This window comes from Pinus tabuliformis, chromosome 5_2, assembly GCF_031772625.1.
Source record: "Pinus tabuliformis cultivar Carrire ecotype Pingquan chromosome 5_2, CPIR1, whole genome shotgun sequence".
Taxonomy (NCBI): Eukaryota; Viridiplantae; Streptophyta; class Pinopsida; order Pinales; family Pinaceae; genus Pinus; species Pinus tabuliformis.
In genome coordinates, this window is record NC_142306.1 from 1,142,821,240 (window position 1) to 1,142,965,418 (window position 144,179).

Genomic DNA, 144,179 nt, shown 5'->3' on the forward strand with positions numbered 1-144,179 from the left:
TTAAACCTCCACCAGACCTAGCACTCATCAAATTCCCTGATGGTTTTGACACTGATATGTCATACCAATTAAGGGAAAGAAACCCTGAAACATTGGAACAAATGCAAAGTAATGCTGTTAGTGTAGAATCCAATCTATTAGCTAAGAAAGCTAGAATGAGAAATGAAAAAAGAGTTGTCATTAAAGAGGAAACCTCCACTTCTGATGGTAAAATAGATAGTTTAGCAAAGAGTGGAGAAATAATAATGGATAGATTAGAAAACATGGAAAGAAAAACTCAGTGGGAAAATCAATAGCCACCCCCAATAAGAAACCCCAACTTTAGAAAAAAATCCTAACACTGGAAAAAATGCTATACCAGATCAGCAAATTAGACCACCCTTCCATGAAAACTACGCTGAGGGTTCACAAAGCCATGAAGGAGAATATGACACCTTAAAAATGAAGATGTTGTTTTTCTTACTTCAGAAGAACAAGAATTGTACATGTTGCAACAATTGCAATTAGAATCTGGAGAGTCCTTCGACTTTAAACATGGCTATGAATCTGCTATATATGAGGTTCACAAACAGTACAACCTAAGAAGCAAAAAGAATACTGAAATTCCCACTAAGAGATTAATCCAAACCCAAACTAAAAAGATAACAGAAGCTCCTATGACCAAAGTTCTACAAATTATCCCTAGGGGAACTCAGGAGACTTCCAACCCAAAAATTGTAGATATAACTTCATCTGAAACTCAAACTGAAACTGTTACTCAAATCATTCCAAATAAGAGAATTCAAAACAAAACAGCTGAGACTCAAACTGAATTGCCTAGTACTGAAAAAGAAGATAAAAATACACACACCACATTTGCTAAGGAAGATCTCATCCAATCAAGCAAAACTCAAATGCCATTTAACATTAAGACTGAGATAGCCAAGTTGAAAATATCAGTTCCTCTGACTGAGCTAGTGAAAAATGAATCATATAGAGCATAAATCATTGAAACATTAAATATAGGTGAAGGAGAGGATGTTGTGAATTTGAATGATGATCAACCTTAGTTATTGTTTGGTCCTGAAGTAAATGGTACACATCAACAAGGGGGAATCCCTCCTTTCTACATTAGCTTGAATGTTCATGATAAAATAATGCTATGCTAGATTCAGGGGCATCCCTTAACTTAATGCCAAAAGCAATCATGGAGAGATTAAACTTAGATATTACCAGACCATACAAGGACTTGTTTTCATTTGATTCTAGCCAAGTCAAGTGCCTTGGCCTGATTAAAGATTTGTGTGTGACTCTAGTCCAATGCCTAGCAAAGAGTATTGTCATGGACATAGTAGTTACTGATAACCCACCAAGTATGGAATGTTGGTATCTCACTCATGGGGAGCAAAATCGTAGGGATCTTTACACTTAGATATGTCATATGCCACCATCTATGTTTTTGGTCAACAAAGGAAACTTTACAGAGAGACCTTGATGAAATACATGGTGAGTAGTGCAGAAAAACCACAGAATTTCCCTATATACTCCATGCATTCTGATATAGACTCTTGTATCTTGTACAATTCAGACAATGACAAAAATGAAATCAAAGTTGTAGAAGAAAAGTACAAAACACCTGATAGTGAAAACAGTTTTCATGAGTCTCTATGGAATTTAGATTTTGATGGCTATGTGAATAGATTAGGAGTAGGTGCAGGAGTTTGGATTTACAACATGGAAAATAATCATTCTGAAGGTCATGCATTTAGATTAAACTTTAAATACACAAACAACATGGCTGAATATGAAGCTCTAATCTTAGGACTACAAATGATTAGAAAACTTGGAGCCAAGAGAGTTTCTATCATGGAAGACTTAGAATTGATTATAAAACAAATCAAAGGTGAATACTCTGTGAATAATCCCAGTCTTAGCCAATATAGAAAGACTGTCTTGGATTTGATCAAGGACCTTCTGGAAACTGATTTTGTTGCCATTCCTAGGAAACGGAATATGCAAGCTCACAGTCTGGCCACTTTTGCTAGTACCTGCAAATTGCCTTTTCAGCCCAACCACCAGTACACCGCAAAAGTGAGGAATAAGCCTCTTATACCCGACAATTTGAAATATTGGCAGATTTTCTCACAAGATTCTCAACTTTATGATTTCATGAATGTTGAAGGAGAGTTTCAAAACTGTAATATAGATACAAATTGTACAGTAGATAATAACATAGATAATGAGATAGATATAAATGCTTTAGACATAGGTAAACCCACTAATTTCACTAAGGTAGAAATAGATAACTTAGAAAATGTAGAAATATAAGAAATAATGAATGATGATCTTGAAATTCTAAACCTTAAAAATAACTTTTTGACCAAGGGATTAGTCCCATTAGAAGATTTGTTTGATTCAAATGATGTAGCTAGGAAACCAAAAATGGAACCTTTAAGAGCAGATATAGAAGAATGTAACATAGGAACTAAAAAAAACCCAAGCTTATCAAAATATCAAAATCCTTACCTCCAAATGAAAAGATTAAATACATAAGTATGTTCAAAGAGATTCAAGATGTCTTTGCCTGGAGTTATGAAGACCTTAAGTCTTATGACACCAGCATAATTCAACATACGATACCTATCAAAGAAGATAATAAATCCTTTAAGCAGAACCTTAGGAGAATTAATCCAGTTCTTATGCCACTCATTGAAAAGGAAGTAAAAAGGATGTATGATGCACAAATCATAACACCCATCAGATATTCAGATTGGGTCTCTAATTTGGTCACTACTAGGAAGAAAACAGGAGAAATCAGACTCTGTGTTGATTTCAGAAACTTGAACAAAGTCTCATTAAAAGACAACTATCCTCTCCCAAAAATGGACCACATTCTTCATAGGGTAGTAGGCTCATCCAAAATTTCATTGCTTGATGGATTTTCTGGATACAACCAAATCTTAGTTCAACCAGAGGACCAAGCAAAGACTACATTTACTACTCCTTGGGGCACTTTCATGTATTTGAAGATGCCTTTTGGATTAATGAATGCAGGAGCAACATTCCAAAGAGCTATGGATATAACTTTTGCAAAAGAAATCCATGACTTTCTAGTTGTTTACCAAGATGACATCACAATGTTTTTAAAATCTGATAATGAACATCCAAAACACCAAAGAAGAGTTTTCATTAAATGCCGAAAATTTGGTATTTCCTTAAATCCCAAAAAGACACTCTTTGGTCTAGAAGAAGGTAAACTCTTGGGGCACATAATATCCAAAGATGGAATTAGAATAGATCCAGCTAGAATAATCACTCATCCTAGAAACATCAAATAATTACAGTCATTTTTAGGAAAAATAATTTTTCTTAGGAGATTCATTTCAAACTTAGCGGAATTAATTAGGGAACTAAATAACATGTTAAGGAAATATTTAGCACTTAAATGGACAATAGAGGCTAAACAGTCTTTTGAGGCAATCAAAGAAGCTGTTACCAAAACACCAGTCCTCATAAGTCTTGATTTCCAAAAAGATTTTATAATTTTTTCTTTTGCTTCAGAACATACTATTGCAGCAGTCTTGTTGCAAAAGAATGATCAAGGTTATGAGCAACCTATTGCATTTTTCAGCAAATCTTTGAGAGATGCTACACTAAAGTACAACATAATGGAAAAACAAGCACTTGCTTTAGTGAAAGCTATTAAAGATTTCAGAGTATACATCTTGTATTCACACATCATTGCTTATGTTCCAAATTCAGTAGTAAAGGACATTCTGACACAGAATGGGCCTGAAGGAAAGAGAGGCAAATGGATTGCCACTATTTTGGAATATGACATAGAAATAAAGCCTACAAAACTTATCAAAGGCTAAGGTTTAGCTAAACTCATGGTTGAATCGAACTGTCAGGCCTTAGATATAAATTTCATTGGTGTCCTAGATGATCAGGAAGAGATGGCGACTCCAAAGATCAGTGAACCTTTTACAGATTCACCTTGGTAGGCAGATATCATATTTGTCTTACTAAACTTACAAGCTCCCCTGGTTTATCTAGAACTAAAGCTAGATTTCTGAAAATGAAATCAATGAAATATTGTATTATAGACAATGCTTTATTTTGGAAAGATAATGGTGGCATTCTATTAAATTGTTTATTAAAAGATGAAGCTGACAAAATTATGCAAGAATTTCATGCAGGAGATTGTGGAGGACACCTATATTGGAAAACAACTACTGACAAAATTCTAAGGGCAGGTTTTTACTAGACCACCCTTTTTGCAGATGCCAAGAAACATGTGACCTCCTATCATAAGTGCCAAATATTTGAGGGCAAAAGGAAGCTCTTGCATTTACCTCTCAAACCTATATCCACAAAAGTGTCATTTCAACAATGGGTTTTAGACTTCATTGGGGAAATTCACCATCCTCCTCAACCCAACATATATGGATTTTGACAGCCACTGATTACTTTACTAAATGGATAGAAGCCATCCCTTCTAGACAAGCCACAGACTCTGTCATTATCTCATTCCTTGAAAACAATATCCTTTCAAGATTTGGATGCCCCCAAAAGCTCATTACTGATAATGCAACTGCTTTTAAATCCAAGAAAATGGTAGACTTTTGTAACAAATATCACATTACCCTTAGCCATTCCATTGCCTATTACCCTCAAGGTAATGGAATTGCAGAATCCTCAAACAAAAGCCTTGTTAATATCATCAAGAAACTACTGGAAGACAACAAGAAGACATGGAACAAAAAGTTGGTAAATGCCTTATGGGCAGACAGACTAACTACCAAAAAGTCCATTGGTACATCTCCTTATCAGCTAGTATATGGAATGGATGTTGTTTTTCCTTCCTCTTTAGGAGTACCAGTGATGAAGATCATTCAAGAGTTGCAAGTAGAACCAAATGATATCCAAAGGAGGATAAATCAGACAATACACTTGCAGCAAACCAGAGAAGAAGTCTATGTCAAATCACAAGTGATCCAAGATAAAATCAAAAATATTTTTGACAAGAAAACTAAATCTAATGATTTTTACATAGGTGACAAAGTTCTTAAATGGGATTCTAGAAGAGAAGAGAAAGGTAAACATGGAAAATTTGATTTCCTATGGCAAGTTCCTTCATTTATGGTTACAGAGGTAACAATGCATTTTTCTTGAGAAAGTTAGATAGAACAAATCTACCAGGAGGACTTGTCAATGGTAGAATGTTGAAGCATTACTTATCCACATATTAACACTAGTTCATTTTAGTATGCTCATTATACATAAGATTGCAGAGTTTAGATTGGATTGGATGGTGACCTTTTAAAGTTGAAGCCCGGAGAGAAGGCCCTGAGCTTTGAAGGGTTTACCATCATAAGTATGAATAAAGCAGAACCACAGAGAAGCAAGCTACAAGCTAACCACAGTCACAGTTTCAAAGGATACTGATCCTAAGGTTCTTGACATTTCACCAGGAAATGCCATCCCCATGTGGAGCCACTATTAGGGTCCTATAATAATAGGATTCATAATTTTGAATTGACCATGTTTAGTCTTGTAATATTGGACATACTTTTTCTTTCTGCAAAACGTTTTCCATATTAAAAATTTAAAAATGTAAAGAGTGTATGTCCTAAAAAAATAATCAAAGAACAAAAAGAAAGAAAAAAGATTAAAAAAAAAGTGAAAAATATGAACCCCAAAATGAAATAAAAATAGATCATGAAAGTGTGCAAATTCAAATGCCACTACTTTTTACTTTACTATGCAAAATAAGATTGTGTGCAGCTTGTCAGAAATGCCACAATCCATGATGGTCAAATAGCTTAATATTGATTCATTCATGCTTTAAATTTCATGTTGATAGATAGAGAATAAAGATCTAACCAAACTGTTTAACCTTGGCAGATCAGTAGTTAGGTAGAGAATAATAATGAGCTCATCAATTTAATCTGAGCCAATGGTAGTTATAAGGTTATAAATTAGATAATTTGATTATCAAAAGAAAAGGAAATAAAGGGTCAACAAGCTTAAATGAAACCATTAAAATGAAGACAAAATGTTAGGGTAAATAAAGGGTAGGTAGAATAAATGTGGCAAATGCTCAAGGTTATTAAGTCAAAAAGCACATTTATCATGCTTAATCCTATGTTTCATGTGCAGGAGGAATTGTGAGAAAGAAAGGACATTCACCAAATTTGTTTACTAATTTCCCCTCATTTCACTACACCCCCGCATACTTATTTACTAAATTCCCCCATTATCCCTTCATTACTTATAAATACCCATTCCCCCTCATTTTGACCTTTTACCCCTTGGTTTCACACATTTCCCTAGAAATTACCCTTAAAAAATCACCCTCCCTTCCCAAAACCCCTTTTCCTAGTGTGAAACCCATCCCCCATTACAAATATCACTTCCCCCCTTATTAATTTCTCTTTTCCCCCTAAAAACCCACAAAAAAACCCTTTATCCTAAGTTTTTGCTATACCCATGCATTATCTAATTAACATCCCCCACTTCGTATTTCCCGAGAACCCTTTTTAACCCACCAACCTTTGGTGCAGTTAAAGAAAACACCGCCATCTAACCCATGGTCCGACCTTTATTAACCCGCAGATTATATTGAAAATCCCCACATTATTGGTTAATTAATTACAATTTGCTGTAATTAAATCCTGGGCCCCGCCAACCACTTTCCCGATTCCATCCGTGCAACTCAATTGCACGATAGCCCTCCAATCTCCTACCCCCAGATCCGACGGTGTACAGCCATATTGTGCGGATTCATTGTCCAACCGATAATAGCCCGAGAGCACGCGAGATTCACGGTTTTGCCTGGGCACTGTTCTGCTACGTGGCAGCACCAGGTTAGATCGCGTGCTCACGAAAAATACTACCCGCCATCCAAAAGCGGTGTGATGGTGCACAAAACCACCTCCCCACCTAAACCGAAAACTGCCCACTGTTCATTTAATTATTTCCGCGCCAAAATGTGACCGTTACCCGTTAAAAGGCCGAAAAAGCCCCAAATTGCTCTTTTTGCTCGTTTTTCACTGCAAACTGCTGCTTAGCCATTTGCGACACCCTGAACCTCTGTGACCAATTTGACCACCTTTTGTCACCTGAAGATGCTCTAGATACCCAATTGAAGCAGCCAGTTGACAGTTGAAGCCTCAATACCTTCTGCAATTACCACAGAACCCAGTTTGCACGCCAAATCGCCAATTTCCAGGTATTCTTGGAAAAAACCAGAACGACCCTTGAATTTGAAAATGCACAGTGTAATTGAATGGTTAATTAATTGAATTAATTAAAGAAACCTTCCTGAAGTTGAAAAGAAACTTGTTTCTACATCCCAAACCCTTTTCACAAATTGTAATTACCAACCCACTGTTCCATAACCTCCAATCCTCACTCCTGAAACCACTGAAAGCCTAATTCATATCTGTAAACCTAATTATGGCTTCCCAAGCCTCTCTTGACTTGAGATCTCTACAAACCCCTCACCTGGACATTGACCACGTTGCCTTAGCAGACTAAGACTTCCAAATTAAGGACACTGCTTCCCCTGCCTACCTTCTAAAGCTCCACTGCTGGAGTAAGGACAAAATTTTAAACCAGAACGATGATATTCACCTTTGGGAGTCCAACTTGCCCAAGTATTTGTTTCTAGAAGTACACCCATTCCCAGAAATCATCCACTTCTGTCGTGCTTGCTACATTCGCAACTAAAGATCCATTGTCACCCCTGACCAACAAGTTTTATTTACCATCACTGTAGAATCCATTAACCAAATGCAGTAGGTCCAACCAAGCCCAAATGAAACTCCACTTTCTATTGAAGGCTTGTTAGACCTCTATACCAAATTAGAACTTCCCAGAATAGCCCAAAATTTCCAAACTTTCATCATAGAGGAGTGTCATACTCCTACAAAAAGTCTTCCATATGCTGCAACCATTTTTTCTAAGAGAGGCAAACAAATCATAACCATGCTCTCTTGCATTTTAGGCTACACCTATGATGAACATGTGGATGAGGTTGTTCTTTCCTTCCTTTCCAACTTTAGTCCAGGCAAGTCTCCTGCTACAATATATAACTATGCTCAGTTCATAGCAGACAAAATGCATGAACAATTCATCAGACTACCAACTGAGAGAGTTTTCAAGTACTCATCTGTATTGTTTCAGATGTTTTTATATTATCAATCAAACAAGTTTCCAATCAACATCCAAAAGTTAGATACCAAAGGAAACCCAAGATTAGTCATCTACTAGACACCATTGATCCAGAAATTCTCCACCATTTTTTCCTATAAAGACTTCATTGATTCATTTGTCCATCCAGTTATGAATATGCTAACCGGTGGCCATCAGCCCAGGATCAGTCAAGAAATCAAAATGGTTTTACAGTTGGCCAAGAACAATAAAGTGGGAGACTGGTATCTGTACCAGAACCACATAGAAATAAGGATATATGGATGCCAACTTGCCCCCTACAAACTGCCCAAATACCTCCCCATGAGGATATTTGCACTAGAATACTTTAGGCAGATAATAAACTCTGATGAAGTAAATTTCCTATCAGCTAGGAAGAAGACCCAGTTCAAAATGAAAAATCAATTGGGCCCCTTCATTTGTAATACTAGGGAAGCTGGACTAGAGGCAGATAAGATTTTGTAGCAAATGAAATTCAAGAACAGTTTTATGTGGCAATATGACCCTCATGGAGTCATAAATAAGCTAAGGCTCAAGGTCAAATTGGGCCCTTTCATTCATCATCCCAGGCCAGACATAGAGATATTTTCCAACCAATCAGAATGGTTGGAAAACACTTTGATAGACATGGAAAATACTGTAGTTGATGTAGAGAATACATTAATTGATGTAGAAAAACAGATTGATACAAGTTCCTTCCTGCAGGTTCCAGAACTAGGAGAACCAATGAATATTCCTCCTATTTTACAAACTCCAGCAAATGAAGACAAAAATACAAAGAGAACCAAGGAAGAAGGTTCTAGTTCAGCCATGGAAACCACAGATGAACAGTTTGAAATCAGTTACAAGAAGAGGCCCAAGCTTAATCCTGTAACTGAACAGGAAGACACCATTGACTCAGTGGAAATCATTGACACTGATACAATGGTGGAAAGGAGCAAAGGCCCATCAGCTTCAGGAGAAACACACTAGCCCTCAACATCAAACACTCAAATTATTGAGAGACAACTCAACATGGAGGTCTCTTCATTCACTAGGCCTGTGGATAAAGAGAAAGATATTAAGGATAAGTATAAGGAAATTAAGTTGAGGAATGAGAAGTTGAAGGCTGAGACTTATGCTCAATACTTCAAGCAGACACCTGCAAATCAAAACAGATTAATGTCAGCCTTCGACATCAAAACAGGGAAAATGCAGATGACATTTATGCAACCTACAATCCAGCAGCCAAAAACATCAACATATTATAGGAAAACATATTTTGAGGTTTTGGTCAGGGATGTTCATCCCATTGACCAAATTGAGTTTCACAAGCAAGCAGGTGAGATGATCTATTCCACCTTGACAGGTAAAGCTATGACTGCACACAAACTGCAAAGTTCATTAGATAATATCACTGCACAGTACAAGCTAGAAAAGGCCTCCTCACAGGCCAAAGATAACATAATCAAGTCACTAGAAGACTTGGTGATTGAGTTGGGACATGATCCCAATGATATCAAGGCTGCTGAGAAGTTGATAAAGAAAAAGAATGAGGACATTGTTGCTCTCAAAAAACAACTCAAATTGCCTCATTTAGAGCACCCACAGACAAAAGAGGTCTTAGAAAGCCAAACACATCAGGAGGAAATGATGGACCTTGTTCTCCAACTAAATGATCAACTAAAGGAAATGGAGAAGGAGTTAGACAACTTGATACAATTAAAACAAGCCAGCTTTGAAACTGCTATTACCACTGTCATTCCAACAGTCACCATAGAAATACCATCCACCTTGGTAACTTCATTGGCTCCTACAGCTCCATTGGCTACAGCACTAGCAGCTGCCACAACATCTACATCAGCAACAAGTTCGACAGCAGCAACATGTCAGCCAGGTGATGAGGCAAGTAAATTCGTCAAGGCAATGGAAGACATGTCCATTCAGACCACACAAATAAACAAGCTTAAGGAAAAGATAACAAGTCTAGAGAATGACAGTAAGCTTGCACAAATTATGCACAAAGAGGAAGTACAAAAGTCAACTAAGATGAATGAGAGGATAAAGAGCTTATAGAAAGAGCTAACATTAAAGGAGCCACTTGGCCAAGCTAAGGAACAATTATGAGCCAATATCATTGACTATGTCAATTATATTTGGCCATCCATTCAAGTCATCTTTGAAGATAATGACTTAGTCAAAGAAGCTACAGAAGCGATTCAGAGAGTTAAGACTGAACTGGGAGACATGCCAGAAGAAGCCACTAGACTAATCCATTTCTTGAACTCCAAAAACAAATATGAATTGTAGGAATTGGACATACCTAACAGGACAGGCACCATGTTAGAAGTAAAAAAAGTGCTTACCATGATGAATTTGATGATGAACCTGGAAGACAAATGCCAAACCATGCAGTGGGCTATAGACAAGTTCATGGTTAAGTTTGAGGCTCTAAGGCAGAAAGGTCTGCCAAATACCTTGGTGATAAATGATAAATTGATGCCACATGAATACTACAACAGAAGAATCAGAGAGGTTGCCAGAGATCAGGTAAATAATTCTTCTATGAAGGGAATGCCTACTGGAAAGGTTCTATATCAGACCTTTGAGAACTTGTTTTACCTCCAGCATGAGGTAAAACACTTTTTTGTGAATAGACCCACTTTTGTCAAGTATACAGAAGCAGATAAAATTTACATGAAAATGGTACATATTCAATTACCAGATGCAGACACATGGGAGAAGTTGAATGATTTGCTATAAAAATCCATAGTCAAAATGTAAAAATACATAGTAAAGGTGAAAACAACACAGTGAAAGGAAAATGACAGATCAACCAGGTGAAAGAGTATCAGGTAAAGTGTATCAGTTGAGAAAGGGCAAAGCAAAAGGAACAATCAATGTGAAGACCAACATCAAGGCAGAGAATAAACAACAAAATATCAGAGCATAAAGACAACAAAACCTAATAAATAGGGACATCATACAACAGTTGAGCATCTGTCTCTATCTTCTTCCATGAAGATATTTCTTTGTCCTAGATTAATTCCCAAGATAGTTTGGGATATTTTGTAAACTATTATTGTATAAATACTTCATAATTCGAAGTATTGAGTGTGGATTGCTATACATTTGTAGAGTTATATTGATCATAAACCTGAGGGTTATTGTACAATTTTTTTCAAGTCAACAGACTGGACTAAGTAATAAAGAGATTGCATTACAGGATTCATGTGTTGAGCTATTACAATGAAGTATTTTCTTTGTCAAATTTGTTATTTTCTTATGTATCTCACAAACTTACATGTTATCTAAAGTGAATGAATTAACTGGAAATTTATTTCAGAATTTGTTTAAGTACACTCTGTCTTGAACAGTTAATCATTTCTATGTTTTCTTCTAATATCCAGATCTGAGAATCCTTAATTGCTCTCCCATCCTGGTTGACCTCTTTCACTTCATTCAAAATCCGGTCTAAGGAACCCTTAATTGCTCCTTTGATCCGATTGAAAACCACTTCACCATCCAGCCTTAAGATCTGAAATAACTCAGCTATCTTGCCCTGTGGACACTGTTTTTAGAACTTAATCCAGTCTTGTTTGCTTGAAATTTGACCCCATAGCCCAATGGTAAAAGACATCCCTCTATCCATCTAAGTAAGTGATCCCACCACCAAATCAAAATCAAAACCCAAGTACAATCATAACTAGCCTAAAATCAATTAACTAAAAAAAGTTAAATCATAAAAACAGAGCCCTCTCTGAGCATTAGGAAGGCTAGATCCTAATCTCCAAAGTAGGTTTGTGGTTACCTCTATCATTTCTTTCCTAACAACTCAAAATAAATTTTGGAGTGATAACACCTTGTTCAGTTCTTTTTCAACTTTATGTTAGAAACTGCCACATCTCTCACATTCATCAAAAGAATTCTAGCAACGCCATCACTGCCACTAATTTAATTCACTTGATTCTTTTTCTAGCAATTGCAATTACTCTGACACCTTGGATTCTTTGACACAAACTGTTACACATCATTTTGTCACCATGACACTTGATCGATATAAATGGATTTCTCGCCATCCATGAACATGTTCCATTGAAATCCCTTAGAGGTCAAACAATAAAAAAACCATTGAAGAAGATGAGAATTTTGGGGAAAATGGCTTGTATACCTTGTTAGGTATGACCTACACACTTTTCCTAGAAGTTTTTGTGCATTCAATGTACTTATCCCTAGGAACAACACTGAATTGCGCTCTGTCTGCCACTATAGACCGCGCGGGTGAATTAAAGAAAAGTAAAAATAGAAAGTGAGATCTAGAAGCATTGTTGGGCGAATATATCCCAACTGTATGCTCTTGGGTCATATCTATTCGATCCAAACCCCTCAGATGATGGACCTAATTCGCTATCCTCAAGGAACCCTAATCCCCCAATTAGGGGATCTCATCCTCATATTTTGGATCTTAATCTTCTTCCTCTTGGCCTATAAATTGACCAGAGGGTAGAGGGATTGAGGAGGTCAGAAAAGATAAAATTATGAATTGAGATTGGAAGGTGATATGAAATGTTTGGCAAACTTGTTAATGTTATGCAAGCTGCTTCATTAGTATTAAAAACATGTGATTAGGATCGTCTCAAATTAACCAAATTGTGAAGGATTATGTGTCAAGTATTTACTGTCTTTTATGAGAAATTCATGAGATTAATTATCTGTTTAAAACACATATGCAACAAGTAAATTTGCATAGAAGTAAAACACAACAACTCATAACACAAAAGCTGATAAAGGAGTTCACCCCTCCTGGGTTACATCTCCTTGGACCTGCTTCAATGGTTAGGCCCTCTTTGGATTAATGGTCAATCCTATGATTACATGCACCTGCAGTGCTCCAATGTCTTTGAAACCTACTCCATTGGTTTCAAAAGACCCAAAAACCCCAAAAATGACTCTCCAAGCTCTGCAATTGCACTTCAACTGATCTCGGCTTGACCTCCTCTCCGGTTGGCCCTAGGCTTCCTTAAACTTCAACGTAGAAAAATCACATACAGAAGTGTCTTTCTGCCTCTACAACCTATTCCATTGTGTTCATAGCATCCAAATCATCTAGGAATGACTGTTTTTGAGCCAAAATTGATCGAAAACCACCAAAGTTATGGCTTCTTAAATTTCTCCTAGGAAATCTCCACCAAATCTAGAGAAACTCCAGCTAAATCCGTCAAATTTGGAGTTAGCTCCGAATTTGTCGAATTTGCCAAAAACTTTTTCAAACCTATCCGAGATTAATTAACTGATAAACACAGATTAATTAGCACTAATCCAACTTAACACATTAATCTGGTGGTTAGCATAAAATGCTAGCGGTTAAGGTTTGCAGTACTGGTCACATGCGACAGTCAAGGTTAACTCTAGTGGTTAATGCTACCTCCCAATTTGTCAACGGTTAACAAACTAGTCACATGGAGGTTAACCGTTGGCAATTAATGCTGGTGGTTAACTCCAAACTTCAACGACATTACATTTAATTACAAAGTGCACCCTTAGTTGGTTAAGAAGTAATGTTGTGGCATAGTGGTAGCGTGTTGGGCTTGTGAAGGAGAGGTCACGGGTTTGACTCCCTGGCCTGCCATAAAATTTTGTATGACCTTTGATAGGGCACGTGGTGTCCTCCAGGATTTCCACGTGTCAGCATCTCATTGGTCCACCTCAATGCCCCTTGATGAATACTGTGCAGACACTCCTTGATTGGTCCACCTCAATGCCCCTGGACGAATACCGTCCAGACACTTGTCGTATTGCGATTGGGCCACCTGTGGGATTTTTTTCTAACTGGGTTGTACGGATGCCTAGTCAGCATCCTAGTCAGCCTGTGCCAAAATTCCTCTGTTTGACCAAACTATCAGAACACGATATCTTTCTCATACGAACTCTGTTTTGAGTGAAACAAGTTGTGTTGGGATCGTATTGCTGAGACAGATGCATTCATTCAGATTTTTATTGATTCTGAGCACTTTGCTTTTATAGCAAATTTTTGCCCCTAATCTAGATTCTGATCACTCCTTCCCATTGACAGGCTTTTGGACCCACAAAAGCTGGTTATCTGATAAGAGTTAAATACTCTTCTCCTTCCAAAGTTCTATCAATTGATTCTACTTGGAAAAATCTCCATGAAAACCTTGGAGAAATTTCCATGATTCTACTTGGGTTCACTGACATGCCTTGCCTTGCAAATGGCTTGGCACTTCAACCAATGTTCTCTTTTTGTTGTTGACCTAATCCAACACTTGTTGGTTGCTTGCTGATTTAAATACCTTGTTGTACCAAATGATCCCTCGGTGCTTGGAAAGATGATTGATGGCCTTCCCACTGAGAATCATGTTCCCCCTTTGCAACACATGCATTCGATGCAAGCTTCTCCTTGGAAACCACGTTTCCAAGTTAAGCCCATCCGAGTGAACTACAACAATGAGTTCCAATATCAGTAATAACAAGAAAATAAATGACCATTATTTTACCTCCATGGTTCCAAATTCCACATCTGGAAGAATGCATTTTCCATCTCTTTCGCTTCTTGGCATCAACACATCAAATCGCATTGTAAACCATTTGATATTTTAGAAGGGCTGCAATTTTTTTTGGTATTTTTGTCCACTTTCGCTGAATCTTGATTCCATCATCCTCAAGTGTTAACATGCTGCTCATGTCATGATTTGAAAATGAAGGCTAATCATGAGCCTCTTTCTCAAGCGTGGACCTTCCAAAATCCTGTGACATCTTGTCACAAGAAACACCATTAACCTTGAAAAACACTCATGACCTCTTCCTTTTGCTTCTTCAAAGCAACAAATGTCACATCACCATGTACTCTTACATCTTGGTGTATAAACCATCTTGGTGTTGAGTCGATGGTTTACTAAACACAAGTCGACAAAACATACTTCTTCAAACAACTAACTTTCAAGTCAAGCAAAAGCATGTACAACAACCTGACGATTTACAACAAGAATTCCACATTCTCATGAAACAATTTGTCACATCTCCCTTTCATTTGTGGAGACAAAATCAACTCTTCCAAGTCGATTTATATAACATACATGTAACAACCAATCGACCACACAAGCCGACACTCATGCATGTGCAAATGATAAACATTCTCAAGTTGACAACATACATGTTAACAATCAATCAACCAACACAAGTCAATTACTCATGCATGTTCAAGCACAATGAAACTATTACAAATTCCACTGTTCACACACACAAAATCTCATGCATGTATAACAATTCTCAACTCTCTCACAAGTACAATCACAAGTACAAGAATCCCATTGGTATGTACGAGTACTTAAAGAGCTGAAATGACCAAATTTGTTGCAATAAAGTGAGTCAACATATGCCAGTTTCGAACACCTTCCTGGCATAAACATGGAAGTTCAAGAATGCAACATGCATTCAAATTTGTAGTTGCAAATTGTCATCTTTGCTGCATCTAAGTGAGTCAACATAAATTTACTTTTCCAACATCTTGCTTCATGAAATATGCAACATACTTTTAGGAGAAAATAAATGCATCCAAATATCAAGGAAATGCATCAATAAGGTAAGATTTGCATCAATTATCGAAAGAAATGCAAGGCCTTAAATGGTTAAGAAATCTAACAACTCTTTCCAAACCATTTCAATGGCGCTTCTTTCAGCTGCACTTCATCATGTGTATCCTCCTGACCCATATCAATTATGGAATCCTCTTTTCCATTCTTGCCAAAATCTCTCTCCACCTTCTTCAAATGTCATGGATGACTTGTTGGATGCAAAGTCCAACACTTGTCTACAAGATGACCTTGCTTATGGCAATGAGTGCAAAATAATTGCATCTTCTTTTCAACATGGTTTCCATTATCCAATGGACCTTTGGCTTTCTGTCTCTTTTCTTTTGAAAGTTTCCTGTGTATGGCTATCCTCTTCCAACACCTTGAAATATTATGGTTATTCAAACCACAAAAGGAACATGTAAATTTTCTCCAAATCTTATGTGAAGATTTACCATGTTTATCATAATCAAAAGAAACTTGATTAAAGGCAGATTTATACCTTGCACATTCACCTTTGTCGCCTTCTTGAGGAGGTGAATTTGATGAGGTAGTGGCTCTCTTCGGAATACCAACAATGGTTTCAATGACCTTAGATATTTCAACATCCTCTTGTTTTCCATTTCCACTAGTTGCATGCTTATGAGCATCTTCTTGAAAAGTGGGTATAAAACTTTTGCATTCCTCATGAACACAAACTTCACAAGCTTGAGGTAATGAACATGTAATGAAAGTCCTTCTTGGAACACCTTCATGTGCCTCCTTGGATTTGGAGCATTCTCCATCATGTTGTCCATAACCAAGACCCAAATACATAGGCCTTTCCTCAACAACAATTGGCTCAACTATGCCTTGTGCATGTTTGCCTAACCCTTTACCTTCATAGCCCATATTCATCAATAATTTGGACCCTATTCCTCTAGTGTGTCTTTCAAAAGCACCAAAACATTCATTTTGAGAGGAAATTGAAGATAAACTTGAATTTCATACCTCATTTTCATGCACATACTTGGCTAGGGTTTCCTTGGCATCATGGAGTTGAATCTCCATCTCATGCATCTTTTCAAGAAGCTCTTTCTTCTCCTCCTTCATGGCCATCAACTTCTCTTGAAGTATAGTGTTCTCCTTCCTATCTTCATACATCTCTTGCACCATATCTCTCATGATGATAAGCTCTTGCAACATCTCTTCATCAAAGAGTCTTGCTAAGGAAGATGGATTAGAAACATCACTTGTTGAAGCTGCCATCACATAAACTTGCACACAGTTAAATTCTCCTTGCACAAATACAAAACCAATAGCTAATTTTCTAGCTAACCTTGGCAAACCATCTCAGGGTTAAAATGAGCTAACAGTGCTCTGATACCAACTTGATATGAAATGTTGGGCAAACTTGTTAATGCTATGCAAGCTCCCTCATCAATATTAAAAACATGTGTTTAGGATCGTCTCAAATTAACCAAATTGTGAAGGATTATGTGTCAAGTATTGAGTGTCTTTTATGAGCAATTCATGAGATTAATTAGTTGTTTAAAACACATATGCAGCAAGTAAAGTTGTAGAGAAGTAAAACACAACAACTCATAACACAAAAAGCTGATAAAGGAGTTCACCCCTCCTGGGCCACATCTCCTTGGACCTGCTTCAATGGCTAGGCCCTCTTTGGATTAATGGTAAATTCTATGATTACATACACCTGAAGTGATGCAACCTACTCCATTGGATTCAGAAGACCCAAAAACCCAAAAAATGACTCTCCAATCTCTGCAATTGGACTTCAGCTGATCTAGGCTTGACCTCCTATCTTGGTGGCCCTAGGCTTCCTTAAACTTAAACGTAGCAAAATCACATATAGAAGTGCCTTTCTACCTCTGAAACTTGTTCCATTGTGTTTATAGCATCCAAATCATCTAGGAATGACTCTTTCTGAGCCAAAATTGGTTGAAAACTGCCAAAGTTATGGCTTCTTGAGTTTCTCCTAGAAATCTCTATTAAATCTAGAGAAACTCCAGTTAACTCTACTGACAAATATGAAATTTTTTAACTAGTAAACAAGGATTAATTATCACTAATCCCACTTAGTGCATTAATCTAGCAGTTAGCATAAAATGCTAGCAGTTAAGGTTTGCAGTGCTGGTCACATGCGACGGTCAAGGTTAACTCTAGTGGTTAATGCTACCTCCCAATCCGTCGACAGTTAACAAACTAGTCACATGGAGGTTAACCGTTAGTGGTTAATGCTAGTGGTTAACTCCAAACCTCAACGACATTACATTTAAATTCAAACTGAGCCCTTAGTTAGCTAAGAAGCAATGTTGTGGCATAGTGGTAGCACGTTGGGCTTGTGCATGCGAGGTCACAGGTTTGACTCCCCAACCTGCCATAAACTTTTGTATGACCTTTGAGAGGGCACGCGGAGGCTTGCCACATGTCAGCCTCTCATTGGTCCACCTCAATGCCCCTTGATGAATACCGTGCACACTTATCGCAATGCGATTGGGACACCTGTGGGAATATTTCGAGAATAGTCACATGGAGGTTAACCGTTAGCGGTTAATGCTAGTGGCTAACTCCAAACTTCAACGACATTACATTTAAATTCAAACTGAGCCCTTAGTTAGTTAAGAAGCAATGTTGTGGCATAGTGGTAGCACATTGGGCTTGTGCACGCGAGGTCACAGGTTTGACTTCCCGTCTTGCCATAAACTTTTGTACGACCTTTGAGAGGGCACGCGGAGGCTTGCCACATGTCAGCCTCTCATTGGTCCACCTCAATGCCCCTTGATGAATATCGTGCATACTTGTCGCAATGCGATTGGGCCACCTGTGGGAATATTTTGAGAATATTCCCTAGAATATACTTTTTGCTAACTGGGTTGTATGGATGCCTAGTCAGCATCCCAGTCAGCCTGTACCAAAATTCGCATGTTTGACCAAACGATCAGAATGTGATATCTTTCTCATACGAACTTTGTTTTGAGTGAAATGAGTTGCGTTTGGATCGTATCACCGAGACGGACGCAGTCGTTCAGGTTTTTATCGATTTCGAGCACTTATTTCTAAGAAAAATTTTGCCCCTAATCTAGATTCCAATCAGAAGGCTTCTCATATAAGGAAATGGTTGGAGGCATTTGGGAGGAACCTCATGACATCAAGGCAAAGGTTGTAAGGATATTCTTTATCCTTTAATTAATACAAATGAATCTTTTTTTCCATTGTATTGTCTTACTGAAATGATGAATGGTTTATAGTTCTTTAGATATTCATTAAGGTAATTTCAATTTATAATCTCCTTGATAATTAGATTAAGCTTGTTTTAATTGTTATGTTGCATATGCCTTTGATATTTATTATGTTTGTGGTTTCAGGGCTTTTCAAGCATTGAGAAGCTACATCAAGACAAGCGAGGATCTTCATCAAGCATTTCAGAAATAGTTGAGAGGCTTATTCACTGTCTTTTATACTCATAATTCAAATGAAGTAAGGCTAGAGAAAGAGATATTCAATTGTATGCTTGTTTCTAGTTTCCTTAAGGACATAGGGAGATCGCTCTTGTTAGAAAGAGGGATTTATTAGCCTAACAAATTAGTGACCATACCCAGGAACGTTACCGTTCTCTTCTATTTTCTTGGTTTTGCTTTCCGATGTTCTTTGTCTGGCTGGACTCGAGTCTTAGCAAATTTATGATCTTTCAAGTTCTTTTGGTTTAATTGCTTTCTTTTTTATTTTTCTTGGATTTCCCATGCCCGCACGTTTTCTGTTCATACACAAAGCGTAGATATGCGCAATTTTTGCATTAAGAAACTTGAGCGTGCGCACTAGTTTACATTGCTTACCTGCGTAATTCATAGAAATTTTTGAAAAATTAGGTTTTATTCTACCCAAAATCTGAATTTTGATTTATGAAAGTGTCATCATATTTGTTTCAGTTGTACAATATCTTTTTTGAACTTGATTGAGTGCTTTGTGAGGTCTTTCTTAGAAATTAATCCTTTTTGTAAAATTGATTAGGGTTTTGTGTGACTTGTTCACTGATTGATCAAAAAGAGATAGGTTGTCCTCAAGATCACTGTATTCCTGTCTTTTTTCATCAAATACACTAGATCCATTATCAATCTTGCTTATTTGTGATGAATTTCTTTGTTTAATCACAAATTAAGGTTTCTCAAGAATTAGTGTTTTGATGAGATGTGCTTCTTATGCTACGTTGAAAGCATAAGTCATTTTTATTCTAGTACTAAAGTTTAACCATAATTACACTTTAAATGTTGATTTCATAATATTCATTCAAGCATTTTTCATTTTAAGGATTTCATTGGGTGTTTTGAATTTTAATTCGTTTGGTCAATGCTCAAGCAATTGTCTCAGTTTCTTAACATTTTTTGCATATTTTTGCTTTCGTTTTTGCAAAAAAAATTACCCCTCAGTCGTCGAGGGGGGGTGTTAAATTGGCTTTGAGTGTTAATCGCCTTTGAGTGTCATTATTTTTTCTTTGTAATTTTCACTTGATTTCCTTTACTTACACTTATTGGTTCTTTAGTTGCATTAGTGAAAGGAAATAGTCTTCTTGTTCTTTCGCTAATTTGGAATCATCTTGTGTTTGTTTTGAAGAATTCTCTTGCATAGATTACATTTGCATGGTTAGAATTCTCATTTCATGAACGAAAATTGTGCATAGATTACATTTGCATAGTGTTCACGAAAATTGTGCATAGATTAAATTTGCATAGTTTTCAAGCAAATTGTGCATAGATTACATTGCTTAGTTTACAACTTAGAGCTTTGAATTGCATTGAAAAATTAGAAGTGGTACATTAGTTAATATTTTAAAGAATAACCTCTTTACTTTAGATAGAATTCATCGAAATAAAGAGATTACAAATTTCATATTTGATGCATTAGAGTTTTGAGTCAAGTCATAATACCAACAATTTCACTTCCATTTACCCTATGAGTAAATAACAGCTTAATAACACAACATTAATAAAATTCATCTAGAATTTTTATTATAATCCTAGGGCTCTTACCACCTACAATAGCTTAAATGTAGGGCTTTGAAAAAGGGTCAAATAATTCTCATCAACTTATTGTTGATCCATCAACTCGTGATTCTCAAATTATGGGGAAAAGGCTTAAAGTTAGGTTTCCTTGTAGGTTATGCAAAGGGACTCATCATAGTCACCTTTGCCCTCACATGGATGAAGCCTCAAAATTGTTGGAAAAATTTATTTTTTCACAGCAACAACTTCCAACTAATTACCGCAAAATTTCTCCCCCCTACCATCAATTAATGAAGTGATTGATTGAAATCCAAGTACAGTCAATCCCACTCTTCCATTGGAGGGTCAAACATGTATCACTCAGGTTGATGGCCTATTTTTTGATCAAGTGGTCAAATTGATTCCATATTCGGTCGATCCCGCTCTCCCTTTAGGGAGTGAACTTTGTATCGCTCAGGTTCTTCATGTTACCTCAGATTCTTCTACACATGGGGTCATTTCATCTGTTGCTTTTGAACCCCATCTAAGTAATAAGGCTATTTATTTTGATTGGAATAGGTTGACAAAACCTTGTCTTCCTTATTCCACCCCTTTCCAAATCATTGTGAAGGTTTATCGTAAGAATGTGCATCGCACAAATGTAGATGAAGTTGCTTCTGTCAGTGTTTTATCCTTGACTGCTTGGAAAGCTTTGGGTTCTCCTCAGCTTGTGCCTGTTACAAAAAATCTGTTAGCTTTTAATCAAATCGTTAGTGAACCTTTAGGGATCCTTCCTAAGTTACCTATTACTCTGGAAGGTAAAACTGTTTGTATCGACCTTTTGGTAGTCCAAGGTCCCTTAGACTTTAATTTTCTCCTTGGGCGAGACTATGTCTATGCCATGAAAGTTGTCGTATCGCCACTCTTTCGTGTGATGCCCTTCCCTCACACTGGAAACATTGTGATGATTGATCAACTTTCATACGTTGATCTTGCTTCAACTACCAGTCATTTGACACCCCTGAATGTTCCTTATATGGAAGTGGTACCTACCCCATCACAAATTAATTATGTGGCAACCAGTCCCATGTTTTAAGTTACCGATTCAAGCGAGACTCTCATTGTCTGCTCGACTTCTTTTGACTTAGATCTGGTAATTGACGTGGTAAAAACTTCAATGGGGGCATTTGAATACAATTTTATTATCCCTATTGATCCCCTTGACATGTATTCCTTCCAGAGAGCTATTCTTCCTTCTAATGAATATCTCTTGCAGGCTACGGTCGAGAATTATCCCTTGGCATGTGTTTCTTCCATTTGGAAGCCATGAAACAAGTTATATGAGGATGGTTCTTTTACTATCTCAACCTGGTTAAAAAATGAAATAAGGTCTCATGAGGATGGTTCTTTTACTGTGTCAACCTCGTTAAAAATGAAACAAATCCTTATGAGGATGGTTCTTTTATTGTGTCAACCTCGTTAAAGAATGAAACAAATCCTCCCCTAATCGAGTCTAGTTTTTCATCTGATCTCGTAAATGAACCTTCATTTCATCTGCCCATTAGTAACCAATAGTCTACTCGGGTGAATGAAACAAAGTTTTGGGGGAATATTCCCTTGCAGTCATTATGCTAGGGGCATGAAAACTTATCTCAAGCACAATTTTATTTGCTTCCAACTTGTGTAAAAATGAAACCGGTCTCAAGCAAAATTTTCCTAATGTTTCAAGATTGTGTAAAAATGAAACCTATCTCGAGTCCATTTCGGTTATTATTTTCAAGACTCATTAAACTCATGAAAATCCCGAGGTTCTTTAGCTATCTTTTCATGCTCGTAAAACGTACATGAAAATTTCAAGTTCTTTCCGTCTTTTCCTGCTAGTTAATTAAATTGAAAGTCGATAAGATGAGTATATTTTTATCACTTTTTCGAACTCGTTAAAACTTATGAAAAAGTGGAACCATAGAGTCCTATTTTAAGCCCTTTTCAGACTCTTAAAACATGAAAAGATTTTCGAGCACTTGATTGTTCGAACTTGTAAAAGTAAATGAACAATTTTCCACTCAGTATACATTTACCCATTTTACGCACTGAACTGGACTATTTACGAAAAAGGTATACATTCACTGATTATACTCAATAGAGTTCTCTCTTGCATTATTTTATCACTTTTCGGGCTCGAGGGCTAAATTTACGAAAAAGAACATGACAGAGTTTTCTTATGTTTTTCTTTAGACTCCTTAAAACTGAAAAACACCAAGCTTTACTTTCTCCAATCTCGTTAAAATTTTACGGTAAAAGAACTGAATGAGTTTCCTTTTTGTGTCTTTTTCAAACTCTTAAAAGAAAACGACATTGAGTTACTCCTTTACTGGACTTGTAAAAATTAAACAGTATAGGACTTGTTAAGCATAACAAGACCGAACCATTCCTTCTTAGGGTTCGTTAAAAATACTTCGATGGATTCATTCAAAGGTTGAGCTTATAGGACAAGCATATGTTATCCTCCTCAAAATTGTAAAAAATAAACAGGTACTTGCCAATAATGGTAGAGGGGAATTGAGAAAAGGTGTTCATTTTACATTCATCATAAAGGCAATATGTCGCTCTTGAACATGACACTCCGTCACATTTATGTTCGGGTTGGGAAATCCATTTGTCTTACAGTTAATTGAACCTCATTGAAAGTCTTCAACTGGTTTTGAGTATTATCGTTGAGTCAAATGCTACCAAGTCAATTGTCGTGTCGTTATGTGTTCAAGAGAATTTCAACCTCAGTTCATATTCCTTTGCAAATTTTAGCCTTCAATCGCATCGGCCATCCCTGAATCAGTCCTTGCAAACTATTCTTCAAAACTTGAAATTGTGTTTCGTGTCATAGGCTTTCCTGCAACGGGTTGCTTCCTATCGACTTCAACTCATTATCTAGGAATTTAATCACCTGAAGTAGGTCTGCATGCCTTAATGGCAGGTTTCTTGCCTTTGATGATAGGTTCTCATCATTGGACTTCGATCGAAATATTCTACGAGTGTTCGACTCCAGATCACTTATTCGTACTTCATAGATTATACTGGAAATAATTTAAAAGCCATTGTCATTATTGGTGGTTTCTCTGACACTTGTTAACGGTTCACATCATTGATTGGTAATCAAGTGGTTTCTACCATGTTGGACTTCGAGACATTCACTCGCATGGATAGATTTATACTATGGATCAAGAGATGAAGATCAAGACCCTGGATCTAGTTTCATCAGTCCAAGTTGTGAGGAGTATTATATTCATGATCATGTAGACCAATTCATAACGGATGGTTGCATCCATACTGTGTCTTAAGCTCATAGTGGACTTGTGCCAGCTGATCAAGTGACAGCCTGCGGCAAGAGCTAGTACTTGTGCATATAGCACTGTCGCTTCCAAGTTTGTTACGAACAACCAGGTTAATAAAAGTAAAGAAGGGAGTCCCAGGAGTTGTAGCATTATTTCTGCAATACTGGAGCCCACCATGTTTTTTGCGCCATTGCCAGGGAAGCGTCAGAGTATTGGTGATTGCTGCTTTTCTTCTATTTTCTACTACAACCTTCTGCTAAGTAGTTTATTTCATTTCCATTCTGCAATTTCATTTCTGCAAAAGTAGATTAGACATTTCCTGCTTTCATAGATTAGCATTTCAATTCCGCAATTTCAATTCTGCAAGCGTAGCCTAGCATTTCATTCCTGCAATTTCATTTCAACAAAATAGATTAGTCATTTCCTGCTTTCATTTCAATTCCACATTTTCATTTCAGCAAGATAGATTTTAGTTAGTTGCAGTTCAATCTATTTCAGTTTTGCAGGTACAAGCAGAAAAAAAAAGAAGCAAAAAATCAACCAAAAAGATTCCCTTTCATGCCTTGTAGGAGTAGAGATAAGTCAGAAAAATGTTTGCACAACACGCCAACTGCTTCACACAGCCAACCTTCTCTCTTCTTCAATGGCTGTGATTAAGTAGAACCCTTAGGTGGAAAACAGGACATATTTGAAGAACCTCTAGGGGAGAAGAAGAAGAAAACATTTCTTTGGAGCAAATGGCTGGAAACAGAAATGTTGGGAGTAGTACCTTTTCTTCCAACTCATCCATTGAAAGTGAAATTGGGAACATGTGGGAAGATGTCAAGAGCGAGATCAGATAGACTATTGCCATGCAAATGGATACCTTGTGGATCCAAAGGAAGTAAGAGGAAGCTGAAAGGGCTTTGGCTATATTTTGTCCCAGGTGCACTAGAAAGCATCCTAGGAATGAATGTCCATTGCACTCTATAGAAGTGTGTTTTTTCTGTGAAATAGACCATCGTACGAACCAGTGCCCTTCCTTACCCGGACTCAAAGCTACATATCAAAGGGCCAAAGGAGCCATTGAACCACTCTATTTCATGAACCAAAGGAGGCTACATGGACCCAGAACTTACCAGGAGGGAATGCAAGGGACATCCCAGACCTATTACAACCCCTATCAAGCCACTTCCATGCCTTCTTGGGGTCCCCCTACTCATCCTTCCTGGTCTACACCCCCTCCTTGGTCGTATCCATCTCAATATCATGCTCAACCAGCTACTCATCCATTTCACCCCTATGCTCAGCCACAACCTCAGTGGAATGCACTTCATCAGGCGTGGAGGCCCCAATACAACTCTCCTCTCGCTCCTTTGCCTCCACCACCTGCCCAACCATAACCCCATCCACATCCATCTCAAATATACACCCCCACTCAACTACCCATACCACCATTTCCAAACCCGCACATTGGAGTAGCTAAACCCAATCCCAAAGTTGAGGTACAACACTTCCAAACAACTCCTCTTAAGCTCAATGATATTCACCATAGCTCAAGAAGAGTATTTCAAAGAAGAGTTTATATTGACAGCATTGAAGGACCATAACCAGCAAAAGAAGATTCAAAAGAGGAGATCAAAGAATGATGGGTTGCACTTGATGAAGAGAAGACAACAGAATTAGAGATCATGAGAGCTCCCTCATGGTTACCATCAAATCCCCCATGTATTCAAGAGAAAAATCAGCAAAAAGAAGAGGATGTGAAGGTCATAATAGAAGGTGACATGAAGAATGATCCAGATCAGCAAAAGAACCAAGGATATCAGAGATATATTGAGATATGGTTCCAGACAGTCACTAAGTTGCAGCAGCACTCTCTTCCTCAGCTATGCTTGATCCCTTCAAAGTCAAATCATTTGGTCTCTGAAATCTGGATACCTGCCAAAGCATGCATTTCAGGCCTCCACATCATTTTTTCTATCATCTTGATGTGCACATGGCTCCATTGGAAGTATTCTTATACTTGAAAATGATTTTGTTTTTCAAGTAGGGTAGGGTAGGAAAAAAGAAAAAAGAAAAATTGAAAAAATGAAAATAAGAGGAAAATAAAAATCTAAGGTGAAAACCTCCTTGGAGGTGCCTCAGATTGGCTCATTGATTGAAAACCTCCATGAGGTGGTCAATGGGTTGGAAAGAAGAGAAAAGAAAAAAGAATAAGATCCCTTGGTGAAAACCTCCCTTAGAGGCGCCCAAGGCAGGCAATTAGGGTGAAAACCTCCATGAGGCACCCTAGTTGTTTTCAAAAAAAAAAGGAGAAAAAGAAAGAAGAAAAGAGAAAAAAAAAAAACCTAATTCTGTTGAATAATTGCAGGTTGCAGGAAGGACATTGCAGGTTAGGAGGATTGCACAAGAAAAAGACAGAGGAAGTTCTGTGTCTTCTACAGGAAGATCCTATAGAACCTACAAACAAGCCAAAATTGATCTCAGAAGAGGACCCGAAGGTTGAGAATCTGTCCATGAGGCCTGCAAACATCCATGTTTCCATCCCTCACCCTTCTCCATTATTTTTTCCACCTCATTGTGCTTCCTTTCTGAAAACTGTGTTTTCTACAGGAAGTTCCTGTAGAAATTACAGAAAGCTAGAAATGAATTTTAAAAAGAAGTTTGGTGAACATGGAAGCTTCATAAAGGATTTATAAATCCTCCTACAGTCTTCAAACCCCTCTTCCATCATTTCCATGCCTGCATCACACCCCAAGCTCATTTTTCTTACTGTGCAAAAAACCTGCAGAATGCTTTGAAACAAAAATACATAGAGCAGAAATTTGTTTTTTCCCTAACTTGAAAACCGTGCATCCATTTAAAAAACTATTCTATGGGGAGTTGTATAGGGATGATGGTAACATGCCCGAGCAATTTCAGCCAATTCCAGTGCATGGTCTCCAAGAAATCAGAGTCCATCACCTTCAGCCATTTTTGCATTTTCTCCATATCCGGGCATCCATTTCAAAACCTGTTTCATGAGGAGATGCATATAGGTGATAGTAACCTACCCAAGCAGTTTCAGCCAATTCCAGTGCATGGTTTTTGAGAAATTGACCTCTGTCATATTCAGCCATTTTCAATTTTTCTCGATATCCGTGCATCCATTGACTACAATTTTGCTATGGGAGGTGCATGACGATGATAGAAGCATGCTCAGAAAGTTTCAGGTCAATCTGATCTATCGTTTGGGAGCTATGGAGAAAACAAGTCGTTGTCCTGCAAAAATCTAGCATCAGCAGCATGACGGTGCAAATCTGAAGGGTGAAACAGGCTTCTGCAGCTTAGATCCAGCTAGAGGATACTTGCACAAGAAAAATAGCCACACATTAGACAACAAAAATAATATAGCATAAGGGATCCAGGCATGCAGCAATAGAATATGAGCATGCAGTAGCAAAAATAACCAAGCAGCACGTCGACTTACAGGTAAGTGTCTAAACCAGTTCCTCTATTTGCATCTGTATGATTCGAAAGTGCATGAACGAATGTGTTATCACCCTAAAATCTTTGTCTCTAAGCTTTGGAAAGTTGCCTTGTTTTTAGTCATAGTCTTATAAGTTTTCAGTCATCTCATCACAATTAGTGTCATTCTCATTTACAAACCCTTCTTCTAGTCATGGTGTTAAAGGGTCTCTAGGTCATTTCATGCTTTAAGGGTTAGGTCATAAGGTTAGAAGTCTTTTAAGGTCATATCTCTTTTCCAAATAAAGTTTCACAGCCTCATTCCATGTTCTAGAAGCCTTACCAGGTGTTTAGAAGTCATATCTCACATCATTTTGGAGAAATTTTGAAACTAGCTACGAAATCACTGAACTAGGAGTTTTCGTAGCGCGCTACGAAATCCCTGAAAAAGCTTGTTTCAGCATAAAAAACTCTGCTTTCTGCGTTTACTAGTCAACTTCCAGAAGGGGTCTTGAGCAGATGAGAACTCAATTTTGAAAATTGAAAGAGGCTTTTCTTCCTAACATACCAAACTACAAAAACCTCTTTCATTTTCTTCAAATTCATTCTGAGGTGGGAGGAATTTATGGTTAAACTTGCGCTACGAAACTGCTGAAAGTCAAGCTTTGTCTTCTGGTTTTAGCAGTCTTTTTCAAGATTAGTTTTTGGTTATAGGAAAAGGTATTTTGGAATTCTGAGGGAGGTTTCTCTTCATCAGCTCTCCAGATACAATAACCTATCTCACTTTCTTCATAAGTGTTTTCAGTTTGGAGATACTAAACTTTGTTTGGAACCCTAATTTCAGAAAACAGATTTTCCCTGTTTTACACGTGTTTTCCAAGGACAGATTCTGGACAGCTGGAGAAGTTTTTTAAAAAACAAGAGAGGTTTTTGTTCTAGATAACATGGGATACAAAAACCTCCTTCATTTTTGTAAAATATGTCATGGATGAGAAGATAAAGGCTCTGTTCCACGTGCCAATTTTCAAGGATCCTAAACCTAAAAACAGGGAAACATGTTCCCTAATTTCTAGGGCTTGTCATCAACAGTAAGGTGACAACGTGGGAGGCTTCATCAAATTCAACTTTGCGAGGTTTCAGCTGTCAAATAATGCTTTCATGTTTAGATAAGGTTGTTGTAATCATAATAAGGAGTTACACTCCTAATTGTATTAGGACTCTAGGACTGCTAGTTAGCTGTCATTTGTATTTAATAGTTTGTTTTATGGTTAGAATAGGTGTCACTCATAGAAAATTTGAATTCTCTTGATGATTGATGAGGGAATACATGTTGTAAATCTTTTATATAGAGAAAGAGGTCAAATTAGCAAAGGGTTGGAGACTTTTTGGCTCAGTTGCTGCTCTATGTGTATATTTTTAGCCTAATGCAGAATTTCTACTTAGACAACTCAAGATTCATGAAGAGTTCTTGTATGTTCTTGTTTTGATGGCATCTTCCAATACTTACATTGCAGTAGTGTTTACATATGATACTCATAACTCATCAATGATGCTCTGACTTCCTTCATAGATAAACTAACTATGTTTCACTGTTTTATATTTGCATTTCTGCACTTGAACTCTATAATTCCTTGACTTCCATGCTAGGTAGAATGTTTTGGCTTCACTACTGAGGATTCAAAGAGAGTTTTTAATGTCCTATTGTCTCATGCCTTTCCTCTTTCACTTACTTGCAGTGGTATGAATACATGTTACTTAGAACTCATCAATGATGCTCTAACTTCCTTCATGTATTTATAAACTGTGTTTCCAGACATTGCATCTTTGTTTTGCTGATGTATACAGACTCTCTATGCCCTGACTTTCATGTTAAGTTGATCTTGCTGTGGTACTGAAACATACTTTGACTCCATAGCCCAATGGTAGCCAGCCTTCATATTTCAACCTATAAACATATAAAATCACAGACCATAGAGTTAGCCATCTATCCATATCTTTAATCAATATCATTAACCCTTTGAGAGAGCCCTCTCAGGTTGAGGAGGCTAAGCCTTAGCTAAAATATTGGTTTGAAATAGTTACACTGAGATAGTTTGATCAGCAGCCTATCAGGGTCCTATTTTGGTGATAACATAATGAAATGGTTGGATTAAGCCAGAAAGCTAGCCAGTGACCTGACACCCTCAGCTAGGTCGATTGCACTCATCCGGAGATCACCCAGTGTACATGTATAGTCAATTCACGTGAAATTTAAAAAAACAGGTAGTGACAGATGTTCTGAACTCCAGCGCACATGATGTGAAGTGATTAACATGTAGAAAACATGAAGTTTCATAATAGCACTGTAGTCTGCATGTGGCCACGTACACCTGACCACCTCATCTCCTCACCACGAATCACGCCGGCAGTTAAGAGGACAGCTCAGTTCATGCATTCACCACTCTTTGTTCACTATGCCTTCACGACGTCCCCAACTGGAGTACACGTCCACCACTTCTAGAGCAGCTAACCAATGGTCCTCTGCAAGATTTCTGCCTGATTTTTCGAGATTTCTACCTGGTTTTTTAAATCTCCTGCCTATCGGCATTCTACAGGAAGCGCAGTTTCGTTCTACAGGAAACGAGAGCCGTCTACAGGAAGGCTTCTACAGGAAAGGCAGAACAGCTTTATGGAGCAGGAAAACCTGGGATTTTCAGCGAATTTCAAGCTCAAAACAAGGTAGGCTCTAAAAAACTCCTTTATGCATGGTATGTATGTGCAAGGTGGTGAATTGAACAGCATCAAATTGAAAAATCAAAGGAAAAGTATGCCTGTGTAGTGGAAGTAAAACATTTGCCTGCATATTGCACTGAGTTTCCCCAGTTTTCCTGCATCAAAAATCTCCTGCACGTTTTCTTTTTAAATTCTCCTGTAGGGAAGATATATGCAGCTGTGGAGGCCAGCCTATGCATGTGTAAATTTTTTTTTTGGATTTGCATATCTGTCTGTGTGCTGAGAAGAGAACCTGATCCTTGTGCTCTACCTGTAAAAACAAAATTCTTCCTTTCATAAGCAAACAGTCGAGTTCTGGGTGACAGCAGTCTTAAAACAAGGGAATTGTTGCTAGTTGATATTGGACACACAAGAAATTCCTTGGGTTCAGGGGAAACCAAATTCAGTTATCCTCTATTTCAGATTGACTATTTGGTTGCCTGAGCATTTCCTTTTCTGATTAAAACATAAAAAGAGCACTCTCACCATGCCAGGAGGATTCATAAGGGGAGAACACACTGAAGAAGGTGAGAAAACCAATGGTGAAGGAACATAGGACATTCAAGCATAGAAAGAACAGAAAGAAAAAGGGGAAATGGGCCAGATTGTTGAGCCTAAAACAGGGGAAGAAACAATAGCAAAAACACCAAGGGAAAAGAGGATGCAGAGTAGGACAGAGAAGGTCGAAAAAGCCCAAATGAAGGCTGCCACAACCAAAGCAGGCACACAAAAACAAAAGGAAAAGACACACCATGAGATCTCAGCAACACACAGAAACAGTTGACACAGGGATTTCTACAAGAAGCAAGGAAAAAGAACAGCAGGAAGAGAAATCCCCTGAAATGATGGCAAGGGAAGCAGCAACTATGCTTGATGCATTAAGCACACCTACAAAACAAAAAGGAAAAGGAAGAAGGCAAACCTTCATGTATTTTAAGGCCAAGAAAAGCACAAGAATTCAAACAAGCAGAATAGGAGGAGCAGTGGAAGGACATGGACAAGAAGGCAGAATTTTATGGCACACATGAGTAGACTACATTAGAAGCTTGGGATGATAAGGAGGCCACCAGGGCCATCAAAGATGAAGAGATAGATTAGTTGCTCAAAGGATGAGCAACCCTTTCAGTAGGGGGGTGATGATGAGCCCCAGAAATGAGTAATTACATGGGCTCATTCAGCCTCCTAATTCGACTTAATCCACGATTCTCATTAGTTTATTGCATGTTTTTTATTATATTTATGCTAATAGAGTGAATTAGGTTAGTCATTATGCCAACAAGTCTAATGTGTGCTTTATGCAGTTTTTTTGGTCAATTTTGAGACAAAATCAAAGGTTTAAATGAGCACTTGGCAGCCAAATTCGTGGAGAGGATTTGTAGGAAGGTGTCCCCTTCATTAATGAGCCCTTACCTCGAATTCTCCATCAAAAACTCGGAGCACAAGGAGCAGCCAAGCAAGTCAAGTAGGACTGCTGTTAACTGCAAGTTTTGGCAGCCGAGTCCCTAAAGTTTAGGAGGACTGTTGGGGTCCTCAATTTGTATAAATAAGAAGGCTTAGGGCCTCATTCTAGTTAGTCATTTTTTAGTCAGTTTTTAGTCAGATTGTAGTCAGATGTTAGTTCGATTTTAGTCAGTAGGTTAGCTCTGCATTTCAGCACATTTTCGAGCTTTTTCTTGTAGACAGTTTTTGGGATGTAACTATTATTTCTTGATCAATAAAGATGAATCCAACTTTGCACCAGCTCTAATCTTTCTTAGGAGGCTGTAGCTCTTGGGGTTGGGCCCAACCCAAGTGCCCAATACCTCCTTTGTGTACTTTTATGTGTCTTTGCTGCATTCCTAGAATAATTTATGTTACTTAGATTAACATATTGCTTTGTTATTTAGGTTGCTTTTGATGATTGAAATAGATTTTCATGTTCAGGTTGATTTGATAGGTTGGTAACAGAAAATATCTTCAAAAAAGGCCATTAAGCAACCCTTGATCTCACCTCTCCCTCCTCGGGACCATGAGCTGAGACCAAGGTGTCCTTCTTGCCACAAAAATGTTGTTCTTGCTTCTTCATGCAATTGCTAGTGTTGGATTCTCAGTTGTAAAAGTTGATACCAGTTGTGATTACATGTGTAGATATGTTCTTGCTTAGTTTTCATAGTTATCTTACATGATTTCCTACCAATAAATTTCTGTTCATCATGATTGTTGGGTTTCTAGGTCAGATTAGGTCAAGATAGCTAGATCTTTGGTTTGCATAGTCTTTGTTTGATTAGTTTTGAGAAATAGTGTGTAGAGCATCTGTGATACTTCCCTGTCTATCCTCCCTCCATCATCCCACCTACTCCAACCTCTAATTCCAGATTCCTTACCTTCATTCGCCACCCTTTTCCAACTTGACCTAATTTCCACATCTTTTTGCAACCTTGCTCCTTCCATCCTTGAATCAAATCCAACCAATTTCATCACTTCTTAGCTTCATTTACTAGGTCCTAGACCCCTTCAAATCCTCATCCATCCTCCATTCCCACTTTCCCACCATTTTTCCACCATTAACCCTCCAAAATCCTCTCTCGGCCCTTCCTGTAGAACATCCTGTAGAACCCCTGCAAACTTCCTGTAGAAGATCACGTGAGCAGTTTCTCAAGATCTAATCACTGTGAAACTCTATGGAAGGGTGATAGGGACCCCTTATGCCCTCTTCTCACCTTCCCAACCTCTTGCAAGTGCCCACTCCATTTCCTTTCACCAATCAACCTCTGCACAATCTAAAAATAGTTAAAGCACATGCATAGTAACTCTACCAACTTACTCAAAAATACAAAAAGATGTTTTTTCCAGGTTTCACTTCAAAAGTAGCTTAGTCACATGAATTTTACCTTTCTAGGAGTCAATGGCATCCATTTCCACCACTCTCATATCTTTTCTTGCACTAGTAGGGCTAGTTTGTAAAAACTAGGGTTTGCTCGGCTTTGTGTTTCCTTTCAGCTTTCAACTTCTTTCTACAAGTAGACTAGCCTCTTTTGAGTTAGCTTTTGTCCATCATAGTTAAAAGCTTCTTCTAAGAGCTCATAGAAGTTGGATTAAGCTCCTAGCGGACTTGTGCCAGCTGATCAAGTGACAGCCTCCAGCAAGAGCTAGTACTTGTGCATATAGCACCGTCGCTTCCAAGTTTGTTACGAACAACCGTGTTGATAAAAGTAAAGAAGGGAGTCCCAGGAGTTGCAACATTATTGCTGCAATACTGGAGCCCACCACCCATTTTGTAATAAGACAAAAATTTGTTATGTATATATGGCGTGGGCAGGATTTGATCGCCCTACCTGTCCACCTTATTACTTCCGCCCTAACCAATGCTCCGTGGGCGCTTCATTGTAATATCCACCCACAAAATTTTATATAAACCCATTTCTTCAGTGTGGGGAGGCGGAAGGAGACCACGGAAATCGAGACATGTATTTTTTTAATTAATTTTGCAGGTGGAACCATGATCTTGGAAAAGAGCAGGTGGAATCATGATTGAGCAAAATTTCTAGCAGGGAAAAATTTTGTCAGTGTCCAAATTAGAGAAAATTTATGTCGATCCTACTCCTCTCAGCGACACGAACCTGATGGTGTAGAAATTTTTTTGATCTGAGAAGCAGATATTCAGATGACCCGAAGGAGGGAATCTTTGAGGAATCTAGGGGAAACTAAAAGATTACTATAGCCCCATATTTTCACTTTGTCAGAATTCAGAAATTTGATAGTCAATTTTACACTATTTGACGCCACAAATATGATGGTGCAATCAGATTTTCCATTTGATCATTTCATTTTTCGACCACTTTTCAAAGTGGAGTGCAGGTGTCAGCATTCAATGTGCGAGCAATCATTTCCATGAGCTTTAACGCCGCGAGATTGATGGTACAACCAGATCCAACAGTTTATCATCCTCTTCTTCAGATAACTCCTTGATGTGAGGTATATGCAGCGTGATCATGTACTTCTTTGTCTGTTTGCTTGAGATGCATTGTGTTGTATAGATCCCTGTTTGATGTTGATGTGGGATCCTATTTTGTTCCTTGATGTGAGATGTACTTATTGTCATGTTTTGATTGATATCCCTTTGTCTTCATGTTGATGGGATACTCATGTTGTCTCCATGTATGTTGAATTGAGATCCCTTTGATGCCATGTTGGCAGGATGCTCATTATTAACATACAGGAAATTATGTCATGCTAATAGGAGTCCTTTTGTTGAATGAGAATTCCTGTAGTGGAACATCTCTTGGAGCCACTCCTGTGTGAAGGCATATTCCTTGTATGATAGAGAAAACACATGCATGTACATCATCACTCTTTCCAGCACTTAATGCAGTGGCCTACTGTTGGGTGTGGAGCCTGATTATCTTTTCTATTCAAAGGTATCGCCGCATTGGACCCTAGTTCATAATGGGGCGACAACACCACCCGTAAAATATTAGCTGCAAGGGGGCTCTAGGGGGGCGACTGCGACCTTTGGGAGCCCCCCCCAGTGGGGGAAATGCCCCAGAAGCTAAAAATAGATGTAAAATTGCCTTGTAAAATGTTGTAATTTCGTAGTCAATCTGGGCGTTCATTAGGTGGAGATTTGACGGTAGAAGTTATGTTTAATTTAGGGTTTTTTCCCTAGAAAGCAACCCCTCGCTATATATGAGGAAATTGTATTGCGTCTATGTAGATCTATATTCTGAGTGAGGAAGAGAGAGGAGATTGAGAGCAAAGAGGGAATTACAGTGGATCTGATGTAGGTATTATCTCTTCAGTTTACTGGATAATATAAAAGGAATGACTGGCTTTTTCTCCATGGACGTAGCCCAAACTGGGTGAACCATGTATATTTATGTCTCTCTTATTTTATGCGTTTTATATTTTTTCAATATTTTATGTGTTCCATTGCTCTGTAATATATAATTTTCTAACAACTGGTATCAGAGCTGAAGGTCTATTTGGCTGATAAACTTGCAGGAGAGAAGGGTTCCTGGTTTGAGTGGGAGCAATGGTGGAAGATGGTAGGTTTAGGGTCAAAAGATTTAACAGCCAAAACTACCAGCTGTGGAAGATGCAGATGGAAGATTATCTATATCAGAGAGATATGTACCAACCATTGAGCCGAAAGGCAAAGAAGCCGACGAGTATGACAGACATAGAATGGGATCTTCTCGATAGAAAGGCACTTGGAACAATACGGCTATGCCTAGCGGCATCGATAGTGTTTAATATTTCAAAGGAAATGACGACAAAGGGTTTAATGTCGACATGGCCAAACTATATGAAAAACCCTCGGCCTCAAATAAGGTATTTCTTATGAAGCGTTTATTTAATATGAAAATGTCAGAAGGTGGATCTGTTGTTGATCATTTAAATGAATTTAATACAGTTACCAGTCAGTTAAGTTCTGTAGGGGTAACTTTTGATGATGAAGTTAGGGCTCTGTTATTTCTGTGCTCATTGCCAGAAAGTTGGAATGGTTTAGTTATGGCCATTAGTAACTCTGTCTCTAGATCTAGTACTTTAAAGTTTGATGATGTTGTCGGTGCAATCCTTAGTGAGGAAATGTGATGGAAAAGCTCCGATGAGACATTAGGTAATTCTTTGACTGCAGAGACTAGGGGAAGAAAAATGGAAAGAGGAAAGAGCCCTGGATATCGTAGTAAGTCAAGAAAAGGCAGATCTAAGTCTAGATCGGGGATAGTGTGCTAGAAATGCGGGAAGAAAGGACACCTAAAGAAAGACTGCAAGTCTCGGAAGGGAAAAGAAGGAGACACGCAATAAGAAAATAATCATGAAGCGAATGTAACAGGTGATGTGTTGCAAGATGCTTTGATTCTTTCCTCAGAAAATATTATTGATGCCTGGGTGGTAGATTCAGGTGCCTCATTCCATGCCACACCTAATAGGAAAAAATTTCATGATTATGTTCAAGGATATTTTGGACAGGTTCGATTGGGCGATGATAAACCCTGTAAAAGCATTGGAATGGGTAAAATTTTCATAAAACAACAGAATGGAAATCAATAGCTATTGAAGGATGTAAGGCATGTTCCAGATATGAAGAAAAATCTTATATCAACAGGGCAGTTGGGAGGTGAAGGCTGTGTGACTACTTTTACAGATAAAACCTAGAAGGTCACTAAAGTATCCCTGATAATAGCAAAAGGAGAAAAGGTTGGTACATTTCGAACAAATGAGTGAGAAGGGGATGCAGATCCTTCACTCAAGAAATTTGTTGCTAGGTTTGAAGCATGTTGATTTAAAATTCTGTGAGAATTGTGTTTATGGAAAACAGAAGAGAGTCAAATTCCTCAGAGTTGGGAAAGAAAAGAAGAGCGAAAAATTAGAGCTCGTGCATACAGATTTATGGGGACCTGCTCAGGTATCATCTCTTGGTGGCATTATGCAACTAGAAAAACATGGATTTATTGTATTTGAAATAAATCTGATGTATTTGATACTTTCAAGAAATGGAAAGCTTTGGTTTAAAATGAGACATGAAAAAGGTTGAAGTGTCTTAGATCATACAATGGAGGTGAATATTGCAGCAAAGAGTTTGATAGGTACCGTTCAGAGAATGGAATTCGCAGAGAGAAGACAGTTCCAGGAACACCACAAGAAAATGGTGTGTCAAAAAGGATGAACAGGACAATCATGGAGCATGCAAGGTGCATGAGATTGCATGAAGGATTGCCTTTACAATTTTGGGTAGATGCTTTAGACAATGCAGTTTATCTAATAAATAAAGGGCCTTCAAGTTCCTTGGATGGTGGTATTCCAAAGGAGGCATGGATAGGTAAAAAGGTAAACTACTCTTTTTTAAATACTTTTGGTTGTGAAGCCTTTGCCCACATTAATAAAGAAAATAGAACAAAGCTTGAGGCAAAATCAAAGAAATGTACCTTTATTGGATATGGTGTTAATGATTTTGGTTATTGCTTTTATGATTATGAAAAACACAAAATCATTAGGAGCAGAGATATCATATTCAATGAAAAGGTTTTGTATAAGGATCACCTGCAGGAAAAGAAACAGGAAAAATAAAACAGAGAATACACAGTGCTTGACGAGATCACAGAAAAAGTGATGGTGCTTGAAAATCACAATGATCAACATCCAGAACAACAACCACAACAACAACAAGCACCTCAAACACCTGGAAGTGGTGTTAGAAGATCTACCAGGATAAGTAGCCCCCTAAACGGTACTCTCCTTCATTATATTATGTATTGTTGACTAATTCTAGTGAACCAAAATGTTATGAAGAAGTAGTACAGGTAGAAACCAGGAAGAAGTGGGAGCAAGCCATGAAAGAAGAGATGGACTCCTTAGCACATAACCAGACTTGGGACTTAGTCAGGTTGCCTGCAGGTAAAACAACATTGCAGAATAAATGGGTTTACAAGTTGAAGGAAAAAGATGTAGGTAGAAAAAGGTATAAATCTAGACTTGTGGTGAAAGGGTTTGCACAGAAAAAGGGTATAGACTTTGATCAGATATTTTCTCCTGCTGTTAAAATGACTTCAATCAGAACTATTTTAAGTCTAGTAGCAGCTGAAGATTTGCATCTTGAGCAGTTAGATGTAAAGACAACCTTTCTCCATGGGGATTTGGAGGAAGAGATATATATGTAGTAGCCATAAGGATATGAGGTAAAAGGGAAGGAGAAACTAGTGTTCAGGTTGAAGAAGAGCTTGTATGGCTTAAAACAGGCTCCAAGGCAGTGGTATCTAAAATTTGACAGGTTTATGTTTGAACAAGGTTATACTAGATGTCACTCTGATCACTGTGTTTATCTCAAAAGGCAAAATGATGGCAGCTACATTATATTATTATTGTATGTAGATGACATGCTTGTTGCAAGTTCTAACATGTAGGAAATAAATGTGCTCAAAAGAAAATTGGCGAACTCATTTGCAATGAAGGATTTTGGTGCTGCAAAACAAATCCTTGGTATGAGAATAATTAGAGACAGGAAGAATCACAAATTAACATTGTCTCAAAGTGAGTACATAGAAAAGGTATTGAAAAGGTTTAATATGTAGAATGCAAAACCAGTTAGTATACCTTTGGCTAGCCATTTCAAAGTAAGTAAGGCGGAGTGTCCCAAGACTCAGGAAGAATTGGCTTATATGTCTAAAGTTCCATATGCATCAATAGTTGGAATCTTAATGTATGCAATGGTCTGCACAAGGCCTGATATTGCACATGCAGTGGGAGTTGTAAGCAGGTACATGAACAATCCAGGAAAAGAACATTGGATGGCAGTGAAGTGGATTCTTAGGTATTTGAGAGGTACCTCAAATCAAGCATTATTCTTTGGTGGTTCAAACATTGCTCTACAAGGATATGTTGATGTAGATATGGCAGGTGATAGAGATAACAGGAGGAGCACAACAAGGTATGTGTTTACTGTAGGTGGAATAGCTGTGAGTTGGGTCTCAAAATTGTAAAGTGTTGTTGCACTCTCAACAGAAGAAGTAGAGTATATTGTTGCTACAAAGGCTAGTAAAGAAATGATTTGGTTACATAGGTTTTTGGATGAATTGGGTAAGAAGCAGGAGTTGGGCAGGTTATACAGTGACAGCCAGAGTGGCATAAATCTTGCAAAGAACTCTGCATTTCATTCCAAGACTAAACATATACAGTTCAAGTACCATTTCATACGGTCAGCGTTGGAAGATGGACAGTTGAAGCTAGAAAAGATACACACTAGCCAGAATCCTGCAGATATGTTAACAAAAGTTGTAACCAGGGAGAAACTGAGATTCTGCTTAGTTTCAATTGGTCTTCAAGTATGATGAAGAAGATGAGAAACAACTAGGTCGAAAGTGGAGTCATTTTCCAGCAAATGAAGCAGTGGTGGAGTTGCTATAATCAGTCTCCAAGTGGGAGATTGTTGGGTGTGGAGCCTGATTATCTTTTGTATTCAAAGGTATTTTTTCTTTGGATGCCAGTTCGTAATGGGGCGGCAATGCCACCCATAAAATATTCGCTGCAGGGTGGGTCCAGGGGGGGCGGATGGGACCTTTGGGAGCCCCCCTGGTGGGGGCAGCGCCCCCGAAGCTAAAAATAGATGTAAAATTGCCTTGTAAAATGTTGTAATTTCGTAGTCAATCTGGGCCATTCATTAGGTGGAGATCTGATGGTAGAAGTTATGTTTAATTTAGGGTTTTTTTTCCCTAGAAGGCAACCCCTCACTATATATGAGGGAATTGTATTGCGTCTATGTAGATATGTATTCTGAGTGAGGAAGAGAGAGAATATTGAGAGCGAAGAGGGAATTACAACGGATCTGCTGTAGGTTGTATCTCTTCAGTTTGCTGGATAATATAAAAGAAAAGACTAGATGTTTCTCCATGGATGTAGCCCAAACTTGGTGAACCACATATATCTTTGTCTCTCTTGTTTTATGCGTTTTCTGTGTTTATATTTCTGCAATATTTTATGTGTTCCATTGCTTTGTAATATATAATTTTCTAACACCTACACCATCTTGACACTGGGGCCCGGAGACGTAGTCCCTTTTGGATGAACTCTGTTATCAACGTCTTGTATTTTATGTTGCTGATTCTTTTCATGTTCCTTCTTCGTTACAACATGCATATATGTTACTTTATGATAATTTAACTGCAATTCTAATCACATCCCGAAAGAAAAATATCTTGGTTAAATCCGGGAGTTGAGTCAACTCGGATCAAGCCAAAACTAGGAAATTCCCAGAGGGAATTGCTAGTTGGCTGCTGGGGACACTGGCAACCAGAACTGTGCAATTACCAGATGGAACTCCCAGTTGGCTACTGGGATCACTAGCAGCCAGAACTACGCAATTCCCAGAGGGAACTTCCAGTTGGTTGCTGGGGTCACTGGCAGCGAGAACTACACAATTTGCAGAGGGAACTACCAGTTGGCTACTCAGTCATTGGCAGCAGAAACTGCACAATTCCTAGAGGGAACTGGCAGTCTGCTACTAGGATCTAACACCTGCGCCCTCTACAAACTTGTAGTACAATTCTGCATATTACATGCTCGATTCACATGACCAACTAATGACCCAAGCATCCCATACTTGCCACGAGTTTATAACACATACTCGGTGGTCAAGTTTACATCAAAATGGAAACAATACCACAACTATGAAAACAAGGCCAAAATATCATTGTTACTTCAACAAGTGATGGAAAACACATCATCAATGCAACACATGATTTACAAAAATAAGGGCAAACACTATTGTTGCTTTGACAAGTGACGGAAACACAACATCACTTTCACAATTTAAAATGCAACACAAAATAAGACCAAACATCATTGTTGCTTAACAAGTGATGGAAAACACATCATCACTTTTACATTTTAAATTGCAACAAATGATTCACAAAAACATGACCATGAAAAGCTAACATATCTAGAAACCATTTCTCACTTATCAATGTGAATGGGTCATCCCCCTGTGGTGGTTTTGCTTGTCGAATGACTTTTCCAACTGGTTCTTGCACCAACGCTTTGTCTTTAAGGTGTTGCTTTGGATGGACCCTCCAACACGTGGTTCTCTAATGGTCATCTCTGTCGGAATGACTGCAGTAAGTCTTCTTCCTCCAGATCTGCTTTACCTTCTTCTTTACTTGCTGTTGAGAGGGTCTTTCACGCCTTATCCTTTTTCGTGCTACCATTGTCTTCCAGCACTCAACAAATGTATGGTTATGTAATCCACAAAAAGTACATGTTGTTTGATGCCATAATTTATGTCCATCATTAACAACATGATTGTAATCGAAATGAGCATTCGAATATTGAGACTTGTTATACCTTTCCCTATTATCTCTGGTGTAATTATGGTGATGAGAGCTTGCCTCAGCTTTTCCCCTACAATGGGCACTTCCATGGGATGATGGTGATGTGTTCCCATCATTCTCTTTCCTTGAATATTTCAACAATGTCTCGGAAGCATCTGAAAACTTCGAGAATTATCCTTTGTGTATCCCAAGCCTGCAAATCGAGGTCTCTGCACAACCTCCAATGGCTGAGTTATGCCTTGGCTATTAACACTAAGTTCTTCTTCTTCATTGTACCTCATCCGAGTAAGGAGCCTAATTTTTTTTCCTGTAATTGGTATCTCCACATCTCCAACAGAAATCATACTATGTGAAGACGAAACTAAAGGGAAACCAACATCTTTTACCTCCACTATCGAGTTGGAAAGAAATGATGAGGGCTTCTCATCATTTGGAGTTGGTGGTTCGCTGGCTGTCTTGGCACATTCCCCAACTTCTTTCCTGACATACCCAAGTCCTACCTGACAAGGTAATTCCTCTACTTTGATGGGGTTAACAATGCCTTGGCCATTAATTCCCAAGCCTTTTCCTTCATACCCCATTTTCTTCAATAGTTTGGAGCCAATTCATGTCGTATGATTTTCAAAAATAGTGAAATCATCATTAGGAAACATACATGAATTCAAAGAATTAATTTTTATCTCACATGGGTCATGCTGCAGCTTTTCCAAGGCCTCGTCCTTAGCTTGCAACTGTTGTAGCAAACTCTGTTTCTCCTCTTTCTCTTCATGTAGAAGCATCTTCAATTCAACGTTCTCTGCTTGAACACTCTGGCTATTGTGCTTCAGTTCTTCTAGGGCCTCTTCTCTGGCTCACAACTAAAGCTGCAAATGTTGCTTTTCATTTGTCTCTTCTTGTAGAGCTTCATACGTTATTTCCACCTTTTTGGACACTTTGAGCATTGTCTCTTACATCTCTTTGTCATCCTCCATCGCTACACGTTCCATTGTTCATGCTCACAATTCACATCCATGCAAAGACCGCTTTGATACCAAACTTGATCTGAGTTGAATCAACTCCTGGATTTAGCCAAGATCTTTTACTTCTGTGGTGTTGTTAGAATCACATTTAAAATAACATAAAGGAACATATATTCATGTTGTAAAGAAGAGGGAACATGACAAGAATCAACAACATAAAACACAAAACGTTGATAACGGAGTTCGTCTAGTGTGGACTACGTCTCCGGGTCCGGTGTCAAGATGGTGTTGGCCAGTTCATTCAGTGTTGGAAATGGTGAATATGTACATAAACTATGTTTTTTGTCATACAAGGATATGTGCCATCTACATGAGTGGCAAAGTCTCTCCAAGAGATGTTCCGCTACAGGAACTATCACTCATAATAGACCTCCTATCAACATGGCATAAACTTACACATGGTGACAGTGAGTATCCCGTCATCATGGAATCAAAGGGATCTCAACCAAAACACCCATGGTGACAATGAGTATCCCGCCATCATGGAAACAAAGGGATCTCAATCAAAACATACATAACAATCCATGATGAATACATCTCACATGAAATAGACAAAAAGATTTCGCATCATACATCAAGCAGGAATCGAAACAACATAATACATTTCACAGCAAATGATCAATGAAGTACATGACAACCACACTTCATATACCTCAACTTTGATGCTGGCTGAAGAATAGAATACTCAGCTACTGGATCTGAATGCACCATCGAAATCATGGCGTCGAATGACATAAGATTAACTGTCCACACTCTGAAATCGGACACTATCACTCCAATATGGAAAATGGCCAAAAAATAGAAGGTTCAGTTGCAAAAACTAACTGCACCACTGAATTTTTTTCGTCGAGAGGTGTAAAATCGACTATCCATTTGTCAAATTCTGACACCGGCAAAATCTGGGCCTGTAGGAATCTTTTAGATTCCCTCGTGATTCTCTAAAGATTCCCTCCTCTGGGTTGACTGGATATCTGCAACTCAAATTAGAAAATGGATCTCGCCATTGAGAGCCTTATGAAATTTTGAGAAGAATGAGTATAAAGTTGGCTGCATCTTGGATATGGGAAATTTCAGCCTCCAAGGAATCTAGAAGATTCCCTTAAGATTCTCAAAGATTCTTCTCCGTTGGGAATCTACAAATTCGCTGCTCAAAAGGTGAATCTGACCTCGCCATTGCGTTCCCTGCAAAAATCTGAGAAAAATGATTATAAACCTGATTACATTCTGATAAAATGAATTTTTACCTCCCCATGGAATCTCAAAGATTCCTCACACCATCAAAAGATTCCTATCTCAGAATCTATGTCACATGGTTTCGTGTCTTGGTTCCGCCTTGGTCTACTGTGTGGTGCTCCACGTTCCTTCGATTCTTCGTTTTTTCACCCTCTCCCCCGTCGAATGATAATGAAGGGTTTTTAAAATGTTTTCAGGCGGAGTTTACCAAGGTAGCCTGTTGGCGTAACGATGGCTTGCTATGTTGGGCGGGCGGAGGTCACAAGGTCGAACCCCCCGCCCTTCCATTGCATAATTTTTGCATTTAGTTCAATGGTTATGAAACCGTCACATCATTCTGTGGCATATTTAAATATGGCACGTTGTTTGTTTCGAGCGCGGTTTTGATGCATTATATATAGGTGTTAATACATGTTTCCATGGTATATATATGGTGTGGCGGTTTGGTTTGGGCCGCCCGTGGTTGGGGCGGCCACTTGGCCAGGCGGGTTCGATTCCCACTGGCCCATAAATTTCATATGATGGTTGTATACGGTGGTTCCCCTGGGTGGCAGGTCTGCTGTGGGTGGCCCGCACCCCATTCAAACTTTAGTTATATGGTGTATCGTGGTTGGGGGGCCAGCGGGGGTGATGGCCCGTTGGCCCATATTTAATTCAAAAATTGTTTTTTTTTAATATATTGTGGGAGGTTCAATGGAGGTGGCAGGGGTCATGGCCCGCCACCTAATTTAATATTAAATCTATATATCTCTCTATATATATATATATATATATATATATATATATATATATATATATATATATATATATATATATATATATATATAATTTTGTTTATAATAATAAACATTTTGTTGATTTTGTCTAATATAAGGGATATTAAACAAATTAAGTATCCAACAAATTCGCCCACTCCTCGGGAGCTAGATTCCATGTCCGGGACTCGGTCAATTTGTAGGACCATTAAACCTGGCCCACTGCGCAACTTTGACTGGCTCTTTCTCCCTCATATGAGCTCAGATTTGAGTGTCGTTCGCGTTGTTCGAATCAGGGCGACGATAAATTCGATCTGGTGCTGGTTTGGGAGTGATATGGATACTTTTAATTTTGACAATTTCTAAGTCCTCTAGAGTCACCTGGATCATGGGTACATTATCCTTTTGGTAAATTATTTTATGAAATGGGCCGAGGCGATGCTGCATATAAGGATGATGGTGAAACAATAACCATTTTCATATTCAATCTTGTGATTTCTAGGTTTGGAGTTCCAGAAGCCATTATCATGGAACATGGTAGCCATTTTTGAAATTTTATGATGACCGATCTTACTGTGAAGCTAGGCCTGCGTCATGGCAATTCTGCTCCATATTACCCACAAAAAAATGGCTAAGTAGAATCCGTTAACAAGGTTTTGACCACCATGATTAAACGGATTATCAGGATTCATAAACGAGATTGGCATCTAATTCTTTTTCTAGCAAGGCTTGTGGGCATATCATACGACAACAAAAACTTCGACTGGTTTTACTCCCTTCCAAATCGTTTACGGCGTGGAAGTAGTTTTACCTTTTGAATGTGAAATATCATCTTTCAAACTAGCAATTTAATTATTACCAACCACTTCTTCAGAGGAGGAACGTTTCCTGTACTTAACAAGACTCAATGAATCTCACCATGATGATGCATTAGCTAGCGAGGCCCAAAAGAAATGAGTTAAGGCACAATATGACCAAAATGTAAAGCCTCGTTTATATTTAGAAGGGGATTTAGTCTTGGTCTATGATCAAGAGCATGATAATTTAGGCATTGGTGAATTCGAGCTCATGTGGCATGGCCCTTATATTGTAAAACATGCATTGGCAAAAGGGGCCTATGAGCTAGTTGATTATGACGAGATTCCTTTAGGAAAGCCCATAAATGGTATTACCTAATGAAATATTATTCTTAAACTGCTCGGTGAAGAATTTGTATATTGTTGTATTATATTTTATGTGTGGCAATTTTTAGGATTTTTTTTACAATTTTTTGCTACTTCCGCTGCTTATCTTGTGAGTACACTTGATTTACAGATGTTGATGCCTCCTCAGAATTACATTGGATTTGTTGATGGTGCTAGTCATAGTACTTAGAATGTGTCTTTCGCAACTTGGCTCATTTATTCGCCCACAGATGAGTTAGTTTCTATTCATGGGATATGCCTTGGTCAAAGAATGAATAACATTGTAGAGTATAGCGTAGTGATTGAGCTATTATTTTATGCCATTTCATTTGACATTCGTCAATTGATCATTAGGTTAGACTGACAAATCATAGTATTACATTTGAAGGGTGTTTATTTAGTTAGAAGTGCTTCAATGTTAAGAACGTTTTTGCGGGCTCGTCGCTTGGAGAGAGAGTTTGATTATATTGAATATCAACACATTCCAAGAAGTTTAAACATATTAACTGATGCATTGTCTAATTATGTGTTAAATTGGCATTTGTAAAACATTTGTAAGAAATCAAAAGCAATATTCATCCATATATTGTACAAGATAGACTGAAATAGAAGTAGTAGTTTTCATTATTCAAATGTCTGTAAAAAGTGTGATTTTTACAAACATTTCATCCAAAGGCATGAGGCCTCGTGGCCTTTATTATCTGAACATGTTAACACAACATCAAAAAGCAAAAATTCTAGAACTAAGACTAGTGGCTACGCATGATGGTCATGGTAGCAAACAACAACGCCAGCTACTCGTCGTAGCAAGCGACTAATAGGTCTAGGAACCCCCACAGTGTGCCTCTGATAATGAAGAGGCAAGTCATCAATCCTGACATCTGGTATGTCTAGGATCAACCTCTCGACGCTGTGCTCCAACTCAGTTAATGCCTTTGCTGCGTTCGGGTTCTGCACTACGGGAGCTACTGTTTTCTCACTGGGCCTATCAAATTTGCGTAGACCTTCTGGTCTCATCGAGCCCATATTTGCATGATCATTTTAGAAAATTAGTTTTCGATGCCAAAAAAAAACAAAAAAATTCAAAAACAACCCAAGTATGAAGTTTTTACCTAGATCGCCTCACTGCATCCCAGCTAGTAGTTTCATATTTGGATCACTTGTGCAATCCATGACTACATATTGAAAATCTTCAATAATGATGATTTTATTTTCCATCCACCCAAATAAATTAGGAGTATACCGAATCATTGGCCCTTCGCCGCCTCTGTGGCGTTCCATTAGTGTGACCCACTTCAGCATGTGGGGATCTCAAGGTCCTCCTCTCTCTATGCTACCTGTGGAGCGAGAAGAGGGATCTGCTCCAGAGAAAATGAATGACAAAGGTACCATACCATAAATTATTTAGTTTTTTGGTTTTAACTCTAGTTCGTTTCCCTTTCAGATGTGAAACTACTGCTTCAAACTAGTTGAATATTGTAGGTCGCATGCACTCTACGACGGTTTGCATCTGATCCTTTGTAAGCACGTGAAGAGATGCACTTTCGTATAGTCGTGCAACAATGAACCCAATATATCTCAAAGGAAGTCTCTCTATGGTTTTGATATCAATTCTCCCATATTTGAGAGAAACTCCTCAGAAGTAGTGATGCACTAGATAGGTGGCATTTGTTTCACCACCTCGTATATTTTCATACAAAGAAATCTCCACTCCATGACATCGGAGACCAAACAACAAGTAAATGTCATTGACATTGATAGTGAGACTATGGTCTATGATCATAAAGCATTCTTCCTATACATTCCACTTTCTTACTATCCACTCTAGCAAGTCTAACTAAGCCTTCATGCCTGAAATGATGAAAAATTGATATATGCAACAATTTGTTAATCCCTGTATTGTCTTTGGATGGTTCCGAGAAACTATGTCTTGTTCTTCATATTCACTCTCTCTTGACTCTATTTTTGTAGCTCAAATCCTTGCAAACAAACATGGAGGTTCATTAGAAAGAATTGTGGTAAAATTTTGTAAGGAATTTGAGTGTTTTCAATTAAATGTTTAATGCCCTCGGTGTTGTGTGCAACCACATGAGGAAAACAATGTAGATGTGCACAGTTCTAGGCCTAGAAACTGCACACATCTCGTTTTTCAATGTAAAAAACTCAGTCTGTGTGCACAAGACTGATAAGGGTGAACTGTGTACACTGAGGGTGATTTTTCATTTGAAAACCCTCCCAAAAAAAACCAAAATACACGATCGAGTGCAAAATAAAAAACCATGAAAATGAAGATATCAAAGAGATGATTTACCTGGAGAAGACGAATCACAATTTGGTCCAATGGTTTGCCCATAATTTGCCTCTGAAGCTCTTGGTGAAAAATGCAATCTATCACTCTCAAAGGGTAAAAAGCACAAATCGTAAAAACTTTTTACTTTTTTGGGTTTTTATAAGTTTTTCGACGTATTAAAATGTTATTTTTTTGCCTATTAGCCTTTAAAATCCAAATTTACAATGTTTCTATCTATACTTTTGAGCAATGATGAAAATTTTTGAGTTTAAGTGTGCAGATCACAGGTTATTTATAAAAATGAATCATTTTGGTGTTGAGTACATTTTTATCACTTTTTCAAACTCATTAAAACTTACGAAAAAGCGAAACAAGGAGTTCTCTTTACATCTTGTTGACAGGCCGAAATGTATTGCCAACGACTAAGGGGTCTCCTTGGTGTGAAGTCCCAATTAGACCTCACACCGTTTGGGATAGGAGAACTATCCGTTATGTGGGCTCGATTGCCACCATGAATGTTTCTAGTCTTGGTTATCAAATGAGAAGGTGTCAGAGTGGGACAAAAATGAAATTCCTAGGCAGTGAAACAAAATCAGCCCAAGATTGAAAAATTGCAGAAAGAGGTACAAACAAGTCTCAACAACAATAAGAAGAGATATACCATGAGAGGGATTAGTAAGCTAAAACCCCATCAGACATAATAAATAGGAACATGCCATAAGTCAATTTCAAAGTAGTTAAAAATAGGTCACTGATATGGAGAGGAACAAGTAAACACAGATTCGAAAGCGAAACATACATGCAACCACTATGTATCAGTCCATAACATATTGCATATATGAAAGCACACATACAAATATGGTGAAGTACCAGACAACTAATACAACCACCATGAATAAGCATGGGAATCAATACCAAAGATAAAAACCATATTATTAATATCGCTACAACTTCAAATACATATCATGCAATTGGACAAAAACCAATAGTGGAACATAGTCTGTTCATACCATTTCCTGATGCCAAAACCCTAGCCCCACTACAAATCCACTCCACTAGCTACCAAGAGTTGAGTGGATATAGCTCTAAAGCATAAATCATCTATCTATCTTGGCCTCAACTCAAGTGCTAAAGTCCTTGGATGATGAGGTCTGAGGGATCATTTATAGAGATGAGGTATTTTTTCACCTACCGTGGCCCTTGGCTTTCCCTCATGTCCTTTCAGCTACCCTCATGAACTTTGGGATTACCTGCTCCTTTCTCAAGCCCAAAATGATTGTTACATGCCCATATCAGTGCTAACATAGTGGCTGATATAATGGTGGGCAATATTTACATCACAATGAAGGAGAGAGAGAGGATGATGTGGAGGGTTATTGGAAACCCTAGAATTCTTGTTGCCCATATGTTGCAATGCTGCAGATGCTTGGTCCTGGGACCAACTTGTTTTCTTGCCACTATGCTTTGCTCGCATTCATCAATATTCTGGTGATGCGCCTTTGAGTTTATTGAAAAGTTCTTGGAACTTGAAAGAGATCATCTAGCTTGCTGAAAGGAAACCCTAGCTATTCAAGCTCCACAATACACTATAATCCCTTCACATAGACGAATATTTTATTCCCTTCCTTCTACCTGCAGGAAAATAACCTTGATCAGGGATAATTTCAAACAAATTTATAATGGAAATTCAACCAACTAATTGAAAAAAATACATTAAGAGATAATTAATTTAGACCCCTGTGTGGTTAATTGTTGTGCGACAGTATTATCAATGCATGTGGCCTTGGAGGGCCCTCTTGGACTTCCTCAGATATATTTCCATCTATGGGTTTGATCTCATCCATGAGACAAGTGTTGGATGTGGTTTCATTGTCCTAATTTGCACAAACATCTTCAATTCAAGGGGATGCACCAATATAACTTTCTTTAGGAGATCCATAGAGGAGTAGCTCAATTCTTTGTGTTGTAATTCCTTCAATGGTATCCTATCTCCCATGTCATTCTTCATGAATTTAATCATATAAAATTCAAACCTTAACTTCTCCCTTAACTGGCCCAACCACCACTAGCATAGAAATCTCCTTGTGGAAACAAGCATAAGATATTTCGAATGGATGTTGTCTCCTTAGTTTCGGTTGGTGGGTTTCCCTCCTGTCCAAGTGATTGAATGTAATCTGATGTAATAACCATGATACTACACCTATCAAATATATGTGCTTCCCTGTCCTCCCAAACGAACACTCCAACAAGTGTCCCTGCTGCTTGTAAATGACACTTTGAAGTCATTTGATTTGAGAAAATAAATGGTATTCAAGTTATCAGAGACCACAAGGATATTCTAATATCCAACCAAATCAAAACCTTGAACTCAGGGAAATCCACAAATGATTAAAATTCTTTTGTGGAGTTGTCATCTTTCCTCAAAATCGTAATCTCATGGTTGAAAGAGACTGCAATATATTCTCCACTCGCAGAAAACACAATAACTTTCACCATCCTCAACATAGTGTTCTGTACAAGTTGACTAGCCAGTAGTGAATTGTTTCATCTCTATGATTGGAATGCGAGCATCCCCTTTTTCGTGTCATGAGCCACTCTAGGTTTTGATCCTCGAATTTATATTAATTTATCGATCAATCGAACAATTTGATCGATATGGCAATGTAGTGCGACCACACAGAAGAAGAACCTTTTCAAGAGACCATTCCACCAAAGTAGTGACTAGTGAAGTAGTTCACAACTTACGAAAGGTCGCATTTTCGCAAAGTCCCATTACTTGGATTCTCTCTTGAGACATAAGAATGTGATCTCGTGACCTAGGTGGGAGTGCGACTCACTAAAGGTCGCATAGTCGCAGGGAAGGTTTGGTCACATCTTCTGCAATCTCACCTGAGGCATTGGAACGCGAACGAGCGACTTGGTTAGAAGTGCGACCTTCTAGAGGTCGCTCAGTCATAGTAAAACTGGTTCTACTTCCAGATGAGACTTGTAAGATGCTACTTTACGACTTGCGGGCTTTCCAAAAGAATGCGAACTGTTGGAACTCTGGTGTTGGTGGCTTCACACTCGTTGGGGTACTTTCAGAAGGCTTACCACAAATGATAGTCATACATTTGTAAACTCTTACAAAGTTTGTCATTTACTGCTGGAATATAGTATGCTTGCCCCTTACTTCCCCAAAAAATTTCCTTTAATGCTACCCTTTGAACTTACTATGTGATAATACAAACACAAAAGAAACATCACCAGAAAAATCTACTCTCAATTCAAATTTTACAACAAAATCAACAACACACATGGCTTCTAAGACCTTGACTTTTCATAGCCACAACATGGTTGAGAATATACTTCACAAGATCATCTCTGCTTGGGAATGCTCTTAAATATCAAGGTTTGAAATGTTGATTTTAGATGCAAATTTCTCAATAAGTTCCTCTCGTGGTTCCACCCGATTCCCCATTAATAAAAAGAAAACCTCATTTTCTTCTACAACATCTTCCACTGTTAGTTGTTTCAACTTCCTTGTTGCTGGATCCAAGGTTATTTCCCATAATTGTAAAGGCATCATCTCTCCTAATCCTTTGAAACGCTAAATGTTATATGATGCATTTGACAGAAAATTATTTTGTAATTCCTTTAAATCATCATCATCGAAGCAGTAATGAGCTTGCATACCCCTCTCAACCTTGTATAGTGGTGGAACTCCTACATATATGGAACCTTCCTCAAAAAGAGTTTACTGATATCTGAAAAAGAATGTTAATAGAAGAGTGCGAATATGAGCACTATCTACATCAACATCTATAAGTATGATGATCTTATGATATCGTAAAGCATTTTCTTGAAATCCTCACCCTTCACCCCAAGTCCTAACCCAATGATAAGATTTTGAATTTCTTCATTTTTATACATAGTTGCTTCATCTTTACGTTCAATGTTCAATATCTTACAACACAGAGGTAAGATAGCCTGAAATCACATATCTCATCCTTGTTTTGCACTAACACCTGCAGACTCTCCTTCAGCTATAAAAATCTCAGATTGATGAGGATCTGAGGCAGAGCAGTCATCCAAATTTCTAGGAAGTACAGAGAACCTTAAAATTCTTTTCCTCCTTACCAATTCTCTTGCCATTTTTTCTTCCATGGATCCTTGTATGCAATTAAAGCCTTTTAGAGAATGGATTCTAGGATGTGAGGACTACATTCCAAATATTCTATAAGATATTCCTGAACAAATTGGTTCGCAATCCTCCTCACCTCTGGATTTCCTAACCTTGTCTTTTTTTGCCCCTCAAACTTTGGTATTGAAGCTTTAACTGAAACTACACATGTCAACCCTTCCCTCACATAATCACCATTTAGGTTCTCATCCTCCTCCTTGATAAGATTTTACATCCTTCCAAGGTTATTCATTGTTTTGGTCAATGCAGATTTCACACTATCCATATGAGAACCTCCATCACTTGTTCGGATATTCTTTTCATATCCCAACAAGGTGTATGTATATGCATCAAAGAATCAATGAAGGGTTAAGTCAACAATAGCTCCATCTCTTTCCCTCTTAAAGGAAATCCGTTCACGAATAGGTGCCTTGTCACAGTTTAGCCAACATACATATTCAACTAAGCCTCCAACATGATGATATTTGTTATAGGTTATATTTGTTACATCTAAATTATTCTCCGTCAAGGTTATCTTTATGTGTGGGTTCAAAAATGCAAGATTTATAAGATGTACAACTACTGAGTTATTGTCAAACCTTGTCATGGTTGTGAAGACTTCCTGATCTGGCCAAAACCTTACACATGTTCCCTAACGAAATTTGGATTCATCTAAAATGTCATGAGAGGTACGCACAAAGGTTTGATCCCATTCCTTTCCATCACGCCAGACTGTCACTCCAAATTTCTCAGATAAAGCATCCACTACATAAAAACCAACGCCATGCAATCCTCCAGAAACATTATAGCCACTGCTTTCCCCACCGAACTTGCCTCCAACATGCAACATCGTCAAAAAAGTCTCTAAAACAGACTTCTATGTAACATGATGTAAATCTGTGGGAATCCCTTGACCATTATTCATGATGCTAATAGATCCATCAAGGAAGAGAATAACATCTATGCATGTTGCAAACCCATCTTGGGCCTCATCTATGGCATTGTCCAAAACTTCATAAACCAAATGATGGAGACCACGAGATCCAGTGCTTCCAATGTACATCCCTGGCCGCTTTCGTACTGGTTCTAGACCTCCCAAAACTTGAATTTGTCCAACATTATAATACTTTGTAGCAGCTGGATCAGATGAAGGGTTTGTGGAAATAGTTAATGACATAAAAGCCTGTATGGTCGTAGAACATCTTGCATGTGTGACATTTTTAATCCTTATGAAGGTGCATGCTCTCTAGCATCAGAGCATCTTAGCAGTGTCATGTCAAGGGACTACTTATGCAACTGTAGCATAGTTCACTGTATCTCCGTGGCATCTTCAACTGACTTCCTAAAAAGAAGATGGGATGAAAATAAGTTAGTCTACAACAGTGATATTTTCGTGTGAAAACAAATGAGTAAATAAAATAATTCATTTGAGGAGCCTAAACAATAAATGATCCAAACTAAGATGTTATAAATTATATTGGTTGATAAAATCATGCTTAAGTTTGGAGGCCAACTCAACATTTAGGTGATTTCATGGATCTATCAATTACAGTTGATTTTGATATTACATAATGCCCAAGGGGATGATGCACTCATAGAGTGCATTCCTTGAAACATTTATGGCAGTTGGAATATTGATTACCATGATCTAGGGACTTGAATATACATGGGAACAAGAGCCTTGTTATAAATATTAATGCACATGCTAAGATGAGGAACCGATCATGAACCTAGGGTCATATGACATGCTATAATTTCTTCCATGATTCCCGACAATGTTGATGGGAATGCACTCTCAAAGGGATGCAAATTAGGTTAAAACAAGAGGGGGATCACAATATTTTTTGTTGTTGTTGTTGCCAATTTAGGGTTTCTCCCAAACCTTAATATTTTCAATCATAAGGAAATCCAAATTGGATGCATGCTTGCCCAAATATAGGGCATCTGCTGATCGCGATGCATATCATGAGTTTCAAAATCATGGGAGACTCTTAATCACGTCAATGGAGATATTGACCTTCAAAACCCTAAGACAATCCTAAGGCCTATGTTTGAGGTAAAACATGATGTGTGGATGCAATGTGTGAAGTGTGAGTGGGCGCACCAAAGGGGGTGGATAGGCAAGGTCACAGGGAGAGTAATCGGTTGAAGGCCTTATCGAAACCCTAGTAGCTTGGGGCGAGTAGTGGTGTACCCAAAATTTTGAATATGCCCCAAAAACTTGGGTGGTGTTGTAGCGCTACAACACATCCTTTTCAAACTCCCTAAACATGAAAATATCACCGAGTACTTGACTGTTTGAACTCATAAAATTAAATGAACAATCTTCTATTCAATATAAGTTTACCCCTTTTACGAACTAAACTAGACTATTTACAAAAAAGGTATATGTTGACTAATCATGGTCAATAGAGTTCTCTCCTGCATTATTTTACCCTTTTTCGGGCTTGAGGGACTTAATGTATGAAAAATGACACCGTGGCATTTAATTATGTTTTTCTCATTGAAAACCACCGAGATTTACTTTCTTTTGCCTCATTAAAATTTACGTTGAAAAAAATAAACGATTTTTCTTTTTGTGTCTTTTCAAACTCTTTAAACTTGAAAACGACATCGAGTTACCCCTTCACTGGACTTGTAAAACTTAAATAGTGCAAGACTCATTAAGCATGATGAGACCGAACCACTCCTTCCTAGGGTTTGTTAAAAATACTTCGAAGGACTCATCTGAATGATGAGATTACAAGACAAGCATGCATTATCCTCCTCAAGCTTGTTAAAAATAAAGAGGTACTTGCCAATAATCATGGGGGAAAAGTGGGAAAGAACCTTTGTTTTTGTAATGTAAAAGGAAGTATGTCGCTCTTGAACATGACACTCCATCACTTTTTATGTTCGGGTTGGAAAATCCATTTGCTTCTCAATTGACCATCCCTGATTGAAAGTACTCAGTTGGTTTGGGTATTATTTTTTTGAGTCAAATGTTGCCAATTCAAAATGTCATGTCATTGATATGTTCAAGAGAAGTCCAACCTTAGTCAAATTAATTTGCCATTCATAGCCTTCAATCGCATCGACCATCCTTGATTCAGTCTTATATTACTCCAAACTACTGTTCTTGAAAGCTTGACATGAGTTTCGTGTCGTAGGCCTTCCTGTGACGGGTAACTTCCTATCGACTTTAGCTCATTAGCTAGGAAGTTGATCTAGAAATATGTTGAAAATAGTAACAAGAAATGATAAAAATGGAATCTAGAATATTCCAATTTTAATTTTTTCTTGAATTAAAATTGTGAATTAAAATCAAATTTAGTCTCACTAGCTGCTTGGAAATAATTAATTAATTCATTATGGATTAATTAGTTGGAGAAATTCAAGTTAGAAGTCTTTCTGAAGTCATGCAATAATTATCCCTTAAATTAAGGAGATTATCCCTTAATTAAGGAGATAAGATTTAGTTATATTTGAGTTGTAATTAGTTAGCTCAGTTTACTAAGTTAAGTCCAGTTAAATTAGTTCCAATTTGTTTGAGGAACTAATTGTGAGTTATCAGTCAGTTGATGCATGCATGCACTCAACTAGTGTACTCCAGATAACTGAAGATTCCCTCATCAGAAACTCATGCATATATGTTCTGAGAAAGACCCATTTGAGCTAAATGTAAAGGAAAGTGTACTATCAGTTGCATGTTTTCTCTTATAAAGGAAACTCATGCATGCAGAAGGAACAAGGTTCCGTGAGGATTGCGCAGTTCTGACAGTGTGTTAGAGCAGTGTGTGAGAGCAGTGTTACACTAGGTGAAGGAGATCATCCCAGAGGTAACTGCACAAGTAAATAGGAGCTTGAAGGGTAGAGAAGAAGGCTTGTGAGAAGCTTTGATTGCCTGTGAGCACCCAGGAGGATTGTACTGAGAGCTGGCTAGCTGTGAGAGCTAAGGCTTTGTGTAATTCTGATGTATTTCCACCTTGTATGATAATACATATAGTGGGGTTTTTTAGCTGAGGCTTTCCCCTGAGTATTTTCTTTGTTTCATGTGCATTGATTCTTCTTCTTATGGTTATATGTATTCAACTCTGATTCAACTCAATCTGTAAGCTTCCACAAGTTTGATAGTAGAAGTAGGTTATAGTATTTTGCTTTGGTATATTGCATTATCAAGTTAATCTACAGTCATATTTTCTACATAGATCTCAGAGGTAGAATTGTAGAGAATTTGGAGGAAATTATACAAAATATTCAGTACCTTGAAGCCTGCATGCCTTAATGGCAAGTTTCTCACCTTCAATGACAGGTTCTCATCATTGACCTTTGATCAAATGATTCTATGAGTGTTCAACATCATCACTTCTATTCACACTTCATATATTATATTGGAGGTACCTTGAGAGCCATTGTCATTATTGGTGGTTTCTCTCGCGCTTTTTAACGGTTCACATCATTGACCGACAATCAAGTGGTTTCTACCATGTTCGACTACGAGACATTTACTCACATGGCTAGATTCGTACTACTAATTGAGAGATGGAGATCAAGACCCTGGATCTATTTTCATCCATCCAAGATGCGTGGAGTTATTAAATATTCATGATTGTAAACATAGATCCATCGATGGCTGCGCCCATACTATGTTGTATGTTGACATGGACCTTCAGATGTATTTTCGTACTAGTTCTTTGAGAACTTTATGTTAGGAGTATGGGAATGCCTACCTCAACAATGATTATATATTACATTGTAACATTTTATTTATTGCTTCAGGTCTCCGACTATAGTATCTAACCCATACCTTGGTATGATAAAGTGCTTCATTCATCAAACATCTCTTCTGACTTTGCACTTTAGGGGAAATCTGTTACACGTCATTTTGTCGTATTAGGAAAATGGCCATTGGTTTGGATCTTTTTCTATCCATGAATGTGTTCCAAAGCATCCCATTGTAAGGCTAGAATACAAACTATCCCAAAGAGAATGAAATTTCTAGATCCTAAGGCTCAAAAACATATTTTTGGCTTCCTGCGCAGTTCCTAAGTCAATTTCTGCGCATACGCGGAATAGTCCATTAGAAACTGCGCATAAGTGCACTCTGTTTGACACTATGGATTACGCACATCACTTAACACATGTAAAAATAAAAAGTAAGTCTAGAAGCATTATTAATCGAATCTTTCCCAACTAAGAAGCTTCAAATAAATGCCTATTCAACCCTGATCCCTCCCATCATGGAGCTACTTCCCTTTCTTTCCCTATCCCACCATTTATGGATGTCATCCATTGGAAAATTTATCCCAAACTTCCCCCTCTTGGCCTATAAAGCTAACATATTCCTGAGGATTGAAGAGGACTGTTGGAAGTAGGCTTATGCTGCAGAAATAAGGCTAGGAGGTTATTCATCCAAGGAGAGGGTTGGAGATTGTGAGAAGAGACTTGTAACATCAAGGCTTTGAGGTTGTAAGTTTATTCTCCTTTTTTAATAATAAAGAAACTGTTTTTTCCCAATTATTTCTTCTCTGATATCATTTGTGGGATTCCTTGATCACCCACATAGGTTATGATTTCTTATTGATTCAATTTATGATATATGTTGAGTTAATTAGTTCATTTATCTTTTATGTTATATACCAGATGCTTTGATCTTGTGTGTGTTTCTGTCTATGAATATATCCTTCAAGACATCATGGATAAGTTGTGGGAAGAACCGAAACGATATCCAAAGAATCATGGAGAAGCTAAGGGACTTCATCAGGAATTTTGATTAAATAGTAAGCGACCTCTCACATATTGTTTGTTTCAGTCAATCGTAAGTTAGGGAAATGTAGCAGTTCTTTCTTGTTTCTTACTGGATTTCTCTAAGGTCTAGGGAGACCCATCTTGTCCACAAGAGGGATTAGTCCACCTAACACGAGTAATGTACCTTTGTCTGAAAGAAACTACATTTGCTAATCTTGGCATACAACTAATATTCTCTTAGCAACCTCAATACCACTACTAAATGTTCGACATGCTCTTCCTCATTCTTAGAATTTATCAATATATTAGCAATGCACACAATAAAAAACTTGTCCAGATAAGGATGCAACACACTATTCATCAAGCACATAAAAGTAGTTGGAGAATTAGTTAGACCAAAAGGAATCACAACAAACTCATAATGCCCATACCTGGTCCTGAAATCAATATTGTAGATGTCCTCTTCTTTAATGCATACTTGATGATATCATGATATCAGACCAATCTTTGAGAACACTACTGCTCCCTTCAACTGATAAAAAAAGTCATCAATCCTCGACAATGGATACCTGTTCTTGATGGTTACCTTGTTCAACTGCCTGTAATCAATGCATATTTTGAGAGTACCATCCTTCTTCTTCACAAACAATACTGATACACCCGAAGGCAATACTCTTGGCCTAATGTATCCCTTGTCAAGCATTTCCTTCAACTGCAACTTGAGATATACTAAATCTAGTGTGCTCATCCTGTATGGTGCCTTTGATGTTGGTGCTCCCCTTGGTACCAACTTAATGAAAAGTACATTTTCTTGTGAGGCGACAACTTTGAAATTTCGGTTGGAAATGCATCCTGAAACTACTGTAAAACTGGGTACCTACTCGATACCTCCTCATCCTCAACATCCTTACCTCTTTCACTAGAAATATGCACTGCAAATAACACACACCCTTTTCTGCGACTGTGCTTTTTCTACATAGTTGTCACCATTCTAATTGATGTTTCCTTTTTCTTACCCTATAAGATTCTTTATTCTCGATTGTCATCCAATCACTTAATAGCCTTATCATAATAGTTTGCCTTAATCCTATGAAGATATAGATAATCCATACCCAAAATCATACTATGTGATCCCAACAGAAGTACATTTAAATGTGCTAATGCATGCATACCATTCAACTCAAATGCACAAGCTCTTACCCAATGATGAATTCTTTTCTTTGTACCTATAGCCAATTTCACTAACCAAGATTCTACATGCACTTATTTATTCAAACCATACTTATCCACTAAGTTAGTATTAACATAACTATAATTAGATTTAGGGTCAATCAAAACAGAAATGACTTGATCACATAAATAAGCACATTTTATTTTAAACATAAGTTTTCACAAAACCAAAGTTGCTACATGTACATGCACATATCAACTTGTCTATAGCCATGCTTTATTTTTCAAGTGAAGCTAATATTAGAATATACATCATTAATTTCATTTAGCCTCTTGTATTGAGACCAAACAACAATTTAATTTTAACCATTGTACCGAGGCTAGTAATCAATGCATTTGCGATCTTAAGGGGAGTAATTTGAAACAATTTATTATACTCACATTTGTGTGTGCATAATCATGCATTTACTAGATTAAAGTTTATCCTTACTTATTATCAACCTCTTTATAGAAACCATCATCCCTAAATGAAGGATCAACCTTTCTAGCTGTGACTATAGCATCATCATGAATAACTTTAACCACATCATTACTATCTAAGTTGTATAACTTAGTAAGGGAATCCTCATCATGTGAAATGTTATTTGAAGTCAGATACGTCAAGACAAACTTTATTATAACAATCTCATAATCCGTGCCACATTCTCCACCTGCTTTATGCTAGGGGTATACCCCCTATGGGAAATTTGGATATTATTGAAGAGGATGAGGAACTGAAGATAGTTCTTGAAACTTCAAGACAAACTGTAACATTTTAGTCTCGAGAGTAAATTATCGATCATCAAGGTATTGTATCTTGTCATCTTATAATTATTACTCTCCATATTTATGAACGTGTCCTACATATGCAAACATTTTCCCAATTACTGCATGAATAAAATTTCTCAAGCACAATGCCAAACCCAACACTTATTTGTGTAGGAAAGCGATCCCCCTACTTTTTACCTTCATGTTGCTACAATCAATACTAGCTAGCAACCACCAATATCCTCACATGCTAGTAGGGCTATGAGTTCTTTGACCACAATGTCTACACAAGGACCTTGGTCTCGAGCTAAGTCAGTTCAATTACTGAACATGGATGTCCCTTTTCGTAGTGAGATATGACCTTCACATGCATCGACTAGTCCTTTTTCACATGCCACATACCATTCCTTAAATAAAGAAGGCATTAACCAAGGAAAACAAGCATTCATAGGGTAGGACATAACATCAACATATATGAAAAAATCAACATATACTAAGGTTCTTAGCCTCCTAAAACATAAAAACCATGGGATTTCCACATCCTAGCCAACATATAATACATATGCCCATCAACCACTAGACCAAGCAACGTTATATAGATTATACATTACATAGGGATTCTTCCCCAAATCCCTCAAACAACTTGAACATAATTGTTCCAAGCATACAAGATCACCTCTCCCAACCATTGGTGATGGTATGGTACAAGTACTCACTGCCTTACAAATAGTTTTACAAAATTAAAGTCCACAACCACCTATTGTCCAGTCCTTTAAGATGCCAAATAAAAAGTACAGAATTTCCAAGATATTCATCACAATAACATGCCAAACATTATTCCAATTAATATGTAATCCAAATCAACACTATGAATAGGATGCCATTGTACTCACATTTAGATATTATGTTCAGAGTTGAGCTCCTCGCTAGATCCAAGGATCCATGCATTAGTATCGTGCTAGATAACTAGATCACGAGTTAGACATGTCAACTGTGTATACAATCTATTAGTCACAAACTAGCTTTTAACACCTAAACACTTGTTTAATTATTTTTCTAAAAATCATTAGGAAACCCCCTTACGTGAATTCTATTGTCTCTTACCCATGATAGAGCCCATCTAGTCCAAGTGTTGAACTAGGTTTCTTTGATACCACTCTATAACAACCCCCCCCCCCCAATCCTTACCATACCATTGATTAATATGAGGCAATTATTGTGCTGACCTAAGATCCAAGGCGTTTCCATGGAAATGGGGTCTAAAAATTTCGATCTTTTTAACTTAATCAAAACCTTAGTTTTACATCACCATTGTGTTCATCTCATAGAGATGATTCTGGTGATATCAAACTTTACCTCAATCCGACCTTCGGATCATGAGATGTGACCATTGTAGTCTTGACGATTCATAGAGCATCACCTCATCGACTTGGCCACGTAGCTATACCCACCTAGATAGCCTCCCAATGCAATTTTTTATTGGTTACTGACCTACTCATGGATTGGGTCCCGCTTAACAATATGAATATATATCTATATTAAACTACCTAATGTTTCGTGCTCACTGTTAGGGCCTAAATCTACCTCAGGCTAAGAAAGGTAGGTCTAGGGTACCATCAAACCACGCTTAACCTGGTAGCTAGCCCTACCAGGTCGGGAGAGGGCTCTCTCCTTGTCAATATCAAGAAAATATGCAAGTAAAGCTTGAGATGACTGATATAAAGACTAATTTTAGGCTAGGTATATGCTCAGAGAAGTTTGATTGAGTTTTATGGTTGTTTGCTGGATCAGATGAGGAAGGCAGTTTTGGGTCCGAGGAATGAACATAGTTTTGCAAAGGTTTCTGTGGGGCGAGGTAGGCAAGTGTTTTAGTAATTAGAATTAGGTGTAACAGAGAGTCTTAAGACTAGTAAGGAGTTGGAGAAGGCATGAAAGTGTCATGAGTCCTATTCAAATAGTAGAAAACATGTAAAGCTAAATAAACCTTAAGGAAAAGCACTGAAACATCAATGAATTCCACCTTTACACATGATTCATTAAGCTATGCAGAAAAAAGAGAGATAATGGCACACATAAACATATGATAACTTGAATCACAGAGGAAAAAACAAAACTAATTCACCTTGCCACAAGAATCCCACAAAATGCTGCAAACCCTGGTCCATTTCCTTGCCCAACTGCAGAAATGATATACAATAGTGCTCAAAGCATCCACAAGAGTCCAACCTTGAAAAATGACTAAGAAAGTACAAGATATAGGAAGAAAACCACCTATGCTAGTCATCAAGGGTCGAATCCATGAGTCAAGGAGTTTTTTCAACAAGATCTAAACTAGGAACTGAAAAATAGGTAGTGGAACAGCTTGCCTCTAAAACTATGGAAACTGATTCATTCATCCTCAAACCAACTCTAACTAATGTATCTACCTCCTCAAGTCATATTTCATCATATTTACATCATAGTACATCAATTTACATCATATTACATCATCAATTTACCAAAGAGAGAAGAAAAAGTCAAACTGACAACAAACTGGGCGAAATTCTGAACAAATAGGCAAAACTGGCAAATTTTTCTCCTATGCGTAGCGCCACTGATCCTATGCGTAGTGCTTTTTCTAGGCTAGTTTTGGAAGGTTTCCTGAAGTCCAAATCAAGTGCAGAATAGCTCATTGGAAAGCTTGATGAGTCTACTTTCTGGGACAACTTGAATTTTTTGATTTGGAGTCCATTTGCCCCTCTAGAAATGGAATCTCCCAAGATTGCTTCCTGTGTGGCAAAAAAGTGGCATAGAGGATACTTTTTGAGTGTTTTTTGCCCTTTTGGAGACCCAAAACTTGTCCAAAAATCTCAACCATTCTTAAGAATGCATATTTTTTCATGTTGATTCCAAAAATGCAAACCTTTTTGCAAATGGATGCCCCCAACAAAAGCGTAGCACCGGTGGCGCTACACACCTGACGGGAAAACCTGTTTTTTGCCTGAAAAATTCAAAAATTCCAAAAAGTTCACCAAATTTCTTGAAATTTGGCATGAGTGATCTATGTTAGGAGCTATGCTGGGCCAATGAAGCTTCAACCAAGATCTTGAGCTTATATTTCTCTTTTTTTCTCCTCAAATCTCTCTTTAACTTGGCTTTTAGGCTTTTTATCCTTGTCTTACAAATTTTGTTTTGGGGAAAATAGTGATAAGCCATGTAGCGCAACATCTTCTTCTCCTTGTTAGCTTTCTCAAGCAATTTCTCCAAGTGAATGTTTACCCTCTCCATCATTTCACAAAACTGGCAACAAGACTGATGTTTAAAACAAGTTACTGCAAGAGGGCAAGCTAGTGACTCTGTGAGAGTGGTGGGCTCCTCCCGGATGTGTTTTCCTCCTTTATGTGGTTTTCTTAGGGCATGAGCCTCTTGGGAAGAATCACTGATAGTTTCATCATCCCTCTCATATGCTGAATCTGTTTCCATACTTGCAAATGTAGAGTGAAGAATGATGAGTATGAAGAGATTTTCTCAAGTATAGGGTGATTGCTATTTTCTTTTTTGGGGATAAAAGGTTTGACTGAGAGTAGGACTGTGAATGAGGGTTTTAGTGATGGCAGTAGGGTTTTAAGGAATGTGTAGGGTTTAGGAAATGGGAATGAGGGTTTAGAGAATGGTAAGAATTATTTATAGGGCTTAGGGTTTGGTAATAGGGGGTAAGGTGAGTGCCAATAGGAGAGGGAAAGAGGAAGGGATTTAGGGAAATTTAGTGCAGGGGTATGGGATATAGGAAGATGATCACAAGGGAGTTAAAACAGCAAAAAAAACAAAAACCCTAGACAATTGGCAAGACAACTTTGAGGCAACTAGGGCTTTATTTTTCAACATTCAAATCACCACCATGAATGATGAAAATCCATTGCTAGACCATATGAGAGGGTGAACTTACTTGTAGCGAGGTTAATTGTAAATTTGGGGGCTTGAGAAATTGATACAATGCATTTTTGAGCTCAGCTAATAGATGTGTCGTGCCAACGCCCAGGTGCGTAGCGCACTTTCTATGTGTAGCACCCGTTCAATTCCCTTTGTAAATCCTGCACCCGGTGTGTAGCGCCAGACAATTGCGTCGCGCCAGTGCCCAAGTGCGTCGCACCAGTGAAAACTGGAATTTTTACTGCAACTTTCACTTATTTCTCCTCAAAGTGTGATTTTCCCTCTTTCTCTCTCTATTTTGCACAAAATGAGGTTTTCAAACATCGAAGAGAACTTTATATCATCTTGACTTTGATTTTTTCATTTAGAAACCCACTTTCCTAAAGTTGAATTCACTTTGCTTTAAAAACCCTGTTTTTTGTAGTTTGGCTCTTTTTTTATCATTTGATGAATTGATGCTTGGATGTTTTTGTTTCTTGCAGTGGCTGGAGTGCTGGAGTTTGGCAAGGTGACCAAGGGCTGTAGTTGAAGATATATTACGTATGAAAACATTAAATTACATAAAATTTGTACATAAAATAGAAAAACCCTATTTTCACCTCAAAACAAAGTCTTGAGGTAAAAACCCTTTATGAAGCAAATCATCGGTGAACTTATTAAACATCCTCATGTGCCTGCTGACCTCTTATTGAGTTTTTGAAGACCCTGGTGGCAAACCCTAGACCTAATGAGACCTAAAAACCCTAAAATGACCTTTGCAAATGGAATGAAATAAAAATGACAGCAAATGACTTGCACATGTGAAAATAGGCCAGCAGATGAATGGCATGAGGGAAATTGACAAAGAACCACTACCATCAGTTGATCCATGACCTAATGGAATGCAACTGATCATATGAGACACCTAATATACATGCAAAAAGAGAAATTTGATCACTGATGGAGGGATGAAGATACCAACACTAACACTCACCACACACACACACACATATATCTATTTGGCTGACCATCTCTTATTAGTGAATTTCCCATCACTCGGATCCATTACCTTGGCCCTTAACACTTTATCTCTTTACGATTTTCTCTAGGAAGGATCCTCCAGGCTAAATCATCTCATGTACCCATCTTGCGCCAATCCAAAATCAGTTGTCCTTTCCCGTTGACTGAATCCTTGACGTTCTTTCTCATTGGGTGTTCACATCTTGGGATGACATCACCTCTGTGCCTCATCAGCTAAAACCATTCCTTGGAGTGCACCTTTATGCCCTCCCAGGGTGTTCCTGCTGGGATGACATTTGTGGTGTGATTGGTTAAGTGGGCCAGTCTCTACTCATTGATCGTTTCGTCACTTTCCAGTACTCAGATGTACCCTCCTGCCACATAATCCTGACCATGAGTCAACCCGAATCGGCTCACCGCTACACTTTGTTGAACCTTCCAATAGATGGTCTCTAGGGAACGGGAAGGTTACTATCTCCATCTTGAGATGATTTACCAACAACCAATCATGCACATCACCTCGACACATGTCTAAGGCCTGACACATACGTTAGCTACCACATTTGCCCAGTCCTCGTCAATTCGGGAGTTCCCATTTTGCGTGACCATTTGCTAGCTTCTAGGGGCGTAACCTTTGGGCTTACGTTACCCCAGGTTCTTCCTTGATTGTTGATCTCTCATGTGAAATCCTAATGATTCATGAGTTTGCATCACACTTGGTTACACCTTACGATCATATGGGTTAGCGATCTGGCCTTGTAGCCAACCATTACTTAACCTGGTAAATCATGTCACGACCATGGATAAGGTACAAAGGAAAAGAAAAAGAGATAAGGATTTTGCCTAGTTTTCCTAATGGACCAGCTTTGAATGATTACAACCATGGCTCAACCACTATGATTTTCCTCGAAACTTGGGCCATAATGACATACTGGTTCTAGAATCTGTTGGACATTCATCCGTTGTCCATGCAACTTGCATAACTGGATTGGGTGATAATTCCATCACGCAGTCTTGAACCTGGTAGTTTTATAAGAGGTATACCACTTGGATTGCCACCACTCTGGGTTGAAGTAAGTACATTAGTGCTCCTTAAAAAGCTCAAGAGGCTCAACCAATCTACTCAATAGAAACTTAAACACACAACAATACCATTGACAATCATGCACACATCATGCGCACCATGTTTAGATCAACACAAACTAATCATTAACCCCATCAATTTCTCAAGAATACACAAAGGCTGATTTAACCCTATGAGCAAAAAAATTCACTACGTCCCATACCCATACAACACATAAATAATTTCAACCAATCCTACAACAACCATACAAAGGAATAAGTGCCCAAGACATGCAATCCTCTTAACATGTGTTCCCTACACTCACATGGATGTATTTACATTTGCAATATCTATAAGAAAGGTGTGAGTCCCAAACATACAATGAGGACCATTCTGCAAAAATCTAAAGGCTTCAAGCTCAAGGAACTAACCATTCCTCATACAACAACATTAAGTCAGGCATTGTATTTAATTTCATATATGATGGCACTGCTTGTAAGGCCACAGTTCCAATGAGACATGCTTTGGAAATTTAAAGCTTACAAGTTTAAGAGGATCAAATATTATTCTTATAGACAACATTGGAATGGGTATTCATATTCAAATTCCCTTCCTAAAATCACTAATTCAAGATCACAATACATAGTGACATACATCAAAACATCCTTTTCTTTCTAGCTCAGGAAATAGTAAACTGGTCATGAAACAAGTGCAACATCAATCAACAGTCCAACAAGAACACAATAGAAAGGAATGCATACCTTTCCTTGTCTAGTCCAAGAAACACAAACCCCAGTCAACAAGACTTATACTGATTTAGTATACCTAGACCCTGAGAAGGATGGAATGCAGATCCTAAGTCCCAACATACTTCTCTTTGAAAATCAACCATACAAGACAAGTCGACCAATATAGCTAGGATTTAAGGGCTTTACATTATTCCTACTCAAATGTGTAAATGAGAGCTAGTAGGTGCTCAGAATAAAATCATGGTTATATCACTGTAAGTGTGAAAAGGCTATTGTGTTGGTTTCCATAAAATAGACAATAGTGAGCTTTTCCTGTCACAATATTTCCAACCAATAAGAAGGTCACAACCTATCCAGTTATTTCCAAATTTTTATGTTGATTGGCTTGCTACAGTGGGCGGTAAACATACCATACCATCTAGTTCCCTGCCCACTATCTATCGTATTGTCTCCTGGCTGTTCGAATTCTGCTACTACCCTTTCCTCTGACAGTGAAATTTTCCCTCAACAATCTTTTCAACCAATAGGAAGGGCACCACCTATCCAATTATTTCCAGATTTTTTTGTTGGTTGGCTTGCTACAATGGGTGGCTAGCATACCCATCAATTTTGAAAATACCATGCCATTAAATTTCACTACCCAACTTTCATGGGATAACATGACCAATTCATATTTTCCTTCTTGCAACAAGAAAATCTCTAGCCACCCAAGCAAGTGACCTTCCCCAGTCTCTAGAATTTGTGTCCTTTAACTCAACCCATTTTCACAATTAACATACATGACATGTTTACAATGTATTTCATAATGGAAAAATGACAAGGCTGTCATAATTGGAAATTAGAGATCCTTTGTACATGAATTTAGCTCTAAGTGCCATAATTGTATGTTAATCTAGGTTGTCATTGATGTCAATATAGGAGTGTTTGTGATGGAAAATTCTTTAATACATGATTTCCCATTGGTGCCCATTGATCATAATGCTCATAGTGATGAAAGTTTGATATATGATGATATGATAAGATGGAGGACCCAATTGGATTGAACAACAGGAGGTCAATTGAACAACAATTGAACAGCAATTGAACAACAATTGACACATTAGTTCCAGTAAAGCAACAAGAGCAAGAAGCTAAAGAGTAAGATGAAGAGTTTATTGAAAGCCATCAAAGAAACAAGTCATCAGAGCAAGAGAAGCAGGTTATCGCATATGCCCAAGGGTAAGTGTTATCTAAAGAACAAAGAGCAATAGCGATAACAGAGGAGTAAAGAAGAAAACTATAAGAAGAGCGGAAGAGTGAAGAGAAGTCACAGGAGCAACAACTATCAGAAGAGTAGGATAGGAAAGTACGGACTTCCTTAATCGTGGCTAAAGTCCCACACTCAATCCTAGCTGTCGATCTCATAGTCAACCCTTAGCTCACGGTCAACTGCGGGGGTTAAGGCCGTTTTTAATCCATGTGCCAGTCGAAGTCCCGCAAACTGTCAATTGCGATAGAATTGTGGACTCGATGGATTTATTAACAATTGTTTAATATCACATCGCATCCACTCATTCAGAAATAGGGGCATCAACAATGTTATATCATGAAGCCAAAGGGTTGCGATTGCAGGATTAAAGCAATGACTTGGCATGTGGGGACCACCAAACGTCTATTGTAATTCGGTCTCTCTTCCAAATGAACGTGTCTTTTTGAGTATTGGTGAACTCGAAGGGACAGAGGAAGCCGAAGGTCGAGCGAGCGAAAAAGGAAGCCAAAGGTCAAGCAAACGAAAGATTGAGAAGTCGAAAGGTCGAGAAGCCAAAGGTCTAGTAGATGATAAAGGTACAAAAGAAGTTGAAGATCGAGTGAGAATGGAGCTAGTTGTAGGTCTAGCAGGACAGAAGGAAGCCGAAGGTCTAGTAGGATAGAAGGAAGCCGAAGGTCCAGCAGGATAGAAGGAAGTCGAAGGTCAGAGTAGGAAGAAGGAAGCTGAAAGGTCCAGCGGAAGAATAAGGAAGCCGAAGGTCGAGTGAGCACAGAGGAAGCCAAATGGCCAGCGGAAGACGAAGATCTATTTTACCTTGAACCAGCCAAGTAATATTTCATCAGTCATAAGTTAAAGGGAGCAGTAGACAACACCGGTGTTGAATTATTTGTGAGTTTGTTCCTTGGAAGTAAGATACTGCAACAATCACTCCTAAAGCAATTACTGTGACAATAAGAACAGAGGCTTGAAAACAGAGAATTTCTTTTGTGCATACGTTGAGGCTTAGCACAGATATCTTGTTGGAAAGCTTCAACAAATCTTGGAAACATTATTGGAGATCATGATGCCTATTTGAAATCATCATGAGGTAACTTTTCCGACTCTATTATGGAAATATGAAGAGCTATGAAGACTTCTTGTTATGAAGACAAGTCGTCATTGATGTAGCAGTGAAGGTAGACAGAATTCAGTGAAGAAGATGTTGGGAGCAGAGAATAACTACCAAACATATCTATACAATATATAGCAAAGGGTTGGAGCCCTTGGGGTTGTTGCCTCATAATTGGAAGGATTGGTGTCCTTGGGGTTGGTGCCTCAGAATTGGAAGGATTGGTGTCCTTGGAGTTGGTGCTCCTAAATCCAAGGTTGGTGCCTTGACAAGACAGGGTTGGTGCCCTGGAGGTTGGAGCCTCACAAAAAGTCCAAGTTGGTTCTTGGCAACTGGTTGGAGCCATATATACATTGTACTTGCTTTATTGTAAAGATTATATTAATAAAAACATTTATTCTTGTTGTTCATTTTGTGTTCTAAATATAAATGATTTAAATAGTAAAAATAACAATTGAAAAGAAATACTCATTCACCCCCCTCCAGTATTTCCAACAATTGGTATCAGAGCCAGTACCTTCACTCAAAAGCCTAACATCTTGAAGGTTGATCATTAGAACACAAATAGCGAAGCCAATATATGTCTCCACTGAAATAGAAGTCAATCAATTTTTGAAGGCTCCATGGTTCAATGAAAACTTTGAGATATGGGAAGCAAGAATGAGGAATTTCTGAAAGTATCAAGGCTTTGAAGTATGGGAATCAGTAATTACTGATAACATGATGAATGGAGAATCCAAGGAGTATAATGCAAAAGCTATGAATGCAATCTTGAATGGGCTACCAAATCCTATAAAGAACAATTTAGGAAAATGTTCATCAACGAAGGGTATATGGGACAAACTTCATGATCTTCACTCAAAAGGAGCATTGACAATGATCTCAAGCCAAGAAAATGATGGAAAACAAGAAGAAAATCTAGAGACCATCAAGGAAGCTGAAGATAAGATTGATGACATCAAGGCTAAAGAAGACCTAGAAAATGAAGAGAATGAAAAAGACTTTGTAGAAGATCTCCTCACTAAACTTATGGCTACCATGGAAGAGATTATCAATTTGAAAAATGAAAACAAGGAACTTAATAAGAAAGCACTAGCTGGTGACCAAGACCAAACAAGGAAGAAAGTTGACCTTGTCAAGCTTCAAGTACAAGAAAGGGATGAAGAGCTTGCCAAGCTTAAGAAGGAATTTCATCAAAGCAAAAGAAAGCATCATGAAGAAGTCATATCCATGACAAATCAATTGGATAAAGCAAAGAAACGGGAAGATACCTTGTCAAGTTAACTTGAACAAAGGCACAAGAGCTTGAAAAAACATGAAGAAGAGATTGGTTAGTACAAGGTAGAGGTCTCCTCTCTCAAATCTCAACTACAAGAAGCAAGAAAATTAGCACAAGGAGCTGAGAAGACAATGGAAGCATTGGCAATCATAGAATGACAGGTTGATGAAGCAGAAAAGGAGAGAAACACCATGATATGTCAATTAAAATCAAAGGATGGAGAAATATTCAAATTAAAATCTAACATCAACCTTCTCAAGGCCGAAACATGTAAAGCTACAAGGATCAAGGAAGAAATGGAGAGCAATCTAGCAAAGGAAAATGAAGTCATATATCATCTCCCTTAAATTATAAGAAAATGAAGCAATACGTATTAAGGAAGAGATTGAGAAATAACTTGCTAAGAAGAATAATGATTGCGAAAAATTGGAAGAAGAGATTGTCTCCCTCAAGAAAAAGGTTGAAGGGATGGACAAAACCTTGAAGAGATCTCAAGCCTTGGATGACATGCTCAACCATCAAAGATGTCCATTTGATAAATCAGGTCTCAGTTATGCAGGTGAATCCTCAAGCAAGAATGATAATGCTTCAAACAACAAGGATATGAGGAAGTCAGAAAGAAATGTTGATGCTCCTAGTTTCAGCAAAGGTAAAGATAAGAGTCAAGGCGATAATGAAGGAAGTCTTGTTCCAAGAAGAAATGCAAATGTTGTCAAGGATGTGAGAAGCAATAATTATCATCAAAGGATCTCAAGGCAGAAAGGCTTCAGAAGTACATCAAGGAAATCTCCATCTCCCAGGTACCAAAGTTTATTTCTTGGTTATTGTTATTCTTGTACAAAATTTGGACACATGGCAAAAAATTGTAGGGCTTATAATGATCCCCGTCAATCTCTGAGAAGCAATTTCGCAAGAATAAGTCATGAATTCTTATTCATGAACAACATAGAATGCTTCAAGTGTCATAACATTGGTCATATGGCACGTAATTGTAACTTGATTTGGGCACCTTCTCAAGCTAGAACCATGCCAGAAAAGAAAGTTACACAAGTATGGAGAAGAAAGCAAATACAATATGAAAATCTCCTGAACCCTCCAGCCAACAACACATGTTGTTGACTTGATGAAGATATTCTTGATATTTCGAGTGTTTGATGATGGGATTCTGCCAAAAAGAGACCATGCATACAGTTAGGGGGAGCTTGTGATTCTTGATCATTATTGCAGAAGCTATTCATGAAAGGGTCCTTATGAAATCCTTGTTGAGCTATATTAACAATCATCCTTTGATAAACATCATTTCTCAAGAGCACTACATTGAAGAACATGATCTTGTAACCATTCTTTGGATTGTTGTTGAAGATGTTTTCCACTTGATCACTAAGAAGAAATTGGAACAGTAGAGAAGGCCATCCAATGCTAGAGAAATAGGGAAAATAACTATGTTGTTGGTATTACAGAAGTTGAATGTCTCGACTTAGGGATATAATGTGAGAACAGGCAAGTCAAGGACAGTAATAGAGGCTTTGTTTGAAGGGAAAAATCAGCTTATAGTTTTCAATTTTGTAGAAGTAACATGAATCTTGATACGATTCTGAAGTATATGAGGTGTCAGTTGTTAGAGGAAGATCTGGAAGGAAGGATTTATAAGGGTATAATGCTAGAAACAAGGGACAAGGTGACTCTCAAGGTCACTTACACACATTTTATGGAAGGAGTTCCCCCCACTTCCATCAGAGAGATATCAATTTTACAGATGTTGTCCGATAGTGCCTGCAACATCATCAAGTTGCGAGATGTGGAACGCCGAAAGAGTCAACACGGCCAATTTCACCTTCATATAGTATTTGATGATATGAAGTCGAATCTTTTTATTATTTATCAACAGATATCAAACACGGTCGCTCACAATACCACCCTTTGTTATCAAGAAAATTATGTACAAGCTTGTGAAAGGCATTGCTTCTCTACACGGCCATGGTGTCATGCACAGAAGCCTGAATCCTAAAGCTATATGGTTAGAAACAGAGGACGGGGAATTTATGTCACTGAAAATCGCAAAGTTTTGTCTGGGAAGAGCTACCGATTTATCTGGCAAGGCTTATATGAAGAGGGTAGGGGTGCGTTGGTACGTATCTCCCGAACTGCTCTTGGGTCGAGAAACTTACTGTCTTTATGTTGACATGTGGAATGTCAGCTTTATGTTTGCTGAATTGGATAGAAGGGAGCCTCTCTTTGTTGGATGGAATGATTTCAAGATTCTTCAAGCGATCTTCAGCTTGCTCAGAACTCCAAACGAAGAAGTTTGGTCGGGATTTTCACAACTCAGTTATTGGCATCCTTTTCCTCAATGGGAGCCCCGTGATCTCAGAACCAAAGTCCCAAATTTAGATGATGATGCTTTCGATTTGTTATCAAAACTGTTGTACTGGATTGAAACTACATGAACATGTGAAAGAAAACATGGTTTGATGCTTTGAAGGAATCCTGATTTGAAGAAAGATAGCGAGAATGACAATTTTAGTGGCATCTTCTCCTGATTCAGACTATAAAGACTCCTTAATTTTGACTATGAAGACAACAAAATTTGGATTGTAGAAGCACAAAAACGTGGACTTGAACACTTGGTGTATGGCTATTTGGAGCCTATTTGGAAGCATTGAAATGGAGCATCTTTAAGCATTGTTGAAAGCATTATGAAGAATTTCTTAGACATGAAGAGGGGATAATGTGCTAGTTGATGATGAGGCAGCAATCCTTCTATCTTGAGCAAAAAGAAGAGCACCACGACAAGGGGAGTAACATACCCATAAAAATATTCTATTCATAAAGACCAGAAGCAGTTCGACAGGGGGAGTCCTTGTGCACTCCTTTTCCATTGATGTCAAAGGAGGAGAGAAGAAGAATATTGCCATCAATGACAAAGGGGGAGATTGTTAATCTAGGTTTTCGTTGATGTTAATATAACAGTGTTTATGATGGGAAATTCTTTGATACATGCTTGCCCATTGATGCCCATTGATCATAATGCTCATAGTGATGAAATTTTGATATATGATGATATGATGAGATGGAGGACCCAAGTGGATTGAACAGTAGGAGGTCAATTGAACAACAAATGATGTAGGAGGTTAATTGAACAACAATTGAATAACAGGAGGTCAATGGAACAACAAATGATGCAGGAGGTCAATTGAACAGAAATTGAACAACAATTGAACAATAATTGAATAGAAATTGAACAGCAAATGATGCAGGAGGTCAATTGAATAGCAAATGACCAAGAGGTCAATTGAACAACAATTGAACAGTAATTGAACATCAATTGAACAACAATTGAACAGAAAATGATGCAGTAGATCTAGTAAAGCAACATGACCAAGAAGCCAAAGAGTAAGATGAAGAGTTTATCGAAAGCCATCAAAGAAACATCAGAGCAAGAGAAGTGGGTTATCGCATATGCCCAAGGGTAAGTGTTATCAAAAGAACAAAGAGCAACAACGATAACAGAGGAGTAAAGAAGAAAACTATCGGAAGAGTGAAGAGAAGTCACAAGAGCAACAACTATCGAAAGAATGGGGGTAGGAAAGTATGGACTTCCTTGATCGTGGCTAAAGTCCCACACTCAATCCTAGTCGTCAATCTCATAGTCAACACTTAGATCACGGTCAACTGCGGGGGTTAAGGATGTTTTTAATCCATGTTCCAGTTGAAGTCCCGCAAACCGTTGATTGTGATAGAGTTGCGGACCTGATGAATTTATTAACAATTGTTTAATATCACATCGCATCCGCTCATTTAGAAATAGGTGCATCGGCAATGTTATGTCGTGAAGCCAAAGGGTTGCGATTACGGGATTTTTTATGAAATTGCGATTGTGGGATTAAAGCGATGACTTGGCATGTGGGGACCGCCAAACATCTATTGTAATTCGGTCTCTCTTCCAAATGAACGTGTCTTTTTGAGTATTGGTGAACTCGAAGAGACAGAGGAAGTCGAAGATCGGGAAGCCAAAGGTCGAGCAAGCGAAAAAAGAAGCCAAAGGTTGAGCAACGAAAGATCGAGAAGTCGAAAGGTCGAGAAGCCAAAGGTATAGCAGATGATAAGGTACAAAAGAAGCTGAAGATCGAGTGAGAAAGGAGATAGCCGTAGGTCCAGTAGGACAGAAGGAAGTCGAAGATCTAGAAGGACAGAAGGAAGCCAAAGATCCAGTAGGACAGAAGGAAGCCGCAGGTCCAGCAGGACAAAAGGAAGCCGAAGGTCCAACAACACAGAAGGAAGCTGAAGGTCACAGTAGGAAGAAGGAAGCCAAAAGGTCCAGCAGAAGAAGAAGGAAACTGAAGGTCGAGTGAGTGCAGAGGAAGCTGAACAGCCAACGGAAGATGAAGATCTGTTTTACCTTGAACCAACCAAGTAATATTTCATCAGTCATCAGTTGAAGGGAGCAGTAGACAACACCAGTGTTGAAGTATTTGTGAGTTTGTTCCTTGGAAGTAAGATACCGCAACAATCACTCCTAAAGAAATTACTATGACAATAAGAACAGAAGCTTGAAAATAGAGAATTGCTTTTGTGCATACATTGAGGCTTAGCGCAGATATCTTGTTGGAAAAATTCAACAAATCTTGGAAACATTATTGGAGATCATGATGCCTATTTGAAATCATCATGAGGTAACTTTCCAGACTCTGTTAGGGAAATACGAATAGTTGTGAAGACTCCTTCATATGAAGACAGGCTATCATTGATGTAGCAGTGAAGGTAGACATAATTCAGTGAAGAAGATGTTGGGAGCAGATAATAACTACCAAACATATCTAGACAATATATAGCAGAGGGTTGGAGCCCTTGGGGTTGGTGCCTCCGAATTGGAAGGATTGGTGTCCTTGGGGTTGGTGCCTCAGAATTGGAAGGATTGGTGTCCTTGGGGTTGGTGCCTCAGAATTGGAAGGATTGGTGTCCTTGGAGTTGGTGCTCCTAAATCCAAGGTTGGTGCCTTGACAAGACAGGGTTGGTGCCCTGGAGGTTGGAGCCTCAAAAAAATTCCAAGTTGGTGCTTGGCAATTGGTTGGAGCCCTATATACATTGCACTTGATTTATTGTAAATATTATATTAATAAATCATTTATTCCTGTTGTTCATTTTTTGTTCTAAATATAAATGATTTAACTGGTAAAAATAACAATTGAAAAGAAATACTTATTCACCCCCCTCTCAGTATTTCCAACATTGTATGGGGAATTACATCATAATTGAAAGAGTGGTGGAAATACACTCATAAGAAAATACTTCAACAAATCACACATGTTGAGGGCTGAAAATTCCAAATGGTTTAGCCTTGGCTCCAAAATTCCAAGACTCTACAGTGAGGTGACTCCAATCATTATTGAAAATCTAGGTTGGAAAATGGAGCTAGAACTAAAATTTAGAATGACAAATTTTATATCAATAACCCTTTGGAAGGGATAGTGCAACTCCGTGAATTGGCCATATGAATGCAGTAAAAATGGATGCACAAATTAGAATATATCTCCCTCTAGGATGATCACGGTCACTAGAAAGGATGGTATAAGCCCAATCTTTCGCCTCATCTCCGATCTCAATGGGAATATTTTATTAATGCTCTTAAGGGTTGGGCTCCTATATCTTCAACTTTGTAAGACACTCAAACATGGAATTGAAATCCACATCACAGGTATACAATGAAGGTGGGATATGCTCACTTTATCAAGAGACCTTCCCATCCCCCTCCTCATATGATATGGTCAAAATTATGGCACAACAATGGCATTCTTAAATTCAACCTATTATGTTGAAATTTAAATCTTTAAAAAAAATTACGACAAAAAATTTGAGGAAAAGAAACATACATGTGTTTTGTAAATGTGCCTTATGCTCAAAGTCGAAGGAAAATATATCTCACTAATTCAAGTAATTCCATTTTACCCTTGTTACTTGGCCTGTGGCCTTTGGACCAATTTGTCACATTGATCAAATCTGTTAATCATGGGAGGAGATATTTGAAACATGGAAAGCATTCTACCCCCAGAGTCATAAGGTGTCCTCCCTCCCTACCAAAGCATGGGAATCTCTCCCTAAATTCCTGTGTTGGTCTATATGGATTACTAGAAATAAAGCTATATTTAATAATGAAAGGCCCAATCCAGAAATTGTTGCTCACCATGTGACCTTTCTGTTATTTGTGGCCATTTCCCCTAGAGGTTATAATTCCAAGGATGTGGAAGACTTAAATTTTGATAAAAAGAATTGGATTAAGGTGGTGAGCCCTGGTATTGCACCAAGAGTGTTACAACTCCCAGGGCCTCCTCAACTCAAATTATCAACCCAAGGTTAGTCCAAACTTAGAGGTGACATTGCCGTATGCACTATAGGTCAGTTTCTACTCATGCCACCATTAGTCATGACATCATATCAAGGTGTTCAGAGACCATTCCTCCAATTCAACTATAGTGAAAGCACAATTTGAAAACTGATTCTTAACTATGAAAATGAATATGCCATTTGTTCAACCTGTAGATGCTAACTAACATTACATGAAAAAGAAAGGGCTAATCTACCTGCAGAAGTAAAGCTACTCTATCTTGCATAATTCATCAAACCAGTAACCTATTTTCATGTATCATATATATACTTTACATTTTCTTGAAAATAAAAAATCTAACTTGTATCATAGTTCTGAATGAAAAACATTAATTCGACTATGTTTTGCAGTGAGGAAAAGAAATGGTTGGAGTAGTCTAAGAGCTTCTCTTGATAATCAAATCACAATTTGGGGTCATTATTCATCTTGAATAAGATTAATATTGAAGTGGGGAGAAAAACATGTGGGGGAATGTGGTGCTACAGGTCGGCTACAGGTGCTGCTACAAGAGGCCATGTATTACTACAGAAGGACTTGTATTGCTAAAGGGGGAGTTCCGAGAGCCTTTTTAGGGTGTATATGGTGTCTTGAAGGCATGAAGAGATGCATGAAGGTAGGAGGGAATGAATGTAGGTTGGGGAATTCTCCTAGCCAAGCTCAGGACCTCTCGGAGGTTTGTCTTCCACCAATATGAATTCCCATGGTGTCCTTAATTGTCTAGACAGAGTGACTGTGGAAACAAAGTTTTGGGAGAAAGATTGAAGGGTGGACAAAGAATATGGAGAAGTACAAGTGGATATGAAAGAGGTTCCATCCCTTATAGATCAACACAACCCTACAACTAGCCACATGCATGCATCAATTGATCATTAACACAGTGATATAAACTATGATGAAAAATATGAGTTGAATTTGAATAACATTTATTCTATGCCACAACACTATTCTGATCACCAAACTAACTCATAAGTTGCAGAAATTAAATATGAATAAGGACAACTAACATCTATTTGTTTCTAAGAAATCATAAACAAAATGTTTTTAGACTGAGATTGTAAATCTTTCCAATCACATGTTTTTATAGCTCAACATATACTGCAATGAAAGAAAGACATGGAATGCTTTAAACTAAGAACAAGACAAAAATACAAAAGAGGGACCAAAGCCTCTTGGTTTTGGCCAAACCCAAGGGTTTAAGCCCTTTAAAACTAGCTTAGATGCAGCTTAATAACCAACTTCTCATTATCAGAAAATAACATTCTCATACATCAAGCCCTGGCTCAATAACAATGATAATGTCAAGCCTTGGCTCAATAACGACTCCTAGCTGAATAAAAAATTTGAATCCTAATGAGCCTTTCAACTCGTTTATTTATACAAAAGGGTAGATGATAGCAGCTCCATTGGAGTTATTTCCTCCTTAATCTCGAAAATTGTGGATCTTGTCCTCCTTGAGCTTCTCATGCACTTGGAGTTACTCAACTGTCAGTGAATTCGATCTTGTGAGTGAGGATTTTGTGATCTCAAGTCGAGTTATAGAGTTAAGGAGGTGGACATGCCTCCCTAGATTCCTTCCTGATTGTCTTCATCAAGCCCCAACATAGTAAATTCCTCAAAAAATTTTCTTTTTCCTGCAATTTAATCACATTAGGCCACATACTATGACAAACACCTTCTACTCTTCTTACTAATCATATTATAACAAAAAATGTGAATAAATGTGAGAAAAGGATAGGTTTAAGGCTGGAGGATAGCGTAATGAAATTCAAGATATACCTATTTATGGGAATCATCATCACCCCCTTGCTGAAGGGGTTTCTAATCCTCTAAGCAACTTAGTCATCCACATGAATCTCATTCATGGCCTTGGTGGCCTCTCTGACATCCCAAGGCACCTCTGTTGGTGTGCCCTCCTATGGATAAAAACCTGCATTTATCTCTATCTCTTCCCATAACTTTTGTTCCTATACCTGGTTCACGTATTTTTGTAATCCCAACAACAAAGGTGGACTAAGTTTGAGTCCTATCCATTTTATTTTCAGTCTTTGCATGATTCTTTTGTACAATGGGGTTCTTTCCAAGGAATTCCTTAGCCTTTTAGGAGAGTGATACTCTTTGATTTGTAGACTATGGGGTAAGGCATGCCACCTTCTCTAACAAGCTTGTAGACTCTATGTTCCTGACATCCTAAAAGTGTCCTCAAAATGCAGAATGGCTTGCTCTTGGGTTTCTATGTATCTAGGTGCTGAAATAGGATAAGAGCCAATAAGTTTATGATTTCTAATGACAACTTTAGGGCTTACTAGCTCTACTATGATATACAAGGGTTCCTTCTCTTCTTTTTCCATTACCTTTTTCACTTCCTCAACCCTTGCCTCTTCATGAGTCAACCAAGATGCTAATTCCATTAGTTGCATGTCTCCCAATCTTGAATTGGGATCCCAAAAATCCAAATCTATTAGAATAAAATTGTGCATATAGAATTCATCTACCTTTGCCCTATATTCCACACTAGCTTGTTTGCAAAACTCAATAAACTACCTATAGTCTTGAAAAGGAAAATATCCATACTGTTCTAGTATCTTAATTTGGAATTGCAACCATTGTTCCTTGAGGAAAAGAGCATAGGATTTTAATGGCTACCTACACTATATGGCTTTCATAGAGAGACTTTCCATAGTGGCAAGTTTTTCTCTCTTGCAGTTACTCTCTCAACTTTGTGTTTTATGCCTGTAGCTGCTCCCTCATAATTGACACTCTTAATCTCAAATCACTCAACTCCTTTACCATTTCAGTGCATTTCTCCTCCATGAGGTCCAAATCTTCTACATTCTTAGATTTGGAAATTGACATCCACCTGTGTTCTGCCTCTCTCTATTTCCAACTCATAGAGGAGTGGGACTGTAAAATTTTAAGTTATGATCCTTCCTCCCTCGATAAATTTGCAATAAGACCCTAAGATGGGCTATGGATTAGGTTCTTGAATTTCTTGAAGGCATTTTTCATCTACTTTTAAGGTGGCTTCTCCTTACTGTAGCTTATTTTTCTACTCTTGTAGCATTTCATGTTTCTCCTGTAGCTCCTCTTTTTATGCTTGCTCATGAGAGGCTTGTGCCTTTGGTTTCTTGAAGGTCAATGCCCTCGTGGTGGGACTTCTCTCATATGTCACAGGTGGTTTGATTTTTTCCTTAGGAGAGGTAATATCCTCAATTTTTCCTTCACTAGGTCCCATTTCTCCCTTTTTACTAGGTGACTCCTCAATAGTGATAGGGACCTATGAAGGAGGCTGTGGTTTCCCCTACCTGATCCCAGTGCTCTTCCTTGTTTTAAAATATAGGGGACCTTGCCTCGGTTGCCTCCTTTTGGGCTTGACAGGTGTGCTGAATTTGGCCAATGTGGCAGCCACTTCTTGCTTTGAATTCCCTAGAGAAAGATGTGTTTGATGTTTTCCTTAGGATTTAGAAGTTTTCTCAGGGCTTCCTTTTTCTTGTACGTGTTTCTCTTATTCTTCTTGCTTAAGCTCTTTTTTTTCTCCCTTTTTCTTGTTGCTTCTTATTCCTTTGTTATGCATGCCTCTTCTTCTTTTATTTTTCCTCCCCTACCTCCAATGCTAGAGGCTGGTATTTCTCTAGGTGTGAAGGCTTGGGTTTCAATGAAGATAACCCTGTCCAAGTCCACAAAATTAGTCCAGAGGAGAGGGTTCCTTAATTGGCTCAAAGCATCCATCACAATTAAATTGATGAGGCCGTGGTGGGCTATGTTTTTAAGCTTTCCTTCCCTCATCTTCTGGCTCATTTCAATAATTGAGTGTAGGAGGAAATGAGGAACACTAATTCTTTCAGGGAGAGGTAAATTTACTTTGAATATTAAATCATGAAGTAACCTAAAATGATAAGCATATACTACACTCTATATTCTTTCACAAGATATATATTTGAGGATGTGATAAGCCACCTCATCCTAGGGGTATGGTAGGCTTTCTCTTATTACTCCATTCTTATCTTCTATGGGATTCTCTATCTAAATGAATAAATTCTTCCTAGCTGTAACACTTACTGCCTTCTCCTCTTTCCTCCATCGAAGCCCCAAGGGTAAGGTGGTCCCTCTACTTATGGTTTCAAGACTTAAGGAGATGACCAATCCTCTGACAATAATAGTGGCACTATCTTCCTCTTGAGGATGCAGTTCCATGGAAAATTCATGAGTGATAACACCATCATGTCCCTTTAGTAGTTCAAAGAAGCCCAACCATTGATGTATTCTAAAGATGTTTGCTACACAAGGGTGTTGGTGAATCCTCTTGGTGTCTGTGCATTCTCTTCTATTAAATACTCCCCCCATTTCTTCTACTACCCCTCCTTGGTGTTAGCTATGTGTGGAATTCAATTTTTTTTAAAGAAATCTCAGTTGTGGAAACGATGTTAAACTCCATTTTATCAGTGAGGGAGAAGGATGCTAGAATTGATATTAAAAAATTCTTTTTCTATGCTTCTATCCACAACTATTTCTAGAAAGACCTCCTACTGATCAATTGTATATTATAGGCTGTCAATTTTAGGCAGAATTCTCATGCAAGTGAATGGAAAACAAGGAAGGAGGATGTCACTTACTTCTTTTCAAAATAGCTTTGTGTGTGCATGAGGGTTTGGAGACAATTTTGGGTCACTGTGGCTCCCTTTCACTCTTCAATTCCTCTGGCAGCTCCTTCTCGACCCTCTTGTAGCATCTCAACCCTTCCTATAGTTTCCTCCTATAGAACCTGCAAACAGGGTTTGAAACTTCTTGGTGGCACCCTAGGTGGGCTGATAGCAATAACTCATCCTTACTCTAACTATTTGTTTTTGGAAATTAGCGAATGTGCAAATGAAGTCGAGCCCAGTAAATAATATTCTCTTTGTGGTAAAGGTTCAAAGTGCTTTGGTGACATGGCATATACACAAGTTTCCTTTTTTGGACCGTTGTCCCCACTCTTTACAATCATTTCGCCTTTCCTCCACTCCTCATGAGCACCACCTTACTTTGAGTTGACATATCCACGTTGCATGGGTGACTACCACAAACTTAAGTTTACTATCTTAGGGTGGCCAAGTTCACTAGCCACCTTTAGCCTATTAAAACTCCTTTCTTAACCATTACCACATTTTAGCATTTTATGCATATGGGAGAGGTTAGGGTTGCCATAATTGAGCCTACTTGTGGATTGAATTACTGGAGATGGTTGCATTCTAGAGCTAGGCCTCATAACATCATGATTTATGAGGGAGTTGCTTGTTTTGCTTGTTTCTATGCATGTCTTCATAGCTTGATGATATTTTGACCGGTTATTTTTTTGTCTGTGTAGGTGCCTTCGTTATGTCCAAGCTTGCTATTGCTACTATTGGAGTTCCTTCTTGAGGATGACGCGTCTCCTCTCTGTTACATATATGGCTCCAAGATGCTCTTTGTGAGTGAAAAAAATTCAAGGGAGTCCTGTTGTTACTGCACATGCTGCAATAGGAGGATTTTCCTTCCTTTCACCATTCATCTAATCCTCCCTTACAGTCTCTATCTTGCATGGCAGGGTTGAGGGGAAGTGATGAAATGCATGAGGCCCGGATTAGGATCATGGGGAAGTGGTGTAGGTGTTAGAAGAACATAAAACATGGAATTATATTTTTTTTTCGATGACAAAGTGGAAGTTTTAAACAAATTTTCTAAATGGGGTGAATGGGTGATGGAGTTTGACTTTGGAGGACCCCCCTTTAAAATTTCCTAGAGACTGTTGGAAATACTGAGAGGGGGGTGAATCAATATTTCTTTTCAATTGTTATTTTTACCAATTAAAACATTTGTATTCAGAACACAAGATGAACAACAAGAATAAATGCTTTTATTAATATAATCTTTGCAATAAAATATATACTATATATATATATATATATATGATTCCAATCTGTTGCCAAGCACCAACTTGGACTTTTTTGAGGCTCCAACCTCCAAAGCACCAACTCTGTTTGTCAAGGCACCAACCTTAGACTTAGGAGCACCAACTTCCAGGACACCAATCCTTCCAGTTCTGAGGCACCAACCTCAAGGGCTCCAACCCTCTGCTGCAAACTATCTGGATTTGTTTTGTTAAGGCACCAACCTTGGATATAGGAGCACCAACTCCAAGGACACCAATCCTTCAAACTTCTGAGGCACCAACCCCAAGGGCTCAAACCTTATCAAGGCATGTTTGATAGTAATGTTTTGCTCTCAAAACTCTTCTTTATTGAGTTCTGTCTATTTACAGCTTCACTGTAGTCTCCATGCTACAGCATCAATGCCAATCATTCTTCATATGAAGAAGTCTATACAACTCTTCATACTGTCCACACAGAGTCTACAATAGCCATCATGATCTCTGATAATGTCTCCACACAGCTTTAGTGAGTCTACTATTAGCTGCACTAAGATTTGATTAATTCATCGCTGGTCTGAGCCTTTCACAGGTTAGCTCGATCAATAGAGTTGCTCGTTTGTCGGCTTCCTCCTGTCCTGCTGGACCTTCAGCTTCCTCTTGTCCTACTGGACCTTCGGCTTCCTCCTATCTTTCTAGACCTTCGGCTTCCTCCTGTCTTGCTAGACCTACTATTGCTTCTGTTTCTTCCAGTTTTTCCAACCTCTAAACTTTCCTTGTTCTCTATTTTATATTCCTGATACCCCTGACCTTTGGCTTCCTTTCTCCACTGGCTCTTTGGCTTCCTCAATGCTCACTTGATCTTTCAGCTTCCTATGCGCTCACTCTTTGGCTTCCTCTATCTCTTCAAATCCATCAATACACACAGGACACATTAATGTGGAAGAGAGGCCGAATTACAATAGTGTTTCATATTAAAAAATATCAGAGAGGCCTTTTTTTTAATATTCATACAATATACATTAATTGTTCACGAAAACCATATAAGAGAGACTATAGCCATATAGAGGTCCCACATGCCACGTCATCCTTTTATCGCAATCGCCGCTTTAATATGACAAGGCCTTAAGCCTTTAAACCCGGGACCATACAATATATCAGAATACAAGGATGCACAGGAAATACACGGAAAATATACCCTCTGAACACATAAGGCCGGACTTCAAATGCATTATGCCCACATCTATAACTTCATCGGGTTTTCTCCTTCACAACTTTATCGCAATCGACAGATTTGCACATAACATAGCCAGGTTGATATTACACCCGAAGTTTCAAATAGTCCATTGATCCTCCGCCATCAATCACCTCCTGTAAGATCCAACAGTTCACAAGGATTTCGGGTGGACAAATAGCTCGAGGATTACCCGCCCAAAAAATGGTTTCCTCTCTCCTCCTTGCTGCTACGTGTCGCTCGGTTAATGGAATCGGGCGCTCTCCTCTAAATACCACTTACCGCCTAGCGTCCACCCGAAAACCACTGCCACTGTTACAAATCCGCCTTTTGGAATATAACCACATGCATTCACTTTGACTTTAACCCGATATTATATACTTTAACTCGATATATGTGGTTATATAATTTAACCTGATATATACTCCTCCGCTCTTTTCTGGTCTGATATGACTCCGTGATGGCTTCCGATGCACTGCTCCAATAGCTCTTCTCTGATATTCCTCTGATATCGCATGATATGGCTCCTTTGTTAACTGCTCTTTCGCTGGCTTCTCCTCCTGATGTGTGTTCCTCTTTGTTCCTTCTAATGAACAATATGGCTCCTCTGTTAACTGCTCTTCCGCTGGCTTCTCCTCCTGATGCATGTTCCTCTTCTGATGGCTTCCCTGATGGCTTTCGATACCGCTCCAATACCTCTTCTCTACTTTGATAGCTCTGCTCTGATAGCTCCTATGACTTCCGATATTCTCTCCAATGGCTTGATTGTCTTGGCTTTCCTCTAGTTTCTCCTCATGGCTTCTAGCTCCTGTTTCTTCACAGATCTGCTCTACTTCTCCTTGGCCTCACATCATTGTTTACTCATCTAGAATATTGCCATATTGACATCAATGACAATCTAGGTCAACAATATCCCCCTTTGTTATTGATGGAAATATTCTTCTTCTCTCCCCCTTTGACATCAATGGCAAAGGAGTGCTCAGGGACTCCCCCTATCAAACTGCTTATGTTCTTTATGAATTGTAGATCTTCATGAGTATGTTACTCCCCCTATAATAGTGCTCTTCTTTTTACTCAAGATAGAAGGATTGATGCTTTATCATCAATTAGCACATTATCCCCTCTTCATGTCTTAGAACTACTTTATCATGGCTTCAACAATGCTTAAGGATGCTCCACTTCATTGCTTTCAAACAGATTGCAAATAGACACACACCAAATGATCAATTCCAGGTTTTTATGCTTCAATCCATATTCTGTTGTTTCCACAGTCAGAATTAAGAGGCCTTCATAGTCCGAATCAAGAGAAAATGCCATTGAAATTGTCTTTCTTGCTATCTCTCTTTACATCAGAGTTCCTTTATATTTCTGTGCTTCTCCTTAAGTTACTGAGCTATATTCGACTGCACAACATTCTCCTTTCTATAGCCTTTTTATGAGCCATCTTTTCCTTGTGTTCTTGAAAAAAAATCTCTGCAAGATATCTCCACAAGCAGATTTTGATATCCAATCTGTGACTGTCTTTTAAATTTTGTTTACTGATTGGCATCTTTTTGCAATGCTTCAGTTTTGTTAGATGCTGCCAACTACTCTTGCTTCATGCTTCATTCCCAAATATAACTGTTTGTTTGAAGGTTGCCTCTATTTGTGTCCATAATCTACCTGTTCTCACATCAAATGCTTGAGTTGAAACATTTAACATCTGTAATATCAACACCATAGCTATTTGCCCTATTTATCTAGTATTAGATGACCTTCTCTGTTGCTCCAATCACTACTTAGTGATCAAGTGGAAAACATCTTCAACAACAGTAAAAAGAATAGTTAAGAGATCAATTCTTCAATGGGGTGCTCCTGAGAGATGATCTTTATCAAAGAATGATTGTTAATATAGCTTGATAAGGATTTCATAAGGACCCTTTCACGAATAGCTTCTGAAATAATGATCAAGAAATCACAGGCTCCCCCTAACTGTATGCATCATCTCTTTTGGCATAGTCTTCCCATCAAATGCTTCGATTGTCAAAAATCTGGCCAATAACATGTGTTGTTGGCTGGAGAGTTCAAGGGACTTTCGGATTGTATTTGCTTCCTTCTCCATACTTGTGTAACTTTCTTCTGTTGCATGGTTCTAGCTTGTGTAAGAGCCCAATTTAAGTTACAATCACGTGCCATATGACCAATGTTATGACACTTGAAGCATTCTACATTGTTCATGAATAAGAATTCATGATTTCTTCCTGCAAAATAGTTCCTTGGAGATTGTTGGGGACCATAATATCTATCTTTATGATATGGTTAGGGACCATAACATCTATCTTTATGATATGCTTTACAATCTTTTTCCATGTGACTAAAGTTTGTACAAGAATAACAATAACCAAGAAATAAAATTTGGTACCTGGGGGATGGAGATTTCCTTGATGTACTTCTGAAGTCTTTCTGTCTTGATATCCTTTAATGATAACCATTTCTTCTAGCATCCTTGACATTATCTACATTTCTTCTTGGAGCATGATTTCTTCCATTGTTGCCTTGATTTTTATCCTTGCCTTTGCTGGAACTGGGGGCATCACCATTTGTTTCTGGCTTCTTCACATCCTTTTTGTTTGAAGAATTATCATTCTTGTTTGAGGATTCACCTGCATACCTGAGACCTGATTTATCAATTGGACATCTTTGATGGCTGAGCATGTCATCCAAGGCTTGAGAGCTCTTCATGGTTTTGTTCATCCCTTCAACCTTTTTCTTGAGGAAGACAATCTCTTCTTCTAATCTATCACACTCATATTTCTTCTTAGCAAGTTGTTTCTTAGTTTCCTCCTTGATATGAGCAGCTTCATTTGCTTCTATTTTAAGGAAGATGATATCTGACTTCATTTTGAAGTTTTCTTCATTTTCCTTTGCTAGACTACTCTCCATTTCTTCCTTGATCCTTGTAGATTTATACGTTTCGGCCTTGAGAAGTTTGATGTTAGATTTTAATTTGAAGATTTCTTCATCCTTTGCTTTTAGTTGACATATCATGGTGTTTCTCTCCTTTTCGGCTTCATTGACCTATTCTTCTATGATTGCTAATGCTTCCATTGTCTACTCAGCTCCTTGTGCTAACTTTCTTGCTTCTTGTAGTTGACTTGACAAGGTATCTTCATGTTTCTTTGCTTTATCCAATTGATTTTTCCTGGATATGACTTCTTCATGATGCTTTCTTTTGTTTTGATGAAATTCCTTCTTAAGCTTGGCAAGATCTTCATCCCTTTCCTGTATTTGAAGCCAAACAAGGTCAACTTTCTCCTTTGTTTGGTCTTGGTCACCAGCTAGTGCTTTCTTCTTAAGTTCCTTGTTTTCCTTTTTCAAACTGACAATCTCTTCCATGGCAGCAGTAAATTGAGCGAGGAGATCTTCTACAAAATCTTCTTCATTCTCTTCATCTTCTAGGTCTTCTTTAGCCTTGATGTCATCATTCTCACTTTCAGCTTCTATGATGGGTTGTGGATTTTCTTCTTGATTTCCATCACCTTCTTGACTGATGGTCATGGTCAATGCTCCTTTTGAGTGAAGGTCATGAAGTTTTTCCCATATACCCTTTGCTGATGAACATTTTCCTAAATTGTTCTTTCTAGAATCAGGTAGCCCATTCAAGATTGCCTTCATTGCTTTTTCATTATACTCCTTGGATTCTCCATCCATCATGCTATCAACAATTACTGCTTTCCAGATTTCAATGCCTTGAGTCTTTAAGAAATTTCTCATTCTTGTTTCCCATATATTAAAGTTTCCATTGAACCATGGAGCCTTCTCAAATTGATTGTCTTCTATTTTAGTGGAAGAGGGAGACACATCCTTAGGAAGATTGGAGACTTTCTTCCTTGACTTCCCCATTTGTGTTTTAAAGATCAGCCTTCAAGCTGTTAGGCTTTGAATGAAGGTACTGGCTCTGATACCAATTGTTGGAAATACTGAGGGGGGGGTGAATCCGTATTTCTTTTCAATTGTTATTTTTACCAATTAAAACATTTATATTCAGAACACAAGAATAAATGCTTTTATTAATATAATCTTTGCAATAAAATAGATACAATATATATATATATATATATATATATATATATATATATATATATATATATATATATATATGATTCCAATCTATTGCCAAGCACCAACTTGGACTTTTGTGAGGCTCCAACCTCCAGAGCACCAACTTTGTTTTGTCAAGGCACCAACCTTAGACTTAGGAGCACCAACTCCCAAGACACCAATCCTTCTAGTTTTGAGGCACCAACCTCAAGGGCCCCAACCCTCTGCTGCAAACTGTCTGGATTTGTTTTGTCAAGGAACTAACCTTGGATATAGGAGCACCAAATCCAAGGACACCAATCCTTCAAACTTCTGAGGCACCAACCCCAAGGGCTCAAACCTTATCAAGGCATGTTTGATAGTAATGTTTTGCTCTCAGAAATCTTCTTTATTGAGTTCTGTCTATTTACAGCTTCACTGTAGTCTCCATGCTACAGCATCAATGCCAATCAGTCTTCATATGAAGAAGTCTATACAACTCTTCATACTGTCCACACAGAGTCTACAATAGCCATCATGATCTCTGATAATGTCTCCACACAGCTTTAGTGAGTCTACTATTAGCTGCACTAAGCTCTGATTAATTCATCGCTGGTCTGAGCCTTTCACAGGTTAGCCCAATCAATAGAGTTGCTCGTCCGTCGGCTTCCTCCTGTCCTGCTGGACCTTCGGCTTCCTCTTGTCCTGCTGGACCTTCGGCTTCCTCCTGTCCTGCTGGACCTACTACTACCTCTATTTCTTCTAGTTTTTCCAGCCTCTAAACTTTCCTTGTTCTCTGTTTTATATTCCTGATACCCATGACCTTTGGCTTCCTTTCTCTGATGGCTCTTCGACTTCCTCAATGCTCGCTTGATCTTTCAGCTTCCTCTGCGCTCACTCTTCGGCTTCCTCTGTCTCTTCAAATCCATCAATACACACAGGACACATTAATGTGGAAGAGAGGCCGAATTACAATAGTGTTGCATATTAAAAAATATTAGAGAGGCCTTTTTTTTTAATATTCATACAATATACATTAATTGTTCATAGAAACCATATAAGAGAGACTATAGCCATATAGAGGTCCCACATGCCACGTCATCCTTTTATTGCAATCGCCGCTTTAATATGACAAGGCCTTAAGCCTTTAAACCTGGGACCATACAATATATCAGAATACAAGGATGCACAGGAAATACACGGAAAATATACCCTCCGAACACATAAGGCCAGACTTCAGATGCATTATGCCCACATCTATAACTTCATCGGGTCCGCTCCTTCACAACTTTATTGCAATCGGCAAATTTTCACATAGCCAGTTCCCTGATACTCGGACACGATATTATTTTAAACTATTTTAATAACTCCGTCGGGTCCATGTATATATATATATATATATATATATATATATCGCAATCGACGCTTTCAATGTGGCAAGGCTTTACAAGAGGCTTGCGATATGCGACGGATGCGATAATATATTAAGTCATATTGCAATGGTCCAGTTGGGTCCGTATATATATCACTATCACAGTTTTAACGTGACAAGGCTTAAAACACTGCGATACATAACTCCCGATATGGCGGATGTGATATATCATTAGGGTGCGATATAATAGGACCATTGGGTTTGCAACTGTATATCGCAATCAGAGGTTTTGGGGGTGACAACCCTTTGAGACTAGCGACACAGCAGATGCAATATTACATCAGGGCTGTTTATAATGGAGCCGCGGGTCCGTGTTATTATCACATCTATATATTATATATACTCCTCCATTCTTAACTTTGGTTAATGCGGACTTAACCCATAACCCTTTATCCCCTTTAATTCTATTATAACCCTCATATAATGGGAATATAAACAAACACACGGAAACTTACATTTCCGCTTTTCCATAGCCTTGGCGCATTTATCGATGCTTACCTTTATCAGGCTCATTCTCCACCATAGATTTCCCTCCATCAGATCTGACGATTGATATTACACCCGAAGCTTCAAACAGTCCGTTGATCCTCTGCCGTTGATCACCTCCCGCAAGATCCAACGGTTCACAAGGATTTCGGGTGGACAAATAGCTCGAGGATTACCTGCCTGAAAAATGGTTTCCTCTCTCCTCCTCGCTGCTACATGTCGCTCGGTTAATGGAATCGAGCGCTCTCCTCTAAATACCACTTACCGCCTAGCGTCCGCCCGAAAACCACTGCTACTGTTACAAATCCGCCTTTTGGAATATAACCACGTGCATTCACTTTGACTTTAACCCGATATTATATACTTTAACTCGATATATGTGGTTATATACTTTAACCCGATATATACTCCTCCACTCTTTTCTAGTCTGATATGACTCCGTGATGGATTCTGATGCACTGCTCCAATAGCTCTTCTCTGATATTCCTTTGATATCCCGTGATATGGCTCCTCTGTTAACTGCTCTTCCACTGGCTTCTCCTCTTGATGCGTGTTCCTCTTTGTTCCTTCTAATGAACAATATGGCTCCTCTGTTAACTTCCCTTCCACTGGCTTGTCCTCCTAATGCGTGTTCCTCTTCTGATGGCTTCCCTGATGGCTTCCGATACTGCTCCAATACCTCTTCTCTGCTTTGATAGCTCTGCTCTGATAGCTCCTATGACTTCTGATATTCTCTCCAATGGCTTGATTGTCTTGGGTTTCCTCTGGTTTCTCCTCATGGCTTCTTGCTCCTATTTCTTCACGGATCTTCTCTACTTCTCCTTGGCCTCACATCATTGTTTACTCATCCAGAATATTGCCATATTGACATCAATGACAATCTAGGTCAATAGAGACAACATGGCCTTCTGGTCCCTTTTTCCATTGGATCCACTTCCTGTAGCCTCACAGGCTCCTCCTATATAATTACAAGACCTCCTGTAGCATTAGATGTCCTTCCTATAACATCACAATGATGAGGTAAAATTGGAGTCTCTTGTTGATTGGATGATGGAGAGAGGTTGGAATATGAGTGGAGAGTGTGGAAATGAGGTGTATGGATGGAAGGATGGAGGAATACTTGTAGATCTATTGATTGTGCTTGACCTGCCAACATTCAAGGGGTCTCCCTGCTATGAAGTCCCAACTAGACCTCATACTGTTTGGTGTAGGAGTCCCATCCAGTATGATGGCTCGGTTGCCATTATCTTAGAGATTTTCCTTAGCTCTTGCTGTTCAACACACGAAAGTGTTTTGTATCTTCAAAAAACAAGGTGAGTATTGCTTGTGAGTGCGTAATGTAACTTGTGTTCATGATCTATTACTGTAAAGGGAGAGAGTAAAGTGAGCCTCTAGATGAGAGGTAATAGTACCACCTAGGGAGAAACACACGCAAACCAACAAGGTTTTGTCCAGTATCCAATGGAGTAGTCCACAAGGGATGCGATAGTTGTTAAAACCAAAATGCAAGGGAAAACATGTACACCATCCAACAGAGTAGTCCACATGGAGGTGATAGTCATTATAACCAACAAACAAGAATATTTCTAATGTCCTGCGGAGTAGTCCACGCGGACGAGACAACAATGATAAACAATACAACACATTTTCAACAATGTAAGTACTAAATTAACCAAAGTAGGTCAACTATCTTAGTACAAGTTAAGAAAACATGCATTCTAAATGTTTAAAGAGTATTCTTACAAACATATACAAAACATGTGTGAAAACATGCTAGCTTTAATAAGCTTCTAAATTAAGTGAAAGTCCCAAGACACATCTGTACACCATACATCACTAGTCATCTTAAGGCTATGTGGGAGAAGCTAAGGTGATCATTCCTTGCTCATACAATGGGAGGGGTATATATAGCAAAGGTTGATGCTTGACCCTTGTGACTCTTAGACTACCCTTGTGACTGTTCAATGTCTTCTAGCTTTTCAATTGACATGACTCTTTAACTTATTGTGTGCATCCATTGGAATTCACTTTACATTACATTCAGTTAAAATGGATATAGGCCATAATGGTGATGTGGCCAAGACAATGCATGACACAATTGGACATGACACTGCTGACATGTATTGGCTAAATGTGGTGTCCATGTCAAGCTATATTGCTGTTGAATGATGGATGTACTCTTGGTGTCCTTTGTCTTCTCCTCTGCATGGCATAGTGCTACGAGGTCCTCGATGGTCTTGGTCTTTCTTGATGGTTTAGTGCATGTGTTCCTTTCGATTGTTGCTTGATATGCTTGGTATGTATGTCGAGATGCAAGCAAGTCTTTTAGCATGTGCGCTCCTTCTTCATCTGTTCATTGTTTCTCCATGTTCTACCAATGTACCTGTTCATACAATTCACTCATGACGGGACGACATCAAATCCAAAACCTCCTAGTCTATCATGATGCATTGTTCTCATGTTTCGGGTGACAGGGAGGGAGGACAACTCACTGAGACAGTGGAGAGCACAACTCAAGCTAGAAAGAGGAATTCTGGGAGGACAACCTGTACTGTCAGGAAAAACTGTGCAAATTTCATAGTGAAAGTCACCAATGTTAGCTGCAAGGTGGGACCCTGAGGGGGGACACCTCTGGACAATTTCGAGAGGGAAGACAGAGCGGGGGCTGCAAAGGGACAACTCGTAAATTTTGCACAGTTTCTAGAGGGAAGATAGAGCAGGGTTGCAAAGGGACTTGCTGAGCCTAACTGTGCAGTTTTCGAGAACAGTGCAGGATAGGAAGTTGGGGAACTATTAGACATTTCTGCGCAATTTCTAAAGGCAGTGTAGAGCAAGGCAGAAAGGGTTAGCTAGACAGTTCTGCACAATTTCTGAGAATAATGCAGACCCAGGTCTCAGAGCAGTGCAAGCTTGCGACGGGAAATAAGGAGGCATGATGACTGTGCTTGAGAAACCCACAGTTCAGTTTGGTCATGGAGGCAGTTTCTACGTAATTCTGGGAGGTAAAAAGGCTGCTCACCTCCGAGATTACACAATGTAGGTGACCTAGAGGACAACCTCAAGCACTACATAGTTTTGGGAAGTAAATCAGGGTCACTGAGGGTTGAGACTGCATCGTGCAGCTCAATCAAGGTCTAGTGGAAGAGGGTTGTTCGGTTGCACAGATTTTTATGAAAATGGTTGTGTCGAAAGTAAGTGAACTTGTGAAAACTTGACATTTTGATCATACACTTAGCATACTTGACGATGAGACAACATAGACCACCAGGACAACAAGACAAAACATTCCCTTGATGAGTCTATCTTAGATAAGAGAGCAACAAGTGCGACACTTGTGATAGACCTTCGGACTACTATGACGACACTTGCGCAAAAATGATTACAACTTTGTGTGTGATTATGACAGGTGTTCACATAGTGAAGACAACCCAAACACACAAAGACAAACCTTCAAACTCACCAAAATAAGATTGCAAGCATGAAAAAGCAATCAACATGCCAAAAGACGACCGTTGGTCAAACAAGAAAAAGGGTGGAAAAGACTTCACAAGAGTTCACGAGGTGAGCTCGAGTGTTTGCAACCATCAAAGGAAAAACCAAGGAAGGCTAAAAAATTTGGATTCAAGCCAAACTTTTGGAGGGTGTTGCAGCCGCTACAACACTTGGCGACACACTGGGTGAATACCAGCTTCTCTATTTTAGTTCATTTTCAGTGCAGGGCTTGGCCTTCCGGGGAGTATTGATTCGTTGTGCAGACCACTTTGGCTTCCCCACTTACCCTGCAGAGAGAAATAGTTCACCTTGTACCAACTCAGTTGAACACAACACAAAATTCAGCCAGATCACAATGTTTCAAATCGGGAAGGGTAATTTGGCTTGTGAGATTAAGATTTTCAGCGTATAGTTTTCATCTCTGATGTTTCTCTGTTTCTAGCAGGCCTGGACAGTATCCCAGTGGAGTCACACAAGAACAGAAGCATTGCTCCACTGCCAACGAGCCTAGACAATACCTCGGTGGAGTTGATTGCTTCACTTCTCTGCATAGGAAGCCTTTCTTTTCTTTTGCTTTTGTTATTTTTTGAAAGAGGACTATGCATATGCACTTATTTATTTTTGGGAAGGAAGAGGGATCCCGACTTATTGAGAGAAGAAGAGGTTCTTCCTTTAGAGAAGCATGTAAAGACCTCTGATTCAGGTTTGCTCGTTTATTTTTTCCCCTTCTCTGTTTCTATTAGTTGGATAAGCTTGAACACATAGAGCATAAAGCTGAGTATAGGCATGAGGTTTCCTAGACTAGACACAGGTTCATGGTTTGACCAAAACTTTCCTCACAGACGGATTGTTATTTCCGTCAAGACTTCATTGGCCAAAATTTACAACCAAGAACAAATAAGACAGACACATGACTTTCCAAGCGTTGCAATGTCACAAGACTCTTTGAAATTCAACCACATGCACATTCAAGAGCCAAAACATTGTGCAGGACAACACTTATTTACAAAGAAACGCAACAGAATAACAAAGCAAAGAGCAACAAAGTAAAAAACAAAACAGTAAATAAAATAAAAATAGCAAAGAAAAGAACAAAAAAAAATGAAAGAACTATGTACACAGTGCGGGGCACAACCCCAGATCATTGAAAATAATATTTTAAGTCTTGGCCATTAACAAGGAGAGTGTCAATATTCTCTTCAAGTGATTATAAATGATACATGTGTTGGCCAAGCTTTTCGTGAACAATGAATGGGCCAATCCACAAGCACTGAAACTTCGTGTGTTTTACTTTGTCTTCATGGGGTTTATCCCACTTCAAGACTAAGTCACCCAAAGCAAAGCTAGTACTCGCTGTAGACTTTGTGTCGAACCATCCGTTGATATGGTTCTGGTGAAGTGTAAACTTTTCTTTTGCTTTCACCCTTTCTTCTTGCAACTTGTGTAATGTTCCCATCCTACACTGAACTAAAAGATACGACTTTCCTTGGGATTCTTGGGACAACTGGAGAGCAGGCAAGTAGATATTTGGGGGGAGGATGGCTTATTTTATGTATGCCAGGAAATAGGGGGAGGTATTCAGAGAGGGTTTGGCTGTGACCCGGTCAACGCATAGAGCATTCACCAGAGCGGAGTGCCAATTTTTCTATTCAAAGTAAATGGTATTTTTTATGATGCGAATAAGATTTTTGTTTGTGGACTCAGCAAGACCATTTCCCTACGGGTAGTAGTTAGCATAATTCTTTAACACAATACCATTTTGCAATGAAAATTCATAAATATTTAATGAATAAAAGTACGTTGCATTGTAAAAAACAAGTGATACAGGAATGCCAAACCTCGAGATGATGTTCTTCCTTAGGAAGTTGATGACTTCCTGGTCATTCACTTGTTTCAGTGGAATTGCTTCTATCCACATCGTGAAGTAATCTATAGTATTTAAGATGTAGCAGTGCTACTTTAACGAATGTGGGAAAATATCCCCAATGATGTCCAAGCCCCACTGTTGGAATGGTTCGTCCACTGCAATAGGCTACAGCAGAGCTGCTGACCTTCGTTTTCTGTTGGCACATCTCTGACAGACCGGACACTTGCGGGCATAGGCATGTGCATCTTTGAATAATGTAGGCCAGTAGAAATCGGTCCACATGACCTTTTTCACTGTTATGTTGCCCGCGAAGTGACCCCCGACTGGTCCATCATGGAGATCACATAACACCCTTTTCGAATCCTGTGCCTCCAGGCACCTGAGAAAAACGTCGTTGTGATGTTTTCTATAAAGTACTCCATGCACCAACTAGTAAGATAGAGCCTTTAGTCAGAATGCCCTCTTTTGCCGCATAGATAAGTGAGAGGTCATGGTGCCATGCTCAAGGTATTGGCGCACGTCTGTGTACCAAGAGTTTCCATACGAAGTGGGGGGCGAGTTGGCTCAACATTATACATTTCAATTTCTTGCTCCCAGCCGGCGAGCTCTTCTTCTTCCTCTTGCACATGTACTGCTTCTGTTGCTAGTTTGCAAATATCGTGACCCTTTATGGTGTGAACTGGCTTGATTTCAAGATCATATTCTTGCAATCTTGTCATCCAGTTCACCCTTCTCTCACCCAACTCTTGTTGAACAAGCAGTGATCTGACTGCTGGGTGTGGCACAAAGACAATGCAATGATTTTTCAAGAGGTAGGGTCTGAAGTGTTTAACCACCTTGTATATTACGTATGCTTGTTTTTCCATGGTGGGATAGTTTAGTTTAGGTCCTTGCAAGCTCATGCTCATGAAAGAGATGGGTCATTCATTATTTAGCTCGTCTTTCAGAGTGAGAACATCAGCAAGTGAAGTGTCAGAAGAAAACGTGTAGAGCAAGAAATCATTGTTGAAGTTTGGTCTGTAAAATGCAGTTGCCTTTGTTATAGCTTGATTAATATGGGAAAACGCTTCCTTTTCCCTTTTTTCCCAACTGTACACTATTTCCTTCTTGGTCATCTCTTGAATGGGGTTGAAAATCTGGGCATAATTAGAGATGAAGTTTCTGAGGAAGTTGATCTTCCCCAGGAAGGACTGCATATTTTTCTTGTTCACGGGATAAGGAATCTGCGTGATGGTCTGAAATCTGTCTGGATCTACCTTGATCCCACTCTTGGAAATGATGTGCCTAACAAGGTTACCCTCAGACACTGCGAAGACACGCTTCTTTGGATTCAAGTATATCTCGTACTTCCGACATCACTCAAAGAATTTCTTGAGATGGCACAGGTGGTATGACCGCTATTTAGAAAAGACTCTCAAAACATCGAGGTAGACCACTACGCTCTATCTGATGAGTCCATGTAAAGCGATGTCCATTACGTGCTGAAATGTAGTGCCTCCGTTTACCAACCCAAACGAAATTCTACGGTAAGCGAACACCCCCCACTTGATAAAGAATGTTGTCTTCAGTCTATCAAGCTCTGTTACCAAAACATGATTATATCCTGAGAAACCGTCTAGCAAAGAGACCATCTTTGCTCCAGATACTATTTGCAATATGTGTTCCATTGACGACACTGGGTAGTTATATTTGTCTGAGGCATGGTTAAGATTTCAAAAATCAACACATAGGTGGATCTCTCCAGACTTCTTCCTAACAAGGACTAGATTTGAAACCCACATGGAATGATGAATCTTGTAAATGATCCGAGCATCCAGTAGTTTAGTCAATTCTTTCTGTATGAGGGGCTCAATTGATGGATGCACTTTCCTTAGATTTTGCTAAAAAGGCTTGGATTAAACGAGTGTCCTATGTTTTCAAGTCATCATACATCCACGTGAACACATCACGATATTGTCTAAACAAGCGGACAAAAGCTTACCACTCTTGTGGTGTGCAACATGTACCGAGATTCAAAAACTTCATATCTTTGTCTGTTCCCAAGTTGATATGTTCGTACAACATTGTGGAACTATGGGTTTTGGCATTCACGGGCCCTTGAAAGTGGTTATGCAGGTCATATAACTTCTCGAGTGATACCAAACCCTTGGGGATGAGGTTGAATTTACTGTCATCAACTATGCTCTGTAGAGACTGCTCATGCTTGTCTTCATCTATCGTTGTGTCTTTGAAGACGTCAACGTTAGCCATGAAATGCAGTATCTGTTGGTCATTATAAAAAACACGTAAATTAGTGATGTTATCAGGGATAAATGGCTTTTACAATATTTAAATTGAATATCTATCCCTCAATGGTGTCATCCTAGCAGTTGCATTCACCAGCGCATCTGTAGCTATGTTACGCATTCTTGGTACACAAATAATATTGAAAGCATGGAAATTAGAGATAATTCACCATAAATCTTGATGGTAACTCTTAAGATGGGGTGAAACACAGTGTATGGTGTTACGTACCTAACGCACCACAATCTCTAAGTCACCTACCACTTTTAGCACAACAACATTGAGGCTGATGGCTTTCTGTAAGCCCAAAATGAGTGCTTCATGTATCTTTCCAACAACACCCAAATCTAGTTGTTTCTGCCCTTATGCGGAAGACATAAGTGTCACCAATCCATAGCAAAGTATCCTTGCAGCTTGCTAGACCAGTCTCTAGTGAGTAGTAAGCCATATGCTTATGGGATGTCCACAATCACAATATTAATGCATTGATGAACTCGTCTGTCGGACGATAACCGAATGATCACATCCCAGAGTTCACCAATGGTTGGCACACATGTTCTATCAAGTTGGATGATCTATGCAGTTGTGCTACTCCATTGAGAATTGATCCTCTTAGCAATGGAGAGTAACGTGACATTGATTGATGAGCTAGAGTCAGCGAAACAGTTGTGAACATTGAAGTTGAATATTTCGAATGACAACAAAAATGGTGGGCAGAGCGAGTTTTCTTCCTCTATATGGAGCATGTTGAGTACAAATGCGAGTGAGTCGAGATACTTACTTGGTCCCTTTTTGGAAGAGGAAACACTGTCTGTGGAGGTTTTCCCTAGTGCGTGCATAAGAATATCTCCCTGACTCATGATCTTGGTTAACTCATACAGAGATATGTTCGCACAATTATTTTTCATGTATTCAATAATGTTGTGGTCAAGAGCGGGAAGAATCACCGAGATTTCCGAGGGTAGACTTGGGTTCATGTTGTCTAGTGGGCTGCTCTTATCTTTGTTGCTCACAGACATACTTTTTGTTGTAGCTGTCTTCTCAAAATTGCTTTGAGTTTTCTATGTTGAGTTCACTGGTAGATCAACTGATATGAGTAGATTTTGTCTTACCTTTTCTTTCAATATCTCAAACACAGTGGGGCCCCTTGAACTTCTCAGGTTGTATCGATTTTTTTTCTTTGGAGCAAGATGGTCGCTCAAAGGCCCCTTCTCGGTGGTTTTCTATTGGGTAGTGTGAGCACATTGATACATGTTGATTACATGCCCAACACTTGGAGCTTCATCAGATGCAACAACTTCTTCTTCGTCTTCATCCTCAAGCTGAGCCTGCTCACTGGCCATGAATTGGTCAGTCAACTGTGTAGCCAGAGTGCTCATTCCTTGGTTCCATCCTAGGCAAGTCTTCTCTCAATGTCGTTCGCTATGGAACTTGTAGTAATGTTTTGTCGCGATCACATCTAGGTTGAGCACAAGGTTAGAGCTCTGCGTAGATTTGTTCAGGTGGTTACTACTGCTGCTTGAAGTCATATTCTTCCTCTGCATAAACTTGGGAGGCCTACTGCTCACGGTTGTCTCTCTCATCTGTTGTTTGAGTTCAGAAACTTCGGTTGTCAAGGATTTGATGAGATGAGTAAGGATCTCAATTTCACTTGCTTCCTTTTCATTTTCCTTACTCAATGTAGTCTGAGACCTCCTACCCATGTCCTTAGAGTCCTTAGCTAATTTATCATCTACAATGACTCCTATAGTGTGCAGGTCTTTCTACACATCAATTGCTTCTTGGAAATTTTACAGTAGTGTTGGTTTCGTAGCTTGCTTGATGAACTACACAATGCTGGTCGATGGTGCATATATGTAGTAGTCAATAGTGATGGAGTCATGAGGTTTGGTGTTTGCTGTAAACTTGTTCAAGATATGGTTAAACCTCTGGTTGAAATCTTTGACCTTTTCTTTCGGCTCCATCTTGAGACTACCCAACTCTTTTAGCAACATGGCGGGGTTATTGTCTTCAACAAACGTTTCAAGTAAAATTCTCTTAAACACCCCCCAATTCTAAATGGAGTTCACAGGAAGGTTGTGGTACCATACAACTGCTCTTCCATCCAAGGTACATGGAAACAGTCTACATGCAACGTCGTCATAACATACCTCGAGTGTCTGTAGATGTAGGTAGAACGTGTCTAAGTGATCTTCCACCTTCACTATCTTGTCAGGGTCATACTTTGTTAACAACTTCTCTGTGTGTCTTGGCATCTTGTGAAAGACACCTAGGAGTGCCAATGGGCCCTGGGTCATCCATTCCAGATTTTGGTCAGCCATGTTGTCCTCTTCTTCGTCCTCCTCTTCTTCTTTTGAATATGATAGTTCTACCTCTAAATATGTTGGTTCGTCTCCACCTTTGCCTCCTCCACTACCTTCCCCTCTGCCTCCTTCACCAGAACCTGAGACAAAGAGTAAAAGGTTGCTTCTTCTCCCTCTTGTAAGACTAGAGGTTCATCTTCATTCTTAACAACTTCTGCCAACCCTTCAACAGTGTCGAGGATTGCTTCTTCCACATATGAGACTACCACTCTTTTGGGAGTAGGCTTTTGCTTTTTTTGAGAATAGGGAAGGGTGTGCATTCCTGCAATCAGTCCAAAAACGTTAGAAAATTGGTGGGTTGTGGGACAACCAACGTGGATCTAATGATACAAAATTTATTGCTCGCGTTTAGGAGGTGAGGAATAACCAACTTGAGAGTTGCATGTAGGGGAGAGGGAGTGCGTGTTACTTCCTTGACCAGATGATAAATGAGTGGGGTTGGTAGGATATTCAACCATAAACTTCTCGCAGTCCTCCTTCTAGCGCCAGAAATGTTGATGGTGCTGGACCCGCCAACATTCAGAGGATCTCCCTAGTATGAAGTCCCAACAAGACCTCACACAATTTGGTGTAGGAGTCCCATCTGGTACAATGGCCCGGTTGCCATTATCTTAGAGATATTCCTTAGCTCTTGTTGTTCATCACATGAGAGTGTTATGCTTGTACCTTCAAAAAGCGAGGTGAATATTCCTGGTGAGTTTGTAATGTAACTTGTGTCTGGGTTCTCTTACTATAAATGGAAAACACGTACACCATCCAACATAGTAGTCCACACGGAGTTGAAGACCATTATAACCAACAAACAAGAATGGTTTGTCTAATTTCATGCGGAATAGTCCACGTGGACGAGACAATAATGATAAACAATAGAACACATATTCAACAATGTAAGTAGTAAAATAACCAAAGTAGTTCAAATATCTTCCTACAGGTTAAGCAAACATGTATTACATATGTTAAAAGAGTAGTCTTACAAACATATACAAAACATGTGTGAAAACGTGTTGGCCTTAACAGGATTCTGAATTAAGCAAAATTTAGAAGTGTTATGCTTAATATAGATAAACAGATACCATTAACGCCGAACATCAAAATATAGATCTACGAAACAGATGCACAATATGCCGAATCAACTTAGCTTTATTAATGATCCTTTTCAAGTTCAGTTCAATACAGACCCGAATCTGCCCTATGCAGTCATCTGCAGGGGTCCACACACTCAACTGCGGCCTCTACTAGGCCTCTATGCACTCAGCTGCAGAGCCTTTACCTACTACTACGACCCAATACCTTCAGATCCACTTCTATCCTCTAACCATGCCTTCGCATCTATCTATTCCTTTCCAAAAACTACTAAGACCGTCTTTACACTTAGAGCCTCACTCTATTTATACAATCCCATGGTTCGTGGACCATGGGTAGGCCGACACAATTTACATTCAGTTTCTTTATTTTAGGGCGGACAACCCTATGACTCATCCTAAACTTCCATGCTCTGCGTTGTCCCAAACATTAATGTATTCGCGTAACCTGTTTTTCACATAATAACATCTTAATCCAGGTATTCAAAGATTTAATATAATTACCTCGTGGTCCCTTGAGAAAACATCTTTCTGCCTCACTGTAGCTCACAGTCATGTCCACCGCAAACTCAGTGATAAATCCCCCTATTATTCGGTCGAGCCAATGGTCCACAACTCGCGCGATCTTGTCTTCTGATGCCTCTGGTCTGTGCACTAATTCTGGAGTCCACACTATCGATTCGTCGAGCTTACACCTTCCCTGGCTGTCGGCTAACCTTGCGATCCACTAATACAGTTCAGAAGGAAAGGATGCGAAGAAAATCTCGTGGATTTTTGTATACACATAGCGATCCACCCACCTTTTCTCAGACCTGTGGAGTTCTGTTTTCCTGTGTCGCAAACTCGTGAATCTTCTTTAATTTCCTTCTTTGTGGGGTTCGAGCGACATGACATCAAACGTACCTTAGGTAGATCTGAATCAACACAAGATCATCTAGTTGGAAATCATCTGCCTTGGTCCTTCTATCATGGATCTTCTTGATTTTGTCCTAAATTATCTGAGTTTTGTTATATAACTCCTCCCTAGTTTGATGCAAATGTATCGTTTTATTTATCCTTCTCTATATATCATTTGGCTCCACTTGTCGTTCCTACAATATTTTTAGAACAGGGATTCCCAAGGAAGTAGGGAAAATTGCATCCACTCCATATACTAATTGGAAATGAGACATTCCAATAGGATTCTTAGTGCTAATTCTGTCAACCCACAGAGCATTAACCAACTTCTTGTGCCAGGATTTTTTATTTTCCTGCAATAGTTTCTTTATAATATTGACTTCTAAAAATTGAATGATTACAATGTTTGTAGCCTATCTGGTTAGAATGGCCTCAATGCACTTTGTGAAGTAGTCAGTGGCTTCAAAGATTTGGCATTGGTGGCATGTTGAAACTCTCTTATGAACATCTACAAACAAGGTAGGCCACTAAAAACCAGCCCTGAAGATTTTTTTGGTTGTGGACTTCCAGTATAAATGTCCTCCAAAGTCCCCTTGATGAAATTATTTTATGACCTTGTCTGCTTCATCCTTCAATAAACAATTCAATAAAATACCCCCAACATCTTTCCAATACATGGTCTAATCTAAAATGCAGTATTTCATATCCTTTAACTTGAGAAATCTAGCTTTTGTCTTGGTTAACCCATGAGGAGCTTGTAAATTAAAAAAAAAAATATAATATCTGCATACCAAGGAGAGGTAGCAAATGATTTTGATACTTGTGGAGTCGCCAAGTCTTCCTGTTCATCAAGTGCAGCTATAAAATTTATGTCTAGTGCATGGAAATTTGATTCATCCATTAGCTTAGCCAATCCTTGACCTTTGATGACTTTAGTAGGTCTTATCTCAATATCATATTCTAAAATTACTACAAACCATTTGCCTTGTTTCCCATCTGGATCAATCTGAGTGAGGATATCTTTCACTACAACACTTGAAACAAATGAAATTATATGGGAATGTAGAATGCATACTCTAAAGTCTTTCAATGCCTTTACTAAAGAAAATGCTTGTTTTTCCATGATATTGTACTTTAAGGAGGCATCTCTTAAATCTATGTTGAAGAAAGCTATAGCTTGTTCACATCCCGCGCCGTTTTTCTGCAACAGAACTATTGCAATGGTGTGTTCAGATGCAAAAGAAAAAATCATGAAATCTTTAGTAAAATCAGGGCTAATTAAAACAAGAGCAGTTGTCAAAGCTACCTTTACATCACTAAAATATTTTTTAGCCTCACTATTCCATTTTATCTAAGTATCTTTCTTCAGCATGTTTGTGATTTCTCTCAGGATCTCGGCTTGGTTTGGAATAAACCTTCTCAGGAAATTTATCCTACTGATGAAAGACCAAATTTATTTCTTGTTCCTGGGAGGATCAATATTCATTATGGCTTCAACTCTGTTGGGGTCTATTATGATGCCTTCTTTTGAAATAATGTGACCAAGTAGTTTTCCTTCCTTTAAACCAAAAATAGATTTTTTGGGGTTCAAGGAAATACCATATTTCTAGCATTTTTCAAAAACCTTCCTCAAGTGTAGCAGGTGATCTTCATCTGTTTTTGAAAATACAGTAATGTCATCCAAGTAAATTACAATGAACCTATCCTTCTCATCAACAAATGAAATATCCATTTCTCTCTGGAAAGTGGCCCCTACATTCATAAGGCCAAAGGGAATTTTTACATACATAAAGGTCCCCCAAGGTGTGGTGAAAGTTGTTTTATGTAGATCATCAAGATGTACCCGAATTTGGCTATATCCTGAGAAACCATACAACAAAGAAATTATGTTGGAACCAACTACTTTTCTGTAAGATATGATCCATTTTAGGTAGAGGGTAGTTGTCCTTGAGAGAAACTTTGTTCATATTTCTCAAATCCACATAGAGCCTTATTTCCCCTATCTTTTTTCTTGTTGGTACTAGATTAGACACCCATTTTGAAAATCTTAAGGGTACAATGATTTTTGCATCAAAGATTTTTTTAACTTCCTTTTCTATCAAAGGTAACAAAAATGGATTTACCCTGAATTTCTTCTTGAATGGTTTTTGGTCTTCTTTGATGGGAATGGTATGTTGTATGATACTGGTATCATATGCTTCTAGATCTTCATAACTTCAATCAAATAGATCATAAAATTATTTTAATATATCAATTTATTTATGTTTTTCTTTGGGAGGCAAGGACTTGGACAAATTTACAATCTTAGGACTTTCCTCAGTACCTATATTACATTCCTGAACCTTTGCTGCTATAGGTTCTATTTTTGGCTTTTTGGCTACATCGTTAAAATCAAACAACTCTTTTAATAACATCAATCCTCTTGGTAAAACATTGTCTTTCAATTGTAGAACCTCGAGTTCCTCTAGATTATCATCAGTTTCATTCAACACTATTTCATTTATATTCTCATCTACATCATCATCTGCATCATTATATACACTTTCAAACTCTTCTTTTAACTATAAATTTTTTTCTACTTACTTATCACTACTAAAAAGTTGCTAGTATCTCACATTATCTGGGACAATTGGCCCGTGTTTCAACCTCATATTTTCTATTGGGGTGGAATGGCATCTTACAAGTATTGGCTGAAGTAGCTAAAGCATCAGCTAAGATATTTTCCACTCTAGGAATAAGAGACAATTGATATTCAGGAAAACATTGCAAAAAAACTAAGATTGCATTTTTGTGGGCCCTTAGTCTAGGGTGTTTGGCTAAGTAATCACCTTTAATTTGGTTAATGATGAGTTCGAAATCCCCATGTACAGAAATCCTTTTAGCTCCCAACCTATTAAAAAGTTGCAGTCCTAATATCATTTCTTCATATTCGGCCATTTTATTTCTACAATTAACTTGTAAGAATGTCCCTTTGTTATACCTGTTTGGGAGTTTGAGATCCAAACACCTGCTCCTTCTCCTTCATTGCTTACAGCCCCATCAAAATCCATGTTCCAAAGGGTTTCACCCTCTTCATCTTGTTTCCTAGCATCTAATTTTATCTCCTCTGTCTTGCTCAATTCAGCTTCGAAGTGTAACACTTCCTCCTCTACACATTCACCATTATACAAAATAAAGGAGTCCATATTTGAATGCACAGAATACAAGGGGTAATTATTTGGTTTTTCTTGGCTACTAACCATATATTTCATTAATGTTTCCCCATATAACCTTCTTTTTTGACCAAAAACTGGAATGGTAGCATAGGTCATGTCCATCTGCAAAGTACCCTGTAAATTTTCTCCCCATGATCTTGATAGCAACATTCCATACTTGGGAGGTATGCCTGCTACTACAATATCCATTACCACACTCTTTACTGGTATTTGGGCTAGAGTAACACATAAATCTTTGATGAGACCTAAGCATCTTACTTTGCTCGAATCAAAAGAATATAAATCTTTATAGGGTCTTGTTGTGTCTAATCCTAGCTTTTCCATGATGGCTCTAGGCACAAGATTGTGCGAAGCACTAGAATCAAACATATCATTGTGTAGAATATTGTCATGAATATTTAAATTGATATAGAAAGGTGGCACACTACCATCCCGAGACTTCCCTTCAACTTCAAGTCCAAATATTAACTAAGGTTGGTCATCATTTAAGTTGACTGTGTTTGTCCCTTCCCCTATCCTTAGAGCCTTCACGACTTGAGATCTATATGCATTCTTGTTAATCAATTCTATCAGAGGAATAGAAATTTTTACCTTGGCCAATTCATTTTCAATACTAAAATATGTCTGAGGTTTATCTATTTCTTTGATATTTACATCCTGTATTTTAGAAGTCTCCTTTTGAGAATCATCCTTTGGCTGACTAGTAGAAGGGGTGTCACTCAGAATCTTCACGGGAGGAGTTCCTGTAGCCTTCTTAATACTCAAATTGTACTACTAGTGGACCTCCATGATAAAATTTTGGTATCCTTGTTTATAATCATCTGACTCTGAAGGGAGGACTTCTGGTTCTAAGAGAAAGAAGAGATCTTTCTCCTCCTTAGTTAAGAAAGTGTGGTCCATTTCACTTTCCCCAAATAAGTTTATTTGATTTTCTTCAGGATCCTCTAGTAACTCAGCTTCTTCATCTGCATAATTCTCTTGGAATGGAGGTCTAATTTATTGCTGATTAGTTGGGCCTCTTTGTTCTCTCTGTTTAATTTGGGGTGGATTTCTCCTAAAACTAGGATTTCTAATTGGAGGGCCATCTTGATTTTCCCTTGGAGGAGCCCTATCAGTTAAACTTATCCTTTCCATCATTCTCTCCATGGTTTTAACTAAGGTATTCAACTTAGCATCTGATGAAGAAGAAGTAGGTTCTTCTTTAATAGTGACTCTCCTCTCAGCCTTTAACCTAGCTCTCTTTGCCAACAAATTTGCTTCCACACTGACTACATTCCTTTGCATTTCCTCAAGGGTAGTAGGATTTCTCTCCCTCAGTTGGTAAGACATGTCTGGATCAAAACCATCTAGAAATTTGATCAGAGCTAGTCCTAGTGGGGGTTGTATTGCAGTTGGGATAGAATTGTAAATGTTATTGAATCTAGTGCAATAGTCTTGGATTGTTTCACCAAGGGCTCTCTTTATACTCTCATATTCAGCTAAGATTTGGAGAGGATTCTTATTTACTTCCCATCTTGTGAGGAAAGTTTGGTGAAATTGTGTGAGATTTGGGATAGAGGCAGCTTGCAATGTCTTAAACCATTTCTTAACTTCTCTTGTTAGACTTTGGGAAAATAGTCTCATCTTCACATCATTGTCATCAATTTCTTGCAAATATAAATAATCATTCATGTTTTCTATATGTTGTTGAGCAGTGATTGGCCCTGTGCCATCAAATTGAGGTATTTGGCTCTGATAATCTTGTGGCATGGCATTGAGTTCTCCAGGTAGGACCAGGGGGGCATATCGAGTTTCCATGATAGGTAAATGATAATGGGAAGAAGATGAAACTACAATAGATGTGGATGTGAAAGGTATTAAAGGGGGTTGGATTATACTTGGTTACCTTGGTGTAGTGGTGGTAGGATAGTAGATGAAATGGGTACAGTGTTAATGAGGGGAATTACTGGAGGGGTAGAAGTAATAGGGGGAATCACCATTGGGGTTGGTGATGAGGCAGTAGTAAGAGAGGAAATCACTGGTGGGGTTGGTGATGAGGTAGTAGAAGAAGAATGTGAATATTTAGATGATTGATGAATAAGAGTTTTCTGCACAGCCTGATCTAATTCGGTCACCAAAACTTCAAGCTTATTAAACTGTTTTATAACATCTTCATTAGAGTCTGGATTAATAGGTTGATGCTTTGAGATATAAGGTTTCAAAATACTTTCATCAAAAACTGTCTCAGGTACAAAGTTGTCTGACTTGGTATGAAAAAGGTTATGCTCAAAAGGTAAATCAAATTCAATATCCTCTATAGTTACAAAACTTTCAAGGAGAGAATTAACTCTGGGCAAAGGATTATTACTTTCTTGGCTCTCAGTAAAATTCTTCTTTCTCACAAGTTTTTTAGGATTATCTACAATTTCTGGTGGTTTAGGATCTAGATTAGCTCTAGTGTATATCTTTCTAGGATCCAGATCTACAATAAATTATTTACAGATAGAAATATATACAAAATTTAGGTGGAAAACAACCTTAATAACATCTATTTCACAGTCAAACACTTGAAATAACTTTAAGATTTGAAATAAATTTTTACCAGGGAAAAAATTCAGTTTATAACAGATTTGTCTGAAGTTCCCCAGTATGGTTGCCATAACGTTATCACTCTATAAATTCCCAAGGTTGTGAGAACCTAGAGGTAAACACACAAGCACTTTGGAAGCTTGGATCTATCATTTCCATCTTTAGAGAGGGATCTCTCTATGTAGGAATTTACAAGGTAAGTTCCTCAGACAGAACACCAAAGGACACCGCTCACAACCAGATCGCAGATCAATACACCAGTATTTTTGACGTGGTTAAAACCCTCAAAGAGGGAAACAGTCCACGACCTGAGCCAACGTGGCCACTTCAGGCAATTTATTAATAAAAGAATGAAAATTTACATATGCTTCTCTCATAGACGGATTACCCTACAAATGACCCTCCATGCGCTTTAAATAGAAATCATGGACCAATCGGGTGTCAAGCCACGGATCAAGTGTCGGTAATACCGAGGAGAGAATGAACCGTCGGATCACTACATACCGTGACCGTCGGATTGTAAGTTACAAATTGTACAAGGTAAAGAAACACACTTTACCTAACTCTATACTAGACCAAGTTGTACTTAACTATTTCCTATGTGTCGGAATATCCTAGCATCCCCCCTTAAGAACAACTTGGGATAGGATTGAAGGATTTACAAATATGACACAATAGGAGAAGGAAGGAGGCACTAGAGCCTATCCCCCCTTAGTGACAACTTCTTGAACTCCAACCATAAATCGAAGTTTAGTGAACTTCGCCTTTGTGAGAGCCTTTGTAAAGATGTCTGCAACTTGATCATCTGTTGAACAATATTGCACTTCAAGAACATGTTCATGAATGAACTTTCTGATGAAGTGCATGTGCAGTTCAATGTGTTTGCTACACTGATGTTGGACTGGATCTTTGCATAGCTGAATGGCACTTTGATTATCATACCAAAGTGTAGTCGGATGCTGCTGCTGAAAGCCAAACTCTGACAGGATCTGACGAAGCCACAAGGCTTCCTTACTAGCTTCTACGGCACCACGATACTCTGCTTCTGCTGATGAAAGAGAAATGGCACCTTGTTTCTTGCAAGCCCATGTAATAGGTCCTGAACCAAGAGTGAACACATAACCGGCAGTAGACTTCCGATCATCAGGGTCACCAGCCCAATCAGAATCAGTGAAACCAACCAATAGAGGAGCTGCTTCGGCACTGTAATGAATCCCAAACTGAACTGTACCTCGAACATAATGAAGTATCCTTTTAGCTGCTTTCCAATGACTTTCACGTGGGTTTTGCATAAACCGAGCAACAAGGCCAGCAGCAAAGGAAAGATCAGGACAAGTATGGGTTAGATACAAAATTTTTCCTACAAGTTGATGGTATAAGGTAGCATCAACTTTAGGAGAAGTACAAGTGATTGAAAGTTTGACTCTAGACTGAAAGGGAGAAGCGGCTGGCTTACAGTCTTCCATGTGAAAGTGGCGTAGAATATCACAGGCATACTTGGACTGAGAAAGGGAAATACCTTCCTTGGATTGCAAGACTTGAAGACCGAGAAAATAATGTAAGTGTCCTAAGTCTGTCATTTCAAACTTCCTTTTAAGGCTAGACTTCACATGGTTTATAAGGTTGGGATCACTACCAGTCAGGATAAAATCATCAACATAAAGAACAAGAATGATAAGAGACTTGCCCACTTTCTTGGTGTAGACAGTATTGTCAGAATGACACCTAGAAAAGCCAGATTCTAAAAGAAAGTTATCCATTTTGGCATACCAAGCTCGAGGAGCTTGCTTGAGACCATAAAGGGATTTCTTAAGCCGACATACAAGGCTGGAGTCTGTTTGTATAAAGCCAATAGGTTGTTCCATATAGATTTCTTCATGCAAGTCCCCATGCAAGAAGGCGGATTTAACATCCATCTGATGGACTTCCCATTTGAATGAGGCAGCAAGGGAAAGAACAAGGCGGATAGAGTTCATTTTGGCAACAGGGGAGAAGGTTTCAGTGTAGTCAATGCCTTCAACCTGTGAAAAACCTTTAGCAACAAGATGAGCTTTATGTTTATCAACTTTCCCATCTCGTCCATACTTGGTTCTATAAACCCATTTGCATCTAACAAGTTTTCATCCCTTTGGTAGAGGAACAAGATCACATGTATCATTTGCCAATAATGAATGATATTCTTCATTCATAGCTGCTTCCCAATCTAGATGGCTTGAAGCTTCTGCAAAGGTGTCAGGATCATAATTTACTGGAGCTTGAGCCAGTAAAGAAGAGGCTCTGTCAAACTGAGAACGTGTGTGTCGCTGATCTATAGGATCACCGGCAAGATCACCTGCTACATCTCGAGTAGCACGAACCCATTTTGGAAGCTGAGGAACTGAAGGAGGATCCTGAGATGGTGGGGGAGGATTGTCATCCTCACTTTCATCATTTGAAGAAGAAATGTTTTCAAAAGTAGAAGAGATAGGGAGAGGTGGCACATCCGCTGGACTAGGCTCGCGGGCCGATATATTTTCATCAAATTTTACATCTCTTCTAATGATAACATTTTTGGACTTAAATGGAATAAGTCTATAGCCTTTGACATCTTCAGAATATCCAAAAAAAGTACATTTTTCACTCTTAGGTTCTAAAGCTTTATGCTTTTCATCTAGAATATGGGCCCACGCTTCACTTCCAAAAACACGAAAGTGACTTACATCTGGTTTGATTGAGCTCCATGCTTCTTCTGGAGTGATATTCTTTAAAGCCTTAGTAGGACTGTGATTTATTATGTAATTTGCACAGTTAATTGCTTCTGCCCTAAAACTAAGACCAAGTCCTTTAGATTGAAGCATACAATTAGCCATTTCCTTTAAGGTGCGATTCTTCCTTTCAGCTACACCATTTTGTTGTGGAGTATATGGAACAGTATGTTGCATTTGAATTCCATTCTCAGTGCAAAAGTTGATGAATGTGTTTTTAACATATTCTCCGCCATTATTAGATCTTAGCTTAAGAATTTGATGTCCAGATTGTTTTTCAACAAAGGCCTTGAAGGCCAAAAATGTGTTAAATACTTCACTCTTGAGTTTTAAGAAGTATACCCAAGTGCGTCTGGAGAAGTCATCAATGAAAGTTAAGAAATACTTGCAGCCAGAGAATGAAACAACTGGAAGTGGACCACATAAATCACTATGCACAAGCTGTAAAGGGGCTGAGGCGTGCCAGGAGGCACGTTTTTCAAAATTGTCCCGATGATGTTTTCTGAGTACACATTCGGAACAAACACCATCTCTACAAGATACAATAGGAAGACCTGTCACCATATTTTCTTTACATAGATGCTGAAGGGAGCGATAGTTTAAGTGACCAAATCGCTCATGCCAAAGTTTGCTCACTTCATCGTTATGAGCAACAAATACTGAGGGAAGATTTGATGACCCAAAGTTGTGAAACTTATACAACCTTGTAGAATCATCAGCAATGCCAGTAGCTAAATCTGTTTAGGATCTCTTAGGTCCTTGATTACAACATCATGAGGTGAAAATTCAACGATTTTACCTTCACCTAAATGGGTTATCTGATATACAGATAGAAGGTTGCAGGATAAGGTTGGAACACATAATACATCGTTAAACTGACCATTGTCTAGATGAACAGTTCCAGTCCCTACAACACTAAGAGATCTATCATCACCAACATATATATTTTTGGTGTTACAACCATTTAAAGAAGAAAACATGGCTTTGTTTTTTGCCATGTGATAAGAAGCTCCAGAATCAATGAGCCACTCATGAGAATGAGAAGAAGAAGATACATTTAGTGCATAGCCAGACTGAGATGCTTGACAACCACATGCAGAAAGTGCCATTCCTGAAGATGAAGTTGAAGTTGAAGATTGCTCCAAATGGATGTTATGCTTCTTCATTGCTGCTTCCAAGGCTTCCATCTTCTTAAAGCATTTGGATTCTAAGTGGCCATCTCGATTACAAAAGTTGCAATGTTTATCAGTCTTCTTCCCTTTGTTTTTATTTGTCTTATCATTTTGTCGAAATGATTTTTCATTTTGAGGCTGAAATTGCTTAGGACCCTTGTTTGGTTTAGGACCATTCTTTTTAGGATATGACTTCTTAGGATTCTTTGAATTTGGTTGCTGCTGGGCGGCTAACGCTTTCTTGGAAGAGTTTCCAAGATTAAGAAGACCAAGGTGTAAGAGTTTTTCTTGTTCTCTTATTAAAGAATCACAAAAAGAGTCAAAGGAAGGGGACTTGTAGTCTGTTCCTTGAGAAATGAAGGCTTCTCTTGTAGAATGGAAGGTGGAAACAAACACAGAGTAGGCTGGTCCCAACTTAGTAAGAATGGAATAGATAAGGTTACTATCTTCTTTCTTAACCTTAACACCTTCCAAGAGATATCTAAGGGTCTTGAACTTGGACAAGAAATCTTCAATGCAAGAAAAATTATTAGGGTCCAATGTAAGCAACTCATTTTCAAGTTGATGGGCTCTAAGTTCATTTTTAATCCCAAAAACTTTATTGATTTGTTTCATTGCTTCATCAGGAGTATCAAGTTCTGCAATATGGAATCTAAGGTCTGGAGAAATAGACATCCCTATCAGTCCACGTGCTTGATCTTGCCTATTTTCCCATTTAGCAGCCTTATCTTCATCCTTCGGTTTCTTTTCTTGGCCTGAGGCTATTCTGTAGAGACCTTTACTGCTAAGTAAATCCTCAATGTAGGACAACCATTGGAAGTAGTTGGTGATGTCAAGGGTAACTTGGTATTGACTTTCCATTTCAACGGAAACTGAAGCTAAAGATGCTGAAACTAAGTGTTCCAATGGATAGATCTCGAAAAATTAGGCTGGTTTAAAAAAATGGCTCTGAAAACGGCTTCTGGATGAAGAAGTTATGGCTTTTTGAAAAAAAGTTGTTGAAGATGCCGACGAAGTGCGGGAATGTGCGGAAATGAAAAATCCGCCCTCACAAAAAGGAGATTTGAACCCAAGACCTCTACTCTCTTAAAATAGCTTTGAACCAATTGAGCTATACAAAAAATTTGAGAGAGAGAGGGGGGGGGGGGTGGGGGGGGGGGGGGGGGGGGGGGGTTGGTTGATGCTTTGGGTTGCGTGCTTGCTTTGAAAAGGCTCTTTTTCCCTACAAAACAAAAAAACACAAAACCCAACACGGACATACAAAAAAAATGAACCTTGCGGCTTGAAGTTATCTTTTGTCGAAAAACTAAATATTTTCAAAAATGAACCTTGCGGCTCAAAGTTAGCTTTAGCCGGAAACTAAATATTTTCCTCAATGTTCCTGATTTTCCAAGATCACACTAAGACACAGCGGAAAAGAGCATACGCATGAGAAAAATCCTTCCTTTCTGTTTCTGATTTGCCCAGATCGCACAGAGTCGCAGGGCAAAGAGCGTACGCACAAATGAAAGGTATAGATCCGGTAATAAAAAAAGCTAAATAAACCGAAACCGAAATAAACAGAGAGAAAACAACTGTAAACTGCAAATAAACACTGTATACCTCCAGATCTTAAAAATGACGCAGCTAGGGCTACTGGAAACCTTTTTGCGTGAAACGAAAGGGGTTCCTCACTGGAACAAATGCTCCCAACACAACAGAGCAGTCCTCTCGGCCCGAAAGCAGTCAGAAACAGTAGATCTAGGAAACGGCAGTCGGATGCAGTTCTACCGGCTTCAGATTTGGATCACCAACGGATGCGGCCCTCAAATAGCTCTGATACCATGTAGGAATTTACAGGGTAAGTTCCTCAGACAGAACACCAAAGGACACCGCTCACAACCAGATCGCAGATCAATACACCAGTATTTTTGACGTGGTTAAAACCCTCAAAGAGGGAAACAGTCCACGGCCTGAGCCAACGCGGCCACTTCAGGCAATTTATTAATAAAAGAATGAAAATTTACATATGCTTCTCTCATAGACGGATTACCCTACAAATGACCCTCCATGCGCTTTAAATAGAAATCATGGACCAATCGGGTGTCAAGCCATGGATCAAGTGTTGGTAATACCGAGGAGAGAATGAACCGTCGGATCACTACATATCGTGACCGTCGAATTGTAAGTTACAAAATGTACAAGGTGAAGAAACACACTTTACCTAACTCTATACCTAACTCTATACTAGACCAAGTTGTACTTAACTATTTCCTATGTGTCGGAATATCCTAACACTCTATTGGATTTAGATTTGTTGTTTTGAGATATTAGGCTAGTTATTGAGTTCTGTGTTTGGTTTTTTAAAAAATTTAGTTGAAACTGCAAGGAAAGTCCATTGGGAAATGGAGTCATAAGTCTTAGGCTGATCAAATACAAGAATGTTAGAACATATGTAACAGGGCAAGGTAGGAAGACTTTTGGATCTTTGGAGCATTTGTGGGGTGAATGGGATGAAAAGATTTAGATTCAATTAAATATAGAGCATGTTAGGATGAATTCTATACTTAATATTAGAGTGAAAACATAGATATTGTTTATAAGCCAGAGTAGAGTGTATTTAAACAAATCCAACCCTTAATATTCTTAGAACAATAGAGACAGAAATAACGCATGGAAAACTAGAAAAATAACAATTTTACAAGAGATGAAACTTCACCAATTGCCTGACACAGGAATCCTGGAACAAACTTTTTGTATTAATGGAAATGATCCCTTCATTACATGTACAACTTTACATCAAAGATTTTCTTTCTTCACACAAGTTCCAACCCTTTGTACTTCGATATATGAAGTATTTATACAATTCAACAAAATATATTGAATTAAAATATCAAGATATTTCTACAAAATGTCCTAAAAAACTGTTTACAAAAATAGTACAAGAATATAGGAAAATTAAAATTGTTGAAGCTTTCAAGCACTGACTTCGAGGATTATAGTGATGATTTGGCATGAAAAGGTTTTTGATTTTCTCTTGAAGATGAATAATTGTTTACTCTATAATTTGACATAAAAATTTTCCCACGTGTCTTCATCTGGAGTGGAGAACTTGATTAATTTTCTATAGGTTTCATTCACCTCGGTGTATTTATGGAAAGTGGGATTAATTACAAACAAATGTTTTATTTCATGTTTGATAAGTAAGTTGAACTTCAAGCCTTCCATAAAAGATTTCCCTGTAATGGTTCCCTTTATGGTGGAAAATTTGGATTTATCTCTTGTTATGGAATATAACGTTTGTTGATAATCCTCTAGCTGAACTAATTTATCTCCTATTCCCTTTAAACCCGATAGCCCTTTTTGATGCGATATATTGAATTTTATGTGGAATTTTTGAATGCTAGCCTCCAAGTTATGACATTTATTCTCTAACTGTAGCATTAAATTCCTTTTTGTAAGAACTCTTCTTACCTCAAGAATTGTCTCAGTTCTGTCTGCAATCTCATATTCTTCCAGTTCTTCTTTTGTCTTTGAATTCAAAATTATTATTAAGGCAGTACCTTCACCTGGTTTTTGACCCAAACTTTCCTTTATATCTTCTATGACCTCTTTTGATCTCTGCACTAATTCCTCCTGCTCGAAAATAATTTCAATGGAAGGCCAAATTTCAGTCATAGCTTCATTAATCTCTACCCAGATGTTTTCCTTTTCTTGTGCAATTGTCTGTGCCATGGTAGATTCATTCTCTAAAAGTTCAATTCTCTGAGTTAATCTGTGAGTTTTTTGAAGCTTTGACAAATACACATTATCAAGTTTTAATTTTTTCTCTTGGAGATTACTAAGCTGAGCTTTCAGATTTTCAATCTCCTGCCCTCTGATAGACAAGTCTTCCATAGCTCTGATTAATTCTCCTGATGTATCTGTAGACTATGTCTCTGTTGAAGTAGAAGCCCCTGCTGTTGATGTACCTGTAATTGGAACTATTGTGAGAGGAATGACTACTAATTGAGTTGATTGTTCTTTCTCCTTTAGCATCTTTTCTATTCTAGTCACCATTTCTTTAATCTGTCCATTTTGTTCAATAATAATTCTAAACATATATTATTTTTCATTTTCTAATTGACCAACTTCCTTTGTTTGTGGATCTTCTGTAGATGGAAGTTTGAGCTACTTCTTTAGGGCTGCAATGTCAACATTTTTTCTCTTAATGATCTCCTCAGTGCTTTTACATTACTGGGATCATATCCTTGTTTAATCACTAAATCCTCTAAAGACTTTATCGTAGTGTCTTTAGCTTAAGAAGATATTTTTTCCAATTTTAATTGAGATTGAATATTGTTGATTGAATCCTGAAGTCTAAATGCTGCCATTACAAAGTTTGTCAGGGTAGAATACAACATTTCACTTATTTTCTTGTACAAATTCATATGATCAATATGATGGATTTGATCAATGTTAAAAGAAAATATAGAGTTTTTGTAGTCCTCTGCAGCTTTATGAAAAGGAACTTCAACTTGAAGGAAAGTTATCTGCATCTTTCCTTTCTTAGTATCAAAAGCTGAGAGAAGTTTGTGTTGTGATGAAGTTGTTTCTTTTAGAATTTCATTCTTCGTTTTGATTTCCTTGTACCTTGAAAATATATTTGGTTCAACTTGATCATGGACCAATTCCCCTCATTTAGATGTTTCTAATGGTTCCTGATAAGCTGACGATGATGGTGACCCTATGAAATTGTCTTCATTCTGAGTAGAAGTATAAGGACCTATCAAGACTATTGTAGACTATACATTTTCTTCCCACCAAGACTCTTTTGATGGATTGGTTTTCTTCCTCTTTTTGTATATTTGGAATTCTTTCCCTTGAATTTATGAAACTAAAGGGGAAACATCCTCTCTTAGTATTTTATATTGCATTTCCTTTGGCACTGGTGTTTGTAATGTCGTAGTAAAAAGTACCTGTTCTTCTAACTCCTGTAATATATTTTTTTTCCATTGATATTGATTCATATATTGCTCAATTTTAGGCCTGGGAGTATGAGCGTAAGGGGTAGTTTTCTTCTCTTCTCTCAATTTTGATATTATTCCCAAAGGACCATATGACCAAGTGAAACTGACTTTAAATTTCATTTGTTTGATGAGAAGTGCAGCTCATCCATATTTATCACTTTTCTAATATACTCTAATGCAAAAATTCTTATAGGAACAAATTTAGGCAATTTATATGGAGGCAGTTCATATCCATACACTCTAATCTCTGTGTAATTTTGATACAGGTACCAGTCACCTTTCTTTCTTTGTTCACTGAGATGTTGAATTCTCCTAATCATAGGCCCAATTCTAGGTTCAACATCACTGTTAAGCATGAAAGAAACTTTGTACAAAAACTAGTCCACATAATCACTGAATATGAATTCATTGGTATTCTTCCTTACCAAGGAAGTCCAACAAATCACTGATTATGCATTTCCCTGTTCATCCAGTTTCTGTAGTGGAAATTGAAATCTATCTGCTTAATGGAATAAGAACAAGTAAACTAAAACTGAAACATGCTTGAAGACTCCTTCTATAGAAAACTTGAGGAATTGTTCATGGATGACCTTTGCTAAGAATTCACTGTAACGAAAAATGACTGAAGGCTTTTCTCCTGTTGAGAACACTGATAAAAACCTTATAATGGCTTCATTAAACCATTGATCGGTTTGATATATGCATAAACAAAAAACTATAAAATGACTTGTTTTGTCATTTCAGGAAACATTGAAGATGGATAGGGAGGGTTTGTTTTTGGTAATTGAACTTTCTCAAGTAGAAATATTTCGAAAATTTTGGCTTTGTGGGGACAAGTCAGGTTTTTGTAGAGTTCTGTAAAGGAATCTACTGAAAAGGGTTTCAGAGAGGCTGAATTTTGGATCTAAAGCATCTGACATATGTATTTAGGGGTAATTATGAATAGGATGTCATTGTTATGGGCTACAATTGCTCTTTGATTGGGTATGTACCTGAAATGGCACCATGAAACAAATTCTGGAAAATGATGGGTTTGAGGAAAGATGAATTGAGGTAGGAAGGAGTCCCACAAACTCAATTTGTCACTGAGATCAACATATTTTTGTTTTAACCAATTGTGGAGTTCGTAGAGATCAAACTCACAATTGGTTTCAGAGATCTTGTACTGTTGATCCACTAAGGGCTGGTGGTCTAGGTCAATTACAGGGGGAAGCATAGGGTTTTCCACTGTGGCTTTCAATTTACCCTTTGAAGACATGTTGCAAAGAAATGAAATGGAAAACAATAATTACCCAGGAGTTGGTCGGATGAAAAACTGTGTGGCATGATAACTGGTTGCAATAGAAGGCTTTGTCATTTAGTGTCTTGGAATAGTAGAGGAAAGGCTGACTAAATAGGGTTTTGCTTTATTTTGTGAGCAAGATCATTTATTGCTAAGAGTTATCCATTTCATGGAGCGGGTTAATTAATTTGAAAATGATTATATCTCAAATGGTTGATTAACAGTTAAATGATAGGTGAAAGGGATGTACCAACAAAAGGAGCAGATTTAGAAGGGATGTGTTATGAAACCAGCTCAAGAAAAGATAGAAAAGATAGATCAGCACCTTAGAATTCAGCCTCTTCGAGGGGGCAACCTCCTTTACATTACATAAATGAACAATTCTTCGATGATACAAATGAAAAGACCTCCTTTCTATATATAGGAGTCTAAGGGGTCATAACATAACCAGAGCCGACATAACAATAATAATGTAAGGGCACAATAATAACAATAGTGGGCTTCTATGGGGCACATTAGTAACAATATGGGCACTACATGGGTACATCAATATAATAAGTGGGTTGTACTAATAACAATAAGGGGTTACACTAGTAGTATAGGGGCCTAACATGCCCCTCTCCTTCAAAAAGTGTTGTCCTCAACGCTTGAGTAGTTCTTGATGCTTCTGTATAAAATTCTTGTCTTCCCATGTGGAATCTTTAGCGGTTAAGTTGTTCCACTTGATGAGATACTCTGAAATTGATCGATTTCGTAGCTGTCGGGTTCTTGTTTTTGTGACTGCTCCAGGTTCCAATATGATTTTTCTTTCCTTTTCAATATCTGGCAATATTGTTTGAATTGGGATCTTTTGCAAGTTTTGAATAAGTGGCCATACTTCTTTGTCCTTCTTCCATTCATCTCTTGCTTTGTTTATCCAATTTGGTTGGATAATAGAAATAGCACAAAACAATGCTTCCACATCCTCATCCTTGAAGAGTCTTCCCATTCGGTAAGGTCGCCATTTTTTAAGTGCATGTAGTATTGCCAACATTTCCTTCTCATAAATAGCTTGCTTTAGATGTAGCAGTAAAAATACCCAATCGCCTACATCAAAACATTTTTCACTATGATGTTGATCTACTTGTTGTTTCATTTGACTTTTCACCGAAGTGGCGCTATCCTTTAAAAGTTGGAGAACTTGTTGTTGATGCTCGATGTGATCTTTCACTGCTTGAACCTTTTTCTTCTTGATATGTCCTTCTATCTTTAGATTTTGAGGAGTGGTAATTTCTTCCAATCCTTTACAAGATATGGTTGGATTCATTTCTTGACGCTCGATGTGATCTTTCACTACTTGAACATTTTTCTTCTTAATATGTCCTTCTGTCTCGCTAGTTTGAGGAGTGGTCATTCTTGCCAATAGTTTACAAGATATGTTCTGATTCATTTCTTCTTTCTCTGGGGTCGGGTCCTGGCATATATCCTCTTCTTTTGATGTTTCTTGATCCTTTTCTTCCTCCTCTTCATACTCTATGTAAAATAATTTCTTCTCAGCACACTTATGACCTTTAGTGCATTTGCTATCACAATTGTAACAAAGCCCTTTTTCTCTTTTTTCTTCCAATTGTTGTGGTGTAACCCTTGTAGGTTGTGGAAGGCTAGGAGGAACAACACGTCCATATTTATAGTTGTGAGGGGTAGACTTCCTTGTTGCCATAATTTTACTTTCAAATATGTCACAAAGCCCTTTTACTCTTTCCAGTTATTGTGGTGTTGCTCTAAAGAAGGTGTTGCTCTTTGTATCCTCATAATGCGCTATCATTTCCTCCGTGAGAATTGACCACGTAACAAGTTTTTTACGAGAACAAAGCCCTTTATACCATAAAAATTGATTCGGTTCTAAATATGAAGATGGAATACATACCTTTTGTAACAGTGGTACACCATGTAGATCAAAATATTGCTCCATCTGAAGTATCCAATTTACCGGATCCTTGCCATCAAACTTCCTCATCTTGCTTTTTCTTGATTTTAGGACCTCGAACTTGAAACGACTGTAACTCTATACTTGCGGATATTTAAGTTCTGAAATTCCTACATGTAGTATCCCTTTGTGTCCTATTTTCAATGCCACCAGTCTGATCCAAATTGGATTCCCCAAAAAAGAGTTATGCACAATCTCCCAAGATGACCTAATTATAGACCTTTCCAGAAGAGCGAACTTGTATGAAGTGCCACGTGTCAATTTTTCGACCTATGGATCTAAAAAATGCATACAAGAAACTACAGCCCGTCCTCTTTCTGTACCTTCTTACGAAATTTCAATCCGATCCTCAGAGAGAAAGTTATGACGATTTTCCCCAGGTCACCTGTTTTGAATGTAATTCAGGAGTCTGCAAAAAGACCAGCTTCCTTAGATCATATCTCTGAAAATATCACGCGAAAAGCTCTGAAATTCGTACCCAAGGTTCAACGCGATTTCTTCTCAAATGGGTTTTTTTTGCGACTTCTGAAACATCACAGAAAAAAGGTTATAGCGAAAATTCCACGATGACCTGTTTGGAGCAGCGAAACCCTAGAATCCAAAGCTCTGATACCAAATGTTATGAAACCAGCTCAAGAAAAGATAGAAAAGATAGATCAGCGCCTTAGAATTCAGCCTCTTCGAGGGGGCAACCTCCTTTACATTACATAAATGAACAATTCTTCGATGATACAAATGAAAAGACCTCCTTTCTATATATAGGAGTCTAAGGGGTCATAACATAACCAGAGCCGACATAACAATAATAATGTAAGGGCACAATAATAACAATAGTGGGCTTCTATGGGGCACATTAGTAACAATATGGGCACTACATGGGTACATCAATATAATAAGTGGGTTGTGCTAATAACAATAAGGGGTTACATTAGTAGTATAGGGGCCTAACAGGATGTGACACTTGGCGAGAGCGAGCTTAATACTTTTCTATTAGGTGGAAAGGAGGAAGGCAAATTTTGGAAGGGGGGGGGGTGAGTTGTAAGCAGTTTCGGCAGAGGGGTGTCCAAAATTGATGAGGGGATGACATGTCGATAAAACGGGATTGAGAGAATATGCGTTTCGGACCCACCTTGTGATTAAATGTCGGAGGGGCAAAGTGGGTTCAAAACCATCAGAAGCTGTCGATCTGGGTGGGATAGAGCACACCTGTTGTTTTTAAGATGACTTTTATTACATACGACAAAAACATTCGTGTCAAATAACTTTATTAATAAAAAATTATTCACGATTAATTGCGCAATTTAACTAATTCAACTCATTTATTTAACAACTAATGCGACATTTGGGCTAACATCGCATATTTCCATTTTTCTAAATGTTTTTCATCATTTTTTCTTTATTTTTGAATATAAAGTGGCATTTTAGCTAGCTCACTTATTGAGGTTATTTTTATTTTTCCATCTTTCTTATTTCTTTTGTTTTTTCCTCACATATATCATTTTTGTATATCCCCTATTTCATTTTCTTTTTCTTTTCTTCTTTTTCTTTCATATTTTTTCTTTTATTTATTTTTCTTTTTGAAAATAGTTTGGAGAATGAAACATTAATTACAACATCTTAAGACATGAAAATCAACAGATAATCGTCAATTGATCCTATAAATTATAGGACCCTAACAGGTTCAAAAGAGTCATGAGCGACTAATGCAAAATTGGATTGAGTGGAACTCCTTGTTCCATTTTTTTCCGTTCATCTTCGTGAACATATTTTAATAATTGTGTGAATCATTTTGATCTACTAGGTTTTCCTTGTGGAAGGATCTTCATTTGAGGAAGAAGGATCTATCTCATGAATATTTATGCTAGAGACTAAGTCTTTCCCATTCCAATTTTATTTTCTACGAGGAATTTATTTTTTTGCTTTCTTTTCCAAGGGATTGAGGTGATATTGAGTTCTTGCCCAGTTTGACTTTCTATTTCTTCAAAAACATCATCCTGACTAATAAAAAAAATTCCCTTTGAACAACAACCTATATCCTTTCTTTTCATCAGAATAACTAGGAAGAATGCATTTCATGTTGTGATTTTCTAGCTTAGTCCCTTTGTCCTTAGGAACTAAGGCATAGGAAGTGGAGCAAAAAAATTGAAGATGTTTTACTGAAGGCTTAGTACCATACCAAGCTTCATATAGGGTGATACCATATAAATCTAAAGTGGGGGATCAATTTCTTAGATAAATCGTTGTATGAATTGCGTATGCCCAATACTTTGTTGATAACCCTTTTGAGTGCATCATAGATCTATCCATTCAAAGTAGTGCGTGATTCATTCTTTCTACACCCTTACCCTTGTATACACCTATAAAACCTTCCCCAATAATTTTCCACACTTATTTCTTTCATTCCATCATTTTCCCCCAAAAACCCTAGCTCACGCTACGCTTTTGTTGCATTTTTGGGTTATCACTATGTTTTCCCTCTTTCACCCCCTTTCCCTCTATCAAATTGAGGAATTCCGATTTCATTGTCTACCTAAAAAATTCCCCTAATTCCCATAATTTCTTCATAAATTATACTATCCCCCTTCCCCTTCATTCCCTCTCCCCAAGTTTCTATGCTTTTAGCTCTGTGTTTCTATCCTACAGAAACAGAGCAACTAGTCACTGCACCAACTTCAAGCTTGGATTCTGAACAAATGGGAAAGTATTTTTGAAAATTGGAGTTTTTTTTTGTTCATAACTTACCTAATAAAAATAAACTCTCTCATTTTTGGAATATACTTTATTATTTGGGAGATATGCCCAAAATACAAGTTGCTACAAGAGGGTCGCTGCACTTTTGACTCTATTTTTGGTCATCATCTTAAAAAGAGGTTTCTCACCAAATGAAGATGTATTTTGGAAAAACAAAGGAGTGTTTGGTTAAGGATAGACCAAATCACAATAACCTCCTTCAGTTTCTACATAGGTTTCATGTATTTGTATATAATCAAACTTGTTTGGAGGCCTATTTCAGAAAATCAAATTCTCTAATTTAATTGCCTGCTTTAGTCATTATTGTGTGGCATAGATTCCAAGAAGATGGGAATTAATTTCACAAAACTGAGGGAGGTATTTATTCACAAAAAATTATCTACAAAAACCTCTACCATTTTTGTAAAAAGTGTTATGGTTAAAGAGATATCACTCCATCTTTGACCCCTATTGTTTCGTTGCGCTTTTGGATAGTTCAACTTCAAGTCAATTTTTCAGGGGTTTGGAGCAGGTGTTTGTTGTGCTTGATGAATCTATTGTGTAGTAGAATTATCCATACTTCCAACCATACAATTTTCAGCAGCTAACTCATCTAGGAAGGCCTCCAAACACCCTCCAAAGTTCGATGCGCTTCTGTGGGAAAGCCAATTTTCGAGCTTTGCTTGGTCAAAGTCAAGTTTTGTCAATGTAAATTGTCTTATAATGAGTTTACATAATGTAATTAAGTGGCATATTTATGGTCAGAGTAATTTCAGGTCAAATCCATTGTAATTAATGCTTTTAAAGTCAATTAAGTCTAAACAGGGTCTCCCTAGTTTTAGGTATGGTTAGAGATTTTGATGTAAACAGTTCCTATGATAATGGATTCGAACCCTGAGAGGGGGAAAGTATATTTTTATCTATATGTAGTTAGTTTCAACTAAAATCGAGGGTTGGATGCTTGTGAGTCAAAGGCGTTGAAGCTAGTGTACACCATCATTTTTGCAGGAGTAATACAAGCAATTTGCAACTATTATCTTGGGATTCATGTGGTATGATTTTGTGACAATGTTTCTTCTATGTTATATCATCAATATGAATGTTACGTCTCATTAATTCCATATTAATGTTTTCATGTGATCATCTAAGTAGTCTTCAAGCAGAATTCATATGTTTATGCTATGTTTTGATGAGATTTTCATGTTTATGTTTAATTTCCTCTGATAAATGAATTCATAAGTTTATGCTCATGTTGATCCTTCCCTATTTCAACCCTATACCACAATGACAACTCCAATATGTCACTGATCATACCTACCTTGCCCCATTGTATCTCTGCAACTGATCTTTAGAAACCCTGACCTAGTTCCCAAACCTATGACCCTGGTCCAGCAAACCCTAAATTCAAACCCTATTGAGTTGAATATCTAGCTTAAGACCTATTTTCCTTCCCAGTCATTTTATTGGCTATGAGATTCTTGAGAGAGCACTCTCTAATTTGGTAGGGATAGCTACCAAATCTAACAATTGATTTTGAGGTTACCTCCATCAGTCTCCTTTCTCAACCTTGGGACACTGATGAGTTCTAACATTTTTTGCAACCATATTGGGGAGCGAACAATTTCATATTCCCCATGAAATATCATCAAAGTTTAGATCTAATTTGTTGATGGTGGACAACAATCAGACACATATGAAGGTTGAACCATTCACTCGGAGACTCCAACTTGATCCAAAGACTCCACTGGCAGCAAGATCCAGAAATTGAGATGAGTTCTATATCCAGAAGCCATTCTCCTTTAAAACAAGATCACATTCCAGGTTTTTCGAACCGTATGCCTTGGTTATATTGGCAGATTTATTTTCCGAAGTTCAAAGACGAGAAAGGAGATGATGTTTCTCTACATCTCATTAAATTTCACATGCATGCACACAAGTTGAGGGCTCAAATTCTTGAAGATTGTATGATGAAGATGTTCATGGAAACCTTAGAAGGAAAAGCACAATCTTGGTATGAAGGTCTTCCATCTACTAGTATTTATTCTCTTAAAGATTTTCATTCAACATTTTTTGAAAAATATAGAGAGTCTCATCCTTCTTTGTCATTGGTTGAGGATTGTTGTGAACATTTTGAGGTTTTCATTCAAAATCTAGAGAATTATTATGGTGATGAAGAGTTCATGGATGAAGAGATCCTGGAGGCTTTGTATGAGAACCCTTTCCATCACCAAGAAGAACAAGTGTCTTCTCCCTTGGATGAAAGTGAAACTGAGCAGGATCTCAATGATGACATTAAACAACCTGTAGACATTTCAGAAGAACAAGGGAACGTTCAACCCTGTTTTAATGAAGAGTTGGTGCTTATGTATGATATTCATGTTCCATCCTATGAGTTTGATGAATCTTTGCAGAAGACTTGTTAGTATTTTGATGATCAAAGGTATGAGGATAGTCATCCATATCTCTCTCTAGATTTTTTATTTCCTGATTCTTTGATTCAAGAACAAATTGGGCTTAATCAATTTTCTAAAGCAGCATATGTAGAAACTTTAGACACTCAAGCAACACATACTATAAAGCTGCAAGAAAGAAATAAACCGCTATATGACACACTTCAAATAGAATCACATGTAACTGTTGTTGGTGTATATGTTGTGGATTTCTTTTGTGAAACTGTTCAAGAATATACAAAGTATCTCCTTGTTGTTAATAATAAGGATGATAAACAAACTGCCACCATTTACTATGTGAGTGACCTTGAAACTGATGGCATAGTACAAGACCAACCAACAGTTGAGGATAATGCTTATTTTTCTCCTTTTGTTGATCCACAAGAGGTAATGCTTCATGATTTTCAAGACCCCTTGGGCAATCTTTTGCAAGAACCAGAGAAGGTGAATGTTGTTTTGTTTGTCAGCATAAATCTTGGTTTCACTTTTCGTTATGAGTTTCCTACATGTACATCATTTTGTCTGCTTATAGAGGATGTGAGCAGAATTTCAGTGAATGACCATCTCCTTTTTTGGCTTCATTGGAAATTTCGTATCACTTGAGTGAGCAGGTTATGGATCAGTTAGAGTAGGTAAGGTGTAATGAATAAGCTCAAAATTCTGAGCATCTTTTTTAGTGTTAGTTTCCAGAAGAGTTTACAGTTGACGGTGTACAGTTCAGTTTTCAGTTTGATGTGAAATCAGTTTCAGTAGTATAGTTGCAGTGACTCCATTGCCCAATGAACAAGGCTTCCTGGTCTACGGTGTTCTTGACACCTCCTAAAGGATCTTCCATCCCCAGTTCGAGCCAATGTTAGTGTCTATGAGTCACTAGTAATCAAATGTACTCTTTCCATGTGGTTGATAGGATCTTAGGTCAAATTTTTATATCTTCAAATAACATTTGACATGTCCTGATTGTCAAATGATCATTGGTCAATGTCTAGGTCATTACTGCTCCCTCCATATTCAAGGTCATAAATTTCCATTATGGTCATGTCATCATTACTTGGAATAGGTCATCAAAGAGTGTCTTGGTCATCATTCTGGTCATCATATCATTATCATGCATACTACAAATGTTTAAAGGTCCAAATCATGGTTTAGATATTCATTTGGTGTCATCATTAGGTCATATGATCAAATTGTCATATAGGAGTCATGTCATCGCCATAGTCATCATCATGGGAGTTAGTAAGTAGGGATATGATTTCATCAAGATTATCTAAGGTACATTCATCCCACATGGAGTTGTAACCTTTCCAAATAAAGTTATAAGCTATAGTACACTACCTCATCGTGACATTTCTTAAAAGGACATGTGATGTCACAACATCACCAAAGAAAAAAATCAACTTTAAAGCAATAAAAGGACCATTCAAACATTCAAAAGCTTCATTCCATCCTCCAAGAACACTTCTCCAGCATTGTGCTTTATCTCAGCCATCAAAACAAAGAGATTTTCATCACCAAACCCTTTCCATCAAGCATGTTGCGCTTCTGGGAAGCACACTGCGTTTTTGGGTTTAGAGGACAAAGATTACAACAACAGGGTTCATTCATCATTCTTAAGGTTTCAGAGAGTCCTAAGAAAGTAAGTAAGCCTCTCATCACCTCTTTCATGCAATCATTCCTCACAAAAATTGAATTGAAATCCCTCTCCTAGGGTTTCGCTTCGCTTTTAGCTTTCATTGGTTTTTGCTTTATCTCATAGATAATTTCCCTAGTTTTTCTTACCCATTACCCTTGTATACACCTATAAAACCTTCCCCAATAATTCCCACACTTATTTCTTTCATTCCATCATTTTTCCCCAAAAACCCTAGCTCACGCTACACTTTTGCTATGTTTTTGGGTTATCACTGTGTTTTCCCTCTTTCACCCCCTTTCCCTAACTCAAATTGAGAAATTAAAATTTAATTGTATTCCTAAAACATTCCCATACTCCAAATAATCTCTTAAGAAATTATCCTATCCCCATTCCCCTTCATTCCCTCTCCCCAATTTGCTGCGCTTTTAGCTCTGTGTTGCTATCTTATAGAAATGCAGCAACTAGTTGCACCAACTTCAATCTTAGAATATGAACAAACGGGAAAGTATTTTTGAAAACGGGAGGAGGTTGTTGTTCAAAATATACCTAATAACAATAACCTCTCTCAGTTTTGGAATGTACTTTATTATTTGGGAGATATTCCCAAACTGCAAGTTGCTACAAGAGGGTCATTGCACTTTTGACTCTGTTTTTGGTCATCATTTTCAAAAGAGGTTTCTCACCAAATGAAGACGGATTTTGGAAAACAAAAGGAGGTTTTTTTAAAGGAAAGATCCAATCACAATAAAATCCTTAATTTTCTACAAAGTTTTCATGGATTTGGATATATTCAAATGTTTTTGGAGGCCTATTTCAGAAAATCAAATTCTCCAATTTAATTGCTTGTTTTAGTCATTATTTGGTGGCACATATTCCAAGAATATGGGAATGAATTTCACAAAACTAAGAGAGTTTTTTATTCAAAACAACCTTATATACACAAACGGCTCCTAGGTTTTTAAAAAGTGTTATGGTTAAAGATATATAACTCCATCTTTGACCCCTCTTTTTTCGTTGTGCTTTTGGAAAGTTCAACTTCAAGTCACGTTTTCAGGGGTTTGGAGCAGGTGTTTGCAGTGCTTTATGACTCTATTGTGTATTATAATTATTCATCTTTCCATCCATACAATTTTAAGCAAATAAATCATCTAGGAAGTCCTCCAAATCACCCTCCAAAGTTCGTTGTGCTTCTGTGGGAAAGTCAATTTTCGCATTTTACTTGGTCAAAGTCAACTTTTTTAAATGTAATTTGTCTTCTAATGAGTTTACATGATGTAATTAAGTTTCATAGTGATGGTAAGAATCATTTAATGTCAAAAACATTGTAATTAATGCTTTGAAAGTCAACTAAGTCAGTTAAGTCTAAACAGGGAGTTGGTTTCTAACCTTCCTAGTTTTAGGCATGGTTAGATATTTTGATGTAAATAGTTCCTATGATGATGGATTCGACCCCTGAGAGGGGGAAAGTAGTTTTTAATCTATATGTAGCTGGTTTCAAGTTAAATAAAAGGTTGGATGCTTGTGATTCAAAGGCTTTGAAGCTAGTGTACACCATCATTTTTGCGGGAGTAATACAGGTAGTTTGCAGCTATTATCTTGGGATTCTTGTGGTATGATTTTGTGACAACGTTTATTCTTTGTTTTATCACCAATATGAATGTTATATCTCATTAATTACATATTAATGATTTCATGTGATCATCTCAGTAATATTTAAGCATAATTCATATGTTTATGCTTTGTTTTGATGAGATTTTCATGTTTATGTTTAATTTCTTCCGATAAATGAATTCATAAGTTTATGCTCATGTTGATCCTTCCCTATTTCAACCCTATACCACAATGACAATTAAAATATGTCATTAATCATACCTACCTTTCCCCATTGTATCTCTGCAACTGATATTTAGAAACCTTGACCTAGTTCCCATACCTATGACCCTGGTCCAGTAAACCCTAAATTCAAACCCTATTGAGCTGAATATCTAGCCTAAGATTTATTTTCCTTCCCAATCATTTTATTGGTTGTGAGATTCTTAACAGAGCACTCTCTGATTTGGTAGGGCTAGCTACCAAATCTAAAGCTTGGTTTTGAGGTTACCTCCGTCGGTCTCCTTTCTCAACCTTGGGTCACTGAGGAGTGCTAACACTCCCTATAGTACCATTTAGCTTTGCATGAACATTGTCCTTTCAAATCAACGTGCTGAAGGAAATGTTTCCCGTGTCTTATATTTTTAGACTTATTTTGCAAAATTGTATCCTTTGTCAATGGTGTCTAAGCAACTTAAGCTAAGTACTTCATGGAAATTAGGACCTACTCCTCTTCCTAATCTAGATTTGAATGCTCATAGAGCTTGATACCATGTAGAAATTTTGAATAATATGACACTTATTCACAGAGATTATCCCGATTATACACTATTATGGAATACATGCACAATACATAACCTCCTCTACGTTGATCATCAATTTAGCAGCATTAAAAATAATGAAACATCAATCGCATGCGCACATTAACACAGTATGTAACCGAGGAAAGCATACAGCTGAAAACCCCACACTATTTGTATATTATAATGATTGAGAACATGTAACAATACATAGTACAATACTCCTCACAAGTACTCAGTACTATCTCCACCTCTTACACACAAAATTAGCTCAGATCCGAACAATCACAGCTCAAATCTCCTCCACTGCTTTGCCTGCCTCCACTGCGCAATCTGCAAGAGAAATCACGTGAGCAGAAGCTACAATTGCCTTGATATTGGCCCACACTACGCAATCCTCATTGGAATTACTCAATCCATGCATGTGCAAATCTCATGCACAACTGATAGTCACAACTCACCCTTTCACTTACCTCTAACACATGTCTCTGTTGAACTATCCATGCACTGAGTTAACTGATGTATTCTTTAGTTTCTTTATGAGTTAATAATTAGTGAATTAATTAACATTTAATTCACACAACTCATCGCTAGTGTATTCTTTAGTTAGACTAAATACAACTAGTTCAACCAAGTCAAACTGAACACAACTCCATCAACTCCACAAAAATCACATGCATGAGTTCTAACTGAAGTCCTCCATGCAATAGCTCAACTAACACATAAGAAACCACGTGATTCCTTTTGTCAGCTGCATGTGCCACATCCGTAGCTCAAACTGAAGTGCTCCAAGAGAATAAGATAATGTTTAGAGTCCAAATATTACTAAGGGCTAATAATATTTGACTGTTTCTATTTTTAGCCTGGCAGTCTAAAAATAGACTCTGATCACTCCGCTGTGAACCAAAAATAGAAGTCCATCTATTTTTCCCAACATGACCAATCATCCATAAACAACATCCTGCAACTCATAGACCATGATCCATATGTCTAAAAATAGACATAGTCTAAAAATAGACTTTGCGCCAAAAATAGCCTGCGGGCCCACTTAGTGAAGGCGACTTCTTTCCACTAAGCTCCATCATCTTGTTGCATTCTCAACACTCCCTCTCAACAAGATATGGATTATCTGCAACCCCTATCCTGCAACTCTGGAATGTTCTGCATGCAACACATTTGCCCGGTCCACTTGCTCCAACAACACTTGGAACAAAAACACTCCCAACTGACCACTCTATTGAGCTAGGAACATACTCCAATGTTGAAGCTATACCTGCTGCTGACAAGTGCTCCCTCTCTGACATCTGCGCTACTGCAACATCTCCATGCATCTCGCACCATTGCACACCTCTTTGTGCCACCTAGCACTGTGCAAAACACTTGTGCCTCTTGCATTGCTGCAGCCTACTAGCTATGTGCTGTCCTAGGATTCCCTACATTGTCACTCTCTCTGCCGCTCCATCCGCATCTGTCTCTACCCAATCAATCAGTTCCTGCTATTCCACATCGGGGCTCCCGTAGCAAGGTCTCATCCAAGAGGTTGGGTACCTCAAGGATCCTGCCCCTCCTCCTTGGGACGATCAATCCACATCACCCCACCTCCTACCTGGAGGTATGTCTGCATGCGATCCCTCAGCCCACCTGGCTTGAAGTTTCCCCCTAATGGAGGTCTCTGCATGAGTAGATGTCTCTACTCGATCTCCTCTCAGCTTCCCTTGTTGTGGCTGCTCCACAACCTCCTGAAACTGCTGCACCAATCGTGGCTCCTCCACAATCGTCTGAGACTTCTTCTAGCTCTACATGTTGAGAGGTAATATACGCTCCCTCTCAACCACCAAGTCTCCATCAGTTGCCTCGCTGCTCAAGGCTTTGCATGCATCTTGAACCTCAAGAGCATACAGGTTCTTGAATCGTGAACCAATCTGCTTCACCTGTCTAGTGATGATGTGTCCAAGGAAAACCTTTCCCTTACTAAAGACTACATCATAGCCTCTGTCTTCCAGCATCGCAATCGACACCAAGTTTCTCTTCAGTCCTGGTACATACTTGACATCGGTCAAGGTAAAGCGAGCTCCATGCTCCCTCTGAAAAATAACCGTGCCTACACCTGAGACACTATACTTCTCATCATTACCCATCGCTATGAGTATCTGGAGATCTTTCTCCTCCAAAGTACTAAACAAACTCTTGTCACCAGTCATGTGGAAAGAAGCTCCACTGTCAAGAAACCAACCACTTCCCACCATGGATGAAACCATGCATGCGAAGAGTGTGAAATCCAACTCAAATTGTGAAGCAAGTGCCTCACCTTCAGATCCTTCCCCGGATCCCTTCTTGGATTTCTTCTTTGGACAATTAGTAGCATAATGGCCCAACTCATGACAACGAAAGCATCTCCCCTTCGACTTGTCAACCTTCTTCTCATCATTGGAAGAACTGGATTCGGAAAGAGAACCCTTCACCTTCCCCTTCTTCACCTTACTCTCTATGGCACAGTTCTCCTCATCATGCATGGATGAAGAACTGTCTCTGGTGCTCCGTCTGATCTCCTCTTGCACAAGATCCGACCAAAGTCTCTCCCATCCTGGAAATTTCTCCCGACCATTGATAGAGTCTTGATAGGAATGCCAACTCTTCGGAAGACCAAGGAGAGCCAAGCTCACCAATTCCTCATCATCGACAGTCACCCCCTCACTTCCCAGCTCATCCTGGCATTGAGTGAACTTCGTGAGATACTGGGGCATACTATCTCCATTCTCACACTTAGATGTTTCTGAGTTTATCCTTGAGCGCCATTCCACCAGCTCAAAACTCAACCACTTCTGATCTAAAATTCATGAGAACAAAGTATTTCTCGTACAGAGATTGACTGTATGGGCTTTTACAGGATATCTCACCTTCCAAAAGAAGGATGAATCCAGTGGCTACCTGGCCTGATTACAGACTTTGCCTAAAGAAATAAAATGTAAACACTTTCTGAATAATAGATCTGATGATCAACAGCTCCGATACCATGTAGGAATTTCCTGCAAATTCTCTATAAATCTAGCTCTGATACCATGTAGAAATTTTGAATAATATGACACTTATTCACAGAGATTATCCTGATTATACACTATTGCGGAATACATGCACAATACATAACCTCCTCTACGTTGATCATCAATTTAGCAGCATTAAAAACAATGAAACATCAATCGCATGCGCACATTAACACAGTATGTAACCCAGGGAAAGCATACAGCTGAAAACCCCACACTATCTGTATATTATAATGATTGAGAACATGTATTGTACAATACTCCTCACAAGTACTCAGTACTATCTCCACCTGTTACACACAAAACTAGCTCAGATCCGAACAATCACAGCCCAAATCCCCTCCACTGCTTTGCCTGCCTCCACTGCGCAATCTGCAAGAGAAATCACGTGAGAACAAGCTACAATTGCCTTGATATTGGCCCACACTGCGCAATCCTCATTGGCATTACTCAATCCATGCATGTGCAAATCTCATGCACAACTGATAGTCACAACTCACCCTTTCACTTACCTCTAACACCTGTCTTCGTTGAACAGTCCATGCACTGAGTTAACTAATGTATTCTTTAGTTTCTTTATGAGTTAATAATTAGTGAATTAATTAACATTTAATTCACACAACTCATCACTAGTGTATTCTTTAGTTAGACTAAATACAACTAGTTCAACCAAGTCAAATTGAACACAACTCCATCAACTCCACATCCAACTCCACAAAACTCACATGCATGAGTTCTAACTGAAGTCCTCCATGCAATAGCTCAACTAACACATAAGAAACCACGTGATTCCTTTTGTCAGCTGCATGTGCCACATCCGTAGCTCGAACTGAAGTGCTCCAAGAGAATAAGATAATGTTTAAAGTCCAAATATTACTAAGGGCTAATAATATTTGATTGTTTCTATTTTTAGCCTGGCAGTCTAAAAATAGACTCTGATCACTCCAATGTGAACCAAAAATAGAAGTCCATCTATTTTTTCCAACATGACCAATCATCCATAAACAACATCCTGCAACTCATAGACCATGATCCATATGTCTAAAAATAGACATAGTCTAAAAATAGACTTTGCGCCAAAAATAGCCTATGGGCCCACTTAGTGAAGGCGACTTCTTTCCACTAAGCTCCATCATCTTGTTGCATTCTCAACACATTATATTACCCAAAGTTATGACATTTGATGCAGGTGGCCTTAAAAGCATGCCATCCAGCTTGTTTGGTTTTCCCTTCTTGTATTTGATTACTAATTAGAATAAAAACCCCATCACCTTGTAGTGTCTGGTCTATTATAAATTATTATGGGCCTATAAGTATTGTAGTGGCTGGTGATCTATGTTGATGGTTGTGTTCTTTCTAAGCATGTAGAGTTCTCAAATTTTTATAGTAGGGCATAGAGTTCATTGTCGTAGGTAGGGTAGTCGAGAACCATCCCATGAAACACTTTAGAATTGTAGCAGATAGGATTTCCTCCCTATATAAAGACCGCTCCCATAACATACCCACTTGCATCTGTGTCCACATTGAAGGGCCGATGCAAGTTTGGTAATACAAGAACCAATGATTGACTAATTTTATTCTTTAACTCTTTAAATGCCTCTTGTTTACCCTTCTCCCATTGGAAACTCTTGCCACTTTCTATTACAACATGGAGTGGTGTAACTGTGAATGACACTCAAATCCAAGCTCATATGCAGAAGTTAGAGCAAGTCAAAGTTCAGATTTGACTTGCTTACATGGCAGGATTGGATGATGTGGCAAGGTCCTTTAGCGAATGAGGAGGTGCCAAGTGGCATGTCGCCATTGGCCCCCACATTTTTCAAATCGCATATCGTAGGCGGGTCATGTTAAAGAATCATCCCCAAGCAAGGCTAGGGTTGGGATCTATAAATCGCAATCGCACTTCACAACAAGGAAGGCGTTACAGAAATCGGCCCCAGCAGGTATCAGGTTGCGATGAGATAATCGTAATCGCACACCACAAAAGGCAGAGTCTCGCATTATGTTACCCGTCAATTCTTTGCCGATTGCAAAATGCTGTCTCCCGGATGCGATAAGGTTATCGGCTGCAGTTTATAGTGTCGTCGGGTCCACGAAATCACAATCACCATTGCGTACACAAAACTTAAGCCCACTGGTCCTCACCGATTGCAATTTGCAATAAAACAGTTGGCCAATAGATTAAGGCCCAATGCGCGGAAAAATTCTCGCTCGGTTAGCGGATTTTTGGAGCGAAATTGTGGGTTTCTGTCGGGTTTGGAGCAATTTGTGGAACGAATAGTGGGAGAACTAGGAGAAGTCATAACTTCTTTAGTTTTCCACCAAATTGGTTGCAAAAAGAGGCTAGATAGCCATTTTTGAGTATTATGAACTCATTGAGACAGGTTTTAGAGGCATTTGTGCATTGTAAACACACTTTTTTTTTGTAATTTTGAGCATAAAAAAGAGGCCCAAGCATTGGAAGCTGGACCAATGAGGGGTGAAATACTCATCAAATTTTTGTGTAGTGTGTTGTATTTTGATGTTCTTTTCTGTTATTTTGCTATTGTTCAACATATGTTTTAGGTTAAATTGTTTATACAATTTTCATAAAAAAATCTCATGGGAATCAATTAATTAAGCAAAAATCGTGAATCCTTAAGCACTTAATAAGAAAATGATAAGCATCCTGGATTTTATTCTGAATGGGGAATTGGCACAACATTATTAATCTACTCCATTTCAGATCACCAAGTGTTGAAGGCTGGAGGGTGACTGCCTCAACATTAGGGAACTCCACTTGGTCCAGAGCTTAAAGCAACTCCTTTTCCGTTGAAGATGGTGGGTCCACTAGGGATATAGGGACCAGTTTCCCATTTTTTTAAAAGATTTAATAATAACAGAAGGAATGAAATCAACACAATGGAATGATTTAATAACTAATGATAAAACTTTAATACTTATTCTAACTATCTCCCAGGATAAATCTCTTTCATGTGATATAATAGAAAGATTTCATAAAGCATGTAACAATATAGATCATCTCATACTTTAATGAAAAGAAAGCATACATAAGAAACTAAATTAAGGGTTGAGGGTTTTAGGGTTTATTAGGTTTAGGGTTTAGGGTTTATAGGGTTTAGGGTTTGAGGGTTGAGGGTTGAGGTTTTTAGGGTTGAGAGGGTTTAGGGTTTTAGGGTTTAGGGTTCAAGGTTCAGGGTTTAGGGTTTTAGTGTTCAGGGTTCAAGGTTCAAGGTTTAGGGTTCAGGGTCTAGGGTTCAGGGTCTAGGGTTGAGGGTTGAGGGTTGAGGGTTTAGGGTTGAGGGATTTAGGGTTTAAGGGTTTAGGCTCTAGGGTCTAGGGTTTAAGGGTTTAAGGTTTAGGGTTTAGGTTTTAGGGTTTAGGGTTTTAGGGGTTTAGGGTTTAGGGTTTCGGGTTTAGTGTTTCGGGTTTGGGGTTTCGGGTTTGGGGTTTTGGGGTTTGGGGTTTGGGGTTTGGGGTTTACGGTTTACGGTTTGAGGGTTTGAGGGTTTGAGGGTTGAGGGTTGAGGGTTGAGGGTTGAGGGTTGAGGGTTAAGGGTTTAGGGTTAAGGGTTTAGGGTTTAGGGGTTAGGGTTTAGGGGTTAGGGTTTAGGGTTTAGGGTTTAGGGTTAAGGGTTTGGGGTTCGAGGTTCGGGTTTAGGGTTTAGGGTTTAGGGTTTAGGGTCTAATCAAAAGTGCGAAAAGCTAGCGATACCAGTAGCAAGATAATAATCAGAAGAGAGAAAAAGGACAACAGAAAATGAAAGATGAATAAAATTTTGTATTATCAAACTAGTTTCGACCTTTAGGGTCTCATTAGTGATACAAAGAAAATCTTTACAATGTGTGTCCTTTAGGGTTTAGGGTTTAGGGTTTAGGGGTTTAAGGGTTTAGGGTTTAGGGTTAAGGGTTTAGGGTTTAGGGTTTAGGGTTTAGGGTTCAGGGTTTAGGGTTATTAATAAAAAGTGCGATAAGCTAGCGATACCATTAGCAAGATAATAATCAGAAGAAAGAAAAAGGACAATAAAGAATGAAAGATAAAATTTTGTATTATCAAACTAGTTTCGACCTTTAGGGTCTCATCAGTGATACAAAAAAATCTTTACAATGTATGTCCTTTTAATAGACCGCGATCATGCGCAAGGTCGAAGGAAACAAATCAACCGTTGAGCTCGAAAGCGGGAAAAGAACCGACTGATCTGACAGATGGCAAAAAAGCAGAAACTGCACTCTGGCGGGGCGCAGAATTCGAAGCGTCTGGAGCGGAACAGTCTGAACGGTCACTGACTGATCTGACAGATGGCAGAAAGCGGAAACTGCACTCTGGCGGGGCGCAGAATTCGAAGCGTCTGGAGCGGAACAGTCTGAACGGTCACTGACTGATCTGACAGATGGCAGAAAAAGCGGAAACTACACTCTGGCAGGGTGCAGATTCCGAAGCGTCTGAAGCTGAACAGTCGGAACGGTTAACTGACTTCTGCATTCGGGGCACGAATCTCGAGAAAACTGCCACCTCTGAATGAACTGACTGTACGGCGGAAAGTACGGAACTTCCTCAGTAAAATCAGTAGGAGATTGACAGTTGGATTTTGGATCGGGGGCGTTGCCCCCGAACCCCCCGACTATTCGGGAATAAAACAAAGAAAAATTTGGAGAGGAACGCGCCGAACGAAAAGTCAAAAATCTTAAGGCTGAGGGTCCCGAAGAGTGCTGCTCATGATGAAGGTGCCCAGCTTACGTGGATTCCTCCAACAAATCAAAGGCTTAGGAATATGCTGAAGCAGAGGGTGACGCTGGAAAAATCCATGCAGTTTAGGGTTTAGGGTACCCCCAAGGTTCAAAGCTCTGGTAGATTCACAAAAATCTAACTTCAACACCAAGGGGGCCCTCTTGAGACCAGCATGCTGCAATGGTTCTCGCGCACAAACCTGATGCAGTAAAGCATCCCTTTGATTCCAAGTAACTTGAGAGAAGCACGCCTGAAGAAAATCTGGTGGATAACCACGGGCTCTCAGCCGACTGTAGAACAACCTTCGAAGCTTGAGAAAACCGGCCTGATCACTTTCTCTAAGCAAGTATCTCTTTAACTCGTTGAGGACAAAAGCAGTCTTCTGATGTCGAGGATGCCATGAAGTGAAGGGAATGTATTGATAAGCATTCAATGGTTTCTGATAGCATCTGGTAGAAAGCTTTCCAGAGAGCTCAAAATCGGGCCCTTTGAAAAGTACAACATCAAGAAGGTTAACACTTGTATCTGAGATGCAGGAAGTAATACGAATGTTGTCAGGGTAGATAGACTGATAACAGTCGAGGAATTCCTGCAATCTGTCCCTAGAGCCTGTCCAGACTAGAAGAGCATCATCAATGAAGCGCTTGAAGAGAGATAATTCTGGAGTGGGCATCCTTCGCTGAACTTCTTGTTCTAAATGACAGAGAAATAAACAGGCATATACAACTGCAAAGTTACTGCCCATTGCAGTACCTCTGATCTGTCTGTAGAAACTGCCATTGAATTCCAAAAAGTGCCAACGAAGAACAAGTTCTGCAGCACTAACCAAAAAATCAACTTCTTCCGGACTGAAAGAATGAACTGTACACTGGAGCAGCATGTCCCTGAGGGCTAGAAGCCCTTCTTGAATTGGAATGCTAGGGTACAGAGATTCCACATCAAAAGTTACAAGAATACAGTCAGGTGGAAACCTTTCTGATTCAATAGCTTGCAGCAATGAAAGAGAGTCTGGAAGATGGTTTGGTTGTGCCAAGAGAGTGTCCAGGAGTTTGAAATGCAGATATTTGGACAGAGGTTCAAGCATGTAACCATTATAAGAGCAGATGGGTCTCCCAACCGGGGGATTCTTCTGTACTTTCCAAATAAAGTAAAGCACACAGGCCCGAGAGTGAAGACTGTCAACCTGCAAAATGAATTTCCAGTGATCTGCAGAAAGCAAATGTCTGAAACGAGCTTGAAGCTGTTTTAGAGAAGCATACATGGCAGTCCAAGGGACTGAAGAAACTGGAGAATAAACATTGCGATCAGATAATTGACGATTGCCTTCAGCAATGTATTTATCTCTGTCAAGCACTACCAATCCTAGATTTTTATCAGCCGGTTTAATTACAATAGGAAGTCTGCGAAGTCTTCGAAGTGCAACAAGCTGAGATCTAGAAAAACGAGGTTTGCTTGAAAAATCAGTCTCGGCCATTCTGTTCTGTAAAGTCCATAAACCGGAAGAAAGAGCATGTTCTAATTCAGGTGCATGTACAGGAGGTTCCCAAATAGGGTTAGACAGTCTAAAAGGATCAAAAGATTCATCTTTAGAAAGTCTAAAATATCTTCTAAGCCTGCATAATCTTGAAAAAGAACTATATTCCTTTATAATATCTGCCCTGGACATTGGAGGTGGGCGAGGAATGTACTTGTGCCCGAGACCCAAAAATTTAATTTGCGAATAAGGCAAATGGACTTTAGAGAGATTGTGGATAGAGTTATTACTAATCCGACGATCTAACTGTGAAACAGTCATATTGCCCAAAATATGTAACAAATAAGCATATGGGTCTAACACAGGCAACCAGTACAAATGTCGCTTTCTTACATGAGGGCTTTCCCTCTGCCCGATGGAGGAGGAGGAGGAGGAGGAGGCGGCTGCTGCTGCAGTCGAGACTGCTGCTGCGGTCGAGGTCCTGGCTGACATCGACGATTGGGCTGAGCATTTGGTTGCCGTGGCACAAATGGGGCAGCCTCCGGATCTAAACCAGTGTTCCGGGAACGTTGGTTTGGATTTGAACCCGACGGCCCACCTGCAGATGAAGTGTTCTGATTCGGGTTCCGGTTCTGTCTTCCTCTTTTGTTTCTGCGACGACCGGCTCGTTTTTTGGCTGAGTAGGCTGCTGATTTGTCTGTCGAGCAGGTGCATTCTTACGAGCGGCTGCAGGGACGCCAGGTGCAGTGATGTTGGCCGCGGGGTTTTGCAGCTTGAGGAGCTGAGCCAACTGTTCTTGCAGAGGTTTAATGGCAGCGGAAAGACGCTGCTCAGATTTGGAAACCTCTTTCTGCACAAGGGCAGAAATGGCTTCTTCCCGCGGAATATCGTCTGCTTGTCTGTTAGCTTCTTCCCGAGCTTCGGTGCGAGCAGAACGCGCAGCTTCCCGAGAAGCTTTACGCTCAATCAATTCTGATTGGAATTGGTTGATCTGGCAATTGAACGAAGAAGCGGCAAGATTAGCCCAACGATGGGCCAAAGCAGCACCAGAAACAGCTCCAGCTAAACTAGTGAACTCAGCATTAGCATACGGCTCAGCGAGCTCTTTGATCTTTAAAGCGAACGATTCTTTGATGAGCGGCAGCTTCGACTTGTTTCGTTCCACGATCATTTGTTCATGCTGGATATAGTGGGCATGACATTCCTTTCGGAATTTAATGGTGATGTCTTGCAGTCCGTTTCTGAGAGCTGGAGTGGATTCGGGATCCGAGGATTCCAAACCAGGGACTTTAACCATTAAACTCTGAATAACTTTATCGTCTTCTTGCAGAGCGATGAGTTTGTCGACGAGCGCCTGAGAACGATGATAGTTCTCAGTGGCTTTCTGGAAATCCTTGATAGCACACTGAGTCACAGCTTCCCACGATTTGGGCAACGCGGGAAGTTCATCGGACGCCATTTCGGTATGCCAGTCCAGAAATGTGGTGTCTTCTTCTTCACGATTCGCATTAGGACGTGAGGTCCCTGCTCCTTCACGATTCTCATTAAGACCCGATGTCCTTTCTTCTTCTGCGGCTGCAGCATTGAGGAGAGGCCCGAGATTAGGATCGTCGCGGATATGTTCTGATTCTGAAGACTGGTGCGAAGGCTGGTGCGAACGCGTAATAGGCGGCATCGAGACAGGAATGCGGAAAAATAAAAAAAGACTGATTAAAAAAGACTGATTAAAAATCTTGCGAAAGGCAGCATACACCGTGGACTGTGATTAGGCTTATTAATAAAACAAAGAAAAATTTGGAGAGGAACGCGCCGAACGAAAAGTCAAAAATCTTAAGGCTGAGGGTCCCGAAGAGTGCTGCTCATGAAGAAGGTGCCCAGCTTACGTGGATTCCTCCAACAAATCAAAGGCTTAGGAATATGCTGAAGCAGAGGGTGACGCTGGAAAAATCCATGCAGTTTAGGGTTTAGGGTTTTAGGGTTTAGGGTTTAGGGTTTTGGGGTTTGGGGTTTGGGGTTTGGGGTTTGGGGTTTAGGGTTTGGGGTTTGGGGTTTGGGGTTTAGGGTTTTAGGGTTCAGGGTTTAAGGGTTCAGGGTTCAGGGTTAAGGGTTAAGGGTTAAGGGTTAAGGGTTTGGGGTTTGGGGTTTGGGGTTTGAGGTTGAGGGTTGAGGGTTGAGGGTTGAGGGGGTTTAGGGTTTAGGGTTTAGGGGTTAGGGTTTAGGGGTTAGGGTTTTGGGGTTTTGGGTTTGGGGTTTGGGGTTTAGGGTTTTGGGTTTGGGGTTTAGGGTTTGGGGTTTGGGGTTTGGGGTTTGGGTTTTAGGGTTTGGGTTTTAGGGTTTAGGGTTTAAGGGTTTAGGGGTTAGGGGTTTGGGGTTGGGGTTTGGGGTTTGGGGTTTTAGGGTTTGGGGTTTTAGGGTTTAGGGTTTAAGGGTTTAGGGGTTAGGGGTTTAGGGTTTAGGGTTTGGGGTTTTAGGGTTTGGGGTTTGGGGTTTGGGGTTTGGGGTTTGGGGTTTGGGGTTAGGGTTTTAGGGTTTAGGGTTTTAGGGTTTAGGGTTTAGGGTTTAGGGTTTAGGGTTTAGGGTTTTAGGGTCTAGGGTCTAGGGTCTAGGGTCTAGGGTCTAGGGTTTAGGGTTTAGGGTTTAGGGTTTAAGTTTAGGGTTTTAGGGTTTAAGGGTTTAAGGGTTTAAGGGTTTAGGGTTAAGGGTTTAGGGTTTTAGGGTTTTAGGGTTTAGGGTTTAGGGTTTAGGGGTTTAGGGTTTAGGGTTTAGGGTTTAGGGTTTAGGGTTTTAGGGTTTTAGGGTTTTAGGGTTTAGGGTTTAGGGTTTAGGGTTTACTAATAAAAAGTGCGATAAGCTAGCGATACCATTAGCAAGATAATAATCAGAAGAAAGAAAAAGGACAACAAAGAATGAAAGATAAAATTTTGTATTATCAAACTAGTTTCGACCTTTAGGGTCTCATCAGTGATACAAAGAAAATCTTTACAATGTAAGTCCTTTTAATAGACCGCGATCAAGCGCAATGTCGAAGGAAACAAGAGTTCGACCGTTGGGCTCGAAAGCGGGAAGGAACCGACTGATCTGACAGATGGCAAAAAAGCGGAAACTGCGCTATGGGGAGGCTTACTAATAAAAAGTGCGATAAGCTAGCGATACCATTAGCAAGATAATAATCAGAAGAAAGAAAAAGGACAACAAAGAATGAAAGATAAAATTTTGTATTATCAAACTAGTTTCGACCTTTAGGGTCTCATCAGTGATACAAAGAAAATCTTTACAATGTAAGTCCTTTTAATAGACCGCGATCAAGCGCAAGGTCGAAGGAAACAAGAGTTCGACCGTTGGGCTCGAAAGCGGGAAAGGAACCGACTGATCTGACAGATGGCAAAAAAGCGGAAACTGCGCTATGGGGAGGCACAGAGTTCGAAGCGTCTGAAGTGGAACAGCTGGAACGGTTACTGACTGATCTGACAGATGGCAGAACAAGCGGAAACTGCACTCTGGCGGGGCGCAGAATTCGAAGCGTCTGAAACGGAACAGTCGGAACGGTCACTGACTGATCTGACAGATGGCAGAAAAGCAGAAACGAAACTCTGGCAGGGCACAGATTCCGAGGCGTCTGAAGCGGAACAGTCGGGACAGATAACTGACTTCTGCATTCGGGGCGCGCATCTCGAGAAAACTGCCACCTCTGAATGAACTGACTGTACGGCGGAAAGTACGGAACTTCTTCAGTAAAATCAGTAGGAGATTGACAGCTGGATTTTGGATCGGGGGCGTTGCCCCCGAACCCCCCGACTAATAGGGGAAAAAACAAAGAAAAATTTGGTGGGGAACGCGCCGAACGAAAAGTCAAAAATCTTAAGGCTGAGGGTCCCGAAGAGTGCTGCTCATGATGAAGGTGCCCAGCTTACGTGGATTCCTCCAACAAATCAAAGGCTTTGGAATATGCTGAAGCAGAGGGTGACGCTGGAAAAATCCATGCAGTTTAGGGTTTAGGGTACCCCCAAGGTTCAAAGCTCTAGTAGATTCACAATAATCTAACTTTAACACCAAGGGGGCCCTCTTGAGACCAGCATGCTGCAATGGTTCACGCGCACAAACCTGATGCAATAAAGCATCCCTTTGATTCCAAGTAACTTGAGCGAAGCACTCCTGAAGAAAATCAGGTGGATAACCACGGGCTCTCAGCCGACTGTAAAACAACCTCCGAAGCTTGAGAAAGCCGGCCTGATCACTTTCTCTAAGAAAGTATCTCTTTAACTCGTTGAGGACAAAAGCAGACTTCTGATGTCGAGGATGCCATGAAGTGAAGGGAATGTATTGATAAGCATTCAGAGGTTTCTGATAGCATCTGGTAGAAAGCTTTCCAGAGAGCTCAAAATCGGGCCCTTTGAAAAGTACAACATCAAGAAGGTTAACACTTGTATCTGAGATGCAGGAAGTAATACGAATGTTGTCAGGGTAGATAGACTGATAACAGTCGAGAAATTCCTGCAATCTGTCCCTTGAGCCCGTCCAGACTAGGAGAGCATCATCAATGAAGCGCTTGAAAAAAGAAAATTCTGGAGTGGGCATCCTTCGCTGAACTTCTTGTTCTAAATGACAGAGAAATAAACAAGCATATACAACTGCAAAGTTACTGCCCATTGCAGTACCTCTGATCTGTCTGTAGAAACTGCCATTGAATTCCAAAAAGTGCCAACGAAGAACGAGTTCTGCAGCACTAACCAAAAAATAAACTTCTTTTGGACTGAAAGCATGAACTGTACACTGAAGCAGCATGTCCCTGAGGGCTAAAAGCACTTCTTGAATTGGAATGCTAGGGTACAGGGATTCTACATCAAAAGTTTAGGGTTTAGGGTTTAGGGTTCGGGGTTCGGGGTTCGGGGTTCGGGGTTCGGGGTTTAGGGTTTAGGGTTTAGGGTTTAGGGTTTAGGATTTAGGGTTTTAGGGTCTAGGGTTAGGGTTTAGGGTTTAGGGTTTAGGGTTTAGGGTTTAGGGTTTAATGCAAGAAAGAGAGTAAGGCGGAAACCGAAACGAAAATACACCCAATAATAACCGATATAGAAGAACCGGAGATAAAAAACCGAGACAGATGAACCGATACAAAAACTGTCGTGAAAAACTTTCGCGAAAAACTGTCGCGAAAAACTTGCGCGAAAAACTGTCGCGAAAAACTGGCACGAAAAACTGCCGCAGAAAAACTGTCGCAGAAAAACTTTCGCAGAAAACTTTCGCAGAAAAACTTTCGCAGAAAAACTTTCGCAGAAAACTTTCGCAGAAAAACTTTCGCAGAAAACTTTCGCAGAAAAACTTTCGCAGAAAACTTTCGCAGAAAAACTTTCGCAGAAAACTTTCGCAGAAAAACTTTCGCGAAAAACTGTCGCGAAAAACTGTCGCAGAAAACTTTCGCAGAAAACTTTCGCGAAAAACTGTCGCAGAAAACTTTCGCAGAAAAACTTTCGCAGAAAACTTTCGCGAAAAACTGTCGCGAGAAACTTTCGCGAAAAACTGTCGCGAAAGACTGTCGCGAAAAACTGCCGCAGAAAAACCGATACAGAAGGACTGTAAATAAAAACCGATACAAGATAAAAATGCTCAAGGACAAGAGATTATGCAAAACACATAATAAGTAGAACAGATCTTTGTATTAACATCAAACTAGTTTCGTCCTCAATGGGACTCATCAGTGATACAAAGAGAATGAGCTACTTGCTGTCCTTATATAGCAAAAGCGGACAGGGCAAGTGCATGTACATGGTATTTTTTAATAATTTTTTAATATTAAAATATTTAAAAATATTTTAAATATTAAAAAATATGAGTACAAAATAGCTAAAAAATAGCTAAAAATAGCTAAAAAATAGCTCTCCTCATGCAAAAAATCTGAAAAAACATGTACTGCTCCTGGAAGAAGAATGCACTGCTCCTGTAGAAAATCAAGGCCGGGGGTCGGAACTGCTCATGTAAAAAGTGCCGATCTTGCGCGGATTCCGCCAACAAATCAGGGGCCTGGGAATATGCTGAAGCAAAGGGTGACGCTGGAATTCTCCATGCAGTTTAGGGTTTAGGGAACCCCCAAGGTTCAAAGCACGAGTGGCTTCACAATAGTCCAGCTTCAACACCAAGGGGGCCCTTTTGAGGCCAAGAGAGTGAAGAGGACCTCGCGCATAGACCCGCTGCAATAGAGCAACCCTTTGATCCCAATGGACCTTGGCAAAACATGCCTGGAGGAAATCCGGTGGATAGCCCCTCGACCGAAGCCTGCTGTAGAAAACCCGTCTGAGTTCGAGGAAGCCCATCTCAGTGCTCTCTCGAAGAAGATACCTCTGCAGCTCATTAACCACAAATGCAACTTTCTGGTGCTTGGGATGCCAGGAAGTAAAGGGAATATACTGGTATGCATTCAGTGGTTTCTGGAAGCATCTGGTGGAAAGCTTTCCAGAGGTGTGGAAGTCATCACCTTTGAAAAGCACTATGTCCAGAATGTTGATGCTGGATGATGAAATGCAAGAAGTAATGCGGATGTGCTCAGGATAAATGGACTGGTAGCAATCCAAGAATTGGACCAATCTCTCTCTGGAG

General features: G+C 38.8%; 1 pseudogene; it reads right to left on the reverse strand.

Moving 5' to 3' along the window:
- Positions 1–50,914: 50,914 nt before the first annotated feature.
- LOC149163220 (DNA gyrase subunit B, chloroplastic/mitochondrial pseudogene) lies at positions 50,915–114,790 on the reverse strand (annotated as a pseudogene).
- Positions 114,791–144,179: the final 29,389 nt, after the last annotated feature.